The sequence below is a fragment of the Astatotilapia calliptera genome, chromosome 20 (assembly GCF_964374335.1).
Source record: "Astatotilapia calliptera chromosome 20, fAstCal68.1, whole genome shotgun sequence".
Classification (NCBI taxonomy): domain Eukaryota; kingdom Metazoa; phylum Chordata; class Actinopteri; order Cichliformes; family Cichlidae; genus Astatotilapia; species Astatotilapia calliptera.
The window spans coordinates 18,309,924-18,411,117 of record NC_137441.1 but is presented as its reverse complement, the minus strand read 5'-3'; the positions used below and the strand labels follow the sequence as shown (position 1 = coordinate 18,411,117).

The 101,194-nt window shown below is 41.3% G+C and overlaps 1 protein-coding gene, 1 long non-coding RNA gene and 1 pseudogene across 5 annotated transcripts; 2 read left to right on the top strand and 1 right to left on the bottom strand.

The window, feature by feature from the left end:
* Positions 1 to 12,897: 12,897 nt before the first annotated feature.
* On the top strand, positions 12,898 to 90,480 carry vps13d (vacuolar protein sorting 13 homolog D). 3 transcript variants are annotated; one of them, XM_026154742.2, is made up of 70 exons: positions 12,898 to 14,426; positions 15,347 to 15,548; positions 15,961 to 16,038; positions 18,824 to 19,014; positions 19,413 to 19,493; positions 20,043 to 20,159; positions 22,908 to 23,012; positions 23,491 to 23,661; positions 24,885 to 24,985; positions 26,155 to 26,323; positions 26,739 to 26,840; positions 27,050 to 27,239; positions 27,400 to 27,579; positions 28,220 to 28,350; positions 28,459 to 28,513; positions 30,246 to 30,425; positions 30,610 to 30,740; positions 30,885 to 31,017; positions 31,123 to 33,414; positions 33,513 to 33,664; positions 35,423 to 36,475; positions 37,735 to 37,825; positions 37,961 to 38,087; positions 38,187 to 38,367; positions 38,882 to 39,064; positions 40,343 to 40,496; positions 41,151 to 41,367; positions 41,841 to 42,012; positions 42,352 to 42,467; positions 50,604 to 50,828; positions 50,915 to 51,213; positions 53,184 to 53,317; positions 54,272 to 54,427; positions 55,708 to 55,894; positions 56,453 to 56,527; positions 56,615 to 56,815; positions 57,177 to 57,266; positions 58,698 to 58,838; positions 58,938 to 59,063; positions 59,530 to 59,604; positions 61,088 to 61,190; positions 61,447 to 61,599; positions 61,979 to 62,114; positions 62,244 to 62,291; positions 62,747 to 62,897; positions 63,078 to 63,294; positions 63,379 to 63,629; positions 63,716 to 63,907; positions 64,001 to 64,127; positions 64,249 to 64,391; positions 64,758 to 64,888; positions 65,287 to 65,462; positions 67,318 to 67,441; positions 67,895 to 68,130; positions 68,214 to 68,316; positions 69,108 to 69,265; positions 69,384 to 69,492; positions 69,589 to 69,759; positions 75,210 to 75,314; positions 76,472 to 76,621; positions 78,667 to 78,816; positions 78,994 to 79,090; positions 79,169 to 79,317; positions 80,801 to 80,935; positions 82,592 to 82,759; positions 83,724 to 83,856; positions 84,930 to 85,125; positions 87,146 to 87,277; positions 87,360 to 87,600; positions 89,529 to 90,480. In XM_026154742.2, exons 2-70 carry the CDS (start codon positions 15,452 to 15,454, stop codon positions 89,658 to 89,660), a joined length of 13,176 nt encoding a protein of 4,391 aa, XP_026010527.2. In that variant the 5' UTR covers positions 12,898 to 14,426; positions 15,347 to 15,451; the 3' UTR covers positions 89,661 to 90,480. The 3 variants fall into 3 exon arrangements, with proteins under 3 accessions (XP_026010527.2, XP_026010526.2, XP_026010528.2); XM_026154741.2 differs by having other exon boundaries at positions 27,397 to 27,579; XM_026154743.2 differs by lacking the exon at positions 59,530 to 59,604 and having other exon boundaries at positions 12,899 to 14,426; positions 27,397 to 27,579.
* Positions 90,481 to 92,652: 2,172 nt separating this feature from the next.
* On the bottom strand, positions 92,653 to 95,076 carry LOC145422850 (uncharacterized). Its single transcript, XR_013904061.1, has 2 exons — positions 94,578 to 95,076; positions 92,653 to 94,107 (listed from the first exon to the last, which is right to left on the bottom strand). It is a non-coding gene; the product is annotated as an uncharacterized LOC145422850 (long non-coding RNA).
* Positions 95,077 to 97,921: 2,845 nt separating this feature from the next.
* On the top strand, positions 97,922 to 100,724 carry LOC113013384 (E3 SUMO-protein ligase ZBED1-like; annotated as a pseudogene). Its single transcript, XR_013904186.1, has 2 exons — positions 97,922 to 99,477; positions 99,641 to 100,724. The product of XR_013904186.1 is annotated as an E3 SUMO-protein ligase ZBED1-like (transcript).
* Positions 100,725 to 101,194: the final 470 nt, after the last annotated feature.

The following is a 101,194-nucleotide window of genomic DNA, read 5'->3' as shown; positions in this document are numbered from 1 at the left end:
CTATTCGTCACTGATTGAAGAGAGAGCATATTTCTCCTGTTTTGGCTTCCCTTCATTGGCTTCCTGTTAAATCCAGAATTGAATTCAAACTCCTGCTCCTCACATACAAGGTCTTAAATAATCAGGCCCCATCTTATCTTAATGACCTTGTAGTACCATATCACCCTATTAGAGCACTTCGCTCTCGCACTGCAGGCTTACTTGTTGTTCCTAGAGTATTTAAAAGTAGAATGGGAGGGAGAGCCTTCAGTTTTCAGGCCCCTCTTCTGTGGAACCAGCTTCCAGTTTGGATTCGGGAGACAGACACTATCTCTACTTTCAAGATTAGGCTTAAAACTTTCCTTTTTGCTAAAGCATATAGTTAGGGCTGGACCAAGTGACCCTGAATCCTCCCTTAGTTATGCTGCAATAGACGTAGGCTGCCGGGGATTCCCATGATGCATTGAGTTTTTCCTTTCCAGTCACCTTTCTCACTCACTATGTATTAACAGACCTCTCTGCATTGAATCATATCTGTTATTAACCTCTGTCTCTCTTCCACAGCATGTCTTTATCCTGTCTTCCTTCTCTCACCCCAACCGGTCGCAGCAAATGGCTCCGCCCCTCCCTGAGCCTGGTTCTGCCGGAGGTTTCTTCCTGTTAAAAGGGAGTTTTTCCTTCCCACTGTCGCCAAAGTGCTTGCTCATAGGGGGTCATATGATTGTTGGGTTTTTCTCTGTATCTATGAAGCGCCTTGAGGCGACTTTTGTTGTGATTTGGCGCTATATAAATAAAATTGAATTGAATTCAGTTTTATTTACATTACCAGTCAAAAGTGTGGACACACCTCATTTAATATTTTTTCTTTATTTTCATGACTGTTTGTTTTGCAGATTGTTATTAAAGGCATCAAACTTATGAATAAACACATTAAATTATGTAGTAAATACAAAAGTGTGAAATAACTCAAAACATGTTTTATATTTTAGATTCTTAAAAACAGCCACCCTTTACTTTGATTACTGCTTTACACATTCTTGGCATTCTCTCCATGAGGTCGTCACCTGAAATGGTTTTCCAACAGTCTTGAAGGAGGTGCTGAGCCGCTGTGCCTTCACTCTGCGCTCCATCTCATCCCAAGCCATCTCCACTTGGTTTAGGTCAGGTGACTGTGGAGGCCAGACCATCTGGTCAGCACTCCATCACTCTCCTTCTTGGTCAAACAACCCTTCCACAGCCTGGAGGTGTGTTTGGGGTCATCGTCCTGTTGAAAAATAAATGATGGTCCAACTAAATGCAAACCAGATTGGATTGATTTTTGAAAATCCACAACAGTGTCACCAGCAAAGCCCCCCACACAATCACACCTCCTCCTCCATGCTTCACAGTGGGAACCATGCATGTAGAGACCATCCATTCATCTTTCTGGGTCACGGGTGGAACCAAACATCTCAGATTTGGACTAATCTGACCAAAGCACAGATGTCCACTGGTCTAATATCCATTCCTTGTGTTTCTTGGCCCAAACAAATCTCTTCTGCTTGTTGCTTTTCCTTAGTCGTGGTTTCTTAGCAGCTATTTGACCATAAAGGCCTGATTCACACAGTCTGCTCTGAACATGTAGAGCTGTGTCTGCTACTGGAGCTCTGTGTGGCATGTATCTGGGCTCTAATCTGAGCTGCTGTTAACTTGTGATTTCTGAGGCTGGTGACTTGGATGAATGTGTCCTCAGCAGCAGAGGTGACTCTGGGTCTTCCTTTCCTGGGGCGTCCTCATGTGAGACAGTTTCACATTCAAAGTTTTCTGGACTGACTGACTTTCCGTTCTTAAAGTAATGATGGACTGTTGTTTCTCTTTACTTAGTTGATTGGTTCTTGCCATAATATGAATTCTAACAGTTGTCAAATAGGGCTGTCAGCAGTGTACCAACCTGACTGCTACACAACACAACTGATGGTCCCAACCCCATTAAGAAGGCAACAAATGAACCCTGACAGACACACCTGTGAAGTGAAACCATTTCAGGTGACGACATCATGAAGCTAACTGTTATTTGACGGCTGTGTGCAGGCAGGAAAAGGACCCAAAGTGCAGACAACCGGAGACAAAAGATGAACTTAAATACAGCTTTAATGCTGAACTCCAAAAATGTAACAAAACTGAGACTCCAAGGTAAACCTACGCAAACAGAACACACAGCAAGATAAAGGTAGATCACGACACCAACAACCTGAAACACAGGGCTTAAATACATAGAGGGAGCAATCAGGGAATGAGTAACAGGAGGGAAACACAGCTGGAGCAAATCAGGCCTAACGAAACAGGGGAAGCAAAACCAGACACATTAACATAAGACATGCACCTCCAAAGTAAAAGAGGAACCATAACACAGACTGAACTACAGACACAGGCTGTGTCCCAATTCAGGGTACACGCACTAAGCGTACTACGTACGGTGCGTACTATAAGTACGAGAAGGGTGGAAGTGAGAGGCTTGTGAAATGGGACGGTCTAGCCTTCGTCGCGCTGTTCAGGTTCCCTAGCAACCATGATACTAACCGCGAGAAACGTTACATACAGCATTGTTTGACAGAAATGAAGGAGAAACATGTTTTTTTGGTTATTAATTTTTGTCATGACATCCCTTTGATTAGTTGAGTATCTGAGGCTGAGACCACGGGACTGTAAAACATGATTGTTGGGCTTCATTTGTGTACTGAACAGTCATTTCAAGAGTAGTTAGTAAATAACAATTAGCTAATGTTGTTCATGAGACTAAAATTATCTCACTGTGGTAATGTAAATATGATATGGCCAATATTATAGTATTGTCAGATTATTCTGATATATATACAGTGGGGCAAAAAAGTATTTAGTCAGCCACCGATTGTGCAAGTTCCCCCACTTAAAATGATGACAGAGGTCAGTAATTTGCACCAGAGGTACACTTCAACTGTGAGAGACAGAATGTGAAAAAAAATCCATGAATTCACATGGTAGGATTTGTAAAGAATTTATTCGTAAATTAGGGTGGAAAATAAGTATTTGGTCACCTCAAACATGGAAAATCTCTGGCTCTCACAGACCTGTAACGTCTTCTGTAAGACGCTTTTCTGTCCCCCACTCGTTACCTGTATGAATGGCACCTGTTTGAACTCATCATCTGTATAAAAGACACCTGTCCACAGCCGCAAACAGTCAGACTCCAAGCTCTGCCATGGCCAAGACCAAAGAGCTTTCGAAGGACACCAGGAAAAGTATTGTAGACCTGCACCAGACTGGGAAGAGTGAATCTACAATAGGCAAGCAGCTTGGTGTGAAAAAATCAACTGTGGGAGCAATCATCAGAAAATGGAAGACATACAAGACCACTGATAATCTCCCTCGATCTGGGGCTCCACGCAAGATCTCATCCCGTGGGGTCAAAATGATCATGAGAACGGTGAGCAAAGATCCCAGAACCACACAGGGGGACCTGGTGAATGACCTGCAGAGAGCTGGGACCAAAGTAACAAAGGTCACCATCAGTAACACACTACAACGGCAGGGAATCAAATCCCGCAGTGCGACAGCCCCAAAACATCACTGCTCTCGAGAAGATCTGCATGGAGGAATGGGCCAAAATACCAGCTACTGTGTGTGCAAACCTGGTAAAGACCTATAGTAAACGTTTGACCTCTGTTATTGCCAACAAAGGTTATGTTACAAAGTATTGAGTTGTATTTTTGTTATTGACCAAATACTTATTTTCCACCCTGATTTACGAATAAATTCTTTACAAATCCTACCATGTGGATTCATGGATTTTTTTTTTTTTCACATTCTGTCTCTCACAGATGAAGTGTACCTCTGGTGCAAATTACTGACCTCTGTCATCATTTTAAGTGGGGGAACTTGCACAATCGGTGGCTGACTAAATACTTTTTTGCCCCACTGTATATATATATTTTTTTGCCCCACTGTGTGTGTGTATGTATGTGTGTGTGTGTGTGTATATATATATATATATATATATTAGGGGTGCAACGATACACAAAATTCACGGTTCAGTTCGGTTCGATACTTTGGTGTCACGGTATTTTTTCGATACAAAAAAAATGTTCATGCCTTTTTAATTTGTCATTTATTAAAATTATAAATATATATTTTAACTCAAAAGTACAGTTTTTAAATTTAACCCTAACCCTTGTGCGCGTTTTTTATTTTGACAGCGAATGCGCACCTGCGGACCACTTATGTGCAGCCCTGGTTATTTAGCTCGTCATATTGTAGCCACAGAAATTCTTTTGTCCATGAAACCATAAAGCTGCACTTTCTTTTTGCCTTATAGTCTCATTTGTCATAACTTCTCCGTTTTGTGGTAAGCTTTTCTTTGGCTGTCACTTCTTCACCCTGACCTGTCTTATTTGGCTCAGCAGAACTAAAATATATATCAGAAATCAGAAAGGGTTTTATTGCCAAATGTTGAGCGGGTTTACAACATTAGGAAATTGCTGCGGTGCTTCAGTGCAAACATACTGTTATAAATACTGTTATAAATTAAGCTTAAATAGACATGAAAATAAAAATGAGAATAAGAATTAAAAGTGCTAAGTAGATAGATAGATATATACATGAGTGCAGGTGGTGATCAGTGCTAAACATCCTGCTGCTTTTACACACGCACTCACATAAGCTCAGCGATTCTCTGCGCGATCAACCTCTCACATGTTTAAGCTTGCTGCGGGAGATTTCACTTGTCATGTTTGCGTAGTAAGCTAACGATTAATAAGACGATGTCAGAGGAATTGGTGCGCAAATTATCATCACTCACAGATCAGTGCTGTCGCTCTCTATACACAGTTCGCACGATTGCAAAATGAAAGCAAAAAAACAAGCGCAAATTCAAACGCGATTTCAATATGTCACATATTGACAGTGGCTCACCGATGCCAATGACATAATTACCCAGCTACATTTCTGAAAGAATGCAAAAGCATTGACATATATTTTTCCTTCCTACAATAGCCCGACGGGCAGGGTAGCCCGTCTGAAAAAAATCGCTAGCCCCAGGACGTCGGGCTAGCGATTTTGCGAGCCCTGTATCTGATTGAGGAATCACTCATCTTTGGAAAAGAGAGTTTATTACAGAGAAATGTCTCTTTCCAAAATAAAAGCTATACTATCCGCTTCTTCTGGGCTATATTCTCAGCAGCATAAGTAGAATCATGTGCTAACAGCTGTCTAAATGACTCGGCTAAAGTTAGTAGCATGCTTGTTGTTTTTGTCTTTGCACTAGGATGATGTAAATGTGCAGTCATATTCGTTGTGTTCCCACTAGTGCTTTCAGGTTAATCTCGTTGAAATGACCTTAACGCCACAACACGGCAAATCTCCGTTAACGAGCTACCGCCGATCGCCCCGTGCATGGGGCTAGACGGCCAACACGTTAACGAGCTAACTGCGCTAACACACTAGTTCCCACCCATGTAATTGAGCATTGCATGGCACATTCAACATACTGTTTTACTTTAGTCTAGGGCTGCCACGATTTGTCGACTAGTCACGATTACGTCGACTATCAAAATCGTCAACGACTGATTTAATAGTCGACGCGTCGTTTGAAGCTTTGTAAGATCACAAAAGACGCAGGAATAAGTGGCAGGATTTAAGAGTGTAATAACGGACTGAAACAGAAGATGGCAGCATTGCATGTACAAGGATGCCAGCTACCGTTAAACCCCGAAGAAGAAGAAGAAGCAGCTGTGTCCCAGAATTCATAGCGTGGCCCAGCGCAGTTTCCAACAATGGCGGCAGCTAGTTAGTTTTAATGTTACTCTTATTATTCTTTCTGGGTCACAAAATAAACGTTTAACATATTTTCAGGCGAGAATGTAGCTGTGTAAACCTCAAATATCTGCTCAGTTTATCAGGACACCACATATTTTCAAAAGCGCTCAGACGTTTTCGGAGACATCTGTTACCCACTAGCTCGTTAGCGAGCCGGGGGCTAGGCTCACTAGCGCCGTGAGAACACCGGACTCCCCGCAAATCGTTTTCAAACCCACCGCCGTCTTTCGCTACTCAGGTTAAATATATATGAGTCACTTAGATAACTTAAAATGTTATTGTTTGGCTTTTTTTTTAAATATTTTATTTGTTCCTGAGTAAATCAGTTTGTCTGAGATTAAAGTTATAGTTTTTACACAGCTGAATAAACGTCAAGCAGACAACTGATTATCAGAAGTGTGAGATACTCGAGAATATACTCCAGTGTCCTGTTATATTTTAGATAGCAAGGAGTTTATTAAACTTCACCGAAACAATCTGCAAATTTCATTAAAAATTAATAAACTACCATCTTGTCTTTATTTTTAGTTAGCCCAAACACTTCAAGCTGTAAGCTAATGATAGTTATATAAGAGCAGATGCTGCTGGTGCAATAAGCTGTAGTTTTACGTCCAATGGATGATGATCTGATTAGTCGACTAATCGCAAAAATAATCAGTGACTAGTCGACTATCAAAATAATCGTTTGTGGCAGCCCTACTTTAGTCCATGACTCGCTTACCTTCAGGGTCATACGTCACATGAAAACCAAAATAATTCCAAACGCCAGATCTGAATGAGAGTGGGGGAGGTCCATGTTGCACGGAGAGCTTAACTTCTGTCTTGCTAGCTTGCCCTGCGCTCTTCCTTCTGACTATGCTGTCTGTGTTGAGCGCTCAGTGGATCTGCGCTCGACAGTGCAGCCTAGGCGGAGTAGTCGAACGCAGATTCACTGAGCGCTCAACACAGACAGCATCGTCAGAAGGAAAGTTGATAAAATAAATTACAAATGTTGTATTGTTCGATACATATGCGTACCGAACCGAAAGCACTGTATCGAACGGTTCAATATCGATACGAATATCGTTGCACCCCTAATATATATATATATATATATATATATATATATATATATATATATTACAGCAGTGAGCTTGAACTCTGCGTCAAAGATTCAAGTTGCAGTTATTTATATTTCCTATCACCTTAAATCTTCACTCAAAGACAAGTATCTGTGACAGTGTATATACAGATGTATTATACATAAGAGACAAATATTGTTCGTTTAATATGTTGGAATTATTACATTTGGCTCAATGCTTACATATATGTGTAAAAAGGAAAATGTACGAGCTGTGAAAACTGTTTCTGATAGAATGAAGAGTAAACTGATATATGAAATATTCCTTTATTGGGTGAGAAAATCATACCATGTCATAACTGCTTTAAGTCATACAGAATAGATATTAGAGCCTTAAACAGGCTGACTTCTGCTAAATGGGTCAAACTGGGCAGAAAGTATACAAACACATAACATCCTTATAGAATATGATGTAACACTATAGATCAACTTACCTCAGGATATATAAAGCATATAAACAATTACAGCAATATGATGCAGCAAACACAGCAGTGCTACTAACCGAAAATACTCAAAGCTTCATAGAACTGAAACAAACATTTATTTTTAGGTCCATTCTGCTGCTGATACATACTTTAGGTTTCTGAATATTAAACTTGTTTCTGCCTTTCATAGTGTTTAACTTGAAGGCCCTGAGTATTTTCTACCACACTGAAAACACCGGAATGATAAAATTGTTTGAACATTACCTAATACGACTGATTCAGGACAGACAATTAGTTATTTTAAACTTTTCTAGCAGTCCTTCACAAACAGGGAACAGTTGTCACACATGGAAATCAAATGTGTGATAAACTGCAAGATTCAAACACAAGTGTAACTTATAAACACATGTTCATACTTTTATTCCATAATCAGAGAGAAAGAAACAGAGAGAGTGCAGGACAGACAGACAGGTGATAGTCTCAGATGTATACACTGCTACAAAACAGCACAAGAGAAGGAGGATTTAGTGTTTGTGTTATTACGAAACAAGAAGAGTTTCCAGATGGTACAGTGGACACATGTGTGACTCCTGTGATTAAAGCATCTTTCCTTCAGCTTAACGAGTGAACCGTCAGCTCGTTCAAACACACGTTATAGTCCGTTTGGCTCGACACCACCGAACAGAGGCAGCAATATAACATAGCTAACATTAACAGTGCAGTGAATCCTGCTTGTGCCGTGATATTCAGGACTACAAACCAAGCAGTATCACAGACTTTCAGCTTGTTGTGTTTGTGGATATATGACTGACTTTAATTATCCATAAAATCATCACATTCTCTGTAAGATTAAGGTATAAAGGTTAAGATGGTTTAAGGTTTAAAACCAAGTTAATGCTGAAAGTACAAACATCACTAATGTCACACAACTTTGCCGACATGTGGTCAACTGTAATGTTTTAATGTTCTTCGTTATTAAACATTAGCACATAAATAAGTGACATCATATTCAGTACTTACTTTTGACAGTTCACTCTTCGGCCGCTCCCTTCTGCCGTATTCTTACGGCAAAATTATCCACACCCACCGCCGCGCTATGAATTGTGGGATATATGGAACCACGAAGCGTGCACCGGACCACGCTTGATATTTGGGGAAATCGAGCGCATTTGGAGTACACTTCGAATTGGGACAGCCGTCGTTGCGTGGCGGTGACGTAATCGCACTTAAAATGCGTACTTCAAGCGTGCAGAACCTGAATTGGGACACAGCCACAGACTCTGACTGGACACAGGGAGGCAGCAACTATGGAACAGAACAGAAACCAGAAGACACAACTCTGACAAAGAAACCAAAAAACTAGAAATGATAAATAATATAATAAACTCAAAACTCTGGGTCAACGACCCAGGCAGCCTAACACTCACTGAGAGAAGACCGAGGGTTTGCAGCACTGTCAACAAAGCAAAGGGTGGCTACTTTAAGGAATCTGTGATATAAAACATATTTATTCTTATTATGTTTATTCTTGTTATTTATTCTTTGCTACATAATTCCATATGTCTTGCTTCATATATTTGATTTTTTTCAGTATGTATCTACAATGTAGATGGTAGGGGTAGCTGTCATCTACTGATCAGGTTAGTGGTTTGATTCCTCGTTCCCCCAGTTTGCATGCCAAGTGGTTGCTCTCTGCTGCATCCATCAGAATATGAATGTGTGTGTGTGTGTTAGCTAGGAAGTCTTGATGCACGCTCAATCATCCAGGTAAGCTAGTTAGCTAGGAAGCACTGAAAAGCATAGAAGAAAGTGCTTGTGTGAATGGGTGAATATGGGATGTTGTATAAAGCGCTTTGAGTGCTCTGGGAGAGTAGAAAAGTGCTATAACAGTCCATTTACCATTTAGTAAAAATAAAGAAAAAATATTTATTGAGAAGGTATGTCAAAATTTTTGACTGGTAGTTTATATAGCGTCAAATTACAACAACAGTTGCCTCAAGGCGCTTTATACTGTAAGATAAATCCAACAACAGGGGATTTTTCTCGCTCTTAAGTAACTGAAGCCTTCCATTGAACTACCAAATAAACAAATTGGTACTCTCTTTCTAGCCAGACACGTGGCAGCACTTCTGCTATACTTTTGCTTTGTATTTAACAAAATAAAAATGCAGACATAAGTGTACACATTAGTTTTTGCCTGCGTGAAAATTGTTTTCTTTACAAATAACAATAATAATTTGTACTCTCTGCTCATATCACCTTCATATTAAATCATGTTTTGCTTTTTAAAAAAAACATTTTAACATTGCACTCAACAACAACCAAATCCTCCCTAACAAAAAACGTAATTTCAAGGGTCAAATCGCATATTTCACCACGTCAATATACGGGGCGCAAATAGGGATGACGGGTTGGGCTCCAAGTTCGAGACCTACAATAATACAAAGAAAACCCAACAATCATATGACCCCCTACTTCCTACTGTCACTTTGGTGACAGTAGGAAGGTAAAACTCCCTTTTAACAGGAGGAAACCTCCAGCATAACTGACTCCTTATCAATTGTCATTGGCTCCACCTCCTCTAAGCAGCATATCAAAGACATTACATTCATGCAAATTAATTACGTGCTAAGTGGTCATATGTTTGTGCACGTTGAAGGTATTTCCCCTCTTTGTTGTGATCAATGTACCCCAACATTGATCACTCAAAAAAGTCATTATCACACAGAATGTTACACAGAACATTTTTCTTAAAGGTAATGTAGTGCGTTACTTATTTACACACAAGAAAAAGACATCTGTATCATTTGCGAGCATAGGTCTTGTAAACCAAACATTTCTAGTTCTCACAGTATGCTGGATCCCAGTACAGCTGCAAGAGATGTTTCTTTAATTGAGCTGTCCTCCAGAGCTAGCCAGCTGAATTTGGAAACAGCGCCATTCATCCCCCCAAACAAGCAATGGCCAATGTTTGTTGCCTAATAACAGAACAGAAAATTTGGACGGGATAGGCCGCCAATTTTGCGTTTCATGGTTGTTTTTTGTTCCATACAAACCGAGATACCTGGCTATTTAAGTTGATAAACAAGATTTTTTTAGGAAGATAGGGAGACATTGGAACAAGTACAGGACTTTAGGGAGTATGCACATTTTTAAAAAGTTGATCCTGCCTCCTAGAGCAGTGGTTGGCAACCTTTAACACCCAAAGAGCCATTTGGACCCGGTTTCCACAGAAAAGGAAACAGTGGGAGCTGCAAATACTTTTTGACAACTAAAATGAAGATAACACGATATATATTATTTGTTTGTTTTTTACCTTTACACTTTGTATAAACAACTATAGTGTGTTGCTTATGAAATCCATGAAGTGCTACAGAGAAAATTACATTATATTTATGTAATGAACACATTTTAAACATTTTGAACTCTTAAAAAAATAATAACAAAAAAGAAACACACCGAGTTGAAGGTGTCTTTCAAATGAATTAAAAAGCTGAACTCAAATTATCCATGTAGCAAACAAAAAAAAATTGTGAGCTGTCATCTTTATCACCTTTGGGCTTTCGAAATTAATTATGAAAAATAAATATTTGCTAAATATTTATTTTACCTGGCTAATGAGGCTTCTGCTCATGAACCTCTGCGCACAGCGTCTGCAAATCAGGGCTGTACGAAGTCACTTTCATCTTTTCACAGGACTGTAAGCTGTCGTCTGTGAGGCGTGAGCAGTGTTTGTTTTTAACATAGTTCATGGTGGAGAATAGCTGCTCACATACGTATGTGGATTCGAAGATCGACAGACATCGTGGCCCTCTGTAAATCCATCCATCCATCCATCTTCATCCGCTTTATCCGGGGCCGGGTCGCGGGGGCAGCAGCCTAAGCAAAGAGCCCTCTGTAAATCTCTGGCTAAAACTGTCAGTTTGTCAGCTCAAACACTAACGTGTTGCCTCCTCTCCCCTGAAGAGTTGTATTCAGCTTGTTCAGGTTTGCTGTCATGTCCACCATAAAGTGCAGCTTTCCAGCCACTCTGGCTGTTCCAGCTCAAAAAAGGTGAGCCCTCTGCTGCTCATGAAAGTTTTCACCTCTCCCAGACATGCAGCAAACCGTTTCAGCACCTCTCTTCTGGAAAGCCACTGGACTCTGTTATACAGCAGGAGATCAGAGTACGTGCTCTCCACCTCATCCAGTAACGTACGGAACTGACGGGGGTTTAAATCTTTTGCTATGATTTTATTGATAAGTTGTAGGGTCTACCTTACAATATAAAGCGCCATGAGGCGACTGCTGCTGTGATTTGGTGCTGTATAAATAAAACCAACTGGTTGGTGGTCCTCCACCAACCAAGTGGTGGAGGATAAGAAGAGGAAGGAAAATACCCTTTGAGCAATGGAGAATATGCAAAGATAAGGAATGGTGACAAATGGAATCCATGTGACAGTTTTTTTTCTAGGTCATGAGTAGTGTTTATAGAGCAAATATTAAGCTAACATTAAGTAGGACAGTGTTTTCCCAGGTCAGTAGCCAGGAGCAACAATCCTATGTCAAACCTGTGAAAATGTGACTCGCTACACTACAATATTCAAGCAAATAATCAAATGTCTTTTGAAAAAGGTGTACTCATTTCATCCCAGTAGTTCAGTTTGTTGGAATTGTTAGCTCGCTTGCCTATCGAGTCCATTAATCGGTTCCACTTGCACTACAATCAGCTGATTTTATTTTGTCTCAGAGGAGACAGTGGCACAGTCTCCTCCATAGATATGAACATTACTTTTATTTCAATTGCACAAAAGCTTGATGGCAAAGTGTATACTATATCCAGAACAGAAACAACCGCATTATGCTTGTAAAAAAACTTTGGCTCTTTGCAAGTATCTGCACAAAGCCTCTGGTAATATGTTGTGCACAAAAAACAACTTCTCACCTGAGAGTTATTTTTAAAAGATTTTTAAATTCATTGAATGCAGTACCACAGCTCACTTAAAGAATGGTATTTTATTGGACTAAAAACTAAAACTGCTCATAAACAAAAAATGTAATGATTAATGTGTGATTACTTCTAGACAAAATCCTACCTTTGCCACTGCTCGGGAATCGCATTCACTCAATAAAATGTATCACACTTTGTTGGCGATAAACTAGTTTCCAAATCAGGCTGTGGGACAATGTCAGACTTGAAACAGAGTAAACTTTAACCCAATGCATTTAAACATAAAATGTTTTAACACTGATGAGCAGCTGTCAGATTAGAAACTGATGGCAGCACCTGGAGCACAGTGAGCAGAAAAACAGACTTATATAAATTTCACTTGCATCCCTCAAACCCCCACTTGCAATTAACAAAAAACAAGTTCTCTTTTGGATTAATATCAACACATTTGCTGCAACAGTGTTTCATTTTACTGTTTAATGCAACATTGTGAATTCATAAGGCCAATAAAGATTCACTTCATCTTTTCAATCAGAATGGTTATCAGTTCCGAATCTATATGCCATCTATAAAGTATGATGTGCGATTTATTTCGGGGGGTATCCCACCTGTCTATCCACGATATGCAATCCTTATGCAGACCTATGTAATTCCATCTTCTTCCTTCCCTATAGCATGATCACGAGTTGGAATTTCCATACTTTCTTTCATTATCAGTCAGTTCCCCATGTCCGCTCACTGCAACTTGGATCTCTCTTTTAGTGGCAGTAAATGAGCTCACCCAGTTGTCAGTGTTGCATGCTTTCCTCACCAGGTTTCTCTGCAGTTCCTCTCCAACACCTCCTCCTTTCATAAACGTCTCCACCATCTGTTTTGCTTGCTTTAACTCATACTCTTCTATGATGGGATCCAGGGCACCGAGGTAGCCCTCACATATTTTCCGTAGAGGAGGGACAGGTACCCTGGGAAGTCCCTTCTGGTGGTTCAAGTATCTGCCACGAACAAGAATCACTTGTACAGGCTTCAGAACCCCTCCATTAATCAGTTTGTGTACTTTATTTATTTTTTTGTTTGTGTTTTATTTTTTCTTCACACGTGCTTTATCAGTACTATCTGATTCCGTGTAATTATTAATGTACAAGTTGTTTTATTGCCTTCAGGAGGACTTTTACGTTGAAAGATATAAACGGAAGTTATGAGGTAGAAACGATTTCGTATGTGAAAACACGTCGTCATGTGCGGATGCTTGTGTTTAACTATGTTTTTATATTCCTGCACACGGGATTACACAGACTGTTGCATAAAGCATATTTCTTTCTTACGATATGAACCGGAAGTTCAGGTATTACTCCAGTATTGCCAACTTACCTAGTACCGGAAGTGCTCGTGTTGTGTTTATTGTCTCTTTCCTTTGTTAATGACAGCACACGGGATTTACATTTTTTATACGCCAACACTTTAAATGACAGCTAATATCAACGAAATACGGGAACAAGTGTGCTGTACGAAGATTAGTTTTTTGGCTGTACATCATTAACAAATACTTGTTTATCGAAATTAGTTTTGCGACGAGATATTAGTATCATTCATTTTCCCCGTGGTTCATCAACGCCACACGAGAAGAATTGTTTTTGTCATGTGACAGGAAGTATACGTGAAGTTCGACATTATTCGGAAGTGTGTTATTTACAATGTAGCGACACATAACTCTAACGCATTGAAATACGACAGTTACAGGTTGTTGTTTTTTTTATTTTGAGAAGCTCAGCAGTGTTGCCATCAGTTGCTTATTAGATTAGCGGGTTGTGAGCTCTGTAACATGCTAGATTTAGCATTTAGCATACTGGCTACCTTGCTATCACCCGTCACTACAGCCATCTCGACTTGGGTGCTCTCTTTTGACGAATAACGCTTGTCAATAAGTCCGCTTTCAGTTTCACTTTTTCCCTTATTTAGCTAGTGCCCCTTCCTTAATGCCGGAACATATTTGACTACCTTGGGTTGCTGTTGCTGTCCCGCTAAATGTTTCTAAAGTCCTGTCCTGAGTCCTCTGACATGACATGGCCACCCACTGATAGTGGCAATAGGCTGGTACTGACAAGAACTCAAGGATGGATCGATAAGGCAGCTGTCGTCTTTGGCGGTGAGTCAGTGGCACTGCTGTCCGTGAGAGTAACATTTGACCGATGTTTGTTGTAACACGCATATGATAGCTAACTGCCGACTTTCCAGTTGAGGAATTTCCAGTTAGTCCTTCTGTGCTAACACTGGATAAATCAAAACATTGCCGCTAATCCCATATATATGACTATGTCGTTGCTTCATTAATAGTAGCCGTTTCTGACGACACGTGATTGGATAGCTTTAGCCTGGTGCCTGCCGTGAGTATTTCGGTGATGAAACCAGCTGCAAAACCGCTGATTTGTGAGGATACCAGTTTGCAGAGAAGGTTATCACAGCCTGGCTGCTACATTTGGCTAAAGAACAGCAAGCCTACACCCCCAAAACCGCACCGCAGTTGCTTATAAATAAATATGTGTGATTACGAAACGAATTTCGGGTCTCTTAGTGGGGCACTGCACAAGTGACACGTTAAAGGGCATTTCATGGAAAACCTGTGTTAGTAAAGTGTTCAGCCACCACATGCTGATAGAGTAGCTTCAGTCCTTGGATCTTACAGGAGGGCTAAACATAATTGCTCCAACAGACACCATACTTTAATGTTTTAATGGTGGTGTTGGAGAGCATTTTCTGACCCCTCAGGCAAAAATCTCCCATAGTAGTGGTATGATGATTGTGAAGGTTATAGCATATGAATCACACAATTTTCATTCTCGTACAATTCAGTGTGTGCCCTATTGACCAAGTAGTTGAAATCCCACACGAAACCAGTCCCATTAAGACAAAATGTTTCATTTTAGAGTACAAGTGCTATCTCTGAACCACTACAGCTTGATTTCTTTAAGCTGTCATCTATCTGTATCTGACTTGTAGCAATTTACTAGAATTTTGTAGGAACATTATGCAAATGGTTAAAAGAAATTTGTTTGCTATGTTTATTAGACATTTAACGGCTCCCTCGTAAGACCTGCAATCAAGAGGGTCAATCTTTCATCATCACAATTTTCTCCCACCGCGGGTGGCTCTCATCACCCCCGAGCCATCAGGATGTTGGAGGGCCTTGTTGCCTGGGTGCTGAACACATACCTAGGAAAATATGTTAGCAACCTAAATACAGATCAACTTTCCATTGCTCTTCTGAAAGGTAATTACACATGCTGAAATTGTACAGGCGAGTAACTTCACTTCTTTCATATTTGCTTGTGTTTCTTCTTGTTGTCTTTGTCCATTTTCCTCTCACCCTAGTCTGTTGTACTAGATGGCTGCCACTCCACTTTAACCAGTTTATGAATATTAGTTCTAAGTAAAATTTATTTCAGGGGGATGAAGATTGGCACACCTCTGCTATGCCGGTGGACTAATAGTGGTTTGATCTGCTGCTGTTTTAATGATCTGCAGCTCAATGTTAACTGTGTGTGGTCAAAGGGAGTGTGCTTGGAAAATCATTTAAAGACAGTGTAAAAACTGTCAAGGTCAATCTGAATTCAGACACTTTTAAAGGAGTGTGCAGCAGCCCTAGTAAACATGGTGTTTATCTGTTTGTTGTTATTCCTCAGGTGCGGTGGAGTTAGAGAACCTCCCTCTGAGGAAGGATGCCCTTCGAGAGTTTGACTTACCATTCGAAGTCAAAGCAGGTGAAACACATTCACTGATATCTGCACATAGTGTAGAGACAACTACTTTGTTTAAACAGATCTGTATCTGTATGAATACACAGAACTACTAGTCACTTATTTGCTAAGTGAAATCACCAGCAGTCAACCAAGTAGTTTGTCAGACTGGCTACAGAATATTTTCAGAGTGCCTACATGTTTTCATAAAACAATTGATTTTGGGCATCAGTGTATCAAAAGAGGCAGTGGATATAATATATCTCTGTATCAATATTTCCTTCCACATTTATTTGGTACCAGAAGCCTTTTGTGTTGTGTTTGTAATCCAAGTAGTGTCATATAGAACTAAAGAAACGTAATCCTGATGCCATGCTCTATTGGCAATTGTTGCCATATTTTGAATTTGCCCTTTGTTAGGAAATTATTTTTAAAAAGTTGGAAAGTCAGTTCAGATCTTTATTATGCAAATGGCAGGTTTTTCACCCTTTTCAGTGGGATTTTCAAAAGCAGTACTCGACTTTTGGAGGTCTATAGTTATCTTTTGATAGCTTTCGATGCAGGGAACTGCTCTGGATTTTTTTTCTACAGTATCAGTCATTGATACTGTTTACCATAAATTCTTACCTAACATGCTTAAGGCTGTAGTGGATATCTTTGGCTCTGCATTAAATTATTTTTTTCCTATTTGTCTGATAGGACTTTCTCTGTTAGGTCAAACAAGTTTTTCTCTATCATTGCCTTTCTAACAGTGGGGTGTTATGCCGACCGTACCCTGCTACATACCTTCTGACCGGCCGGGAAGCCATCTAGCCCAGTCCAGCAGCAACATCTGCTGTCTGGGCCTGTGTGATACGCTTGTCACAATGAGGCAAGGATGGAATGGGTGAATTAGGCACTTCCAGTCCCAACCGATCTCTTTAACCAGGCTCACCAGAGAGGTGATTTAGCCTCTCTCCATTCTTTCAGGAGGTTGAGGTGATATATTTGTGTGGCACCCCCACTATCCAACCGTACCGTTGCATAGTGAACATCCCCTACTGGCTGTATGACAACAAAGGGCCATTGTCACTTGGCGAGTAACTTTGAGCTGAATGAAGGGAGCAATGAGTGAAAATTGTCTGCGCTGACATTCCTGAGCCTGGAGCGGATTTTCGTGAGATAACCTCACCAATGTGTGAAGTTCAGCTCTCAGGTCCAGAACGTATTGAATTTCGTTCTTAGCTGGGCTTGGACTTTTCTCCCAGTTTTTTTTAACCAGATCCAACACTCTGAGCGAACAGTAACTCAAAGGGAGAGTCTAACCAGGATTCTAATTGCGTTCATCCCTGTGAATGAACTTACAAAGCATGAACTTCAAGGTGTTATTCAGCTGCTCCACCAATGCCTCAGCAGATGGTAGACGCTGGTTCGAATAGACTTGATGCTTAGTAACTTGCGAAGCTCCTTTAACCCTCTGGGGACGACAGACACGCCAACAAATTGTTGTGGCTCTGTTGTGGCTTCTGCTATCTTTTATGGTGTGGTCTGCTGGGGCGGCAGCATCTCTGCTGGGGACAGGAAGAGACTGAACAGGGTGATCCGAAGGGCCAGCTCTGTTCTAGGATGCCCTCTGGACCCAGTGGAGGTGGTGAGTGACAGGAGAACGGCGGCTAAGCTGTCATCCCTGTTGGACAACATCTCCCACCCCATGCAGCAGACTGTGACAGCACTGAGCAGCTCCTTCAGTGGGAGACTGCGGCACCCACGGTGTGGGACGGAGAGATTTCGCAGGTCTTTCCTCCCCACTGCTGTCAGACTCCATAATAAAGACTTTAACTGATCAAGCACACACATCCATACATATGCAATAATACCAAGTGCAATAATCCTTTCTGTCATCGTTGTATTTTTACTCAGTTGTATATAGTATTTGTATTTGTATTCTATTTTTATCTTATTGTATATTTCTTTTATTTTATTCTACTGTATATAGTATTTTATTTTATTCTATTCTGTACAGTTGTGTACTGTATTTATTCTTATTGTATTCTAATTTTTGCCTCATAACTTTTGCACTGTCCACTTCCTGCTGTGACAAAACAAATTTCCCACGTGTGGGACTAATAAAGGTTATCTTATCTTATCTTATCTTATCTTATCTTATCTTATCTTATCTTATCTTATCTTATCTTATCTTATCTTAAATCCAAATCACATGACCGATTTAAGATGACATAGCATCAAAATGCAGCCCCGCTAAGTCTCTATTTTTCCAGTTTGCAGTTATTTCATGATTCAGGCTTTAAAGGGTGGCGGCAAAAAATATGACAAAGGATACCTTTTGGATTCAAAACTGCAGCAATTACTCTCTTCAGTTTCAAAGCATTACAGCATTTTGGTAAAAGAAGAGGTTGTACAACACAGTGTGAATAATTTTTGTTGCAACTGTTTTTGAAAGGTGTTGCTGCAGTCAAGTGGAATAAGCACAAATGCTGTAAGGAGTCTTTGGTGGGTTGTGGTTTCTGGCTCAGCTGGGGATGGTTGGAGCAGTGGGTTCAGCGGTGGTGTCAGGGGAGGCTAACCAGCATTGCTGGTCTCCATCGTCCAATCATGGCTTTCCGTTGGACCTTCTCAAATAGTGGGAAAAGCTGTGGTGAACAAAGTGCAACAAAATAAACTTCCACAGCACTGCAGTGCCTTATGTGTCAGGTTCTTTTTGTGTTACTGAGTGATTACTCAGTAGGGAGTTTAAAAGCCATTTCAAGCCTTGCAATGCATGATTAACAGACATGAATTTAAAAAGTACTTGTTCTGTTTCTTTTACTAGGCTTCATTGGAAAGATCACTCTCCAGATCCCTTTCTACCGGCCTCACAGTGACCCATGGGTCATCTCCATGTCCCAGCTCAACCTGATTGTTGGCCCTGCCCAGTTGCAGGAGTATGATAGGGAGAGGGACATAGACGAGGAGAGAGAACGCAAAAAACGCCTCCTCAAAGCTCTCGAGGACAAATTCAAAGTAAGTAGATCAAAAGTGTTTTGTTTTTTTCCCAGAAATGGTGGAAATAAAAAATAACAATGTAACAATAAGTTTGTCTTGCCATTTAATTGTCTGGTTACTAATGAACTTTGCCACACAGTGAAAACACCGTTGTAAATTGTAGATGCAGGCCACTGCATCAGTTCTCGCCTAAACAATTTAAGGTTATCTCACCTAACTATTATTTTTGATTGTGATAAAATTATTTTCTGTCTTATATCCAGACGAGCTCATGACATGACAAGTTGTCTGTTCGTCTGTCCATCCAGAAGTCACAGGAATCGCTTTTATCTCATACAGTGATTTTATGATGTCTGGCTTTTCTACTAAGCACAGTTATCTTTAATGTATTTTTCGTATGTCTTTGGCTCTTTCAGAATGAGTGTGAACAGACAGGAGAGTCGTACTGGTACTCTGTGACTGCCTCATTAGTCACCAGAATTGTGGAAAATATTGAGGTAAGACATGAGATACCAGTTGAGATTATATCAAAAACAAATAATAATATAAATAATTATTACAAACAGCCCAACGGATAAACAGAATTTGGTCCATTTTATGTTTTGCCCTCACAGTAGATCTCAGCGGTGGTTTTGTCTTCAGCAGTTAAAAATAAATAAATAACCTCCTCTCTTCCATGAAGCAGCTTTTAAAAGAAATCTTCCTGAAAAGTCTCTGAAAATAGAAACGTGCATGCGTGTGCAGTCAGCTTGTGATCTTTTTTGAACAAGGAGCAGGCAGTGACCAGAGGGTCATTTTGGCCTGTTGAGAACACCTGACATGTGAATGAATGGGTTACAAACTACACAGAATACACACATCAGGCACAATTCTCTCAGGGTCACATTTACTGCAGACTTTGAATTTCTTCATTTATGAACAACGACACAGCTGGTTTGCTTCATTAAAAAGTTATCTTAACTCTTTGGTACTAAGGTAGTTCTCATTGTCTGACCTTGAGTTACAGATTGAACTGTGACTAAATGATGTTTTTTTTATATGTCTAGCTGAAGATCCAAAATGTGCATCTACGATTTGAGGATGACTTTTCCAACCCAGAGAAGCACTTTTCCTTTGGTGTTTGCATCAAAAATATATGTGCTCAGAACCCTTCCAGGGAATTGGTAAGTGTTAGTTGATTTCATAAAATCCAATCATTTGTTATATTCATGAGAACAGATGATACAGTAGTCCATTTGTTTTCTGTTCTTCTTGTAAGACTAGTTATTGCTACATAAAGATTTTCTGATCAAAGCAGTTCAAAAACACTGTGTGCATCATTGTAAACAAGTTCTTCCATTGCATACTGATTTATGTATTGACATTTTCACTTTATAGCTTAGCCCAGACCTGTAAACTTATTGCATCTCATACTATTGCTACTCTCAGTTTGGACTGGCAGCCATCATGACATTTTGCGGTTACAAACAGCAGCTGTAGCAATGAATGAGAACTAAGGAAATTGAAAAGACAAGAAGGAAATTACCTGTGTTTGTCTGAAAACAAGAACAACAAAAAAACATTACCATAAGACGTTCTTCTCATCTTCCTACAGCACCATAACCAACTCACCCCAACCAGTCATGACAGATGGCTGCCTTTGTCTGAGCCTGGTTCTGGTGGAGGTTTCTTCCTGATAAAAGGAAGTTTCTCCTTCCCACTGTCACCAAGTGCTTTTTCATAGAAGGTTATCACCCCATAGTTGGGGTTTTCTCTGTATTATTGTAGGGTCTTTAGCTTATAGTGTAAACATATATATTTGTATTAGAAAGTTTAACTGATGTGGATTAATATGTCATCTATTCTTGTTCTGATCATTCTCAGCCTCTTTCATGAAATGGGCAGTCATTACACAGGGATGTTCCTGGTGACTAGTCTGAAACTAAGAAACACTAAGATATTACTGCATTATTATATATACTCAGTTACATCTGAGAACCGTTTAATGGAAAATGTCAAAAACTAATAACAAAGGCATTTTAAACTATTAAGGACATTCTTAATAATAAATCATGTTGGTGGCAACATTACACACAGCGTAATGTTGATAATGCACGACATGAGGTTTTGCACCGTTAAGTAGCAGACGAAAAACAATTAAAATAAACCAACATGTTACTATAAAAGATATCACTTGGTATTACTAAAATGTGATCAATTAAATTGCAACTGAAAAGAGTGGAGCATTATGCCGTGCATTATGATTCATGCGGTTTGAAAATTCATGACAACCACTTCCATGTAGGTTAAAATCTAAAATAATAAATCAATAAATCATCCAACTATTTTCTTCCGCTTATCTGAAGTCGGGCCGCATGGCAGCAGGAAAGCCCAGACATCTCTCTCGCCAACTCCTCTAGCTTATCCAGGGAAACGTCGAGCTATTCGCAGGCCGGCTGATAGATGTAATCTCTCCATCTTGTCCTGGGTCTACCCCTGGACCTCCTTCCGGTAGGCCATACCTGGCCGAAGCACCTTACCCGGGAGGTGACGGCCTTAGGTGTCTCATTTCGATCCAGGATGAGTAGTGGCTCTACTCTGAAACCCTGCTGAATGATTGAACTCCTAACCCACCTTTTGGAGAAAGTTAATTTCCGGGTATATCCGTGATCTCAGTCTGATAGGGTTAGCAAAAACAACAGGCCTAGATTAACAGATTTACGCCATTTTTCAACAACAGTGTGCCATCTCGTGGCAGATGTCTGCCTAATATTTAGGACAATAACTTACCGGCATTGGGCATCAATTCAAATTTGAACTATTAGATTAAAAGACTATTATGTCTGTTACCGATAGAGGTGGGAATCACCATACATCCCACGATACGATATTATCACAATACTTAACGCACGATACGATATTATTGCAATTTTTTAAAAATATTTTGCGATATTCAGATTCTGTACATAAAGGTAAACTTTATCAATATTCATTTTATCTGATATCAAAGTCTCGCACTCAGTCTTTCTCTCATTTCAGTCAGTTTTATTGTTGACAAACTGAACGGTTTGTATTACAGTCTAGTCCAACTTAACTGAATGCAACCATCTGGTACAATTATAGCTATTCTGAACTATGCAATTTATGAAAACTATGCAGCCCATTCAGCAACTGAAGAATTTGAAAGTAAATTAAAACAAAATATAATTTTACATTAAATAAAAAAGTTTTAAACGTAATTAAAATAAAACATGTCTTAAATTAAAATAAGTAAACAGTCATGTTTATTGCTGCCAAAAATAAGTTAAACACATTTGGACAGTGAAGGAATGTCAGGATTCTTGCTCAGAAAAAGGATCAACATGCTCTGAAGTCAGAGCACAAGAACCTTTTGTGTAACAAAATACCGATTTCTGCTGTCCCTGTATCGATACATTATTAGCAAACAAAATATCATGATACTACACAGTATCGATTTTTTCCCCCACCCCTAGTTACCGACCAGTGACAACACTGACAATTAGTCGGCTAGTCAACTAGACGTGCAGATGCCTAATCACAAGTCATCCTCCTTAATGCTGTGTTACATTAATGCAAAATTTCCCTTGAAAGCACTAAATACTGTTAACTATTTAAGTATTAAGTATTACTGATGAGCAGCAGAGTATCACAAAAAGAGATTCTGTGTGCCTATTCATTTTTTTCTGTGGAAAATTAGAAGCATTATCAAACACTTCCATTAAGAGCCATCAGTCTGTTAATCTGTCAGCTAACCCTGAGACATGCCCTAAAATGACATCAGTCAATCAGTCAGTTAATATCAGATGTGCATCACATTTACAAAAGAGGTTAGAGGGTAAACTGCTCCTTTTATTGATTAAGGACTTGGTTTGGTCTTTGGATTTGAGGTTAGTGGTGGTTTTCTTTTGCAGGTCCAGAAGCTCTTCAGACAAAAGCAGTTGGAGATCGAAGACTTCAGTGTCTACTGGGACACTGAGTGTGAAATGCTGGGAAAGCTGCCCATTAACCAGATCCAGGTCAGTCATAAGGTGAACTTGGTGGCAAATCACTGGAGTATTACAGCTCAGTTCTGAAGACCACCTGGATGGCTTGTCTTTAAAATTCAGTTCACTAAAACGCTGATAGAATGAACAACAATCTTCCAAAATACATTCACTCTTTTGCTGTTTTGATGATGATGAAACGTGTTTGGGTTGTATCAAATAACTATAATTTCCATAGCATTACAACACATTCAAAAGACGTTTATTCTGATGACCATAGTCCTCTAGGGACCCAGATGATGCCCACAGCATCACAGGTCCACCTGATTGTTATACTGTGAGGATCAAGGGTTCATGATTTTCTTTTACTTTGCCACCCCTCTTTTTATAGTCCACCAGTTAGAAATCCTCTTGGATTCTGATCTGTGATTATACAAAGATAGATCAAAAGTAAAATTTTCTCAAAAGAGATACCCCATATGAGTAGGCTAATTGTTTTTCTAACTAACAGGATGCTATGAGCCAGTGTATGCAAAGCCGTGAGCATCAGTACATCTTTGAGCCGGTGTGTGCCTCTGTGCTGCTCCGAAGAAACACCTCCAAGGAGCCTTTGAGGTCCCGACACACCCCACGAATCGAAGGCCAGGTTCAGCTGGAGTCTATGTCTTTACGCCTTTCACAGGTCTGTATGAAAACCTAATGCCCTCTTTTTTTAAACAGTGACAACTGTTTTCGTAAAATTATATATGTGAGGGTTTCATATCCCCAAGGAATAATTTGAGGATCTCCATAATCCCACAGTCATGCTGTGGGGATGTATGATTGAAGCAGTGTCTGCCCATAACTGGGGCTGAGATAACTGATGTAGGTAAACAACTGTACAGTGGGCTCCTGGGATGGATAAGATTTGCCCTAAAAGTTCCTGAAGGCTCTGGATGTTGTAGGGCTGTCCTGGCTGACACGTTTCTGCAACGTTGTCTTGAGCGATACCTCTGGATTGGCATACTGGGTAGGTGGTTCCCCTGTTTCAGAAGAGGGACCAGAGGATGTGCTCGAACTAAGGGGATCATCTAGAGCTACCCTTTGTCACTGATTTTTCATAGTTTTTATATACAGAAAATCTAGGCATGGCCAGGTAGTGACCTCCAGCTTTTAGCGGAGTGATTTGAGGCTGAGCTTGAAGTGGTGGAAATGAGAATCAGCACCTCTTAAGTCTGAAACCATGGCTCTCAGCTGGAAAAGGATCAAGGAAAAGTTAGAACCCCAGGTGAAGGAGGTATCGGGGTCTTGTTCGCTAGTGAAGAGAGAGCAAAGCGTGAGATTGACAGATGGATTGGGGCTGTACAGATCTGTTCTGGTGAGGAAACAGCTGAGCATAAAAGAGCTGAGCTACTGGTCAATCTGCATTCCTCACCTGTGGCGCCAAGCTATGAGTAGTGACCAATGAGATCATGGATACAAGCGGCAGAAATGAGTTTCTGGGTAGCTGGGTTCTTCCTTAGACAAGAGCCGCTGCTCCTTCACCTCGAAATGAGCCAGTTGAGGTAGTTCAGGGGGGGTCTGACTAGGATACCTACTAGACGGCTCCTAGGTGTCCTACAGGGAGGAGGCCCCAGGGCAGACCCAGGACTCACTGGAGAGAATGCATTTCTTGGCTGGCTTGGGTACGTCTCAGTGTCCCACTGGATGAGCTGGAAGAGGTGGACTAGGTGAGGGAAGTCTGGGCTTCTCTGCTCAGGCTACTTGCCCCACAATCTGACCCCTGATCACCAGTAGAAAATGGATGTATGGATTTTCCATTGAAGCATTCCTTGTATCCTTAGGAACTGAACCTAATCTAGAGCTTTCACAGACCAAGGCTAGAATTTTGGATGATGTTTGTTGTCTGTGTGTCTTGCCTCTTAGGTGCAGTACCAGCAGATCATGGCCTTCCTTAAAGAGCTGGATCGCAGGGAAAGGGAGATGTTTTACAGAAAGTGGAGACCAAAAGTACCTATTTCAGGAAAGTAAGTTCACACTTAAAGGTACAGTGTGGAAGATCTCACTGCTGGATGTCAGTAGATTGCAGACTGCAGTCAACTGAATTCCGTTTTCTTACCTCTCTTGATTGAACTCCATAACACTAGCGACTGTAACCAAAGACATTTTAGCTTTTGAGTTATAAACTATTACTTTCTCTTAAAAAGTTGATATTTGCGAATAGGAAATCAGGAGGTGAAATTAGTTTTTTATGACAAAAACATGAACCTTTGTAATCGGATTACTTTATCCCTATGCTGGTCACGTTGTCCCTTTCTTTCATGTTTTGCTTCTTTGGTGAAGGACACTTTGTTCGATGATAAAACATAGATGTGATTCTTGATAGCTTGATTTGAAGGTATATCTTGAAGGTGTACACTCAAATCAAATTTGCCCCCACAGCACACAAATGCCTACAAGTTCTTTTCTCCACCTGTGGTTTACTGTGTATCTGCCTGGCCCGTAGCTACATGCAGACACACAAACACACCAAACTTCCAGCCTCTGATCCAGCATCCACTCTGCTCCGCCTCAGTCTGCAGCTGCCTCTCCTCAGCTCTGCTGCTCAGACCTGAAACTATTTGGGTGGCTGTAGCTCAGGTGGCAGAGCAGGTCAGCCACTAATCAGAAGGTCGGTGGTTCGATCCCAGGCTGCCTCCTGGCTGCATGCCAAATATCCTTGGGCAAGATACTAACCCCATGTTTGCCTACTGGTGGTGGTCAGAGGGCCCGGTGGCGCCAGTGTCCGGCAGCCTCGCCTCTGTCAGTGCGCCCCAGGGCAGCTGTGGCTACAATGTAGCTTGCCATCGCCAGTGTGTGAATGTGTGTGTGAATGACTGAATGTAGTGTGAAGCGCTTTGGGGTCCTCAGGGACTAGAAAAGCACTATACAAATGCAGGCCATTTACCATTTGGCCATGGAATTTCCTCTTTATTTCCTCGGATTAGTTTTCCACACTCTAAAGTCTCTCCTGAGTTCAGCTACCGTAACCCCGCTGCTCAGAACAGTCAGTAACCCAAGTGTTCAGTCACATTCTCCCCGCTCTGCTACGGGTCAAAATAATGTCTGTTTTTTCCTTTACCAGTAGACTTGATAACATGCTGTACTGTATTTTAATACTCGGGTTGTTGTTTAATAAACCTTTGAAATCATGCAGCTGCCGACAGTGGTGGATGTTTGCCATCCAAGCCAACCTGAGTGACATAAACGAGCAACGGCGGCGAGGCAGTTGGGACTTTGCCCTGCAGCGCGCCCGGGACTCCCTAACCTACACCAGCCTCTACTTCAGAAGACTCAAAGGAGTTCCACTGAGTCCTCAGGAAGAGGTACTTCAGTAAGAGAAAGACAAGATGAATAATAAGCATTCAGTATAACATGTTGCTAATATGAAAAGAAAAAATCTATTACTAATAAAAACTGCCAAAAGTACACAGTGTTGAGTATTTTTGAATGATGGCTAGATCCCTTAACAGATACTCCTGTTGCCCACATCTGTACCATTTTCTATAGATAAGAAAGATATTTTTGTATACAATCCTGCTTAGCTGAACAGTGATGGCATGAAAAGTGTGTGAAATTGTTGGATTTGTTTCCAGCTAAAACACATTAACCTCATTATCTTCTTAGATTCACTCTTGTTGTCTGTCCAAGTGCATGGATAGGAAGGCAGTTAATTTGTACTCTACTGATCTTTCAAGATTATATTCTTCTGAGAACATTTCCCTGGACTTTTTCATCTAGAGTGAGCTGGAGCGGGTTGAGGAGGAGCAGACTTTTGAAGAGCTGCAGCTTCTCAGAGAAGTTGTCCATGAGTGGTTTCGAAAGCAGGAAGTAATCGCAGAGGTATTCTCAGGTTTTATTCATTTTAAACAAAAAACACATTATTGTGTCATTTCCCAGCCTTACGTAAATGCCTTTCAGATATTGTGTTGTCATTAATCACCCCCACCCTTAAACTAGTCAGCCTACAAGAAATGCAGCCATCACTCCTCAGACGGTCATTGATCGTTGTGAACGTTCCAGTCATCTTATTTCCGTGTCACCTCTGTCAGAATGCACGTGAGCCCAGCAGTGAGCCCCAGACGTGTTCATCTACAACATCTGTTCCAAAGAGCGGGAGTTCAGGAATGATCCAGTACCTACAATCGTGGTTCCCAGGCTGGGGGGGCTGGTATGGAGAGTCCCAGGATCCAGATAGGCCACAAGAACTCCTGCAAAGTCCATCCTCTTGGAATATTCTTGGTGAGCTAGGCGATCGTGGTACCTTTGACAAATGCCAGCTGCGAACAGTTTTACATCTATTTTTCATCTGTTTGTAAACTCTAGTTGTGGTAGTGCACACATGTCTTGTGAAACAATCTTCTGTTTAAAATAATGTAAACGTTTAATATTTTTCCAGCAGAAACAGAAGACTTGTTCGACCCCTTGGAGGACTCTCACACTTTGAACACTTTCACCAGGCGAGATCATCTGTTTGGCCGGTTGGAGTTCTTACTGGAGAAAGGTGGAGTCACCCTCTTCCACCAGGACAAGTGCGGAGACACGCTACATGAGAGTGGAGTCATACAGCTGGAATTCTCTGGTATATCAAAGCAGGAATTGTGTCTTTTAAATGTCTAAACTCAAGCATCTCAAGTGAAAAACCAGAGTATTTGCACGTCTAATCTGCTGTGTGTGGAAGAGTTGGATTGAGGAGGCCGTGCTTTGGTTAGATTTATTAGAGAACCATTAATACTCTCTCAATGATGGTAATTTTTCAACTTCTTCCACTCGGGCAGTTAATCAACCCTAAATGGACCCAGCAGCTCTGATAAACTGTAACATGTTTGTTCACTTGTTTTGTGGCTTCATTCACCTGCAGGATGCAGGATGGAAACATAGTTGAATACAGTCTGCATTGAATATCAAGAGAGGGGGGTACCCTGGGTGAACAAATTCAAGTCCCCCTAAAATATTTTAGTTGAGATGGATGATCTCACGTAAAACATTAATGTCCTAGCCTTACAGATAAGGACCTGTTAGAGACATAAGAAACCAGCCAGTTAAGAGTCACATGACTGATGCCATCAAAGTCTTTGTTCCAACAAGTGACTGATGTTCACAATCTAGCTGTAGTTTAATCTACCTACAGCTGTTTTTCCCATAGACTGATGGGAAAATGTAATAAACTCAAAACCTGTGCACGTCTGTTAAAATCCAAATGACTGTAACTGTTTCCACAGGGGTGAAAGTGATGGTGGAGTCTCTCCCTCGCTCAGAGTCCTCCTTATTGTCTGTAAAGCTGGGAAGTTTGTTCCTTCGAGACTTGACCACTCAGGGCACCATCTTTCCTGTCCTGGTGTCGCCCAAAACGGTAAGCAGTGATGGCAGAGCAGGGAGTTCATCACATAAAAATATTGAAAAAGTGGATTGCAGTTCCTCAAACACACAGTTAATTATATTTTGCTGTTACATGTTATAGGGGAACGTTGTTGTTGTAGCTAACCAGTCATCGAGCCAGTCCAGCACTACTTCTGGTAAGATTTTTGTTTTGTGTTAATGTTAATGACCAATTACAGTTATGAAGTAAAGTTTTATGGAAACGGAATAAAATAATTGGTTCGCTGAGCTTGTGGCCATGCTGTATGTGGGTGAGTATTAAATTGTGCACAAATGGTTGGGGGAAGTTTTTAAATTCAGTGTGTCGATATTTGTGTCCTGCCAGTGGATTAATTTAGACCATCTCATAATTTAGTCCGGAAAAATAGTTTGCTGCTTTTATTAAAAAAGCCCTTTGTAAAGGTAGAACGTCTTACTTTTCATCACTAATTGAAGAAAATAAAAGCAACACTAGGTTCCTCTTCAGCACTGTAGCCAGGTTGACAAAAGGTCAAAGCTCTGTTGTGCCAAGCATTCCTTTAACCTTAACTAGTAATGACTTCATGAACTTCGTCAGTCTTTTGCAGTCTTCTTCCTAGAAGTCCTACTATTAGTTAATGTTTCAATCTTAAATATGATCAACCTATTTCGATTAATCCGCTGTGTACCAAATGTACCAAAGATCTTCAAGCTGGCAGTATTTAAACTGTTACTAAAAAACCCATCACTTGACCCTTCTCTCTTAGCTAATTACATTCCAATCTCCAACCTTCCCGATCATCTGCAGAGGAAAGGTTTATTTGAGTTTCAGTCAGGTTTCAGTACAGAATGTGGTCTCTGGGTGTGGATTCATCGTTGTGCTTATTAGAGCATACTGTAGGTATTACAGGAACTGTGCTATAGTGGTTTGAATCATATATGTCTTCTACTTTGATAAAGTGTATAGTTAGAACTGGATCAAGTGACCCTGAACCCCCTCTTAGTTACACTGCAATAGGTCTAGGATGATGGATTGATTGATGATATTTATCCCGAGGGAAATGCTGAGGGATTCCCACAATGCATTGAGTGTTTCTTCTTCATTCACCTTTTTCACTCACTGTGTTTATACACCACTCTGCATTAATTATTATTAATCTCTGGCTCTCTTCCAGAGTGTGTCTTTGTCCTGTCATTCATTGCCCCAACCGATCATGGCAGATGGCTGCCCCTCCCCGAGGCTGGTTCTGGAGGTTTCTTCCTGTTAAAAGGGAGATTTTCCTTCTCACTGTAACCAAAGCATTTGGTTGTATTAATTTAACTAATCTCTTTAAATTACACTATTAAGCACCTCAAGGCGGCTGTTGTTTTGATTTGATTTGGTGCCATATAAATAAAATTGAACTGAATTGAATGTCGTCTGTGAGATGGTTATGAGTAACTTCTTCTCCAAAGAGCAAAATTTTGTTTGTGGATAAATTCATAAAGCTGTTGCTATTTAAGGTTGCTAGTTAAGATTTAAAGGATTGATTGGTTCAACAGAGCTCTTATTTTTTTGTGAGCATGGCAACCGTGCAGAGAGAAACCTAGGGTTGTTCTCCTTTACACAGTATCCAGAGTCATATGCAGTGAAGATGTAAAGCTGAGATAATCAGCCTACATGTGAGAGCAGAGTTCAGGTTGCTGTTCTGTTCTGTGTTGGCTCATGACAGTGAAGAAAATAACAGTAGAGGAATTGTATTCTTAAACTTAGTTGCAGCACTTTCAGAAAGACACCTGCTGTGATGAAACTTATCACCCACTGCTGTGTAATGGAATTGTGCTTTTATTGCATACTACCAGATTTGAGTGACTATTTCCTTTTTTAACATAACGCACTTGAGAACACTTTGTTTGTTATGTTTCTGTCAGGATGCAATGTGGAATGCGTTTCATGCCCAGTGTTTGAGATGATTTACGAGCGTAACCCTGTGAGGTGCAAGTTTGAGAGAAGACTGGAAGTAAACACTAGTCCACTGAACATAATCTACAACCCACAAGCAATAAAAGAAGTGATTGAATTCTTTTATAAGGGAAGAATTCACACCTCGGGTAAGTATATTTAAAGTGGATTTTATACCTTGCTGGTTTTCCTCTGTAGCATGTTTTGCAAGCACTGAGACCAGAAATGTGTTCTGCGTGAGTGGTCATGTGATATGCAATTACAAGCAGAGTTGACTGAATTGAGACTGTTTAAAAACAGTTTACTGTTTAAATAAATGTCTTTCAAACCCAGGTTTTGGGTATCAGTCAGAACTGGAGCTGAGAGTGGCAGAAGCTGCAAGGAGGCAGTACAACAAGCTGAAAATGCAGACCAAGGCAGAAATCCGACAAACCATCGATCAGCTGCTTGTGGGAGAGTTCATTGTAAGAAACATACTCTGAATTCAATTATATTTTTCAGTCAATTCAGTTTATAGTGTCAAATCACAACAACAATTGCCTCATGTTGCTCATGGTGGTATGAAAAAGTTAAATCACCATTAAATCTTACTCATGTCTGATTCGTAGGAGAACAGTAAGCGCTGGACAATGAAATTGGACATCTCTGCACCCCAGGTGATTTTTCCTGATGACTTCCAGTCAGGAGACCCAATGCTTGTTGTTGTTGATTTAGGCAGGATTCTACTGACAAACTCTCAAGGTAAATTAGCCATTTCACTAATATGCCTCAGTGTCTTTGTTATTTTTCCCACTGTTAAGAGTGATATCTGACTTACCCCTGCTATTGTATCCATTGTTTTTCAAGATGACAATAAGTCCAACTCAGTGGCTACTCAGCCAGAAAGAGAAAACATAAGTGATGATGAGTACCAGACTCCTCTTGCAACCCCACCAGAATCTCCCCCACCTGAACTCGATGTGCCTTTGAAAGCACAGGTGAAATACCCTGAGTTTACAAGCTTCAGGTCTCTGGAAGGTACTCAGGCCTACAGACAAAAGCTTTATGAAAAATATTCCTTGTCCTTTAAAGACCTCCAGATAATGGTTGGTCGCTATAAAGACAACTGGAAGCATCTTCAGGAGAGTGAGGTAGGGCCTACACACGTGGTGGAGAAATTCAATGTGCTCTTGCAGCTTGAGCAGAGACTGCGCTACACATCTGACCCCCAGCTCCCCGGTGCTGTGCTGTCAGGAACCCTACCAGACCTCAAGATCCATATGAACCTTGAGAAGATGACTGCTCTCAGGAGTTGTCTGGCTAGACTAAACAGTCCAGCTGTAAATGAAGGAAACAAAGGCCAAGAGAAGAGTCAGACTGTCAGACCTTCTGATCCTCTTACCCTCCGCCATGAAAAGATATTTCAAAGAGAAGAGAGCTCATGGAAGCTGCAGGGTTCAGCCAAAAATCTTACTCAGAGCGTGATGACATTGGAGCAGCATACACGTGAAGTCTTGGTGGAATCCCGTCTACTGTTAGCTGAATTCAACATTAACTACATGCAGCTTGGTGTAGAGAGTGATGGGCGGTACATATCTGTTCTTAAAGTGTTTGGCACAAATGCTCATTTTGTCAAGCGACCATATGATGCAGAAGTTGCTCTAACTGTCCATGGTCTTCTGCTGGTGGACACCCTACAAACTTACGGCTCAGACTTTGACCTCCTTGTTGCTTCTCATAAGCATCTCAGTTTTGACATACCCACAGGCAGCCTAAAAGAAAGCCAGCCATCGTCTCCTGTTTCAGCTAATGGCAGTTCTCCTCCACATCAGCAAAGCTATACTGAGCAGTCTTCTCACCTGCCCTCAGATGGACTCTCCCCCTTCAGTTCCTTTTTCAAAGACCAAGAAGCCCTGATTAAGCTTGAGTACCAGTTTGTCAGCTCAGACTGCCCCTCCATGAATTTGGAAAGCTCCCTTCAGGTTACAAGCATGCAGGTTAATAACCTGGATATCATTCTCAACCCTGAGACTATGGTAGAACTGCTCAAGTTCCTACAGAAGTCTTTCCCCAAAGAAGAAGGCACCTGGACGTCACCAGTGCAACACGATAAAGCACAACAACATACAGAACAGGACTGTGGTGAGGAACAAGATGGGATATATCAGTCCACCTATGACCAGAACAAAGAACTGACTGTGGAGATCCATCGCCTCAACCTGCTTCTCCTCCGTACAGAGTCTACCAGCACTGTTTTAGGTACTGAGAAGAAGGGTTTGAAGATTGCCACTGCCAGCATTACTGGTACCAAGGTCAATGTGTCCATGGGTAGCCGGTTGGACATTAATGGTTCACTTGGATGCATGCAGCTGGTGGACCTAACCCAGGAGGGAGGCCGAAGCCAGTTTGTGGTCAGCATCGGTAGTGTTGAAGACTGCTCCCCAAGTCTTGATGGATTAACATTCCTTCCCAATACAGGAGAACGTTCTCCTGCAGAAGCTTTGAATTTCCGCCTTATGGAGAAATCCCAAGGAGAGTGTTCTTTGAAACTTCAAATGGCATCATTGCACTACAACCACTCAGCTAAGTTCTTAAAGGAACTCAGTCTGTCAGCCAATGAAGTAGAAGACAATTTCCGCTCCATGTTGAAAAGAGCTGCCACGAAAGTGTCAACAGTTTTAGCTAACAAAACAGCAGAGTATAGTGGGATGGTGTCACTCTTTGAGACGCCGTCACGGAAAATGCGATCTTTGAGTCAGAGCTGGGCCTATCCGTTTGAGGATGAAGAGGACGTTCCCATGGAGGAACCTGAATCCACTTTAGATACATTCTTAGTAAAACTGACCCTCAACATTAGCATTGAATCACCAGTTGTGTCCATTCCCCGTAAACCTGGTCACCCAGAACTCTTGGTTGGTCACCTGGGAAGCATAACAATCCAGAATTTTGTTGCTGGGCAAGACTCAGAAAAAGAAAGGTTGCAGGTGTTGGTGAAGGACATTTGCCTCTATTCACTCAACATGAGTAATTTAGTTGTGAAGAGGCTAGGCAAGGGGGTTAATGCTGGCAGCGTGTCACCAACTCGCAACAGGAGCAACACTCAGGATGGACCACAGTTCACACGTCATGACTTCTTTGAATCCTTAAATGATGGAAAAGGTGAGCACGCTTAAAATTTCTAGGATAGTTGTATTTCGGATGGCAGATTCTCTCCATGGTAATGCAAGTATGTTCATATAATTTCTTTCTTTCATTAGCTTTCCATATACTGAAAGACACCACTATACAGTTCACCCTGGAGAAAGTTCCTGTTGATGGAGATGCACAGTTTACTCTCCTCACCACAGAGGAATCCTTCAAGAGCACAGGACTACTGAGAATTGAGGGCAAATTTGTTAATCCTGTTAAGGTATATAACATAACTATATATGCATTCTAAATATAAGTCACTATTCGTGAATGAAGGACTGGTTACTATGGGGTGGCTGTAGCTCAGGTGGCAGAGCAGGTCAGCCACTAATCAGAAGGTCGGTGGTTCGATCCCAGGCTGCCTCCTGGCTGCATGCCAAATATCCTTGGGCAAGATACTAACCCCATGTTTGCCTACTGGTGGTGGTCAGAGGGCCCGGTGGCGCCAGTGTCCGGCAGCCTCGCCTCTGTCAGTGCGCCCCAGGGCAGCTGTGGCTACAATGTAGCTTGCCATCGCCAGTGTGTGAATGTGTGTGTGAATGGGTGAATGACTGAATGTAGTGTGAAGCGCTTTGGGGTCCTTAGGGACTAGAAAAGCGCTATACAAATGCAGGCCATTTACCATTTACTTCTAAACACATAAATAGAAAACACAGACTGGTGGTTTTTGCCTTTACAGATCACATAGTACATTAAGGAAAGCACAACAGTGCTTGCACATCAGTATTACAACAGAGCTGGGCCCAATTTCACTTTTTAACATAAATGCTGTCCTTACAACAATTCAAACCTGTACTTTACCTTTCTTTCTTTAAACTACTGTCAGTAGATGTTTCTGTAAAGTGTCCTTCACATCAATACTGAACAAAGAACCATGAAGTAGAACATTTTGAATTCCTTATAGTTGGAAAAATCTGTATTTCTATAAAAGAAAAATTCTAAACAACAGTAGTCTGACAATTACTGAATATTAATGTGTGAGAAGTGTAAACTATATTTAAACTAAATTTATAAACAAGATTACAAAAATAACACAGATAGCTTGATTTCCTCCATTAGTTTCTGAGCTGGTCTGTAACATGTAGTAAGTCATGTAATTTATCATATACAAAAGTTGCACCAACACAGAAAATGTTGGTCTAAAGGTCTAGTTCAGAGACCTGAGCTAAAAGCTGTGGACATCTATGAAGCAGTATTATGACCACAATAAGAAACAAATATAGCATTGATCATTTTAAAATTAAAGTGAAAGTGGAAGTTTGCCTAGAAACAGCTGTAATCTCCACATTTTGAGTTTTTTCTTAAAATAGAATTTCAACTTTATTCTCAAATTGATCTGTATTTGTTTTTTTTCTTAATGTGGCCATAATACTCTGTCGTAGACACCAGATTCCCCAAACAACTGATTTAAAAAATTCACCGCCCATGCATGTTTTTAATATAGAGAAAACTATACATAGAGACAAAAAACATTTTTTATTGTAGGCTATAACACGCTGCTGTAGAGTTGTGCATTTTAAGATAAAAATGGAATTCAGCTGCCAGCCACTCGTGTAACTGCAGTTTGTGGCACATCTGCATCATTTATATTTTTCAGAGGTGGAAAGGTGGAGAGTATTTTGGATTAATCTTCCTAAAATATACTTGTAAAAAGTTAGGAAGTAAGACTTTTGTAATTAAAAGCAATAATTTAAAAACCACAGTTTTTGTTTAGATGTAACTACCTCTCTTTTTTTCTAGATTTTAAAGATACAAATTTTAAACTGACTCTATTACTTTAATAATTTTGGCTTATCACAACATCACATGGTTACACCAAGACTAGCTTGACTGGCTTCACCTTTCCCTTTTGAGAATACTTTATTCCAACACAGCTGCACCATCTTCTGCTTGAGATGAAGTCGGATATAACATGCGATGGCTGTGCAAGTCTTACTGCTGGGTTATTAATTGCTTTAACATTTCATTCTGGTGACAGGTGTTCCTGTGCAAGCCTGTGTATGAACAAGTCCTCCAGACACTGGACAATTTGTCTCTGACTGAAGAGCAACATGTTACACCGAGCCAGCCGCCCACACCCCCACCACCAACACCTTCCTGCACCAAACCTCACCGCTTTCCCGACCCCCAGGGAGGAATGTTTGCAAGGGACCCTCCTCACTTCAGCTTCTCTCACATGTCACTTTCATCTCCTTTGCCTCTACAGTCAAACAAACATACAATTGACTCTTCCTCGTTCACTCAGCTAAAAGTCACCTTACATGTGGCAGAATTGCAGGTTCATCTCAGTGCTGATCTAACACAGGGGTCCCAGGGCTTAGTCAGTTTGCGCTTCCAAGATTTGGAGGGAGACTTTACCAAGGATCACCCTCATTTACTGGAAATCCAGCTGGCTCTTCGTTCCCTGCTCATGGAAGACCTTTTGGAGCAGAATCCCGAGTCCAAGTACAAACATTTGATGGTGTCGCGTGGAGCTCCCAAACCTTCCACCTTTAGTCCAAAGGAGTACCTTTCTCAAAGCTGTCCGTCAGCATCTAATGCTCTGTACCCAGTCATGCCTCGGTCACTGCCCGCTCACATGGAGGAGGCTCAGAATGTCTTCCAGCTGTACCAGAGGCACCCCAGCAACCCTTCATCTAGCAGTCGCAAATCCAAGAGGGGCCCGGACTGTCCCTGCACTCCTCCTCCTTCTCCGAACCACCACACACCCTCTCCTAACCCACCACCAGATTTTGATGAGTCATTAGTCCATATCAGTGTACAGCTGGTTGACCAGAACCATCCAGAGTTCAGAACGCGTTATGGGAGCGTAGGCCGAAGTGTGGACGTTGACTTTAACTGCCTGGACGTCTTGATCACGCTGCAGACCTGGGTGGTTATTCTGGACTTTTTTGGTGTTGGCTCTACTGCCAATAATCATGCAGTCAAGGTGCCTGTGACACCCCAGCCCGCGCCAGGAGAGCCTCTCTATGAGCCAGACAGCAGTGAGAAAGACAAAAGAGAGCCTGTCAACACCAAAGTCGACCTAAAGGTATGTCACATAGCCTGCTAAAAGTTATCAGACCTTATGCTGAATGCATATGGATTCAATAATTAAGAGATCCTGTATGAAAATATAGTCTGTTTATCATTGATGCAGGCTACATTGCTCTAAGGATAGCAATGTAAGGCTGTCAGATACAATTTTAGTGGTTTGTCCTTTAATTGGGCTCACCTGCCAAACGAATGATCATAGGTATCCGAGATTAATTTCAGTGATACAAAGAGCCCTGAGACACAATTCCATCCAAGAGTTTAATTGAAAAACAACTTATTTGATCTTTATGCCACTTAAACACAATTTGCATAATAATTTGGAATGTGGTGTACAGCATGTAGTCAAGTCAAGAACGTACTTAACAGGTAGGTGTATTATTTTCAAAGTCTGCAATCAAGAGATAGCATAATAATTCAAGAACATAAACTTCTGTCACGCTGCTAGAAATAAAAAAAACAGAAGGAAAAGAAGGACTTTGTAGCACAATGATAATAGGCGAGGGGGTTGCTGGGGAAAAACAGGGCTTATGATCTAAAGCATACCATGTCATTTGCTAATCATCTAGTAAACATACTAGCAAATTCATCAAGTGTTGGTTCATAACAGTCAGTCATGCTGTGAACCAACCGGAGAGACCTCCACAGTGGAGAGATTACACCTGGAACATATAGCCTTGCTGCAACCCTGATAATCACACATGAATACATGGGAGTGAACTGGTCGCATAGGCTAAAGCAGCAGAAGACCATGCCGGGTGCCACTCCTGTCAGCTAAGTAGGGGGTTAAAAACTGAGGCCGCAGTTTACAAGGGCTCTCCAAAAATGGTCAGAAGATTTGGGGGAAAAAAATGTTGGTCTTATGAGTTTCAGTTTCTCCTGCAAGATTTGGATCGTAGTCACAATTTGATCCATCCTACGTTTTATCATTGGTTCAGGTTGGCGGTAATGTAATGGCTAGATACTTTGAGCACCTTTGGGCTCTAGTGCAACAGGAGAATTAAAATCATGGATGCAGGCAAAACATTTGCAGTAACTGTGTGATGATGTCATATCAGCATGGACATGGATCTCTGAGGAATGTTTTAAACACTTTGTTCAATCTGTGTCAATAAGAACTGAGGCAGTTCTGAAGGTGAAATGGGGTCCACCCTACTACTAGCAAGGTGTCCTTGATAAAAGTGGCTGGTGAGTGTAAAGTGGCAATTCTGAAGTGATTTTTGTATTGCTAACCCCTTTCCGTGTTTTCATTCATAGGTTCATTCTTTGTCTCTTGTACTGAACAAGAAACTCAATGAGCTTGCCAAAGCAAGTGTGTCCAAATTATCTGCTCATCTGGAGATGTTTGGTATGAATGAATCTTTTTTATTTTATTTTCCATATTGTAAAAGCAAAAAAACAAACTGTGCATATTCAGATTTTATCTTATTACTATCGATTCACCAAAATGTATATTGTTGTTATATTTTGTCTGGTATTTCAGATGGTGACATGGCATTACAAGGAGCTTTAGGAAGTTTGTCCCTGAGTGACCTGACCCCACATGGTGATCTCTACAGAGAGCGTTTCACTACACAAGGAGGGGAGGCACTGATCTTCAATATTCTTAAGTATGTATCACTGCAGTGCTCGAAAGACTGTTCCTCTGTGCTAAAGGAATTAGAAGTATCGTGCTGTTTTTAGTCACCTGTGTGCTCTGTTCTCCTCAGGTATGGCCAGCCTGACCCCGACCTGGAGCGGGAATGTGACATCAAGGTGTCTTTGCAGATGGCGTCAGTGCATTACGTGCACACACAGCGCTTTCAAGCTGAGGTGGCAGCCTTCATCCAACACTTCACTCAGCTACAGGATGTGCTAGGCCGGCAGCGGGCTGCAGTGGAGGGCCAGCTTGTGAGTGCTGTCTGCTAGGGCTGCCGTCATGGAAAGAAAACAACATGATTTCTTTAGGCTGTAGTTTTTACAAACCAAATGTTAGTGAAGTTGGTGTCATTGCCTGTAGCCCCTTGTAAAGTTATGCATATGTTCTCCAGGCTGCATTTCATTTGGTTAGATGTAAAGACTTAACCAAGGAAAGACTTCAGTTGTCCTCTGTGGTCTTCAGGCCGTTTAGTGTTCTTGAGAAGGTTCGTTCCTTCTTTTGGAGAATGGACCACATTGTCAATTTGACCACTGCTAAAGTGGCACAGTTCACTCTTGGGCAGAGCAGGCTTTGTCAGTAACTACACTTTGCATGACTTTTTTTAATTGGAGGGGCACTAAATAAGCACAGGTGTTTACTTGTTAATTTTTTAATTAGATTGTGTTTTTCCATTACATTTCATGATAAATCACTGGAGAGATTGTGCTAACCAGTGGGGGTTTTGTTGCATATTGCTCATTCCTTCCTCCCTGTGTCTGTCAAAAGGTACGAGATCAGCCTCAGAGGGCATCCAGACTCCTGCTGGATATTGAGGCTGGTGCCCCAGTTATTCTCATCCCAGAGAGCTCCTGGTCACCAAGGCTCATTGTAGTCAACCTTGGTCAGCTGAGGGTGAAGAACCACTTCCTTCCTGCAGGGGCGTATGGGACTTTTTCCCTCAGAGACAAGGTAGAGAAACTGACCATGGCACATGCCTTTTTCCCTTCTCTGGTGAGTCATGCTTCTGGTTTCATCCATGCATGGAGTGATGCCTGCGCCCCATTTCTCTTCCAGTCTTTTCTAATTTCACCACATTTGTTATTATTTAAATTATACGTTTAAAAAAAACAACATGTCACTTCACACACTAATGTACTATAAGTTAGTGATTGTCAAGTGTAGTTCAATTTCTGATTGGCTTTGGTGTTTAACCAGCTATTATGATGACTGTGTGCACATCATCACTGTTTTTTTGGAATGATGCTTATCTACCTGTGTGTGTGTGTGTGTGTGTGTGTGTGTGTGTGTGTGTGTGTGTGTGTGTGTGTGTGTGTGTGTGTGTGTGTGTGTGTGTGTGTGTGTGTGTGTGTGTGTGTGTGTGTGTGTGTGTGTGTGAGAGAGAAGAATTAAATCCCAGCAAATTCAAAAACAAGGATCTGAAATGGGACAATGCTTTTGATGTGGAAACAGGTTGTACTGTTTTTACAGTGCCACAAGTCACCATACTATAAATATCTGAATGATGATGTAAAGTAATGCCGATATGTCAATGATCGGCATATATTACATACTCATTTGCCTCACAAAGCTGGTTGTACAGTTATTGTTACATGTTACACTGACTAAACAGAGGTTACTCCTCCTGTCATAAATGTATAACACAGGGGGGAAAAAATACTCTTAAGGACAAATACATGCTTGAATGTATAAGTTTAACTGTGACCTAAAGAGATCCACAGATTAAATTATATAAAAATAATTAAGAATATTGTATTGTATAACCCGCCTGAAGACACGTCTTTACTCCCTAGGATTTTTTTTAAATTCTTTTTTTGGTTTGTGTCTTGTCTCTGTTTTTGTTTCAGTGTTTTTCCCCCAGTTTGCATGACACTTTGGTCAATCTGTGTGTTGTTTTTAAATGTGCTTACAAAGAAATAGACTTCACTTAAAAATTAACAATTGGTGTTACTAAATTTTAGGAATTATGTTAGATTTAGGTTATTATGATAAAGTATTTTGAAAATTGTATTTGTTTTTCGTGTATATTATTTTCTAAGCTCTTGGTAAGCTTTTCCACAGTCCCATCTCATAAATATATATGTAAAACAGTTTATAGTGTCTTTTGCTTTTAGTTATTTTGGCATTTAACAAAAATATGATTTACTATTTGTGTGTGTATGTAGAAATCAATTTTAAAAGTACTTGGTGTTCAACTATACAGCTCTTTTCTTTTTCTTTTTTTTAAAGGAGCATGTCCAGAGTGCAGCAGAGAGGTGCAGTGATCAGGAGACGTGCAGAGTCTCCACATCCAGTTCGACCTCATACACAGGTTTCACCTCTGGGAGGCCACAAACCGTAGACACAGAGAAGACACCTGAGAAGGATGGCCCTCGCAGTTTAGGTCAGCATCTCTGTAGCTACTGTACAGTCCCAAAAAACAGTGAATGCAAATGCTCGTTAGCAAGGTGAGTAATTTCTGAGTTCTTAAAGCCCTCGATAAGGATGCACGGCCATTTCACACATCTCTAGCAGTCCTTGGTGTTTCATAGTGTTTGCAGGCCGTCATTTATGATAAGCTCTCTTAAGGTCCTACCACATCATTTTAATCTTGTTGAGGTCTGGACTTAGGTCTTAGACTGCATAACTTATGGCAAAATATCTCCACTTTCACCTCATCTATCCAAAGGACATAATAGAAGTCTTGTGCTTTGTTCAGCTGGAGCTTTGCAAACTTTAGCCCTGCTGCTGTCTTCCTTTAAGAGCGAGGAGACTTTCCCTAACTCCAAACAGGCCATATTTTCTGTAATTATACTGATATGAAACGTAACATTTAACATGTCAGTTGAGGCCTGTAGAGAAACAACATTGGACTGATTCCCATCATTCTGGTACAAGATTAATTTGTATCAGAATGATGGGAAGTGAAAAGAATTATGAAAGTAAGAGCAGCCAAAGGAAGCCATGTCATCTATTGAAGATGGTAAAGGCAGTGTTATAGAATTTGTCCAAAACACTATGAACCTAGCTGTATGTGGTGTGTCTTTATCCCCATTAGAAAACCATGTGTGCTTGTTGGACTGCATTGCATTGGACCTGCAGGAGATGGATATCTTTGCTGCAGAGCGTTTGCCAAGTCAACCTTTGGACAGTGGTGGTAAACCTCTTGAATATTCAGACCTGGTCTTTCCTTCCTATTGTGTCCGTCGCACCGGAAACAACCTGCTGAAAGACTGCTGCCGCCTCGAACTTAAAGTGGAGCGCAACCTGGACAAGTAAGCCCTGCTTTTAAATGCTCATAACAGACTTTCTTTTCTTTTTTCTTTAGCAGTGGAAGCACCTTGAGGTGACTTTTGTTGAGATTTGGCACTAAATGAATAAAACTGAATTGAAGCTGAATTGAAAATCAGTTTTCAGGGCATATTTTCACTGTCCATCCATTATTTTTGTGTTGTTTTGCTCCCCTACCGTAAAATAAGTCAGTTATAACTCAGGGCTATTAGGCTCACGAGCACCCAACTTTGGCTTTGTTGGGTTCTCCTCCAACTTTGAAGGATACTGAAAAGTACAGGCTTTCAGTACATCAAATATTTTAATCCTACACTCATTGATATGCTGAAGTTTTAAACATCAGCAACTCTCACATGAATAATGGGATAATGTTTAGAGAAAACCTTTTTCTGTAGCACATGCTAGAATTGTTTCAGTATATGACCATACTCATAATCCAAACCTGGTCCTAACTCAGAGAGCTCAGCCATGTGGTACCCGACATGTCCATCCAAGGCAGCCTGTCATCGGTACACTGCTCTCTGGATGTGGACCACTACCAACTTGTCAGAGGGCTACTGGAAAACAACCTGGGAGAGCCTATTGAAGAGTTCCTGCGACCCTACAACCTGCAGGATCCCAGCACCTATGTGAGAAAGCACACATACGTACACCTGAGCAGTTTACAGTGCATTGTAGTACATTTTTAAATAAGGATATGTCATATATCCGACAAAATATAGCATTTGCTGGTTTTTGATGTCTTAAATACTGCAGAACATTTACTCATTTTAAAAGCTGTAAAAAGGAGGTGATGTAGAGCGTAAAGCTGACATTGGAAAGTGCAGGGAATTCTTCAGGTGAGGCTACGTGGTGGGTAGTGAGGACAGCAACTACAATTATAGAAGATCTCATTGCCAGAATGGCAAAACAGATTAGCTCTTTTTTCATATTTCAGTTTGCAGACTGACTTTTTTCTCTCTCCCTAGACGGTGTTGAGTGGAGATGTTTATACCAACTTTTCATTCTTGTTGAACATGATGGATGTCAGTTTGGAGCTACTGTACAATCCCCAAAACAGTGAACACAAATGCTCACTAGCAAGGTAAGTCCTTTCTGACTTTCTATATAGAAGCATTTACAGCTATTTCACGGCTCTTTAACATATTTCGGGCTGGTGTTGTTGTGGAGGAGCTACAGCATTCCTTCACTTCACTGAAATTTGCAGGCAGTCATTTATGCGCAGCTCTCTTACAGTCCCGCAATAGCACTTCAGTCAGGTTGAGGTTTGGACTTTGAGTCATTGTAGCACCTTGTGGGCGGGGTTTCAGCCATGGTGTTATACAGCAGGTAACATAGGTATGATCACCATTTTTCTAAGCAAATATATTTCTAAAGGTGCTATTTTCACCAGATGTCTGTAACAACCCATCCAGTCCACACATGCAAAGAAATCCAACCATAGATGTCCAAAAATTATGCGACGGAAATTTATTTATTTAAAGCATTTATTGGTGATGACAGTTTCAAGAAAGCTCCTGTATAGGGAAACTAGTCGAATGCATTCCTCAAGTGTGATTTTGGCCCATTCTTCCACAGAGTCTCCAAATCCTAAACTCTGAGCTTTAGCATTTAGATTTTCAATTAGATTCAGGTCAGCTGATTAGCTGAGCCATTAGAGCAGCTTTATTTTCTTTCTCTAAAACCAGTTGATTATTTTCTTGGTTGTGTGTTTGGGATCATTGTCCTGCTGAAATGTCCACCCTCATTTCATTTTAATGGCAGCAGATTTTTAACAGGAATGTCTCTGTACGTTTTCCATTCATCCTTCCTTCAGTTATATGAAGTGGTGTGTGCTGAAAAACAGCCCTACCTCCAGACTTCATGGTATGGTGTTTTTGGGGTGATATGCTGTGCTTTTAGACCTCCAAACATCTTAGCAGGCTATAGTTTCCCAGTATTTCACAGGCTTTCTTCAGCAATGGAGTTGTGCGGTACAGGCCATGGAGATTGAGTGTGTTACTTGTTGTTTTCTTTGAAACAATCATACCTTCTGATTCAGGGTCTTTCTTAAGCTCTCCACAAGGGGCCCTTGGCTCTTGCACAGCTATTGCGATAATTCTTGGTGGATGTGGAAGGATGTGTGCCTCTGTGCAGTTTCTGTGTGTGTATCTGTTTGGCCAGTCTTGGGTCCCTCTGGGACATGGTTTAGAACGGTAACAACCCCGTGATGTAGGTGCTTAGTGGGTGGTTGCTAGCCTGCTCCCTGGTTCGGTCACTTAGGCCTCTCTGTTGTGAGGTGAGAGCTGCGGCAGGTGTCAGGCAGTTCTTGGGTGGCTGGTGTCTGGGGCCCCTTCCTTGGCTCATGCTGGGGACAAACGCTCATGCACAGACAGACACATTCTCTTGTATGTTTGTTTGTTTACCTCTTTTTAACTTGTTTTGTGACTTTTGTTGCCCCTTAGTATGTTTTGCAATAATAAGGTCACAAAGGTCTTGAGGGTCATGGCTTTCGTTGTCATGACCCCCTGTTCTGCGTGTGTTCAATACTTTTTCCGTGTCATTTCTCATTGCTAATTGCACTTAATTTATGGACATCTACAATTTGATTTCATTGCTCGTGTGGGTTGTATGGGTTGTTACCACATCTATTAAGAAATTCATGTTTTTTTTTTGTTTTTGTTTTTTCATCATTGTTTTTATTGCAGATTTTCCTTTAACACGACAGTGTCTCGACAGTAGACACAGAACAACAAAACAGTACAAACACAAAACGTACACAACAGCTCTTAAATAAGGCATAATACAAGATACAAAATACAAAATATAACATACAAGAGGTGGTGAGTCAGTCTTACAGCGCCCGGGTGGTGATCACGTGTGTAGTAGTCCTTTGAATAAGATAGCGGAAAGGTCCGGTCCAATATAGTCCAAAAAGGGGTGCCACATCCCATAGAACTGACCCACACTGTGGTGTATAACGTGTGTGAGGTATTCCAGAGGAATCAGTTCAAAAACTATTTTGCGCCAGCCACAGACAGTGGGAGTCCTATCGTTGATCCATTGTAAGAGGATATTTTTCCTGGCTGCAAATGTTAGAGTGTTATACAATCTTTTGTTGGCCGCCGCTTTTAGGCGGTCACTTGGAAGACCTAGAATCAGGGACAAAGGGTCCATCTCTATATCAACGTGGAAGATTTTCCCCAGTTCACCTGTAATGTCAGCCCAGTATTCTTGAAGCTTATAACAGGACCAAAAACAGTGAGTTAAAGTCCCTACATCAGTTTTGCACTTAAGACACACAGGGGAAAGAGAGCGGCTGAAGAGGTGTCTGCGGTGAGGGGATACGTGTAATCTGTGTAAAATCTTAAATTGGATTGCTCTTGTCCGAGTACAAATTGAAATCCTTTTTGCGAGAGACCAAACGGTATCCCACTTATCTTCATCTATGGTTACCGACAGTTCCCTCTCCCACACACCTCTAATCCCCTGCGCATCAGTGGTAGTCAAAGCATTAAGCACATGGTAAAATGAACTCAGAGACACCGTCAGCTGTTGCCCAAACAAAACCCTCTCAACATCAGATACTTCAGGGTGCTCAGCAAGGGTTGTATTGTGAGTGATATAGTGTCGTATTTGCAAAAAACGAAAGAAATCCTGTCTAGGCAAGCCGTAACTGTTGGTAAGCTGTTCAAACGACATGAGTTCACCACCCGAGAAAAGGTCACCAAGAGACTTAATATTCTTATCAGACCATCGTTGAAAGCCGGGGTCCAAAGAACCCGGAGGGAAAGCAGGGTTATTCATTATAGGGGTAAAGGTTGACGTTATTCTCGATCTTCCCTCAAGACGGCGGACAATTCGCCACGCTTTTAGGGTGTTGATTGTTACAGGATTTGTACAAAGGGCCTTAATTCCGTTAAAATCATTACAAAATAATAGATCGTTCAGTTTGCATTGTGACAGAGCTGTCTCAATATCCGACCAGATTGAGGTTTTACCCCTAACCCAGTCGCTCACAAATCTTAAATGGGCAGAAAGCTGATACAATCTAATATTAGGTAGATCCAAGCCGCCCCTGGAGCTTGGCAGATGCAACACTGCCATCTTGAGTCTGGGTCTGCGCTTGTTCCAGATGAAAGAGGTGAGCCAACCATTTATGTCCTTCAGTACTCTCTTAGAGAACAAGACGGGGATCATTTGGATAGGATACAATAGCCTGGGCAGCACATTCATTTTGATCAGGGCAATGCGTCCTAGCCAGGAGACAGGAAGTGACGCCCACCGCTCTAGGTCCTGTTTGAGTTTGCCAAATAAGGGTGTGAAGTTGGCTTTGTACAATTGGTCGAGAGACGGGGTAATAAAGATCCCCAAATACACAAATCCATTAGGAGACCATTTAAAAGGAAAGGAAGGAACAGTAGCCGGCATTGTGAAAAGAGTACCGAGAGGCATGGTCTCTGACTTAGCCAAATTGATTCTATAGCCAGAGAAATGGCTAAACCTGTCAATCACCTCAATGAGACTGGGTACGGATGTTACAGGGTTAGTCAAAAGAATCAAGATGTCGTCCGCGTATAAGGTTATTTTATGACACAGCTGTCCAATCTCTAAACTACGTATTGTGGGCGTCGCCCTTATGGCCTCAGCAAGAGGCTCTATGGCCAGAGCGAATAGAAGGGGCGATAAGGGGCAGCCCTGCATAACTCCCTTATGAGTGTTGAAGTAATCAGACCTAAGTCCATTAGTCAGGACTGCTGCCTGTGGATTATTGTAGATAACTTTGACCCATTTTATAAAATTCTCCCCTAAGCCGAATTTGCCCAGAGTATACAACAAATAAGACCACTCAATTCTGTCAAATGCTTTCTCCGCATCGAGAGAAAGCACCAGGCCGTCAATAGATTTTTGCTTGAAAGCTACAATAGCGTTCAGTAAGCGTCTAACATTGGTGGCTGAGTTTCGACCCTTTATAAAGCCTGTCTGGTCCTCCCTTATCAGCACAGGTAAAAAATTTTCTAAGCGGGTGGCCAGAATTTTAGAAAGCAGTTTCCTATCTACATTCAAGAGGGCTATAGGTCTATAGGATCCGCACAAATCAGGACACTTCCCTTTCTTTAGAATTAGGGAAATGTTGGCTTCCTTCAGTGTCTGCGGGAATTCACCCGTAATGAAGGAGTGGTTGAACATATCAAGAAGCGGTTCCACAATAATATCCCGAAACTGTTTATAAAATTCACAACAGAAGTCATCAGGCCCTGGCGACTTTCCACTTCGCAGTGATTTAATAGCCTTAAACACTTCGGTCTTAGTTATAGGGCTGTTAAGGGCAGTCTTCTGTTCCTCTGACAAATTTGGTAAGTCGAATTGGGTGAAGAAATTATGCATCAGCAGCACCCCCTCCGGGACTTGTTGAGAAGAGTACAAGGCTTCGTAGAACTTCTTAACACAGTCATTTATCAGTTTGTTTTCATATATCTTGTGGCCACTTTCATCAGATATCGCTGCAATGGTATTAGATTCTGCGCGCTTCTTAACATAGTACGCCAGACATTTACCGGCCTTATCTCCATGCTCGTAGAACCTCTGTCTGGTGTATTTAAGTTTCTTCTCTGCATCTCTGGTAAGAAGGCAATTCAGCGCTGACCTGAGTGCGGTTATTTCTTGCCATAATGGTGGTGATGGGGAGGCAATATACGTTTTCTCCTTATCCATCAATTCGCTCTCTAAAGATTTTTGTTCCTCCATCCGTTGTCGCTTCTTTGTCGCAGAATACGAAATAATTAGGCCCCTCGCATAAGCTTTGCATGTTTCCCACAAAACAGAGGCAGTAGTAGCTGAGGGGGTGTTGATATCCAAAAACGCTTTAAATTCTGCAGAGAAGTGAGAGGTAAATTCCTCATCCTTAAGAATAATGGTATTAAGCCTCCAGTGGCGGGACCTATGAAGCGCAGCTTTAAGATCGAGATCCATGATTACCCTAGCGTGATCTGAGATGATTATACTTGTTATGTCGCACGATACTACTGAACCTAAGTCAGTTTTCGGGAGAAAAAAGTAATCAATTCTAGTCTGGGACCTATGCGGAGCCGAAAAAAATGTGTATTGCTTATCGGAGGGCTGAGTATATCTCCAAGCATCCACAAGTCCAAACTCGTTGCATAGAGCATGAAGCGCTTTGGCCTGAGGAGAAGGAGTTGCAATGCTGTGTGGAAATCTGTCCATAAGCGGATTTAACATTAAGTTGAAATCACCACCAATAATAACGGTAGAGTTAGGAAGAAATGGGGCTAATTCCAGAAACATTTTGGTAAGAAAGGTAGTTGGGTGGGCAGGTGGAAAATAAACATTCAGTAATAAGATATTTTGGCCTTGCAAAATCCCTTTGACTATCACGTAGCGGCCCTTCAGATCCTTAACGCAATCAGTTACTACAAAAGGTACATTTTTCCTAATCAACACTGCCACTCCTCTACTTCTTGTAGTGAAGGATGAAAAAAACACTTGTCCATATAATCCTTGTTGCAACTTCAAGTGTTCATTATTATCAAGATGTGTCTCTTGTAACATAGCAACATCTACACCGTCCTTTCTTAGACAAGTAAATATCTTCCTCCTCTTAATAGGGCTGTGAACCCCTCGTACATTCCAGGTGCATATTCGCAGCCTACTCATTATTAGACTTATTCATGTATCACACAAAGCATATTGAGCCAAAGGGTTCACCACACCCTGGTTGAAAAAATAAATAAATAAAATAAAAATAAAAAAGGCATGAAAGAGCTGTGTGACTGAACATTCAAAGAACAGTGATTTGGCAACAGCCCTACTAAACATGTAGGGAAAAACCAATCTCCTCCTGCCCGTCGGGAAAGCCGAAGGGCATTGCACGCGCGTAACTCACGCCTACCCATAGACGAAAACACAGTCCGTCCGGTGCCCGATGGGGTGGGAGATTTCACCTGGTCGCTTATAAGCAGCGAGGACGAAAAAAAAGAGTCATATACGCCTAGATTCGGCAAGTACTCACACCGGTTAATTAAGGCATAGTGTGAAGAAAAGGAGTACTCCGGTGGTTACGGGGATTCAGGGCAGCGAGTCCGCGTAGGACGCAGCTGCCTCCGGTGTGTTAAATCTCTTCTCCTTGCCGTTGGCAAACAGCCTCAGTGTGGCGGGGTAGAGAAGCGCATAATCCACATTCTTCTTCCTCAGGCAGCTTTTCACCTCGTCGAAAGCCTTGCGTTTCTTGGCTACCGCCGCTGAATAATCATTAAAGAAGGAGACTTTGATCCGACTTGTTGGTTGGTTCGGCTGCGTAGCCAGGCGCCGAGCTGCGGCCATCACACGTTGTTTATCAGCAAAGTTGTGAAGCTTCATAATGATGGGTCTGGCGCGCTGGCTGGGGCCCGGCCTCGGTGCTAGAGAGCGGTGAGCGCGGTCTAGTTTGATCTTCCCATTTTTAGTTGTGAGCTCGAGATAGGAGGGGAGCCATGACTCCATGAAGGCGACAACATCATTTCCCTCCGTGCCCTCGGGAAGCCCGACCAGGCGAAGGTTACATCTGCGGCTGCGGTTCTCTAAATCGTCCATGTGGTCTGCCATGTCAGTTACTTGTTTTTCGAGTCGAGCCACTTTCGCCTGCAATACACCTGCCGTGTCTTCCACGCCTGAAATCCGTATCTCGGCGTCTCCCACCCGTGTCGCCAGAGCCTGGATCCGAGACGTCTGTTCACGGATTGCGGCCAGCACAGTATCAACTTTAACATCCAATAAAGTTGTAATGCTGTCAGTTATCTTACTCAGAGCCGCAAGGATATTCGGGTCGATATCACTCCCAGTTTCCTCAGCGTCAGCGGAGATTTCTGTGTCGCTGGCGTTAGCTTCTTCAGGCTCAGCCGCCATAGGACCCACAATGTCGCTAGCTTGCACAACCGGAGCTGTCTTTTTCTTAGACCTGACGTTAGGCATTTTAGAAAAATAGTCGTCCAGACTCATTATAGAGTTACTCCCACGCACATTTGTAACGTTTCACCAGGTGAACACGTATTTTAGACGGATAATCGGGGGACCTCACCGGAGCACAGCGAGACGGGTGTTCGCGCTACGACGCCATCTTGCCGTCAAGAAATTCATGTTAATAGCACCTTTAGACATATATTTACTTCGAATATCGATGAGTGGTTAAACATTTATTTTACCAACTGTAGATTTCCTGCTGTGCTTGGGACCATTATCCTGATGGATGACCCGGTTTAATTCAAGCTTTTATCTGTGTCAGACGAGGCCTCACATTTGGCCCTAGAATTTTTGGTACTGAGGTTCGTTTGTTTGCCATTTTGGACACGTGACAATGTGGGATCAAGTGAACCCACATTCTCTAAGCCTGTGTAACCTCAGTTACACAGTTCATGCAGGCTGGCCAGTTACTCTCTGAGCGGAAGTGAAACTAAGGGTGCCTCAAACTGGAAATGGAGACTGTTTGTCTTCAGAGTAAATGCTGTGCCTAAGGAACCATGTTGGCTGCAGCACAAAGGCACAACTTTTATTTTGAGATCAATCTTCTTAATCTCTGGTTTGCGTCACTCTTTCTCAAGATGTACTACTGCTTAACTCGTAGTTTGCAGACAAACATAAAAAGCTACCGGCAACTGTGGCAGTCTGCTAGCAATCAAATCAAACACTTGGCGCTTTTCTGGTACAGTACCTTCTTTGCATTCAAGGTCACCTACCAAAAGCCAGAAACCTCCAAAAACCTCTGCCAGCCTGTGGGGGAATAGACATTTTTCCCTAGCAACTGGTGCTTTTATCATGTCCATTATGGTGGACAGTGCTTGAGATATGTGCACAGATTGTTCATGGTCTCCATACTTAGTGACTGCAAGTGGCTGCAATGTAGCCCATCACCGCTCTAGCATTAAGCTAACAGTTGGCATGAGGTGTGTTGATATGCTGTATTTGGTTTTCTCCAAACGTGGCACTGTGCATCATAGCCAAACTTCTCCAGAGAATTTTAAATCATTTGGTATCATTTTAGTTTGTGCACCAAGAAGAAACAGAAGCTATATGTCTTCTTTGATTTCCTAGAAACATCAGCTAAAAGTTGCAACTTGGGTTTGGTCATCTAATATTCGATGGATGAAAAACTGTGGTGGTGTTCGAGGGATTTAAATTGTTAATTTTTTTTACAGGGGAGTCTGAAACTATTCCATTTCACCCTTTTGTTTTTATTTTTCTTGCAAAGGTTCGACTTCCTTAAATCAAAGCTGCTCTTTGAGAGTCTCTCTAATGGATCCAAGTCTGTCAACCTGGTGTCTCATTCCCTGCTGGCATATGACACTCGATACACCGGGTTAAATAAAAGAGCCGGTGAAGATGATGGGGCAAGGCACAATGTATTTGATTGCATTCTCCAGGCATCCAAAACAGGCACCAACCGGGCATCCTTACAGCTTGAACTGCATTATAGGTAACACTGGAGAACATCTTTGAACTGGAAGAAGTGGACATTCTAGATAATGTTAGTCACTTACATTATGATCTCCCTTTCTACAGATCCACACGTGAGTCTTCCAGCTTCACAGTGGTCCTCAACAACCTCAGGGTCTTTCTCATCTTTGACTGGGTCCAGCTGGTACAGGACTTCCTGCAGAAGCCGACTGAGAAGATACCCAGTGATGCCAAACATCATCAGCGCTGGCCTAGTAACACTAGCACAGATTCAGGTTCCTGTACCATGGCCAGTACAATAGGAACTGTTATGCCAAAGACAGTCAAGAGTGGGGTAGTCACCAAGAGGTCCACAGTGTCGGTCACCCAGGAGCGCTGCCTTGAGATCAAGATCAACGTCACAGGTCAGACATGAAGAACAAAGAAAGAAAACTGTGTGTGCTCTTATATTGAAAAGTAGTCAAAGTGTGGTTGTTGGCACACCAAAATGTAGCTTAAACTTCAGATTACAGTGGCTACACACAGTACTGTAACTAATGCTACTAGCAGTCTAACAGGAACAAGTTTGTTGTTTTTTTTAAAGATAGTTTTATTTTTTAATGAATTCAGAAATACTTCCATTCAGCAGTTGTATTTTCACTGCATCTACAAATGAAAAGAACTGCAATGAAAAGTGATTGATTTTCCTCCACACATTATATGGAGCTAACTACTTCATAAGACTGTCCTTTAGTGCTTGTGACATATTGGGAAAAGATTGCTTGGTCTCTCACAGTCAGGGGAGAAATTATTTGAACCCCTACTGATTTTGTAAGTTTGCCCACCAGTAAAGAAATGGCCAGTCTGTCATTTCAATGATAGGTTTATTTGAACTGTGAGAGAAAAAGAAATCCAGAAAAATGCATTTTAAAAAAAGTTGTAAATTAATTTGTATTTTGAAGGAAATAAGTATTTGATCCCCCATCAATCAGCAAGATTTCTGGCTCCCATTTATATTTTATACAGGTAACAAGCTGACATTTGGAGCCTTCTCAGCTTGTTACCTGTATAAAAGACAGCTGTCCGTAGAAGCAATCAATCGACCTGCACCATGGCCAAGACCAAAGAGTTTTCCATGGATATCAGGGACAAGATTGTTGACCTACACAAGGCTGGAATGGACTACAAGACCATCACCAAGCAGCTGGGTAAGAAGGTGACAACAGTTGGTGCGATTATTCGCATATGGAAGAATCATAAAATAACTGCCAGTTTCCCTCGGTCTGGAGCTCCACACAAGATCTCACCTCGTGGAGTTTATAAAATAAGAACTGTGAGGAATCAGGCCAGAACTACTCGGAAGGCCAGAACTACTCGGAAGGAACTCCATCAAACATGGAGGTAGAAACATGCTTTGGGGTGTTTTTCTGCCAAAGGGACAGAACAACTGCATCACATCAAAGGGAGGATGGATGGGGTGATAATCACCTTCCTTTAGCCAGGGTACTGATAATGGGCCGTGGGCGGTTATTCCAGCATAACAATGATCCAAAACACACGACCAAGGCAACAAAGCATTGGCTCAAGAAGAAGCATATTAAGGTCTTGGAGTGGCCTAGTCAGTCTCCAATCCCAGAGAAAAGCTGTGGAGGGAGCTGAAGGTTAGAGTTGCCAAACATTAGCCATGAAACATCGATGAGTTGGAGAGGATCTGCAAAGAGGAGTGGGACAAAATCCCCCCTGAGGTATGTGCAAAACTTGTGTCCAACGACAAGACACGTATGACTTCTGCAGTTACCAAAACAGGTTTTGCTACGAAGTACTAAACCACGTTTTGCAAAGGGATCAAATATTTATTTCCTTCATGAAGATGCAAATTAATTTTTAACTTTTTTGAAATGCATTTTTCTGGATTTTTTGGTTATTGTCCTGTCTCTCACTGTTCAAATAAACCTGCCATTAAAATTATAGGCTGATCATTTCTTTGTTAGAGGGAAAACTTACAAAATCAGCTGTATACCCCATCTCCTTTACATGACGTGCTGTATTTCTCTCACAATCTTCATGCACAACTTAGTTGCTGTATACACTCCCATTTTAGAATGCTATGTTGTTAACAATTATTTTGCATAGTGTTAAAAAAACAGGACTTGCACATCGGGCAGTCACTGGTCAGACAACTAAAACCTTTTTTTTTTTTTTTTACATTTATAGTTTAAAAAAAAGTCACATAATAACTTAAATCTCACTGAAGAAAAATATATTTGTGTAGCATTTCATCTCCTGCATTTGTAAATTATGCCAGGGCTTAGAAATATTTTGGGTTATCCTAAAATACCTGACCTGCATATTTTACTGAGTTTGCCATTTTAAATATTTGCCATTTGATTTACAGGAACAGAGTTTGTGGTTGTGGAGGATTCGTCCTGCCTGGATACCAATGCCATCATTTTAAAGGGCACCACTGTCCTTACCTACAAACCCCGTCTGCTGGACCGACCCTTCTCTGGCAGCCTGGCAGGAATAGAGGTGACAGCTGAGACTGCTAGTTGTTGTACTGCTGCTCATTTATCACAGTTCTTTTATTCAGTTCAAAGAGATGATGTTTAAAAATTAAAACTCATTAAATGATCTAATTGTGGTATTAGTATTATGGCTCTACCAAAAAGTTCATCTGGATGTAGCGCCTTCAGTGGGAGAAGTGGGGCGACCGTGGGTCAGGGGGGTGGGAAGCGTATCTGTAACTGGAAGGTCGCCGGTTCGATCCCCGGGCTCTCTGTCCTGGTCGTTGTGTCCTTGGGCAAGACACTTTACCCTACCGCCTACTGGTGTTGGCCAGAGGGGCCGATTTTCTTGTGTCCACATTTTGGCAAATCCAACACTGAACCAGTTTCACGAAACTTAGCAAGCAGTTTGCTAACTGTAGCATGGGAGATGGGTGGTCTCGTACGGTGTCTTCCATTGAAATCTGCTGCAATGACCCGGTTACTGCGGTCACCAGATATCAACACAATTTCGATCCGCTCCTCTTGGACATGTCAATGGCTGTGAACAAAGAGAAACTTGTAAATAACTCATGAAAGAATAAAGTTACGTTGAAACCAAGCACACCATTGTTTTTCTTGTGACATTACCAATAAGTTTGATGTGTCACATGGCCCTCTTCCTATTGAAAAAGCAAAAGTTGTATCCAAGATGGCCGACTTCTAAATAGCCACCATGGTCGCCACTCATCTTGAGGAGTTTGCCCCCTCACATATACTAATGTGCCACAAATAGGACTTTAATATCACCAACCATTCCCATGTTATTACGGTTTATCCATATAAATGGCCCACCCTGTACAAATGTTCTGTTTATAAGAATGAGGAAACCAGCATTCAGCTGAAACTGCAGAAGTAACTTGGATGAGTGAGTAGGTTAGCATATGAAAACTGCTATCAACTTCAACTCCTTTGATTCTGACGAATTTTGTGACACCAGGTGTTCTCATGTCGGCTGGGCAGCGAGCAGGAAACTGCACTCTCCATCATCGACCCGGTCAATATCCAGCTGGAGCTGTGTGGGAGCCCCACATACCAAAGCAGTTCAGGTCTGTTGGACGCCTTCAATGTAGAGGACATCCCACCGCTGCTGGAGGTTAGAGGTTTACAATCAACCTATGTACAGTAAACTAAGGTTGGGAGTTACTTGCAAGTTCAACATATTTTCAAAAGAGACATAGGATAAGATATTGCATTACATTGGCAGGACGCCCCGAAGATTATTAACTCATTCACTGCCAGCCATTGGCAGTGAATGAGTTAAACCCATTGACTCATTCACTGCCATTGACGGCTATAGACGTCAATGGCAGTGAATGAGTTAAGAAAGCCTTGTTGTCCAGGCTGCCTGTTAGTGCATAGAAATGGGCAAGATTCAACTTTAATGACAATGGCTTTGGAATAATGATGACACTTGGTGATTAAAGCTGGTAACTCGAAATGCACATGAAGCTAGCTGTACTGTATTTTTGGACAATTTCCTTAATCTCAACTCAACCTTTGCTGCCTCTATGTCAATTGTCAATGGAAAATTGTATTTAGTAGTCAGTATAATCTTTTAGTGATATAAGTTTGCTTATGGTAGGATGCTGTTTGTAGTTATTTGGTAGTGACAGGATGTGTGATTTTTAGCAGGCTTGGTTCACCCCCACATCCTGGGAGCATGGGAGAGGTCGTACCTTGTTTTATTGTTTTAACGTAGCTATGTTTGCTTTAGTCTAAGTGCTTTAACTGCTGGACTTCCTCACCGTGCCATCTAGGGTGGGGGAGACTACCCTCTTTATGACCAAGGATGTACCTTTTGTGCTTTCATGTTATATGACCCTTTGATCAACACACACACACACACACACACACACACACACACACACACACACACACACACACACACACACACACACACACACACACACACACCACACACCACACACACATACGCTCAATGGAGTATAAATAAAGACCGGGGCAGTTCTCTCACTGGAGTCTCTTAGAGTGGAGGCTGCCCTTGCTAGCAAGAAGTTCTGTGTGTTTCTCTTCTCTGAGTCTTTACTGAAGAAGTGTTTTAGAACATTTTCCCTAACATCAATAAAATTTAATTCACATATCATTTCCATTCATTGTTTATATTTTTGTTAATGTTTGATAGCTTCAACTAGTAACTACATAAGTTTGTGAAAAAAATATCAGTGACGCTGAGCATGGCTGGTAAAGACTTGTCCTACGATTGAGGTTTTAGTTTTGTCATAAAATAGTTGAAGTTAGAAGACATACGTTAAAAAGAGCTTTGAAAGCAGATATGGAGTATTTCCCAGTATTTCTTCACAGAATGTAACATTATGGATTACCAAGTTAGCTTTGGATCTGATTTTCTGGCAGATTCAGTTTCCAGCTCTAGACATCCGTCTGTCCTACAACGACATACAGCTCTTCTTGGCCATCACCAAGTCTCTCCCTACTGCCAGTGCCCCACTGCCTCATGTCTCTGACACCACTGCTCCCCCCACCAAAGGAGCCAGCCCTGCACCCAAAGACATCTTCAGGCAGAAGACTGAGTCCCTTATAGGTATGCTGTACAGATTTTTAAGTCTTCATAGATCAACATAATGCATTTAAGTTTCTTGAAGACATTTCATCTGACAAGCTTCATCAGTTCTAAGGTCAAATGGAGGAGAGTCCCAGATTTTAAGCCCTATGGGAGTGTCCCCCAAGAGGGTCAAGGAGCCCCTATTGATCCTCTGCTTAATCACACTAAGCCAAGGTGAGAAAACTTGTGTGGGTCACAATCAGCCAAGGTTTTGGGTGAACCCACTGTGAAACCTAGCCCCACCCTATCATGTGATTTCCTGAGGTCAAATGGCCCAGGATGTGAGTGGGCGTTAAGACTGGAACTCTCCACCAGTTGCTATTAGAACTGAAGAAACTTCTCTGATGAGAGGTGAAACGTATTCAAGGAAACTTAAAGAAATCCACACGCTTTTCTTTTCAAGCTCCTTGGATCAGTGTGCATGTATACACATAATTTTTTACATTATTACCTCATTCCTGACTTTTTAGATTGTATTTTTAGTTGCACTGATTACTGATTATATGCTGTTATTCCTCTAAAATATGTTTCCCTCAGAGGGTCAGCTAACCCACTTAGAAGACCTTGGTTTCAGGAAGGAGGACTGCAAAACAGCCCTGATCCACTGTAAAGGTGAGTGAGACTATTAAAACTGGAAGTAGATGAAATGCTTAACAATCTGTGCAAACCTTCCTAAAAATCCAATTATTTGTCCATCAGGTCAGCTGGATCAAGCTGCAACATGGCTGCTGGAGAATGCTGAGAATATAGCAGGTCATCATCGAGCCAGGGCTAGCTCTGGGACCAGCAGCCACTCGGCTCCTTTGTCAGGAGTGGAGGTGAAGGCTGATAGCATCTGCATCTGTTTCATCGATGACTGCCTGGACTGTGACATTCCGCTGGCAGAACTAACCTTTTCCAGTAAGTCTCTCTAAATAATGGTTGTTACCAAAGACATTTAAAATTGATTAGTCAGCATCCAGTAGTTTAAGCTCAAGTGGCACATTTTAATCTTACCTCAGCAACTGCTGCTGAGCAAAGCCATTTATTAGATTCACTTAGAAGTTACTGTTCTCGTGCCCACTAACATGGGCTGCTTGTGTTCCAAATAATGTTGGACAACAAAATTGAAAGCGCTTCTTTTATGTTATTGGAGAAAATACTTTAGTATTAGAAATTTTAGACCTTAAGCATAAGATGAAACAGGTAAGCACCTTCACTAAATCCAATGAACAGCATCCACCTGTTTCTCAGCCTGATCTCAGAGTCTTTGTCATTAAAGGACTTTACGTGCTGCAGCGCATTGGTTCCATCCATGAAGGCAACGCTAGCTTCACTCTGTCTGGAGACTACTACAACAGAGAGCTGTCAGGTAATAGGATTTACTTACTGCATGTTTACACAATATGGTGAACATTCTTTGTTTCCTACATCTGTGTTTTTATGTTTATGCAGATTAATCAAAAGTAGTGTCTCAGTAGACTGTTATTTTCAGAGTTTGACAAGAGTTTTAATGGCATTGTAAAATGTATTAGGATGTTTCACAACAGAGTTCAGAACAAGGTGACCTCAATCGATCTCTCTCTAGATAGATTGAGAGAATCTATCTCTCAATCTCAGACAGAGCCTTGCCGCCAGCTAGCTATCAAGCTAGTGGGTAACAGACGTCTCCGAAAACGTCGGAGCGCTTTTGAAAATATGTGGTGTCTTGATAAACTGAACAGATACTTGAGGTTTATACAGTTACATTCTCGCCTGAAAATATGTTAAACGTTTATTTTGTGACCCAGAAAGTATAATAAGAGTAATATTAAAACTAACTAGCTGCCACCATTGTTGGAAACTGAGCTGGGCTGCGCTATGAATTCTGGGACAGAGCTGCTTCTTCTTCTTCGGGGTTTAACGGCAGCTGGCATCCTTGTACATGCAGTGCTGCCATCTTCTGTTTCAGTCCGTTATTACGCTCTTAAATCCCACTACTTATTCCTGCGTCTTTTGTGACCTTACAAAGCTTCAAACGACGCGTCGACTATTAAATCAGTCGTCGACGATTTTGATAATCGACATAATCGTGACTAGTCGACTAATCGTGGCAGCCCTAGTGTGAAACTCGTGTTTACTTATTTTACAGCCATTAGAAAAACAACGGCTCTTCATTTTCATGTTGTCAGCAGGTTTGTATAACAGAATCATGTGCACCACGATCAACAAAGTGAGTCATGTCAAGTGCAGCCCCTGTAGGCAGGCCAGGCCTCTTCTCTTGTCACTGCACACTTTGCTCACAGGGGGGGACTGAGGCCTAGTGGAGGACCCAAGAGTCCATTAGGGTGGAGTTCTAAAGGTATAGAGCTACAACCATCAAAGCTCATCCTCCTCTCTGATCTGAGAAACTCAGATTCCTTCTGGCTGCTTGTTTTAAGCAGCTCTTTAAAATGGGCACGTTACTGACAACAGAATGCTCTGAATGCAAAACCAGGATTTGTGAATTATATTGTGTAAATGAGAGAAAAACATTCATTCACCCAATCATCCATTTATCGAGGAGCAAGGGCTTGACTTTAACATTGTTCCCGAGATGAGAGAAGCGACTTCCACAGACAGTCCAACCTTATAGTAGAAAGGTATAACAGAAGAATATAGAGAGCCAAGAGTTGCTATAAACTTTGACATAATGCTAGATAAGCAGAAATAGGAGCTTCAGTTCAGGCAGTATTTAGCTCTAAAAAATAATAAGAAATTAATACTACCATGATACTGCATACTGCACAGTGTTTTGCTAAGTTGATCTCTGTCTGCGTGCCAGGCTGGGAGCCCTTTATTGAGCCCTGGCCCTGCATCCTTTCGTGGCAGCAGCAGGCCGCCGGTCGTCTCCATCCTCCACGTCTTAAGATGGGGATTCGAGCCAAGCAGAGACTGGACATCAACATCACGTCTGTCCTGCTGGGTAAGTAAGGAGGGACTTTCACACAGTGTTTCCAGTTACATTGTTAAAATTGTCCCACATGGCAGACCTGTGGCTCATGTGTATGTCTGGCCTTTTCAGAACAATACACCACCACCAAGAGCTCCTGGATAGCTGACTACTGTAATGAGGAGGACCAGCCCCCCCAGACGTCGCCCCCTATGCCCTGGATAGGCTCTTCAGTTGATCCACCCAGCTTTGGGCAAAGTAAGTTACAGCAAATCGGTAACACCTAATGGACTCTAGAGCTTTTTTTTTTTAATGCGTAAAAGAGAAAATCCAAAAACCTGAAATCGCCTGAAAATCACCTGAATGGTAAAGTGGCCGTTTCAGGTGTCATCAGCACTCAGGTGTCATTATCAGTACAATGCTAACACTGCACGACAAGCTGCATGACATCTCCAGTCTTGTAACTTTGTAAAGCTGAATGAACAGTTACATTGTGTTCTTTGAACCGTTTTTATTTGTATTGTCAGCTCAGACAGTACTATGTAAGATTGTTGCCAGGGTAAGAAAACAGAAGCCCGCCTGTTATCCTAGTTTAGAAGCTGGGTGTTGGTCGAGAGATGATTTTCAGTGCATTGCTGGTGTTCTTGTTTGAAGGATAACACTAACCCTCTTGTGTGTTCCCTCTGCATGTGTCTCTGTTTCAACTATCTGTCTCTACTATCAGGTGCGCCTCTTGCTCACCTTAGAACTAGGAGCACAGCCAGCTTGACTTGCCTCGAGCAGCAGATTCATTCCAGAGGTACAGTTCAGATTAAGCCACCCACTCAGCTTCCTCAGTAGCATCAGTACCACAGTTAGGGATTTTTTTTTAACTATTGGAGTGCTGGTGAGGTTCTTGTTTTGCATGCCTGTCTCTTTTAGGAACCACATACCCCATGTGTTTCCACTGGTACACAAAGCCAGCTTTTTCCTAAGCTCTGCAGACCTTTTGTTCTTCTGAGTAGTCTCTTTATTTCAGTACTTGTAATTCGCGTTAGTACTTGTACTAAACCTGTGAAGCTGAATTGTAGCTGACCTGATGTCAGCATCGCCATGATTTCACTGGCACCTGCTTCGTGCTGGGAATCTATTTTAGCTACTAAACCCAAACTGTTTTTGCTCAAAATTGCCACAAGTTGTTTAGAAGTGAGAACAAAATGACTTCTGTTGGATAGCCTCACTTCATCCATTGATCTGTCCATTCGTTTTCTTAACTACTTGAGCCTATCCCAGTCATAGGGCAAGAGGCAGGGTGCACCTTGGACAGGTCCCCGGTCTATTACAGAGCTAACACTGACAGGCAGAATCACATTCGCACCTGCAGGCAATTCAGAGTCACCAGTTAACCCAACACAGTGTCTTTGGACTGTGGGGAAAAGCTGTCGTAACCAAACAACACAGAACATGCAAATTTTGCAAAGCTGGCCGATGGGTTTGAATCTTCTTATCACCGCATCACAGTTTGTTGTGTGTTCCCTTATTATACTAGGCTCAGTCAGATTCTGACTAGCACCAAAATGATCGTACTCTATAAATTATGTCTGATATCAGTATTAAAAATGCCAAACTACAGACAAGAATAACCAAGAAGCCGACTTACAGCAGAGCCGCTCCATCTGTTCATTCTCTCTCACTCTCATTTCTCCTCATGTCTGTTACCTAAAGCTTTTAAATAAAAAATGTGATGTTTCCAGCTTCTAAGTGAGTATTGTTAAGTTTTTTGATACCAAGTGAAATGCAATACTTGGTGCATTTCAGTCTCTGGTTGTGGATGAACTGCTAAAACCTGTTCTGGATGTAAAACTCTCTTGCTTGCACACATCACTCCTTTTGGCCGTTGATCATTAATTGTTAATACTGTTATAGTACTCAACCATACAAACAACATGCATACAAAAAAATAGAAATGACTTGGAATGGAAAAAATGTGTCTAAATGTCTGCATTTAGAGTTCTTAACCAAAAAATAAACCCATTTAAGTCTAGCTCTATCTGCTCAGCAGCGCTACAAACATTACTGAGGGATTCAAAATAATACTGCAGTTGGTATTAGGATGAACCATTATTAGTTCTATGTGTTTTATTTATATATATTTAATTTTATTGTTATCCTTTCTGCTCCCTATTCTCATCCGTCATCCACTTAGACCTTCTTGTTCCAGTAACCCATCTGAATATCTATCTTTCTATCTGTCTGTGTATATGTATATACACAAACTCTGTTTTTAATTCTGTTTCTGTCAGATGTCAAGTTGTCTAAGAAGAGGCAGCCCTTTGTCCCCTATGCTCTACGCAACCATACTGGATGTACTATGTGGTTTGCCACTATGACTACAACACCCACCAGGTAGGTGTAACCATAACGATCTTAATGCATACAATCTGCAGAAACACCATGTTTCATAGAAATGAACTGCCAACAAGTGAACACTGACTGTACTCTGACAGTTCTGTTAATGCTGAGTGCATCAGTTTGCTAACACCACAACTTTCTCCGTTTGGGTTTAATTTGTATCTAATGACGCATGAATTTACACAGCAAAGAATTGCCTCAGCCACAAAGAATAGACAAGTACCTGAAGCTCTTTACATGTTTCCCACAGGGTAGCACTCTCCCACAGCAGTAGTGCAGACTCCATTTCTGATGTCCACAGTTCAGGATCTGATGACAGCCACAATGTGAGCCAGTGGAGAGAGGTGCTGCCTGGGGAGGAGATTCCCTTTGAGTTTGAAGCCCATGAGAAACTCCGTCATCGGTACTGCTCGGCTTCACGTTGCATCCAGTGACTCTGTTGACTGTCTTAATCTTTATTCCTCCCGGTTTGATTATTTGTGATAACACAGCAGCTTAACTGTGCTATTAATAAGCAGCTGTCTGAAATTAAGATGTTGTTAAGAAGCTGTCTACTTTGCTCAAATGATGATATGCAAGAAGAATCTGAATGATATTTGGTTAGTGTAAAGCATTTCACATTTGCCTTTTTAATCAAAAGAAAATTATCAGTACATTAACAGGGTGAATAGCAATTTGGTTGAGGTAAATGAGCTCCAACACGATGCAGCTCATATTTTTAGATGGTTCATCTCTATAGAGCTACGCACCCTTACTGTGTATCACTGCCTTTTTCAATACAGACACACTCATGAGCTGAAACTGCACCAGCTGCTGGTTCGTGTATGTGGATGGGAGCAAGTGAAGCCGGTGTCTGTGGACAAAGTGGGCATTTTCTTTCGTTATGCAGCTCCAGACAGGAGCAGCTCTTCCAACACTGTGAGCGCAACTCAAAAACAGAATTCATATTAGTAATGCTAAGGTTTTCTGCCTTCTAGGGTTGGATGTTTTTTTGTTGTTCCTTTTTTTCTCATCTTAAATATTTTTTGCTCCTTTACTTTCCCACAGGTCGGCAGCCCTATCAGCAGGACCAACATTATCCACCCACACGTTTACGTAAGTATGCCACATCTTGTTTCCAGATTAGTGAACAGCAGAGAAGGCAAGCATTTTGAAGAGACTCTAAAGCTACAGTAACAGCGTAATGCTTGTTACGCAGCAGGAAATCAGACTGTGAACAGCTCTGTCAGTCTTTAGTCTAGTCAGGTTTTTCACAGTTTTCAAATGACTGGCAACAAATAGCAGCCCAGTATAATACATGACAAAGGATGATCTAGTATAATGTACCTTGTATATTGTTGATTATGATCTAATACTACAAATAAAAAAAAAATGAAGTTCATTGGAGTTAAAAGGACAAAGAAGCTGAAGACAAACTTCGCTGCATTTGTCAAAGTAATTACAAAGGTTCTAAGCTGTTCTCAGAAGTTAAGAGACTCTGAGTGTGAAGAGATGGACGACTTTGACGTGACTGTTGCTAATAATACACCTCATACTTAATGGCTCCTCAGTTCTCTGCCCTGCCTCCTGTGAGAGTGGTCTTCTCCATCACAATGGAGGGCAGTGCCAGGAAGGTGGTCACAGTCCGCTCTGCCCTCATGGTCAAGAACCAACTGGATGTTCCTATGGAGGTCAGACTGGATAGCCCCTCCGCGCCTGACAGTAAGACGCTGCTCAATTTCCCATCTACTGTAGGGTCATTTATTTTATCAACTATCCAATCAACCACTGATTTATCCTATTTTTAATTATGTTTTATTGTATGTAGTTTGGGTTATTCTATGTTATTTTCTTGTCTTCTGTCAAATCCTTCTATTTGTGTGTGCGTGTGTGTTTTGACAGAACCAGTAGTGTTGCCTCCAATCCTGCCTGGCCAGGCCTTGGCAGTCCCCCTCCACTTGACCTCCTGGCGGCTGCAGTCTCGGCCTAAAGGCCTGGGCTTGTTCTTCTGTAAGGTTCCTATCCACTGGACCACGGTGGAGCGGCCTGGAGAGATCAGCAGCAGTAAGAGGGAGTGTCAGTCAGCAGACTTTGATGACAGCCTCAAGCTCAACTTCAGGTAGATCTGGTCAGATGTTTTTGCTCTTTCTTCTTGTCTCGCCTGCGCTCAATACCATTCTTAATGTTTCTTCCTGTCTTGCAGGTTTTGCGTGGTCATAAAAAAGGAGAACTACCCAGACCAGCAGCCTGCCAACAAATACGTTTCTGGCAGTACAAAGCAAATCTATCGACAGCCAGGGCACACGATCTACCTTCTGCCTACCATGGTGCTGGCCAATTTGCTGCCCTGTGACATCAGCTACTACATTAAAGGAATGTCCATTAAAGGCTCATTGAAGCCGGGAAAAGAGGCTGTGCTCCATGCTGCTGACACCTCACAGAACATGGAGCTGGGTGAGCATTAGCCAAACATCAGCTGGTGTTTATGTCATAAACTTGTATTCTCAGTCTCCATGTTGATGATGTGCATCGTTCTTTAGGAGTCCTGCTGGAGAACTTCCCTGTGTGTAAAGAGCTGCTGATTCCTCCGGGAACTCAGAACTATGTAGTGCGCATGCGGCTGTATGACACCAACAAACGTCTTCTTTGTCTCACCATTCGCATCATTTTACGAGCACAAGGAGCATTAAAAATCTTGATTTCTGCCCCCTACTGGCTTATCAACAAGACTGGTAATGTTTTCTGAACGCAATAGTTACTCTGATTATTAAAAGCAAACATTTTCCCGGAAGCTTCTGTTCTCTAAAGCCGGTTTTATCCCTCAGGTCTGCCATTAATTTTCCGTCAGGACAATACCAAGACTGATGCAGCAGGCCAGTTTGAGGAGCACGAGCTGGCCCGTAGCCTCAGCCCGTTACTCTTCTGCTACACCGACAAGGAACAGCCTGCCATGTAAGTGTGTGCCATAAACAACAGGGATTCCACAGTAAGCCTCAAGTTCTACCCAGCAGGTATAGAATTTGATTCCTTCATCCTTACTTTCTATTTATTTCCCCATCTATAATGATCCCAGGTGTACAATGCGGATTGGTAAAGGGATCCATCCAGATGGAATTCCTGGCTGGTGTCAAGGCTTCTCCCTGGATGGAGGAAGTGGAGTCAGAGCAGTCAAAGTGATCCAACATGGAAACAGGCCTGGCCTCATTTACAACATAGGCAAGTTGGTCTATTCACAATCGGTGTGAGCTGAATGATTGAATGATGTCCGGCAGATTTTATCATAGTGTGTTCGTGACCTCTCTGGATGATTTGCTGTCAGTACTGATGCAACAAATTCATGGTTACATTTTAGATGAGTTAATATTTTTTCTCTAATTATTTTCTTAGTATTCTCCCTCATTTTTTTGATCAGTTTTGAGTTATTTTGTGCCTTGTAAATAGTGGCCTTTTGCCCTGATTCTATAGTTCTGTGCAACAAGGATCTTTCTCCTGTTCCTAAATGTCGCCTGTTACAGCACTCTCTTCTCACTACCCCAAAATATAATGTCAGTTCATTAACTGTTCCCTGTCTCACTAACACAGGTATCAGTGTGCGCAAAGGAAAAGGACGCTATAGAGACACACACATCGTAACCTTTGCCCCACGCTACCTGCTGGACAACCGATCTACACACAAACTGGCCTTTGCTCAGAGAGAATTTGCAAGAGGAAAGGTGAAAGAAACTCTGGATAATACTTATTTTATTTTTTATTTATTTTGCACAGGTGTTTTAGAGTAGTGGCAGCTTAGAGTGATCTTTGTTTCATACTCCTCTCTATCATTCCCTGTCTACTTCTTTACTCTGACCTGCAAAGATACGATACGCAAACAGGAAAAAAAACTGTCCATATCCTGTCCCTACATAAACAAACCAAACAAACAAACCAACCAGGTTCAGCCTTGACATCCCTGTCACTCTGGACTTTTACTTTTCAGGCCCAAAGACTAAAACAGTGCTTCTTTTTGCTTTGCTGGTTGGTAACTAAGTAAATAATTAAAGATAAATAAAGTAATAAAGTGATTCCAGGGAACCAGTATTCCCATAACAACAAATATTCATGTGTGTCCTAGGGTACGGCCAACCCGGATGGTTACATCTCCACCCTGCCAGGCTCCAGCGTTGTCTTTCACTGGCCACGAAATGATTATGACCAACTGCTATGTGTGCGCTTCATGGACATCCCCAATTGCACATGGTCAGGAGGTTTTGAGGTTAACAAACCCAAGTCTTTTCATGTAAATATGAGGTGAGCTACCTACTGTATGAAGACACATTAATCTTTTAGCAAATGTCCATGTTGTCTTTCCGTGATGCCAAAGTCCCTCTAGGAGCACGTTTCCCCACTCAGCAGCCAGCTTGATGAAATTCACATGCAGTTATTTAAAGAATGTGCCATTTCTATTTATGTGTAGCGTGGCCTCTAAACAAAAAATTCAAAAGCTGGAATGATATACTACTGTGGAATTGCTATGCATATGTGTAGTCTGGATTATTTGATTTCCATGTCCCTCTCTCATCTGTGTCTGCTATGACTTGATTAGGTCAGGTCATGGCAGACAAATTCATGATAAACAGCTCCATCTGTCACTTGATGAGGGGTATCGAATGTTGCATTGAAAGCAATCTTGTTACTGGCTTTAAAAAAAATTCTCATGAATTTTGTTTCTCTAATAATCTGAGAGAATATTTTATGGATAAAATCTCTTAAATCTTGAGATCTGATTTTCACCCAGGTGTCATCCACATACCTGAGACAATGACAATGACCAGGGTAGGATAACAAAGCCCTGTTTTTCCATTCTTCCATGTACAAGTTGCCACATTGGCTGAAACTGAGGAACCCATGGTTAATTAATGGCAGGACATCTTTTAGCAGTTTTGTAGGAAGTAGTAGTTTTGTGGGGTCTAAAAGACACATTGATGGTTTGGAGGAAGTAATTACTGATGCTAACTCAGAAAGATCAATTGGAGAAAAGAGTCTAAATTAATATCAATGGTACTAAAAGTAGCTGTAGATAATATTACATCTGTGAGATGATTATGAGTAATTTTTTCTCTAATGGTTAACATTTTATTTGTGAAGAAGTTCATGAAGTCATTACTAGTTAACGTTAAAGGGATGGTTGGCTCAACAGAGCTCTGACTTTTTGTCAGCCTGGCTACAGTGCTGAAGAGAAACCTGGGGTTGTTCTTATTTTCTTCAATCAGTGAAGAATAGAAAGATGTTGTAGCTTAACGGGGGGACGCTTTTTAAAATTTAATTTTGTTTATTTATTTATTTTTATAAAGCAACACACTATTTCTCCAGGCTAAATGATGATTTTCTAAATTTGTGACACGCCATTTCCTCTCAAGCTTATGAGTCATCTGCTTTAGGCTATGTGTTTGAGAATTATACCACGGAGTCAGGTACTTCTGATTTGAGGCTCTATATTCCAGAGGAGTTACAGTATCCAGAGTCATACGTAGTGAGGATGCAAAATTACTATCCACCTCTGTTGGAGTAGTGTTCAGGTAGCTGCTCTGCTCTGTGTTGGTACAGGGCATTGAAGATGATAACAGTGGGTGGATTATATTCTTAAACTTAGTTACAGCACTTTCAGAAAGACATCTACGGGAGGAGGGATGGGGAATAGTTAGTGAATAATGAAGAGGATTTTTAATGAAAAAGTGAGTTTGGCTATGAAGAGTAGAAAAGTGGTTCGTGTAAATACCTGCACAGGTAGGAAGATGTCTCGGAAAAAAGGACAGTGGATGTTTTACTCAGATTGTTTAACACAATCTTGGAAATTGAAAGAAATGCGCTGGTATCAATTTTCAAGAACAAGGGTGGTGTGTAGAGCTGAGTGCAAGTTAGAGAGATGGTTTGCACATGGGCAACTGAGAGATGGTGGATACATAAGACAAAGAGTTTGAAGATGGAGCTGCCAGGCAGGAGGAAACCTCAGAGATGATTCACAAATGTAGTGAAGGAGGACATGAGAGGGTGATTGAGACAGAGAAGGATACTGGGGAGCAGGTGTTACAGACAGACAAACAGAAACACATTTCACAATATTTTATGTATTTATTTGATTTTATTTGTATCTTATTTTAAAAAGGGACACACTGGGGAATTGTTTCTTCCTACGGACAGAGATCACCCTCAAGGGAGCCACCTACCAGATCTCCTTTACTGACACTGACCAGCTGCCTCCTCCTTTCCGCATTGACAACACCTCTGAGGTTGGTCCTAACTGTCAGGTGCTACTGTGTTAGTCAGATAAACAACGCCTGTACTCAAAACACTGGACAACAAGTGCTTTTGTCTAACGTTCATGCACACTCTCACACATTAGGTAAACCAAGGGTTCAGTAACTTGCCCAAGGATACTTTGATGTGCTTTGTGTTAAACGACCTGCTCTACCTCCTGTAATGGATAGTATACCAGAGACAAAGGGTCTTATTATTAATTTGCAACTTGGGGGGTGTTGTTCTGAGAGGAATTCAGAATCTTTTTTTGAGATCCATAGCAGTTATGGTCTGGTTATTTGTTATTTCTTATCTTTTTGTGTCCTTCACATGCAAAAGTGTCTGGGTTGGCTTTATTATCTGTTACACGTCTTCAGTAAAAATGAAAGACAAATGGAGCATGAGGTAAATTGTTAGAATAAACTCCTTTGTTTTAATTGTTGCAGGTGCCTATTCGATTCTGGCAGCATGGTGTAGTTGACATGCAGCTGCACACTGAGGTGAAGCCAGGCGCAGTGCTAGACTACGCATGTGATGAGCCTACATTGCCCCCATGCCTCATACTCACTGTGAAGGGAGCTGGATCTTCTGAGGTCACAGCTGACATGAACTTCTTCCGAGAATACAACAAACTCTACTATGAGAACTTCATCTACATCGCAGCCACGCACACTTTCTCACAGTATGGCTGAAGGAATTAAAAAGGACATCATTTTCTTTGTTTTCCTTTTTTTTAAAGTTCAAAGGTTAATTTTGTATCTGCAGGATTGTCGAGAGACGACTTGTTGGGAAGAAGTGTTTGGTGAGCTGTGCTGAACTGGTTCTAGATGTGGACACTAAGACTCAGAGGGTCATCCTGAGGAAGAAGGTAGTATATTTGTTAGGTTATACATTGTAAAATGTAAAACAGAATGCACTGATTTACAAGTCATTTAAGATAGTAATTGATTTATTTATTAGTTATTACCTTTATTTAACCTTAAAGTCTCACTGAGATAAAATCTCTTTTTCAAGGGAGACCTGGCCAGGTTAGCAGCCATATAAACTCAAAATGTCTCAAAATGAATGCAATAGAAAAAGACAAGAGCTACAATATGACGTAGATCCACATTCCCACAACATAAGACTAATGGCCTCTCAAGAAAAACGTACAAGTCTCCTCCATCACATTGCTTGTGATAAATTTAAATCTATCAATAGATGTAGCAGCTCTACTTGGAACCCCTCCCGAATTGCTAAGCTTCTCCCCCTGGCTTTAACGAGGGCCAGCCACCCTTTGGAGAAAGCTCATCTAACATCCAAGATCTAATTCTTTCAGTCACTAGCACTTGTCTATTGGTGAGTGTAGCGACTTAGATTGACCGGTCCTTATACAACCGTGCAATGGCTTGAATCTCCAGTCATAGGTGCCCTCTTTTAAAAATGGTCACATTGCTAATATCACACTTTAAATACTACCTGGAATTGTGTTAACGCATTCATCTGTGTGCAGGCTAGCTCTCCACTACTGTGAATAAGCAGCAACCCAGCAGCAAAACTTGCCATCAACTCAAGTTTTATGCACGTGTCAGGCTGATCAGAGAGAGAGGAGAGAGGAGAGAGGAAAAAGGAAAATTATAGAAAATTCTAATCATTCTGTTTACATGGAATATTGTGCAGGAACCAGGAAAGCGTTCCCAGCTGTGGAGGATGACTGGGACTGGCATGCTTTGTCATGAAGGTTCATCTCCACCACAGAGCAAACCAGCTCAGCCACGCCCACTGGACTCCTCTCTTGTACTGGACATCGCTGGACTTGCAGCTGTTAGTGACAACAGGTTTGTTCTCTGCAGTTTAAGAATTCTCTCTCAGGAGTAATTTTCAGTAATTTAATGACCCCAGACCGTAAGCTGAGATGAACTCTGGGTGTAAGAGGTATTTCTTTACCTCTCCCAGTTTTGAGCCACTAATGCTGAGGAGGCCAGACTCACGACGCAGCACCACCCAGACATGGTACTTCAGCTCAGGCATGCTGACCTGTGGCCTGCCTCGACTGGTAGTACAGGTAGGTGCACCACCAGCTTAGCTTATTATTGTGCTTGTGTTTTTCCTTTCATGACTTTCTTCAGTTTTACACTATTCGGTGACTGGTACTCTCCAGGTGAAAGGTGGGGTTGCGGGTCTGTATGATGGAGCAGAGGTGGTTCTGGGACCAGATTCTGGACTTCTGGAGCCTAGTCTTGAGCAGCAGTTCATCAACCAGAAGATGAGGCCGGGTTCTGGGGTTCTGTCGGTCCAGGTGCTGCCAGATGGACCCACACGTGTCTTACAGGTGAAAAACCCAAAACAGGAAAGTCTAAAGAAATGACAAAAAGCTGCTCGTAAAGAATTGCTTAGACCAGGGGTCGGCAACCTGCGGCTCTTTAGTCTTTATACTGTGTATAGAGTTTGCAGTTCGTCTTGTAATCGGAAGGTTGCCAGTTCGAGCCCCGACCTGGACAGTCTCGGTTGTTGTGTTCTTGGGCAAGACACTTCACCCGTTGCCTACTGGTAGTGGTCAGAGGGCCTGGTGGCGCCAGTGTCCGGCAGTGTCTCGCCTCTGTCAGTGCGCCCCAGGGCAGCTGCGGCTACAATGTAGCTTGCCATCACCAATGTGTGGGTGGATGACTGAATGTAGTGTAAAGCGCTTTGGGGTCCTTAGGGACTAAGTAAAGCGCTATACAAATACAGGCCATTTACCATGGTGATCTTGAAAAAATATAAAATGATATTTTATTATTTTTCGTTGCTCAAAATAAGAGTCACACTCCCGGCTTCCGCGAGTGTGACTCGGGACTTTCAACCCCAGGTAGGCCAAGTATGGAGAAATGTAAGAAAAGAAAAATATCTGAAGAAAATAGAACATTTAATGATGCCTGGGCAGATTTATTTGCATTTACTTCTGACGAGGCCTGCCAGTATGCCTAAATTCGGACTTCGGATCCACATACGTATTTGAGCAGCTATTCCCCACTACGTTAAAAACAAAAACCGCTCGCGCCTCACAGATGACAGCTTACAGTCTTGCGTAAAGATGAAAGTGACTTCATACAGCCCCGATTTGCAGACGCTGTGCGCAGAGGTTCAGGAGCAAAAGCCCCATTGTAAACATACCACGGCAGACCCAACAATGTTTGCATGAACATGCTTTTTAGCATCTCTTTATTGACCACTTTTCACACACGGTTGCTGTACACATGCAGCTGGCTTTAGCTTTCCAGCACAGAGCCCGACACATAACACAACAGCAGAGAGAGCACAGACTTTAAGGTGGCAAGGCGTCATTGCGGATGATACTCAGGTGCGTCCACCTCTTCTGCAGAGGCATTGCAGGCCACGCCCCGCCATACACATTAACCATTTTTTAGCAGCATAGTGCTTTTTTCCATCCATCTATCCATCAATTCGCTTCCGCTTATCCTTTTCAGGGTCGCGGGGGGCGCTGGAGCCTATCCCAGCGAGAGGCGGGGTACACCCTGCAGGGTTCTCAAAATTTCAAAATTCCTGGTAGCCCTTCGGGCAGGGACTCTTCAGTTTTTGGTAGCCCAAAATAAATGTAAGTAGCCCGAATAAAAAAGAGAGCAATTTTTTGATTGATGTTTTGTTTCCTTTACAATATTATACATTAAAGTATAATATTGTAAAGGAAACAAAACATTAATCAAAAAATTGTTGAAAAACAAATTACAACATTGTATAAAAATTACAATCATCAACTCAAATACTTGGTTCTAATTGAACAGAAATTTCTATGAACTTGTAAGAACTGTGTAGGACATGAATCAGTCTGTGCCAGATCCTGAATTTGAAATTTCCACTGAAGTCACGGGTAAGAGACAAGTGGAACCAAGATCTAGGCCATTTGCTTTTTGAAGTTTGCAAAGACTGCTAAATTTTGCCAGTGGTAGTTCACTCTTTGCAACATAGTACGCTGTTCTAAACAGATTTTTCAGGTTTATTTTTAGTATGTTATTTGCAATTGGTGTTTGTTCTGGGAAAGATATTGCAGACTGAGCAATAATGCATTTCTTGCATTTCTCATGGGTTCTAATGGGGGCCTTTCTTAAAATGACTGGTCCCAGTAACAAAGGCGCTTGTCGACTCAGAAATCGAGAGAAAACCAACAACACACCCGGCAGAACATTATGTTATTTACACGGGTGCACATAAGTGGTCCGCATGTGCGCATTCGCTGTCAAAATAAAAGACGCGCACCAGATAAGGAGTTGCAACGCGCGTTTGCGTCCATATAAAAAGCACTGTTTTTGTCCGCTAGAGTGGGATTTTCACGGCACATTCCACACCACATCTCTGTGCGTTCATCATTTGTTTGAAGCAAGCTCACCTCCTGCAACCACTTTTCCGAGAATACGTGCTTCTTTTGTGGTTCGGACTCCTTCTGACATTTCTTTGGAGGTAGAGGAACACCAAAGTAATTGCTTAAAGGAGCTTCTTCGACATCTTTAAGAGTTTTAAACAAATGTCTGTCCTCCTCCAGAAAATCTTATGTATGCAAACACGCGTTGCAAGTTCATATCTTGTGCGCGTTTTTTTTTTTTTTTTGACAGCGAATGCGCACCTGCGGACCACTTATGTGCACCCCTGGTTATATAGCTCGTCATATTGCAGCCACAGAAATTCTTTTGTCCATGAAACCATAAAGCTGCTTGTGGTAAGCTTTTCTTTGGCTGTCACTTCTTCACCCTGACCTGTCTTATTTGGCTCAGCAGAACTAAAATATATATCCTGCTGCTTTTACACACGCACTCACATAACGCTCAGCGATTCTCTGCGCGATCAACCTCTCACATGTTTAAGCTTGCTGCGGGAGATTTCACTTGTCATGTTTGCATAGTAAGCTAACGATTAATAAGACGATGTCAGAGGAATTGGTGCACATTATCATCACTCACAGATCAGTGCTGTCGCTCTCTATACACAGTTCGCACGATTGCAAAGTGAAAGCAAAAAAACAAGCGCAAATTCAAACGCGATTTCAATATGTCACATATTGACAGTGGCTCACCGATGCCAATGACATAATTACCCAGCTACATTTCTGAAAGAATGCAAAAGCATTGACATATATTTTTCCTTCCTACAATAGCCCGACGGGCAGGGCAGAGATAGATTTTGGTAGCCCGACTGGAAAAATCGCTAGCCCCAGGACGTCGGGCTAGCGATATTGCGAGCCCTGCCCTGGACAGGTCACCAGTCTGTCACAGGGCCAACACACTGGGACAGACAACCATTCGCACTCACATTCATTCACACATTCACACCTAGTGACAATTTGGATTATCCAATCAACCTATCCCCACAAGCTTGTGGGGATAGGTTGCTTTTTTCCAATTATTTTTAAAATTCAGAGCAAGCCCAAAGGTGATATAAGAATGACAGCTCAGTTTTTGTTTGCTACATGGATAATTTAAGTTCAGCCTTTTAATTCATTTAAAAGAGACCTTCAGCTGGATGTCATTCTTTTTTGTAATTTTTTTAAGTGTTCAAAATGTGTTCATTACATGAATTAAATTTTATTTTCTTTGTAGCACTTCGTGAATTTCATAAGCAACACTTTATAGCTGTTCATACAAAGCATAAAGGTAAAAAAAACAATGTATGCAGTGTTATCTTCATTTTAGATGTGAAAAAGTATTTGCGGCTCCCAGTGTTTTCTTTTCCGTGGAAACTGGGGCCAAATGGCTCTTTGGGTCTTAAAGGTTGCTGACCCCTGGTTTAGACAAATAAAAAAACACAGCAATTACAAACAGTTTCACCTAACAGGCTCTTCAAAATAATAACTAAGAAAATGCGTTCTGACAGCTTTTGTTCATCTTAAAAGGTCATACCAATAGTTTAACCTGCTTGTTTGTTGTAGTTTATTGTTGTTTTACCTGGTTTACTAGAAACCACAACGTACCAGGGAGTTATCAATCTTTTCCTCCCTACATGGCAAACTCGCCTACCCTGTAGATTAGGTGCAGTACTCTCTTCTCAAGCAACTTGGTATGTATGCTTTTTTTTTGCGTCTTTAACATACTGTTATAACATCATGATATTGACTTAATGAATGCTCAGTCATCCAGGCAAGAAAATTCCAAAAAGTTGATGCTGTTCATCCGGAGGTTTCGTCAATCATCCAAGTGTCTTCTTCTGTCTCAGCTGACTGCAGGTTTCCACAGCCTTATAAACAGTAAATTTGCACAATGAGTAAAACTAGCACCACTTGCGAAAGAGGAGCGGATCCAACAGAGACTTACAATGCGGCCAGAAGAGAGAAGGATGCCACACCGAAGGGGACAAGTGGGTGAAAAATATGTCTAACAGACAACTCATCCAAGCAGAGAAAAACAAAAGGGTTGAACTTTGCTGTGACACAGAAACAAATCCCTCTAGTGGAACTGATCACAGCCACAGAAACGGCAACATTGCAGACGTGGAGGACGTGTCCCCCGACACAAACAGAGTAGTATACTGTACACTGTTAAGTGCCGGGAGAATTGCCAGAATTTATACATCGGGGAAACCAAACAACCTCTGGCGAAGCAGATGGCACAACACTCAAAAGAGTTAAGTTGTCAGGCCAGGACTCTGCAGTCTATCTTCACCACAGTGGACACTCTTTCAGTGATAAGGGTGTACACATCCTGGACAGGGAGGAACGCTGGTTTGAGTGGGGAGTCAAAGAGGCCATTTACATGAAAAGGGAAAGACCATCTCTGAATCGAGGAGGGGTCCTAAGGGTACATCTGTCACCATCTTGCAGTGCTGTGATTGCAGCCATTCCCCAACTCTCTGTGAACTCTCTGTGGTACTCATGGACATTGATCATTAGTCATTGGCCAATGATCAGTGGTCAGTGACCAGTGGTTGTTCATGCGCAATAATGATCAAGAAACTGACCTCACAGCCCATTTTTCACAAGTGGTGCTTGTTTCAGTCATTATGCAAATGTACTGTTTATAAGGTTGGGGAAATCTGCAGTCAGCTGAGACTGAAGAAGTCACTTGAATGAGTGACGAAAGGTTTCTCCCACTGAAAACGAGATGTCTGGATGAACAGAATCAACTTTTTGGGATCATGTTATTGGGAGCAGGTCTTGACTCATTATCCTGCTCCTGAATATGCTATGGTCAATAGGACACGCCCCAGTAATTGTGTGAATCAGAAGCCTTGGGTACACTACCAACTCACTCATGTTTCCACCCTAGAGACTTGTCAATGTATTCCAGGGGCCAGAGCATGCAACACAAAACAAGTTAGAAACCTCTGACTAACATTCCTAAAAACACTGGTAGCGAACAACTGTGAGCAACAAAATGATGCACGACAGGCAAATCATTTCCTGTGTGACCGTGCCTTAAGACAAAGAATTGAATGTTCTTGAATGATTTTAACCCATCTGAGCATGTGTTTTTTGTTTTTTTTTTACTGAAGGTGGGATGGTAGAGTAACACATTTGATGTTGAAAAAAAATTGCAATTCCATAATACAGTTGTTTTTGCTTTCCAGTCTTTACTTCAGTCATTTATATTTGACCTGACTCCAGATGTTCCAAATCTGATATACAGTCTCTTTGGTTTTTCTTTTTTGTTCACACACTATAAATCTGGTAACTGCTTCTTTTATGATGTACCAGATATTTATCACTCTAATGATCCAAAAATACTTGTGAAAATATCTGAATTTCATATCTGTGAACCTCCTCAGTATTGATTTTGGTTTAAACTGCATTTTTTGCAGATCAGTGACTTCAATCAGAGGAGAATGATGAGGAGCTCACCTAGTACAGAACAGGATCGGGGCAAAGATGACGTGAAGAAGAGAGAGGCTGAGCAGGAGCTGGAGGTAAAATCATTTGAAATGCATCTATTATGCTGTAACAAAAATCTTTCACTTCAAGTGTTTATTTGTAGTGTATATATACTTCTCAATTTGGGGATTCAGATATTCTCACAGTTTAAAAAAGTGAATATGTTCTCCCAGCTCTTCATCTTTAAGAACGAAGACTGGAGGCTGTGCTTAAACTACTGGGGGATCACTCTCCACAGCCTCCCTTGAAAAATCTGTTCCATGGTACTGGATAGGAGCACAGCAGAGTGTGACGTACCAACAATGAGTCCCCCTTCCCTCTTCTGAGCTGTTTCTCTTTCCCTCTTTCTTTCTCCCCTTCTTTCCCCCAGTCAAGTCTGTCCCGTATTCAGCAAGTGAAAATAAAATAAACAATAAAAGGTGAATCAAATGGACCATTACGGCAAGGCTGGGATGGTCAATTTGGTAAAGTAAATCTGTTGGGCATCTTTCTTTGCCTTTAGACAATAATTCTGATGGCAAAAGAGCCAAACGGGACAGGCAAAAGAAAAAAAAAACAAAAAACAAAAAAAAACTGAGTATTAGCACCTCCAAATTTGAGGCCATGGCCCTTAGCTGGAATAGGGTGGAGTCCTCCACGTGAGCTGCTGCGTCATGTGAAGGAGCTTAAGTATCTCAGGGTCTTGTTCATGATTGATGGGAGAAGGGAGCAAGAGACCATGGCTACAGTGATGCTCTCTGGTCTCTCTTCCTTAGAGATAGGATGAGGAGATAGTCATTTGAGAGAGTCTTAGAGAAGAGCCCCCGTTCCTCGACATCGAAAGGAGCCAGTTGAGGTGGCTCAGTAATCTGGCAAAGATGAAATGGGTGAAATGTTCCAAGCATGTCACACCAGGAGAAAGCCCCTGGATCTGCTGGAGAAATTACATCTCTTGGCGTGTCTGGGAATCCCTCAATGTTCTCCTGGTTATGCTGGATGGGGTGGGGAGAGGGTTGTCTTGCCTTCTCTCTTCCTAGCCCTACAACTCTGCCCTGAATAAGAGAAAGATGGTGAATGTGTGGATGAATATTATCTTATTATTTTCTAGAATTTTTTACATTGTTGCACTGGTCTTGGTTAGAATAGGCTTTCTAGAAAACCTTAAAATGGTTCATCTAGGAATCATACACTTCTTCTCTGTAATTATACCCAGGTGTTGGTGAACTTGGAGGAGGGGCTAGGGCTGTCTCTGGTCAACAAGGTTCCTGAGGAGCTTGTTTTTACTACGCTGTCTGGTATAGATGTCCACTTTACTCGCACTGCTGCCAATGAAGTGTTGGAGCTGAGCATCCACAATATACAGGTGAGCTTACTGCACATTTGAAAATATTTACAGTACTTAATAAACGCATTGGAGGACCACGCAGTGTGAGGTTTATTCCAGAGCTACTTTAAACGAACTGTTTCACATGCTCAGGGTAGCTTTCCATTATCTGGACTCACTTACCCAACACTGACAGTCAGGATAAGTTTCACACAAAGCTGGCTATCAACGTTAACACAAGGTTTCACTAATCTGTTTTTTTTTCTCTTAGTTGTAGCCTCTGTGGTGTATGATAGTCTGGGAGGAAGCAAAAATTACCATGGCAACATACTGGTTTACAGTAGGAATTAAACCACCTTCGTAATACATAAAACCCAGCTTACATAAAACCCTAGAGTAAAACAGTTTTCCAGCTTCCTCTCTCTAGTACAGGACACCGCTCTGCAGTCAGGTCTCATGCCTCCCCTGACACCACACCCTGAACCCACTGCTCCACTTCTGCCCTGCAGCTGAGCCATAAATCACTTAAATTTGAATTCATGTTATTAAAAGATGCATAAATGACTTCAATTAAGCAACCAAGATTTTATTGAAATGTGTACTTTCAGCTTAAATGGGTGGCAGAATGATACAGTGGTTAGCATCATTGCCTCACAGTAAGAAAGTCCTGGGTTAGAGTCCAGACTAGGGCCTTTCCATGTGGAGTAAATGGGAAATGGACTGATTCTTATATACTGCTTTTCTACTCTACCTGAGCACTCAGAGGATTTTATACAACTTGCCTCATTCAGCCATTCATACAGGCACTTTTTTCTATGCTTCCGTGCTTTCTATCTAACACATACATTCATAGGCACAAGCCCCACATGACCTTGAATTCGAATAGAGCGGTTGATAATATAGATAAATGAATGCAAAAGATGCTTCATTTTACATTCATGTGGTATACATGCTGAAAGTTAAGAAGGAAAATTGTTTGATCCCCCTCTGAATTTGTAAGTTCACTTACAAACAAAAGAAAAGTCTCTAAATTTTGTGGTAGTTTAATTTTATTGGAGAGAGACAGAATATAAACCAAAAATCCAGAAAAACACTTCATATAAATAACAGTCAAGCACAGACGTGGATGCTTTGGAGTTGTTTCTCTGCTAGGGGTACAGGGTGACTTTGTTGTATTGAGCGGCCAATGTATGGGATCGTGTACGGTAAAATCTTGGATGAGAACCTCTTTCCCTCGGCCAGAGCGCTGACGATGGGTCATGATGGGTCTTCCAGCATGACGGTTATCCAAAACATACCAACAACATAACCTAACAAAGGAACAGCCAGATAACAAGCACATTAACATCATGGAGCCAGTCTCCAGACCTCAGTACTAGAGAAAATGTATGGAGGGAGCTAAAGCTTCAAGTTGCCAAACGGCACCAAGAAACCTAAAGGAATTAGTGTTTCTGTGGAGATCCCCCATCTCCACAGAAACACTAATTCCTTTAGGTTTCTTGGTGCCGTTAGATGTTTAATAAGATGTTTCTTGTAGGATTTTGACCCCCCCCAGCCAAAATCCTACAAGAAACATCTTATTGCTGTGTTTGTGGTTTCTAAGTAATTTTAGCTTAGGCATCAAATACTTAATTCACTCAATGACATACAAATCAATTCGTAACTTTTTATGAAATATGTTTTTAAATCAAAATTAAGCTGCCATAAAAATGAGAGATTTCACATCTTTGTATTGTAAGTGAGCAAATTTACAAATAATTATTTAACTTGCTGTACTTGTGAGTCTGATAAGTGCATCTGGAAAGTATTCACAACATTTAACCTTTTCCAGATGTTGTCATATTATTCCAAAATGGATTTATTTATTTTTTTAATTTCACATTTTTACACACATACCTTATAATGACAAAGGGAAAAAGTTTTCTTGAAATTCTTGTAAATTAAAATCTGAAAATAAAAATATAATATGTACATAAGTATTCAGTCTGACACTGTGCTGTGAATGCTTTCCTCATGAACTTGTTTATGTAGTAAATGTTTCGCTAACTCTATAAATACTCTTTCTGTCACATTGTGGTTATCAGGTGGATAATCAGCTCTTGGGTACCACTCATCCTGTCATGCTGTGTGTGACTCCCAGTTCCAGTGAGAGCAGTGTAAGTGACAGTGGCCCAGCGATGCAAGTCAATTCAGTCAAGGTTCCTAGCAGCCTCATGCTTACTGACCTCTACAAGGTGAGTACCACACAGTGCTCCATCACAGGTGATCACTGGGGACTGTAGAAAAGTAAACTGATGAAACTGTCATAAAGTATATTTTTTAACTTAATCTTGATATTTTTTTTTAGAAAACATATAGCTTTGTTGTACCAGAATCTTGTGACTAAAGATGTAACCATGATATATACGCAGCACCTGATGGTGACAGCTCGTCGCTTCACTGTCATAATTGAGGAGAAGTTGCTGCTCAAGCTGCTCAGTTTCGTTGGATATGGACAGACAGATGCTGGTGGGTCTTTGTTTCAGCATCATTGTTAATAGTGGTAAGAGGCTCACCGCAAAACTGATCATTTTTATCCTTATCCAGAGCTGGAGAAGTTGGATGAAAACCTCCGTGACAAGCCCAACGAGGACACTGGACCTCACAAACGGTACTACTTTGAGAATTTGAAGATCAGCCTTCCTCAGGTCAAACTGAGTGTCTTCACCTCTCACAAGCTGCCTGCTGAACTCAAGGTAACCAGACACTGATCTTTTTTTATAACCAAGCTTGAAATCATTCTGATAATGCAAAGTGGCGGTGCCTTTGATAGAGAGCAACATGTCCAAAAACCAAAGCTTAATGGTAGACATAACCACTCAAAAGTTTTATTTTCTTAAAGCAGTTGCTCAGCATTTTGAGAATATTTTCTTCTTTTCCTTAATATGCTGTTTACATGTAAATACAATTTAATTAACCTAACCAAGTATAAAAATTGGAGTAGCTTGGATCTTTATAAATAATAAAGCTAAATTAATTGTTTAAAGTTGAAAACGTCTTTGTAGGGCAGATGAAATCTTAAAGGATTGATATAACAGTAGACAGGCACCAGTTCTGTGTAGCTCTCACTCGTGCTGCCAACAGCAGCAATATTTAGGTGGGAGATATCCACATGAATACTAGGACACAAGGTTTCCAACCAGAACATCGTATTCTGTCACAGGAGATCAGTGCTTTTCATTTCTTACATTAAATACTTAAATACTTATAATGTTATGTGTGATCAGCTGGTTTTCACACCATAAAATTGTGACTTTGCCGATTATTAATTTATTTATTTTAAAGCTGTCACCATATTGGGTTTTGGAGCCTGGAGAGTACATCTGGAGCTCGATATGGAGTGCTACGTTATCAGCTAACAGTTGGTAGCTCATTTACCAAGGGGCATCTATAAACTGCTTGATGCAACACATGCACACACACACACACCTGTGCATATCTGCTGATTAGATAAATCTGTTAAAATAGTACCAAATGGCGCCAAAACCCCAAACGTTGTTAAAAGGTCCAGATCATTGACAGTTAGCCGAGGTGAAGTCAGACAGCTGCTAGCTAAAGCACTACACAGGTACACCTGGCAATCCAAGCAGCCAAGCCACTGACTAACCAACGTCCAAATGGGAGATTTATCGTAAAAAACACATTACTTCCCATATAGTTGTTACTAGGGAGAGATGGACGGCAACATATTTTTTTACCAAGCTGTTTTGTATCAGGCTGTCCGTGGGCCCCTGAGGCTGCCTTTTGTTTCAGACCACCACTCCCAACAAACATAGATGTTTACATCAGCGCTGTAACTTGCACTATTTTATCAACCGATTCACACTATAAACAGTGTTTGCCTCTTATCTGTATTTAATTATTTAATTTAATAACGGTACAGTACTCTTGGTAACCATTGTCCTTCATGTAAATATGTAAAAATTGTGCATGTTTCTGTTCTTTGTCATGTGTACTGTTTGTTTGTATATGTGTCTTTCTTGCTGCTGTTACACCCAAATTTCCCCTTGTGGGACAATTAAAGGATTATTCTATTCTATTCTAATGTGGTTAAAGCCTGACTTTGCAGGCACTCTGCATTTGTGGCATAAAACAATTCAAGTATCTGAGAGCTGCCATGCTACTGCCTCATATTATTACATGATTTGTTTTTCTTTTCCTTTTTTTTGGTCATTTTAGGCCCTGAAAGGTACCCTGGGCTTTCCTCTAGTTCGCTTTGAAGATGCAGTCATCAACATGTACCCATTCACAAGAGTGCATCCCTATGAAACACAGGAGATCATCATCAATGACATCCTTAAGCACTTTAGAGAGGTAACAGGCTTTATATACGTGTGTGTGTGTGTGTGTGTGTGTGTGTGTGTGTGTGTGTGTGTGTGTGTGTGTGTGTGTGTGTGTGTGTGTGTGTGTGTGTGTGTGTGTGTGTGTGTGTGTGTGTGTGTGTGCGCGCGCGTGCTTAGCATAGTGGTAAGAATGTCTGTATCAAGTAAGGGTCCCTAGGCTAGAACTCCCATGCTAATCAGTCCTACCTCTGATATGAGCGAGAGACTGAAGCCATACCGGCTCAGACGTCGCCCAGATTAATAATGTCCCGCGTCAGGTGTTGAGGAACCAGGACACACTGAGGAGAAGTGAGCTTCTGGAGCAAGAAGGTGCAAGTAGACAAGAGATGAGAATAGGACACTGTTGGAACACTACTATACAAGTAACTCCAGTGGAAGTGGTCACATGAACATGATGAGGGACCTATGGAATCTTCGATATCCAGCATCCAGTTTGATGGCAAAACAACTAGTAGCTCAGTGTTCCAACATTCAGAAGAAGGTAACTGCTCTCACTGTAAGAGACTGACGAGGTACAACAAAAATGCTACACCAAGGACGACAGGTCAGAGGGGAGATATCATAACCCCCATCTGACATTTGGTACCAAACCCCAAGTATGAAGGAAGAAGGAGTGTTGAGTGTGAGAGGTGCTGACCTGAAAGATAGGATTATGGCAAAGCTGGAAACCTGGACCCTCCATAGCCGGTTACCAAGACCACGTGAAGTACCCTCTGAAGATCTACTAGATGATGGACAATTCCTACTGCAACCATCACCACAGCCTATCAGCTGATCTACACCACCATAAATAGAACAGTTGAACAATGGTAAACAGGGATTTGTGTTGTTGTGTGGAACTGTAACTTCAGGTTTATATGAAATGGTAATTATGAGGCAATATGTTTTAGGTCATTTTACAGATAAATGCAGTAGTATTGTAATGAATAGTGTAGCAAAGTATTATCCTGCATTACTTTTAAGAAAAGTGTTCTGTGTAATACTTTTTTGAGTAATGATCCCAACGCTGATAGCAACAAAGAAGGTAAATCCCTCCAACATGGACAAACATTTGACCCACAGCATGTAATTAATTTGCATTAATGTAATGTCTCAGTGGTGACTCTCAAAATGTAGCAAATGAGAATCGATAAGTAATAATGATAATGGAATAACTACATTCTTATCAATTCTTATTCCCATCCCAAGCTGCCTAAGACAGTTCAGGCTGTGTTGAAAAATACCAAATATAGACTTTCAAGCTTTGTGAAATTGTACAACTTCTGTTCTTGCCTTATATACTGCATTTATATATATATATATATATATATATATATATATATATATCTTTCAATGAAAGGCTGCAGCTATTATATCCCATTTTCATAGCAAACTATAAAGAAATGTGGTGGGCTCAGGAATTTTGCACAGTACTACATGTCAACAGAGATTTCATTTAGAAGAATTTAGTAGAACAACAAAAAATATATAAAAAATTAAAACTGCAACAATTCTAAGCTGTTAAAGTGTTTATAAAAAAATGTTTTTAAATCCACTATAAGTTATCACATAGACAACTATGTCATGTGCTGTGGTAGACAGTGTAGCTTGTGTCAGAGCCTTACAGTGCAGTGTTGTCTTTATGTAGGAGCTCATCAGTCAAGCGGCTCAGATACTTGGGTCTGTGGACTTCCTGGGGAACCCCATGGGCCTCCTAAATGACGTCTCTGAGGGCATGACTGAACTCTTCAAACATGGCAATGTGGGTGGTCTCATACGCAGTGTAACCCACGGTGTGTCCAACTCTGCAGCCAAGGTATGTACATCTTAGGGTTGTTTCACGGTGCCTCTCACTTTTTAGGTTTGGTTAAAATCAGATAAACTTTATTCACCCCCAAAATTCAGGGAATTCTGTATTTCTGTGATATTTTTATATAGTTTATATACCCTGGTCATTAGGTATGAATGTCATCTTTTAATCATTTCTTTTAACTTTCTTTTTCCAGGTTAGAATGATTGTGCAGCATCTCTAATGAGATTAAAAAAAACAAGATTCGGATACACAACTTCAAATTTATTTAGGATTTTCTGCAAATCCACACATGATCAAAAATATACATAAAGCCTCAAATATATACATAGACATTAGAAGAGTTAAGTAAGTTTTGTTGTTTAGGTGTATAATGTCCAGCCAATGACAGCAAATCGTCATTTAGTTTTAGTCATAATTTAGGCATCTAAATTCTTTTAATTCGTTTTTGTTGATTAAATATTCTAAGATTATAGTAGATTAAATCTGAAATGATTTAATCATTTAATCAAGCTCTGCCCAGGTGTCACTGTGGATGATTCAAATTCGGTGGCAGCATATTCACCTTGTGGACGTAGCACCTGGTTCATGAGCTGTTGGAAAGTGGCTGGGGCTCCAAACAAGCCAAAAGGAGGTGTGAAAAATTTGTACAAACCATATGGAGTAGAGAAGGCCATTTTTTTCCTTAGACTGCAGAGACAAGGGAATGTGCCAGTATTCCTTGGTTAAATCCAGTGTTGTAAAAAAAAGTGAGCAGTGCCTAACCGGTCCGTGAGCTCGTCAACCCAGGGCATGGGCTACGCATCAAGCTGTGACATTTCACTTGTGCGAGACATGAACGATGTGCCCTGGTCGATCAGTATGTCTTTCTGGAGATGACCTGAAACGGCACCTGCGCCACACTCTTTGCAGAAATGGTGCATAGAACCAGTCCATTTATAGTGTGGTGGGACTCTACTTTGTTTGTCAGTTTGCAGGGACTTTATCAGATGGGCTGGGAAAGACTATGGACAATCGGCACCAGAATGAACGAGAGTACATCAGATACCACGGAGCCACCAGTGGAGAGCACCTGGTAGCAGGGATTCATGGATTGGCTCACGGTACAACTTCAAAACTCTTCTTTGTCTGGTTAATGCTACCACTAGTTGATAAAAGATTCATTTAATTAGTGTCTGAATGAAGAGCCTCCCAAACCCTTAAAAATGTAATTTATGTAAATTCTGTTGTCCGTATGCTAAAATGCTAAAAAAAAAAAAAAGTGGTGGGGAGAACAAATTATTGTTGAAACAAAAGATTTAAGATCAAACAATACAGATTACTGAATGAAAGATGACACTAAAATGATAATTGTTAATAGAAAATATTTGAGCCCTTTGGAATAAGTGATGTTTCAGAATTGATTTTTACATAATTTGAGCTGATCTTCAGATGACAGAATTATTAGCCCCCTATGGAAATTGTGAAAAGTTGAAAAGTGCTGTTTAATGGAGCAAGGAATTTTTTAACTATTATCCACTGTCAGGGTTCCTGGGTCGTTGACCCAGTGATTTCAGTTTGCTCATGTTCAGTTTAGTTCGCCACATTAATGTTCTCACTTCCTGTTTTTTCCCCGTGTCAGCTTGTCTCCCGTGTCATTAGTCAGATTATGTTCAGCCCTGTACTCACCTGTTTCCAATCATTGTCATCATTCAACCTGTGTATTTAAGTTCCTCGGTTTCACCAGTTTTTTGTCATGTCATTGATGTTATGTCGTCGTTCCCGTTAGTGCTCAGTTATTTAGCCAGCCACTCAGTCTTTCAGTCAGCTAGTCAGTTCTGCCGTTCCTGCGTTGTTCATTCACCCACTCCAATAAATCCTCATCATTTCTGCACCGTGAGTCCTGCGTTTGGGTCATCTCTTCCACGCCTCCACACACAACCTCTGACATCCACAAAGGGCGAAAATATGGAACAGTAGTGAACCTTCCCAAGAGTAGCTGGGCAACCAAACTTACACAGCGCAGCAACGACTCATCCAAGAGCCTCAGAACAACATACCAGAAACATTACTCACATGAAATATCAAAGTTACGGATTGCCTACATTAAACTAAAGACCCACTGCCTGCTCCCCTTGAAGCTAGCATTTTTGCAAGTTTGTACATCCTTTTAAATACACGTTCTGTCCTCTCTCAGGTATCATTGGAGGCATGACGAGCATCATCACTTCCACAGTGGAGGGTGTGAAGACGGAGGGTGGGGTCGGTGGCTTCTTCTCTGGCCTGGGTAAAGGCCTTGTTGGTACTGTGACCAAACCGGTGGCTGGAGCTCTGGACTTTGCATCAGAGACAGCCCAGACAGTCCGTGATATGGCTAGTCTAAGTAATCATAGGTGGGTTAAGTCTGTTCTCTGTAGTATTCGAATCCAAAACATTCTTTTATTTTGTTAAAGTCAGTTTTATTATATAACCTCAACCTGAACATGCACCAGCTTATATTTTGACCATGTGCACACGGATTCTCTCCAAGCAGATTAGGCCACTCTGCGGTGGGGAATACTCTTCATTTCAGTAGATGTTTTTCTGATAGTGGTGAAAGTAAGTTTAAGGATATTATTCCTCCACTATCCACTATCTCCTTCAATGCCTTGTGCCCACACAGTGCAGAGCAACTACTTAAACTCTATGCCCCCAGACATCAATTATCTTATTAAATGTATTACATGTTTGGTGCATACAAGTCTGGATACTGTGGCTCCTCTGAAAAGGAAAGATGTAACTGAAATGGGCAATCTACATTTAGCCTGAAGATACTTTGAAATACTTTGTTACTCTATAAAAAAGCTCCCTGTGAAGCTAGAACATCTTACTGTTCATCACTGATTGAAAAAAAAATAATAGCAACCTTAGATTTCTCTTCAGCGCAGTACAGCTTTCAGTATCACTGAAGTTTATTTAGACTCTTTTTCTCCAACCTCAGTAATTATTACTTCAGTAATTCCAAAACATCAACATGTGTTTTAGACCATATTCCTACAAGACTGCTCAATGAAGTCCTGCCATCCTACAATCTTTCACTCTTAAACATGCCTATCTCTATTAATGACCTCGGTACCACAGACTTTCAAGCTAGCAGTGATTAAACCACTACTCAAAAGCCATCGCTTTACACATCTGTCTTAGCTAATTATAGACTCTCTAATTAAAGACAATCTCCAACTTTCCTGTTATCTTAAAAATGGTTGAAATAGTAGCTGTAAAACAGCTAACAGATCATCTGCAGGGGAATGGTTTATTCAAACAGTTTCAGTCAGGTTTCAAAACTCATCACAGCACAGAAACAGCTTTAGTGGAGGTTACAAATGATCTTCTTATGGCCTCTTACAGTGTGCTTCTTCTTTAGCTACTCCTTTGTTGCCTTGGTGGTATGTTTTGAGTCATTGCCATGGTGGAAGACTCATCCACGATCGGTCTTCACTGTTCTAGTTGAGGGAGGGAGGTTCTTGTTCAGGTTTAAATGGGTTAGTTGATGTCAGAAAGTTGTTTTTTGGTTTCATCTGACCACAGCACTTTCTCCCAAGCCTTCTCTGAACCATTTAGACCAGGGGGGCCAAACCTACGGTCAGCGATACAATTATATCTGGCACGCAAGATCATTTCATATGTCAGTTGTTAATGGTCCATCGGTATGTGGGAGCCAATCTTCAGCCCTGCTGAGAATCAAGAAGAAATTCCTGCTAAGTATTACCAGCATGTAGACTTTCCAATGTGCGGCCATAACTTCCTGGATCAAATTTACACCTCAACGTCTCCAGTCTCCCTCAGAATGCTGTTGAAGTTCTGCCATAGACCTGGCAGCAGGCGTACGTTTTATGTGTGCCAGGTCTGTCCAGCATCCTCCCCCGCCACCTGATCCAACTCACCACCAGGTGTTGATCAGTTGACAGCTCAGCCCTTCTCCTTACCTGAGTGTCCAGAACATATGGCTGCAGGTCTGGTGATATGATTACAAAATCAATCATCAACCTGCGACCTAGGGCAGCTGCGTGCACTTATGGACACCCTTATGTTCAAACATGGTGTTTGTTATGGACAAACTGTGATTTGCACAGAAGTCCAACAACAAAACACCACTCTGGTTTAGATCCAGGAGGCCGTTCTGCCCAATCACGATGCTCCAGGTCACTGTCGTTGCCTACATGAGCGTTGAAGTCTCCCAGTAGGACAAAAGAGTCCTCAGGTGGAGCACCCTCAAGCACCCTGCCCGTTCGGCGCATAAGCACAATTGACAGTCAGGACCCGTTCCCCGACCCTAAGGCACAGCTTCATTTTTGTCTAATGTTCTTAGAACTGAAATATCCTGAATCGTTCTTGTTCTTGGAAGTGTTTACATTCTGCTGCTATGTCGTTCAGGCTCACTGTGCAGCGTGTGAGGAAGCCCCGCTGCTGTAAGGGACCCCAGGGTCTGCTGCCTCGATACTCAGCCACACAGGCGGACGGTCAGGAGCAACTGTTCCACCTCACAGACAACATTCACTCCGAGTTGTGAGTGTAACTCAGTTCATTGTGTGTTCTTACAGTTGATTGCCTGCAGATTCAGCAAAGCTTAATGTTTTATTTCCTACAGCTTCATTGCTGTTGAGCCCATCGACACGTACTGCGTACTCATCTCCTCGAAAGTTGTCTACTTCCTGAAGCCAGGTGACTTCGTGGATCGTGAGGCCATCATTCTGGAGGTCAAATACGATGACCTCTACCACTGTCTGGTATCTAAGGATCATGGGAAGGTATATGTGCAACTCACCAAGAAGGCTGAGAATACTAGCAGTGGTGTGGCAATTCCCGGTCCTTCCCACCAGAAGCCCATGGTGAGTTTTCGGTGACATTTTTGGATTGTTCCAGTGGTTTTGATTGATTCAAATTAGACAAAAATACTGTCTCATTTCTCTTTAAGCAGATAGTTTGCATTAGACCAAGCAGGACAAATAAAAGCCAGACACAGATTCATTCACAGAAGAAGAAACCAATCCACTATGTTTTTTATTTTGTGTCCTGTGTGATACTCAAACAACTACACCCATCAATATGGTTTACTGCAGAAAAAGAGACTCCTAATTTCCCTTTGAACATCTTCTGCAGTATGTTTGGTAACTAAGAATATAACTTCATCTTAGTAGCCATGTAAGTGTCTGGTGCTTACCCTCTGATCATGTGTCATCACAAGTAGGGATGTTCCTGCCGACTAATTTCCTAAATCGACTAAGCAAGTGGGAAAATGAGACTAATAGACCAATTTAAAACTAAGAAACACTCATATACAGGGCTCTAGACAAACTTTTTGCCACGGTTGCACTGGTGAGCACTTTGTGCACCAGTGTACTTTTTTTTTAACACCACAGTTTTACATGTGCACTTTTTGGGGGGGGGGGGAATTGCTGTCCATACAGACAATTGATTTGTAAACAATTAATTAACAATCTTGTCAACACAAAGTTCTTTATTTGGAGCACATTTCTACAAGAAAGATAAGTTACTGAAAAAGCAGTGAGCCACCTTCTCCACCTTATCTGGGAAAAAACACTTCATTCCCAATCCAGTGTGTCCTGGGTCTACCCCGTGGCCTCCAGTTGGAACCCAGGAGGCAACCGCATCAACTGGCTCATTTCGATATGTAAGAGTAGCAGCTCTACTGTGAACTCCTCCCAAATGACTGAACTCCTCACCCCATGCTAAGGGAGAGCACATCCACCGCCTGAAGAAAGCTAATTTTCCCATTTCGATTATCATAATATCAAGAACATTGATATAACTGCTTTCTCCCATTTAATTGAGTCTTCCTAGCAGAGACAATTTATCTACTCCTGATGAACTGGTGTCTCACTGCAATTATGGACTCCAGTCTTATGGATATTTTTGCTCCTTTAAAAACCCAGTGTCTCCTTTATCCACTCTGCTGGGTGGAATTTGACCCACTTCCCACTTAGGAGGCTAAATCCTACTTATCCTTACTCTTTCCTTTAATAGCAGACATTATTCATTCTTCCCTAATCTCTGCTTTTTTCCTTTACCTCTTAAAACAGCTGTGATAATTCCAACTCTCAACAAACCTGATGCAGACCCTTCCAACCTAAATAATTTGTGTCCAATTGCTAATTTACCTTTTCTTTTGAAAACTTGCTGTTTAGATCTACTCTCACCTTCCTAACAATCGTCTGTTTGAGCATTTTCACTCTGGTTTTTGGTCACTTCACAGTAGTGAGACAGCCCTGGTCAAAATCACAGATGATACTCTTATGGCAGCTGACTCTGGGCAGACACCCATGGGCTTCAGAGCTGTCAGCATGCAGTCAAGTCTATAGAGTGTTGATCTACTCATGTTATTCAGGTGTGTTGCAGCAAAAAAAGTAAACGTTTGGGGACACCAGCCCTCCAGGACTGGAGTTTGACACTTTATAATAATGGTTTGGGGAAGCCTGCAGATACAAAATTCAAGGTCTTAGAAGTACTCCCCACCTACATAATGTGATGATAACATTGCAGAGGTCAAGTTGTGGGTTAGAAGACCAAAATAACTTTCTTTAATCCCGAACCTTCATGAGCTAGGATTCTTTTTCAATCAGATAATGAGATACACTTCAGCTGAATTTTTAAAATTCATGTCATTTTAAATTGTAAGAAGTTGTCTAATTTAGTTCTCCAATTTCAGTGACTGGTGGCTTATAGGACCAGTTTTCATTCAAATTGTTCTGTCTCTTCCCAACTTCAGTGTTTTCATTCTTTGACGCTCCTTCCGTAGGTCCATGTGAAAAGCGAGAGCCTCGCCATCAAAATATCTCAAGAAATCAACTACGCCAAGAGTCTGTACTACGAGCAACAGCTCATGCTTCCTTCCACTGAGAATGAGGACTGCTTACTGCTTGAATCCTGATCAGGACTTTTGGAGATGGTGTCTGCAGGATTGTGGGGCATTTAATTGATTTTTGCAGATAACAGTTTTTTTAAATCTGTTTTGACAAACAGCAGTAAAGGGTACTGGGTACAGATACGTGACCTGATGTTTCAGAAAGCACAGACATGTACAGGATAGAAAAAAAATAAAACTTGCACTGCAGTGTTCTTTTCACTGTGTATATGTAGAAAGCCCTTGTACTGCATTTGGCCTTTGCATTTATGACTTTTATGGCTGTAGTTGTACACATTCCACAACAGTTCTATATATTTGTGACTAGACTTAAATGTAAATAGAGCTGCATACCAAGAGTATAAATTGTTGTACATACTCTATTATGATGAAATATAGAAAGTCACAACTAAAGTGGATTATGTAAGAAACTGCCTTTACAAATGTATTTTGTGTAAGAGTCTATTAGAGATGGGGACATTGATTTGCACTGACATTGGGGTGGGACATGCAGCCCCCTCATCCTTTCAATTATACACACTGGAGTGTCCGTCATCGCCTACACTGCTTTTTACAATCATAAATCTAATGTGTCTAATTTTATTTAGCTACCCTTTTTTAATGACCTCATAATGAGCCTTCTAACCAAACTTTAAAGCAAAGTGAGGGCTTCCTTTTTACCTTTTACTCTGAGCAGCCCCATACGATAGGAAGCCACTGTTTGCAGGTGTGCGTGCACGTGCGTTATCACAGGCCTGTCAGAGAGATGACACACTCGGTCTGTGATCCTGTTAAAATGGTAAGATTTAAATAGACACTACTTCAAATAAAGCACCAGATTGCAGTACTCACTGTGGGGAACGCATTATTTTCCGACTCATTCAAAACACACATTTCCATTGTTGACTTCTTGCTTGTCCAGTGGTCTTTACTTCAATGATACACAGGGGCCACTACTGTCCTGTCTCAGGAAAACCAAGACCAAAAATGTGGAAGAAAGAGCTGGCCAAGTCTACAATCTCAGTGTTTTTTCCCTATATATTTTTTTTGTTTTTCTTTTTATTACCGGAGCCACAGCTGAGGGGTTGCAAAACCCTGAAATTAGACAGCTGGCAAGAAAGATTACTGCTGCTGTCACTCCTCTTCCTCCTCTGCCTGTGCTTCAAGGATTCTGAGAGTTAGTATGATTTAGGTATTGATTCATTTTAACTATTGCATTCTGCCTGCTCTAATCAAGTTCACTTAATGTTTAATAGTCCACATTTAATCTATTTAGTCATATGCAGTTGAGAGTTTCTTTCTTTTACATAACGTTTGTATATAAAGGTATAATGATATTTTTAAAAATTACATACATAATCTATACATTAAATTAAATCCCTAAAAAACTGATATTAGTCTTTACTACCTCATTTTAAGTAAATTCCACCTAAAGTTGGGGTCAGCTTCATAACAGTTAATGTACATTTAAGGTATTTTTGTAGTTTAACATTTAAACCTTGTACATTATATCACTGGACAGCAGTTTATTCATTTTCTTTCTTCTGAAAACTCTAATTGATGCTCTATTCCTCCACTGTCAAGCTCAAACTTTGTGAAACTTGTGCTTCATTTATATAGCACCAATTTACAGCACTTTACCCCTACAATATTAGAGAGGAAACCGCAACAATCAGATGACCTTCCAATGGGGAGCACTCTGTGACAGTGGGAATGAAGAACTCTTAATAGGACGGGATGTGATTATTTGTAACTTTTTCAGTGATGACTTTTGCTGGGCAAAAAAGTAAAACAGGCAATGTTACTGGAGAAGAGCTGCAGGAGCATGTAACTGATGCTGAGAAAGTGGTGGTTCAATATTATAGAGTCGATCCTTACTTCCAACAGTGAAAGGACCGGAAACGTGGAGTGGCAGTTATTACGAGTGAAAATGTGCAGCTGTCAACCATCAAAGTGAAAAAAGACTGGGCCCTCCAACACGGTACTGGAAGGAGATGCCAGTCAACCAGTAAATAATCCAAAGCAAGACCTCAGTATCCACCAGCTACTTGAACAAAAAACAAAACCGATATAGATAAATATGCTCAGTGAAAGCAGCCCAAAGCTCCTCAGAATATGAAAACGATGAAAAATCAACAAACACTATATGGATGCTCCCAAAGTGGCAAAAAATGTTTAAAAATCATCTGGTCCTTAACAGGTATAGTAAATCCAAATGTAGAAGTAGTGTGAAACAATTAAGTAAAGCCTTATTTAGGCAAATAAATGGAAAATGGACTGGTTCTTATATATCACTTTTCTATTCTACTTTTCTACACATTCCAATGATCAGAGAGCAACTATGGGTATCAGTGTCTTTTCCACAGATGCTTGGGCATTGTTAGAATATACTTTTTATGTTTAATGCTTATAAACCTCATTACTTTATATTTCAAATAAACTCATAACACATTTATGTTTTATCTAATCTCACACATTCAAATGTTATCTTTCCAATGTGGGTGTTGGGTTGTGATACCTACAAGAAAACAACTCTGGGTCTCCTGAACAACCTAAGAGGCATGGTGTTTTTAACTTGAACCTTTTAACTGCTTAATAAATTTAAGAAAATGTACTTTGGGCATATTTGTCTTTCATCTCATGAAATGAATCTGACAGCGTGCAGACTGGAGCAGCCACAGATCAAACCACCAACCTTCCAATTAGTAGATGGACTATACCTCCTGACCTACAGCCAACGTTAGCTGTCCAGCCAGGTGCTGATTATCAAATGCACTTAAGCGCTCCTCAGTAGCCATTTTTGTACTTTCAGGCCTTTGCTACTAACAAGCTCCAACAGGGATGACTCCAGAGGGACTGCACACAATGAATGAGAAAAAAAAGGGTTCCCAGTCATCCAGGTCATGGTAGTCTGAGGAGCTTTGAAAGAAAGCAGCTGGAATTCTCTAAGTTTCTTGAAGACCTTTCACCCCTTGTGAGGAGAAAATTGTTAGAAGGCAAAGAAACTCACAACTCAGAGACCGTTAACTTGTCTGTTAACACAGGAGGTAGTATCATATGTCACAGCATTCTTCTACACATATGGCTTCACTCTCTTTTCCTGTGGTGGTTCCAATTCACAAGCTCTCCTTCCTTTAAATGAAGCTACAACTAAACATAATCACAAAACTAAAAAATCTTTCATCATTCCCTCCTGTTGTAGCGAATTTAAACAGATACATCAACGTGTTTCAGACACAGACCCTACATTGTGAGTGCTTTCGGTCTGGTTGTCATAAAATGTGTATCATTCAAACATAATCATTCATCACATTAGTTTCATACTCATCGTCTTCTCCTTCTTCCTCGTCTGGCACAGTGACATATGCAACAAGAGATTGAGATATCATTCTTGATACCATTCCTCTTACACAGGGGATAATGCATGTAGTAAAGATATAAAACATGATAAGTATTAGGCCAATAAACATCAAAACCTTAAACATCAATGTTCTCCATGAGCCGCTCATAAGCCAATCCCACCAATTACTTTGTGAATTTGCCCAATCGGTTACCTGTGCCTGTTGAACGTTTCGAAGTAATTGTAGATTATTTGTCATATTACCAGAATGCACATTGTCTGGAATATATGTACAACAAGTTGTATTAAACAAAACACACAGTCCACCCTTTTCTGCCAAGATCATGTCCAGGGCAACTCGGTGTTGCATAACAGTTATTCTTATGGCATCAATTTCCTGAGTTTGCTCTTTGTTGATGCTGGTCGATGCATTTAAAAACAGCCCAAAACGATAATCCAATAGTCAGGGGGTCGCTGTGGTTTAGGACAATTCCTGAATATTGATAACCTAGACTGGCAAAGCTTGCTGCGCATGTCACTTGAGTCATGTTCATAGGTCTGCCATATAATGTAGCATGCTGTGTTGTAGCAGGCATGTGTGAGTATATATAACAATCTTTGCCTTCTGTGCGATTATATATGTATCTATACCAGGCCTTGTTCATCCAGGGATGGATGTGGTCCTGTGTCACTTCAGCCAGGTGTGAGTTGTCATATGTCCATGCCCTTCTATGCAAGTTGGCTTCTTGATCCTTTAAGTGCATCAGAGTCCATGCTGTAAGCAGCAGGGCCAAGGTGGTAAACAGAATAATCTTCATGATGACCAGACACACCGATTTACTCTGGTGAGTGGACTACAGGCGAGAAGTAGAAGGCGGGATGTACCCAATCAGCCCTCCCTTCACCTGTAGATCACCAAAGAGTCGGGGTGGTGGTGTCTTTAGGTTGTGCTGTCACTCACTTCCACTTTTTTGCAATGGCTCTGGTGGACCCAAGAGGGCCTCTCAGCGATTTTGCAAGCTGTTGGTGTCGTTAGGAGTACTTGGTATGGACCTTCCCACCGAGGTGAGTTCCAATTCTTTCTCTGGAGTACTCGTATAAGGACCCAATCGCCTGGTTTTAATCTGCAAGAGACTTGAGAAGCGTCGCACAGCAGTTCAAAACAATATCTCTATTTTCTACTAAAGTTGCCTCTCTAACAGATTTATCTATTGGTTCACTTGCATCAAATCATGCATATTTTCACTGAGGTCTGATTCAAACTATCTTACTTCTGATTCTTTCCAAAAATAATTTCACATGTAACAATTTACTGTATATATGTGTGTTTTCTATTTTTGTTTACCTCTTTGTTGTGATCTGGTGGACATCTCTAAACACCATCATGAGTTCAGGCTTCAATTTCAACCCAATTATACTCCTCTGGGCTTCACGTTCACTGGCCCCTGTACCCTTCTCAAAGTATCCTTCGTTGTCTTAAATCTCCAGCAAACATAATCTGTTTCTTCTCTGTTTCTTTTCAGTATTTTCCTTTTAGATTAAGTCCCAGCCAGGCAAAATATCACATTCAGTGCCTTTAAACAGTTATGTCACACTGTTCTTACCAGCCTGCTGTTAATTCTTCAAGTCCATGATGTTCTGTTGGTCTTCATCAGGAGATTGACTGTCCTTTGAGCTTCTTCTCAGGATCGGGACAAGTGGGAGGTCAAGCTGTAAAAATTTAAGCCAAACTTTGGCCTGTTTTCTCCCAATTATGTTAATCTATGGTTTTGCTGCTATGCTCAAAATTCTAGGTTGAGAAAAGTCCACCTTTATTTATTTGTGACCTATATTGACACACTAAACCATAACATTAATATCATTTTCATTTCTTTTCTTAAAGCCTCCATTTGCTTCATCTGGCTAGAGTCTGTCTCTTCTGTTTTTCTCTCTGGGTGCTCACTCCTTTTATGGGCATGCAAAGGTCCTGTCACACACACACTTCCTGTTACTCTCTTTTGTGTTTCTACAGGCTAATCAAACTCATTTTGTATTTACAATCTACAAACCCTCTGTAATTCTACTAACTTTTAATCTAAAATGTAGCATCATTCACACAATAATTTCATAATCCTCTCACACACACTGCCTTTTAAATAAACTAAACTCTTTGCATTTTTATCTATTTCAGGCATTTTCTGGGTCTCTGTTTTATGGTGCCGTTAGTTCTCTCTACTAACCCTGCACTCCATAGATGATAAGCACATTGATTTCTTATGCTGAATCCTAGTGCTTCAGAGACCTTACTGATCACATCATTGACAAAATGTGTCCCATTGTCTGATCTTATCAGAGAAGGGATACCATATGTTTGAATAAAATGATTACATAAACATTTTGCAATGGAGATTGCCTCTGCTTTTTACTGGATATACAGTGGGGCAAAAAAGTATTTAGTCAGCCACCGATTGTGCAAGTTCCCCCACTTAAAATGATGACAGAGGTCAGTAATTTGCACCAGAGGTACACTTCAACTGTGAGAGACAGAATGTGAAAAAAAAATCCATGAATCCACATGGTAGGATTTGTAAAGAATTTATTCGTAAATCAGGGTGGAAAATAAGTATTTGGTCACCTCAAACAAGGAAAATCTCTGGCTCTCACAGACCTGTAACGTCTTCTGTAAGAAGCTTTTCTGTCCACCACTCGTTACCTGTATGAATGGCACCTGTTCGAACTCATCATCTGTATAAAAGACACCTGTCCACAGCCTCAAACAGTCAGACTCCAAACTCCGCCATGGCCAAGACCAAAGAGCTTTCGAAGGACACCAGGAAAAGTATTGTAGACCTGCACCAGACTGGGAAGAGTGAATCTACAATAGGCAAGCAGCTTGGTGTGAAAAAATCAACTGTGGGAGCAATCATCAGAAAATGGAAGACATACAAGACCACTGATAATCTCCCTCGATCTGGGGCTCCACGCAAGATCTCATCCCGTGGGGTCAAAATGATCATGAGAACGGTGAACAAAGATCCCAGAACCACACGGGGGGACCTGGTGAATGACCTGCAGAGAGCTGGGACCAAAGTAACAAAGGTCACCATCAGTAACACACTACAACGGCAGGGAATCAAATCCCGCAGTGCCAGACGTGTTCCGCTGCTGAAGCCAGTGCATGTCCAGGCCCGTCTGAAGTTTGCCAGAGAGCACTTGGATGATACAGCAGAGGATTGGGAGAATGTCATGTGGTCAGATGAAACCAAAGTAGAACTTTTTGGTATAAACTCAACTCGTCGTGTTTGGAGGAAGAAGAATACTGAGTTGCATCCCAAGAACACCATACCTACTGTGAAGCATGGGGGTGGAAACATCATGCTATGGGGCTGTTTTTCTGCCAAGGGGACAGGACGACTGATCCGTGTTAAGGACAGAATGAATGGGGCCATGTATCGTGAGATTTTGAGCCAAAACCTCCTTCCATCAGTGAGAACTTTGAAGATGAAACGAGGCTGGGTCTTCCAACATGACAATGATCCAAAACACACCGCCCGGGCAACAAAGGAGTGTAGAAGCAAGAAGCATTTGAAAGTCCTGGAGTGGCCTAGCCAGTCTCCAGACCTCAACCCCATAGAAAATCTGTGGCGGGAGTTGAAAGTCCGTGTTGCTCGGCGACAGCCCCAAAACATCACTGCTCTCGAGAAGATCTGCATGGAGGAATGGGCCAAAATACCAGCTACTGTGTGTGCAAACCTGGTAAAGACCTATAGTAAACGTTTGACCTCTGTTATTGCCAACAAAGGTTATGTTACAAAGTATTGAGTTGTATTTTTGTTATTGACCGAATACTTATTTTCCACCCTGATTTACGAATAAATTCTTTACAAATCCTACCATGTGGATTCATGGATTTTTTTTTTTCACATTCTGTCTCTCACAGTTGAAGTGTACCTCTGGTGCAAATTACTGACCTCTGTCATCATTTTAAGTGGGGGAACTTGCACAATCGGTGGCTGACTAAATACTTTTTTGTCCCACTGTATCTCTGGTCAGTTTGAAAACACATCTGTGATCACTAAGGCATATTTTGATCCTTGACATTCTTTCAATTTGATAAAATCCATGTGGATTGTGTGGAGAACTGGCCTCTCTTAGGTCTTAAGTTTCCTTGTGAGTTGTGTTTTTGACAGAATAGGCATGTTCTTACAAATTTTTTCGCTGAAGTTTCAAAATTTATAGTGTAAAAATTTATAGTGTAAAAGTGTGTATTGTTTATCTATACTATATTTCCCTCCTGTTGACACATGTGTTACTTCATGTGTCACTACAGCCGCTGTCCTGTGTAACGACTCTGGTAATATTGGTTTTCCATCACAGACCATTAAGTCATCTTTCAGTTGTGCTCCACATTTCAGCCACTTGTTTTGTTCAGTGATTGTTGCAGCTTTTTGTTCGGTTTTTAGTACGTCAAGTGGTATTTCTGGGCAGTAGTCGGATATTAGTAGCTCTGCCGATTGTTGTGCAGCCTGTTTTGCTGCTTGATCTGCAAAATTATTTCCTTTTGTGACAATAAAATTGTCTTTTTGATGTGCTGCACATTTGCAAAGTGCCAATTGTTTTGGCAAGGTGATCACTTCCAATAAGATTTTTAATAAGCTGCCGTGTTTCACTGGGTTACCCGTAGAGGTGACCATATCTCTATTATGCAAAATTTTTGCAAAGTGGTGCACTGCTGAAAAACAAACTGGCTGTCAGTGTATATATTTATATTTTGGCCTGTGTGCAATTCATATGCACGTATGACTGCATACGTGCAGCTGACTCTTTTACTGCCTCTGCTGCGGCTACACAGACTTGCACATGCAGGCAGGCCTGACGCAACAGAGTCTAATTTACACAAGTCTAAGTTTCACCAGGAATGTTAACAGGCGTTATTTTTCTCCAAATGCCTGTGTTATCACAGCTTTCATATAACCTGCTCCTCTATCTACACGTAAGTAGAAAGGCTTATCATAGTCAGGCAATGCTAAAACTGTATCTGTCTGTAATGCCTATTTTTAAACAACTGAATGCTTCTTCTTTCTTCTCTATAGATGCAACATTACATTTTCACTTAATGCATTTTTAGATAATTTCTAGTTTTTCAAAGAATTCACCCTCTCACACATCTTACATATTTCAAACTTTGAAGTTAGAGTTTTTATATATATATATTAGTGCTGTCAAAATTATCGCGTTAATTGTTAAGATCAACGCGAAATGTTTAATGCATTAAAAAAATTTAACGCTGATTTTGTTTTTTTATTAATTTCCTGTAATCTAAGACCTTTAAATTCATGAGCACCTCTGGAGGAGGGGGCAACAGTGTGCTATGCTGGCGTTTGGCCTGACAGAAATGATTAGAAGAAGAAGTGACACCATGCTACTATCTAGCTAACACTAGCTAACACACGCAAGCATGGACGAGGGCGGACTTTTGGGTGGAAAGTTTCTCTTTAAGAAGTTGCCTGATGGCTTGTTGGACAAAACGAGAGTAATATGCACAATTTGCAAAGCTGAATTCAAGTACCACAGAAGCAGTTCATCACTGGTGTATCACCTGAGAGCAAAACACCCAACTGAATCCACCTCTACGGGACCTCGCCAGTCTACGCTTCAGGAGTATGGTGCTTGTGGACGAATAACAAAAAATGTGAGAGAAAAGGTAACCAATTCCTTGGTTGTTTGGATAGCTAAAAACTGCCGACCAGTTAGCATAGTAGAAGATGATGGACTGAGAGAAGTCATTCGTGCTGCATCAGGAGATGTGTGTTACAATCTGCCCTCGAGAGGAACCATTGTGTCGAGACTGCACACTTTGTATGGGGACCAGAGGGCTCAGCAGTCCAGCAAGCTTGTGCAAGTAAGGAATGTCGCTCTCACCGGAGACCACTGGACTTCGGTGAACAACGATAATTACTTGGGGGTCATGGCGCATTTTATTGATAACGACTGGACTATGCAATCGTTTGCACTAACAGTGAGTAAAACTGAAGAGAGACACTATGCTGAGGCGTGTGCTGACCATTTTCTGAATGTTGCAAACGAATGGAAAATCAAGGACAAGGTAACCACGCTTGGCACCTACAGTGCTCGTAACATGGTTGCAGCCGCCAGACTACTTCCATTTGAACACATGCCCTGCATGGCCCACATTCTGCAAAGAACGGTCACAGTTTCTCTTAATGACAGCGCATTTGAAAGGGCTCTGGCCAAATGTCGCAAGATTGTTGGACATTTTAAGCATAGTCCAGCAAACGCTCAGGAATTAAAGGCACAGCAAGCTGCACATGGACATCAAACAGAACCGCTTGTTCAGGACGTTCCAACAAGATGGAACTCCACCCTAGAGATGATCAAGCGGATCCAGAGAAACAAATTTGGGCTGACCACCATCCTGACTCAACAAAACAGCAAGGTGACTATGTTGACTGACCAGGAGCTTGACAGACTGCAAAAGCTGGAGGAACTACTGGAACCTTGCAGGTAAATCATTTTGTTTCTCATGATTGTGTGTCTATCTTTGCATTCTAGCTTTGTTTTCAAGTATGTTCTCCACCTCCACCTCTCTGTGTATTTTCATATGTGGTATTTATGTTTGTCTCTGTGTGATTAATAGAAAAATACAGACTTGATCTTTCTATTGCAGATATGTTACCGAACTGCTGGGAGGAGAGCGGTATGTCTCTTGTTCCATGGTGTTGCCAGCCTTGTGTCAGGATTATGGAGCCCTCAGATGATGACCCAGTCTACGTTTTGAGGTTTAAGAAGATTTTTACCACAGACCTAGCTCAGCGGAGGGACAGCAGCAATCTCACATGGCTGAAGATCGCTACTGCCCTTGATCCCAGGTTTAAAGACCTTAAATGCCTTTCCAAAGATGAAAGAAGAGAGGTGTGGGCATCAGTACATGACCTTCTGATGTCAGAGACGGATGCACACCAACCATCTGCTCAGACAACAGAGGAACCCTCACCAAAGAAGAGCAAGATGTCCATCTGCTTGCTGGGTTCTCCTGATTCAGATACAGAGGAAGAGGAAGATGCTATAGACTGCTGTCTGAATCTGTACAAAGCAGAGCCCAAAATTGACATAGGAGAGTGTCCACTACAGTGGTGGTTAAAGAGAGAAGGAGCACATGCCAGGCTGGCACCTATTGCACGCAAGTACCTGTCAACCCCTGCAACCACAGTGCCTTGTGAGAGATTATTCTCACTCTCAGGTCACATCATTCAAAAGAAGCGTGCTTCTTTGTCATCAGACAATGTAAACAGAATAGTCTGCCTCAGTAACTGGCTGAGTGCAAAGAAGGACTAATCCAGATTGCTCCTTTGAAGTGAAAAATGTTCAACATTCTGGGTTTTCAGCCGTGTCTTTTTGTGTTTTAAATACTGAGTTTTGTGCACCCTTTATTGTTATGATATTCACTTTAACCTGTAGGCCTGGGTTCAGTCACTGTTGATGGCCTTAAAGGTTTTTTGTAAGTTTTCACTGTGTTAAAGATTGATGAAAACCATTAAAATTCTCTTTGAATTTCAGCATACATTCTTTGTGTTTATTCTGCATTTACTTCATTGTGTTGCATAAATGTCTGTTACAATCTTAAAATATAAAGAATAAAAAAATGTAATTGGAGCCAGGCTATTAATAAAGTAATTGAGATTAATCGCAATTAATAACAGAAAATTGTGAGATTAGTTAGTTATTTTTTTTTAATCTATTGACAGCACTAATATATATATATATATAAATATATATATTTTTAAACTTTGAATTGCTCACAGTTCTAAAACTGGGCATTTGTAAATCATATGCCTAATCACTATGTGTCACTGTGATCCACAAGTATGGTCACAAATTCGCTTCCAAACCAACAAAATAAAATAATCAACCAAAACAGAAAACATACATGAGTCAGGACACAAAAAGAAAAATGCTGCTACTGAAACAGAGCAGACGTGTGAGGTAAAAACTGAGCTCACAGACAGCTGCATGTGTTGGCTTTTAATAGCATGCAGCCTCTGCTCTAAAAACAAATAAATAAAAAATAAAAGAAAATGTGTAACATGCTCATCAACTTAGCGGTGTCCACATATTTAATTCAGCTTCTCAATCCTGTAGCTTTAGCTGTTGTCTACAGGGTTTGGCTTATTAGTTGTTATTATAGATGTGCTCTATATCGCAGTAATATTTTATCTAGGAT

Coding starts and splice junctions, on each gene's coding strand:
- vps13d (XM_026154741.2), top strand. CDS start 15,452: ATGTTGGAGGGCCTTGTTGCCTGGGTGCTGAACACATACCTAGGAAAA. Junction 75,315..76,471: donor AGGCTGAGCAGGAGCTGGAG/GTAAAATCATTT, acceptor AATTATACCCAG/GTGTTGGTGAACTTGGAGGA. Junction 78,817..78,993: donor TGCTTACTGACCTCTACAAG/GTGAGTACCACA, acceptor ATATATACGCAG/CACCTGATGGTGACAGCTCG.